This window comes from Choloepus didactylus, chromosome 19 (genome assembly GCF_015220235.1).
Source record: "Choloepus didactylus isolate mChoDid1 chromosome 19, mChoDid1.pri, whole genome shotgun sequence".
Lineage (NCBI taxonomy): Eukaryota > Metazoa > Chordata > Mammalia > Pilosa > Megalonychidae > Choloepus > Choloepus didactylus.
The window spans coordinates 31,378,650-31,491,963 of NC_051325.1; the positions used below are offsets into that span (position 1 = coordinate 31,378,650).

Consider the following 113,314-nt stretch of genomic DNA (forward strand, 5'->3'; position numbering starts at 1 on the left):
CAGACCTGCAGGCACACTGGGGGAGACAAGGAGAGGCAAGGCAGGCAGGGGGGACCAACGTCAGCCCTTCACAGTTCCTGCAGCCGGCTGCAGAGCTCCCGCCGGCTCCGCTCCCCGGCCCAGCTGCGCGTCTTGAGGCGGAAGGTCTTCAGCTCGTCTTTGAACGCCTCGTGGTTCATGGGCCGGTAGTCCTGGGGCTCACAGAAGGTCTAGGGAAAGACGGGAGGGGTCAGCCAACACACAGAGTGTGTGACCCTGGGGCACCCAGCCCTCCTTCCTCCTTGTTGGGGCTACAGCCTAGCTGAGCCCTTTCCCTGCAGTCACCCCCACCCTGGTACCGGGTGCTGTGGAAAGAACTCCTTGTAGCCGCCTTTGAGGATATACATCTCAGGGTAGTAGAGGCTGGGGTAGTCGTTAGCAGCACGATCTCGCTCCCTGATGAAGCGGCACCTGGGACCGGCACGTGGAGGGTCAGAGCTGGGCATGGACCTGTCCTTGTGCCCATGCCTTTGAGGGCCTTGGGGAGCCATGGAAGGCTTTTGAGCCCAGGAATGTCAGCCCAAAGAACGTTTTTAGAAGACCAGTCTGGCTGCTGGGTACAGAACAGGTTGGGGAGATGATATGAAAAGTATATCAAGAGGGCTCCCTGTTCCCAGGGAGCAGTTCCCCAGTCTTGGTTAGAGATATCCATGGCCTGCACTGGGGGGCAGAGAGGTCTGGACAAGACATAGTGATGACCAGATGTGGGTGGGGGGAGGAAAAGGAAGAGGAGGAAGGATCCAGGGCAGAAGCCCTGTAACTGGTCCCAGCGTCTGCATGGAGGTGGGTGCCACCAGAAGAGGTTGGGGATCCGGGAGGGCGGGGGCCAGGGGGCAGCAGGGACGAGGTCTCTGGGCCTCAGCCTGTGTGAGGAGCATCTGGGTGCAATTTCCCAGCACACGTGTGAGACCCGAACCTGAGAGCCCCAGCAATCGGGGGACCAGGTGGGACCTGGGAGAGGAGGAGGGGTGAGGAAGGCCCAGGCCAGGGACAAGACAGGGGAGAAGGAGCTCAGCTGAGGCCCAAGGGGCTGTGGACACCAGAGGAGCAGTGTTGCAGCAGAGCCCTGACCACTGGGCAGGGTCCACGACACCGAGGCCTGGGAAATGGTCTTGGATTTTGAAAGACACTGCTGGAAACTTTGGAACCAGATTTTATGGGGGTGATGGCAGTGGACAGAGGGTGGACAGAGGGTGGACAGGGTTGGACCGAGGGTGGACTGACGGTGGGAAGGACGGTGACAGAAGACAAGAGAGGAGGGTGCCATGCACAGGAAGGAGGTGAGACCATTTCCAGGCCTACGCGTGAAGCAAGAGGCCCAGGCTGATTTGGGGCTGGGCTCTGGCCTGTTGGCCTTCCCGACAGCTCCAGCAGGCAGACGCTAGCCTTCTGGGTGGAACTGAGACTCACATGCGGGGGCCACGTTCAGATGAGAATTCACAGTGGAAAATGAGGATGATTCTCTTGTCTAGGCCACAAGGGGTAATGGGACTCTGCAGCAGAAAGGTCTCAGCATCCCGCTCCAGGGGCAGGTTCACGGCAGTCTGTGAGAGGAGCCAGTGGTCAGGCCCTGGCCCTGGAGCTTGGGGGGACAGTGCAGTCTCCCTCTCCTCCGCCTACCCAGTCTGTCGGCCAGGTGAGATCATCTTTTGCTGGGCAGGACCCTTGCCCATGAAAAGGTGCATGCTCCTCCACCTGTTGCCTCCCCCTCATTAGAGGAAGGACTTGAACATGGTGGATGTTCAGGGCCCCCCGACACCACCCTGCCTCACCTTGATGTGCCCGCCTTCATACTCATAAGGGTATCTGCAGTCCACGATCACAAACTTCTCCACGATGTTGCTGAACTTGCCCATCAGCAGGGCCACCACCTGTGAGAGGCCATGGGGGTTGGTCCCCCCAGGTCAGGCTGGCAGCCGGGGATGGTCCCTACTCCTCCCACTGACCGAGGACGCAGCCAGTCCTCAGGGAAAGGCCACGGCCCCACAGCTGCAGACCAGGAAACCAGCTCATCTCTGCTTACCGTTTCTGGTGAAATGTACTTGAGGTCTTGGTGTTTTCCATCCACAGTCTGCAGGAGGAAGGCCTGAAGGGTTAGGATGAGGGAGAGAAAAGAAAGTGAAATTGGTAAGACTAGTGGCCGAGAGAGGCCGAGAGAGGATGCAGCACCAGTCCAAGCCCAGAGGCCATGCCAGCCTTGGCCTTCAAATTCAGCTCTGGTTCCTATAGCAATGTAGAGGTGCCTCTGGGTCCAGCACCCAGGAAACAAGCTTCCAACGAGAAATGAAGAGGGGGAATAGAAGAGATGAGCTTCCTGCTTCCTGCCCCCCACGCTCTGCCATGCCGACGGATGGACAGTTTGGAAATGTTTTTCAAGATTGAGGCTTAACTGAGGCCCTGGACAGATTCAAGGTAGAGTCGGGAGACAGGGAGGGTCAGAGGGAGGAGGATTTGGATGGAGAACAAAGGATGAAAAGATGCAAAGGACAAAGAAACAGGGCCCTCTGGGGAGAGAGGGGGGAGCCCAAAGTGGCTCCTGGGCACAGGGTCCACGGTCAGTCAGGCATCCAACCTCCAGGTGGGGGGGGTTCCGTGGCTGGTACCTTGGAGTAATCCCCGATCAGCTCGCGGTGGTCACTGTCCAGGATGCTCTCGATCTCGTCGTGACACAAGGACTTGGAGCGGAGGACGCGGGCTTTCTGCAAGGCCAGGCAGAAGGGGCCAGTCAGGAGGGACAAGGTTGGCCCTCAGTGCCCTTGCTGGCTGGTGCCCCCTTTCCTGAACACCCAGGCCGCCACCAGCTCCCTCCTGTCTGCTGCAAACCTGGCCGACGAGGGCCGGGCAGCTGGATTTGGAGGGGAGCAGCCCAGGTGCATCCTGGAAGCGGGCGACAACCACCCCTGCCCCAGCACAGGGCCAGCCTTCAGGGGCCACAAGGAGGCACTCACAGGCTCCTGGGGCTCCCGGTGCTCCTTGGGAGGGGTCCCGCTCCTCCTCCGCTTGTTCTGCACGGGCATATCCCTGTCCTGGGGCCGCTCCAGCCTCTTGAGGATGGGCCGGATCACACTGCAGGGCATGGACGGGGAGCGGAAGAGCCGCTGGCACTTGCTGAGCATGATGAGGTCCTGGGGTGCAGGGGGCAGCAGGGTGGGGGTCAGAGTGCCCTGTCCCCATACCCTCATCTCAATCCCACTCCTCCAAATTCTGAGGGGGGCACCCCAGAGGCCCACCTGTTCCTCGTCCTTTTCCGAGGTCTTGACCAGTGGGGCACTAATAAGACTCTCCATGCCTGGGGGGACCTCATCGTCGTCCTGGGGCCGGATCAGCAAAGATGTGGTCAGATCCACAGGCTCAGGGCAAACCCCTCTGGCCCCCAAATGCTCCGGTGCAGCCATCCCTGTTCCCCCAACGAACCCCAGGTCTGGCAGGTCACCCTGCCCCTGGTAGCACCTACACACAGGCAGCCCCCCCTGAATCACCAGTTACCTGCTCTCCTCTGATTGGCCAGAGCTCAGGCTGTGACTCAGTTACCTCAAATTCTTCTTCTGACATTGGAATGAGGTCATAGTCTTGCTAGGGAGCTCAGAGCTCTCCTCTTTGGGGAGCTCCTAGGGAAGGGTGAAGGGGAGAAGGGGACCTGGTGGGGTAAGGCTGTTTACCTTCAAGTCACTCTCTAGGATGTCCACAAATCCATCATCTTCCTCAGCTGCCCCCTCGGGGGGGATCAGGGAGGAGTGGCGTTGGGGCAGGGGGCTCAGCTCCTCCACTTCCACCTTCCGCTCGGGGGTAAAACACTGTTCCGGTGACGAAACAGAAACAGCCTGCTCAGGGGTGAGGACCAGAGGCAGCCCCCAACCCCATCCTTTGGAGAAAAGGTTCCCAACTGCCCAGACGGCAGCCCCGGGGGCTCAGCTCTCCCAGGCGGCTTCCCAAGGGTGCCCGTCCTGGGTGCAGGCCCCACGCAGGGGTCAGTCCTCCTGCTGTACCATCAGGTTGGGGGCTGAGTTTGGCCTCTGGGCAAAGGCTTCCCTGCGGCTGGTCCACTCTGCCATAGCGTGGGCGTGGCTGGGATGGGTGGGTCTCCACGGCATCTTGAAGACAGATCCATCCTGCGGGCAAGATGAGGGAGGTGGTCATCAAAGGCCAGGGAGCCACCAGCAAGCTCCCCCCGCCCTCCTGGGCAGTCTTGCACGCACATTCTCTTTGTCTTCCCCAGAGCTACTAGCAGCAACCGCCTCGCTCTTCCTCCAGCCGCCCAGTGCTGGGGAGTTCTGGGAGTTGGTGATGTTTCGTAGCACAGGGCTGTGGTCCAGAAGCCTCAACTAGAGAGCCGGGTAGGGAGGGCAGGGACTGAGGCCCCACCTCCTCCTGCCCCTCCTCAGCTTGCCCATCTGCCTCCTGGAGCCCCATCTCCCACCACCAGGCCAGGGGCACCAGCTGCTTTAGATCTGTCAGAGGGGAGGTGATCCCGGGCCCTCCTACCCCTCCCCACGCTGGCCAGTGGGTCTGGGCAGACCTCGGGGCGCACTCACCGGCATGGACTGGATGCGTCTGATGGCAAACTGTTCACTGCAGGAGGAAACAGGACCAGGTCAGGGCAGGGATGGGTGGGGACTGAGAGCATCCAGGATGCCCCTCCTCCACTGAGCACTGGGAGGGCCTGGTAGGGGGCCCACAGGGCTCCCCATTCCTATTCCATCCAGCCCTGGGGGAAGGCTGGGGGGGGCACCCTGCGTGGGAAGGCGCCTAGGAGCACTCACTTTCGAATGATGCGGCTGGCTGCATGGATGGCCTGTTCAAACCTAGGAGAGAAGGGTCCCATGCAGCCCATCTTCCCCCAACCCCAGCATCAGGTCCGTAGCCCAGAAAGCCTGGGACAGGGCCAGGGCTCAGGCCAGTGGAAATGGGAGGTGGGGGTGAGGGAATGATGGGTAGGGAAAAGGCACAGTGCCAGAGGAGCCCAGGTATCAGGGAGGGGGGAAGGTGAGTGGCAGCCAGGGATTTTAAAGGCCACCCTAAATGGAAGAGGACACAGAGAATGGTGGTGATGGAGACAGCTGGGGCAGGTCACAGGGTCACTGAGGCGTCACCAAAGCAACAGTCTCACCAGCCTGCCAGCAGGCCTTCCACCTGTATGCAAATCACCTCCATGGGGCCATGTGGCTGCCAGGAAAAGCACCCATCCATTCCGTGGATGACAGGCCATGGGTACCAACACTGTGTGTCCCAGGGCCTGGACTGCCAGCAAGGCCGGGCTTCCACCTCTTTGTGTGGAGCTGGCCTGGCTTCCCCAGGACACGGCCTGGATCAGCTCCAGTCTGCCATGCAGACCCCCAGTGGCAAATGCGCAGGGTCACATTCTTTCCTCCCTCCTATGGAATTTTCCAGGATCTAGCCTCAGTCCCACCCCTTCCTCCTGCCTTAGAAGAGGCCAGCAGGCGAGGAATTCCAACAGATGTTCCTTTTGAGGACAGCACTGGCTTTCTGTACATAGGCCCCGCCCCCCAGCTCTGTTACCGGAGACCACCTGCCACTCAGGGCTTTTGTGCGTCTATACACACACACACACACACACACACACACACACACACACACACCCAACAGCCTCTGTCTGGGAAACTGTGTAACCGTCAAAGCAGGTGCAGAGGTGGAGGGAGGGCTAAATGGGGGAGGGGGTCGGCTGTACCCAGCAGCCCTGGCATCAAAGACATCCAATATCATTTGCTTGGTTTCCAATCTGCACCTGGGTCCTGGGGGTAAAGCAGGTCCAGTTTTGATAGTGTTGCCTCCTAAAATCAACCTGCAGTCTCTCCCCCACCCTGCCCAATTCTCTGTTTCCTGTTTGTGAACAAACCATGTGCCCAGCCCAGTCTGATCAAAGGCAATGGGCAGATTGACAGCCACTGCCCTTAACCCAAAGCCACAGTTGCCAGCCCAGGCTGGGGTTGCCCAGTTGTCCCCACTGATGGCTGGCAGCTGCTACCCCTTGCTTGGGCCCTAACAGCTGGATGGGAACAGCTGTGCTCTAGAAGGCAGAACTCCTGCCCCACAGCCACGGGGAGGGGTCTGTCCAGAGCAGAGCCCCAGAAACTCTCTCCACTCCCCCTCACTAAGGGCCTGGTTCAAGGGTCAGCCAGAGGGCTAAGTGTCCCTAAAGCCAGAGGGGGCTGATGGCCAGCCTGCAGGCAACTCTGTTTTGTTTGGCCTAGAGTGCATTAAAAACATGGAATTAGTTGGTCCATGTTTTAAAATTGTGATATTTCACAGAAAAAAATGCTAGGTAAGCAAAAACAAAGAAGGGCCATGCGTTGGCCTGTATTCCCACATGATGAGGGCTGGCTGAAGTTGCATATCCTCTGCTCCCAGCAGCCACTGTCCCCTACCACTGCTGACTGAGCCCACTCCCCACAGGCCCCCATGACAGCAGACCCTTCTCTGAAACAGGGACCAGAATCCCCAGGCCTGGGAAGGTGAATTAGTTCCTCCGACCCCACGTGGGTTTTGAGGGGTCTGTCCACTTTCACAGGCTTCCTTGGGGAGGGTGAGTTTATGTTAGAACGGGGATGCCCAAAGGTAGCTGGCGACTGGGTGGTGATGGGGAGCCCCATTCTCTACTCACGTCTGCTCTGCCATCTGGGGGTCCATGGGGCTGGGGGAATCCATGCAGAGACCTGGGGGGAACAGAGCACCTTGGTTTGAAACTAGTGGCATTTTCTGCCTACTTTCCCTACCAGTTCCCAACCCTATTCAGAAGGACAAAACAAAACAAAAACTGTTCCTATTTTAGATCTTGACACATTAAAAAATGAAACAAAAACCCGCCCACAACCCCAAAGGCTAACATATTGTCCCACAAATTGCACAGGGCTCCACTACCTGTTTACCATGGAAACTCCTCTATACGTGGTTTTAAACCACAGCCCTGGGTAAGCATAATTCTTGAACTAGCTTAAAGTAATTTGCTCTAGAGGAGACAACAGCCTTTTAAGGAAAAAGCGATAGCTTCAGGTAAGAGAATGTTCTACAAAGATGACGTCCAGGCCTAAATGCCACCCAGGTGTGGCTGTGGTTCAGAGCTCTTGGGGCCTTGTTTTAAAGAGCTCTCATCTCCCACAGAGGGCCCCACGCTCCCGCTTAGCCAGTCTGGGCTGGATGTGGTGAGGTGTGTCTTCCTTCCAGCCAAGTGGGCAGGAGCGGAGGCTCCCTGGCTCACCAGTTGCAGGAAAGTTGTTAATCTGATGCACAGGGAAGTCAGGAGGCTCAGATAGCCCTCCAAACTCTCCAGGCTCTGACGGACCTCCCCAGGCATCCTGGGGGCCTCACCTGCGTCAGAAGATTCAGAGGACTCGGATGACAGGGAGGACACAGATGCCCGCCGGATCGAGGACAGGCATGTCAGCTGGCTGCAGAAAAGCAGACTTCCTACTCGACCCTTTGGGGTCTCACTGAGAAGGTAGCAGGGACCCAGGGAAGTAGAGAGAGAAATGTGGGGCTCAGGGGCTGGCTCTCCCGTGTTCCCATCTGCCACCCACCACTGAAGGGCCCATCAGCCTCTGCAACTGCCCCAGGGAGGTGGTGGCACTGAGGGCCAAGACAGGCTCATTCTGCAGTGGCCCTAAGTGGTTTTGTGTGGTTGGTTTAGGAAGGGTCCTCCTGGGTGCACTGGGAAGGCACACCCAGGACAAGAGCAAGAGGGCTGGGCTGGGGCAGCACAGGAACGGGGCCCAGGAGGGTCTCCTCCCTAAACTCTCCAGGCTGCCATCCATCAAAAGGAAAGGCTGAGACTTGGATCTCTACTGCTGCTCAGATAATCCAGTCTGGTAATCCAGGTTTGCTTCTGGAGCAGGATCAGCCTTTAATCCCTTTATCCTGGACCCCCCCCCCCCCCCCCGGCAGAAATGGAGGGAGGGAGAGGGAGAAGGGCAAGGCCAGGAATATGGGAGGACCCGACTGCTCTGCCACCCCCAAGTTCCCCTTCAGGCGCAGGATCGCCTGCCTGGGGCAAGATGGTGGAGATCTGGGCAGATGTTAGGGAAACAGCGTGGTGGGGGAACGAAAGAAGGAGAGGAAGGAGGAAAGAAGGAGAGGAAGGAGTAAGGAAGGGCCCCCGACGCTTTTGCAGGCCCAGAGCAGGTGACCTCAACCCCCCCACACACACACTTTTCCCAGGCCCCTGGAGCAGGGAGAAGGATGTCCCTAGGCTCTGCCGGGGACGTCTCCCCACCCCATCTCTTGGACCCGGCTCCCACTCCTGGTTCCCCAGGAGGCCCACAACCTAGAATGGGTCTCTCATCCCACCCCCGGTCCTCTCGGGGCGCCCTACCTGCCGAGCCCGGCGAGGTCATGCATGGTTTTGGTGAGGGTGGTGACCGGCGAGGAAGCGGCCGCGCGCTCCGGGGACCCCAGGAGGCTGCGAGATGCCCGCCGGAGGCCCGGGAGGTGGCTAGGGCGCTCGGCGGCCACGCGCACGCCGGCCGGACTGAGACCCAGGCCCGGCGCTGGCTCCGGCTGCGGCTGCTCCATCGCGGCGGGAGGCAAAGGGCCGGCTGGAGGGCCGGGCTCAGGGGAGGCCAAAAGACGCCGGGCACAGCTGGCTGGGACCAGGGAGGGCGCAGGCCCAGGGTAAGGGGGAGGGAGGGAGGAAGAGCAACGGGCCGGGAGAGAGGGAAGTGAGGAAGGAGAGGGAGGTGGGGAGGGTGGGGGTGTGGAGGGACGCAAGGACCTGGCTGCAGTCCGGGAAGCCTCTGGTCGCAGCTGCCACCTCCACCTCCTTATATATTCGAAAAATAACAGCGGCCGCGCCGCCGGACGCCACCAATGGGGGCGCGGGTTAGAGGAGGGCGGGATCGGGGGCGGAGACCTCAGGGGTGACAGGCGTACAGGCTGGACCGGCCCCGCCCCGCCCAAGTCTCCCGGCTTTGGATGGGGCCGAGGGAATTGGGATTTATGCCACTTACTTCCCCTCGCATTTCCCCTCCGCGACTGGTCTTGCAAATTCCGCCTCTCCCGGGAGTGCCCCGCAGCTGCACATTCCCAGCGGAAAAGTCCGCAGAGAAAGCAGGAACCCCCGTAGCGTAGTCTCGGAAGGACCCTCCGCGGTTTAACATCAATTACAATCACCAGTAACCAAAGTGAAGGGCTCCACCTGGCTCGAGGAGTATGCGAAATGCAGCTGCGCCGCGCAGTCTCTGTTCGCCATCCCATTTTACAGACCGGGAGGTTGAGGCGTGAAAAGGATAATTAGCTCGTTAAAGGTCACGAGGTTGGCAAATGGGGGAGACAGAATTGGCACCCCGGCCCCTCTGACCCCCAGCCTTCTTGCCCCGGCGACTGGCAGCGCCGAGCTGCCAGCGTAACTCGCGTGCTGAGCCCCCAGCGCACGGTGCGGGGCGGCGCGGGGGCACTCAGAGGAACTGACTGGTGTTTCCGGGTCCCCCAAGTTAGGTGTGACCCCCAAAGAGCCCAATTTTCTCAGGCAGCCCCAGAGAAAGCTCTCTTGGTTAAACTGGCCACGGGTTTCGGCGGTGGGGGTGGGGTGGAGTGGGGTGTCAGGAACCAGGGGAACCCAGGTACATAAGTATCTCAGGCACATTGTTTCATTAGAGTTTCTTTGACGACAAGGGAGTTCTCTTAAACTGAGCATTTTTTAATGACTAATCACCCTCCAGCCCAGTCTGCTTTCCTGGCACGAGGCCGGAAGGCTGCATTCAAAAGCGAGTGGGCAGGGAGCAGCTTTCGCATCCCGTCACCCCTGGGAAGAGGTGGGCTCTGGCTGGGCGAGGGGCGCAGCTCAGGAAGGCAGGAGCTGCAGGCTTGCGCCCCTTCCTGTGCAGTCTCTGTCATCCGGGGCTGAGGAGCAGTGGGCACAGCGGGCGCAGTGTGCGGCGGTGGGGTGGGGTGGGAGAGGAGGGTCTGACGGTGGGAGTGGGTGGGCCGGCGAAGGGGGGGCGGGAGAAGAGGGAAGGCCAGGGTGGGAGTAGTGACGTTTTCTTCTCTCAACATTTTGCCCAGCTCCTGCTCGGTGCCAGGCACCGTGCTGCGCGCTGGGCAGGGACGAAGTTTCCAGTCCATCCCCTGGGTCAGGGTCCACGCCCAGACTTCCAGCCACTACCCACAGCTGAGGCTGTAAATGCCGTCAGTGCTTGGGGACCGCTGTGAGGCTTCCCACCCTAAAGATCAGAAATAAAATTGCCCCGAGGGTTACAGTCCCAAAAGCAACACAACTGGTGCTACCACCCCTGCCCACCCCACCCCCCACACTTCTACAGTGTGTTGGGGGGTGGGGGTGCTCCCCCCGCTCCCGCAAAGGAGTTATACTCTTGAATCCCTTGAAATTCCAGAGTCAAGGTCACACAGGTTCAGGACCACAGAGGGGTCATCCCAGAGCATCCCATACACCAACTCTCTGTGTGTCTTCCTGCATCACCTTTTGCTAATTAGACCATAGATTATGTGCTCAATTAAAACAAACAAACAAAAAAAACTAGTCAATAAAAATAAGTTAACCTAATATGAACTATGGACTATGGTTTACAGTACAATTATAATATTCTCTCACCAATTGTAACAAAGGTACCACGTTAACACAAAATATTAACAATGGGGGTGAGTATATGGAAACTGTATTTTCTGCATGATCTTTCTACAACTTCTCTAATTAAAACAAAAAACAAACAACAAAAAGTGAAATATTTGCAGCCATCATAATAAGACAACCACACCTCCCATCCAGCCCGGGCACTGGTTATCACACTGACACTTCTGGTCCTCAGAAGGTTCCATCTCCCCATGGAAATGAATACCCTGGCACAGGGACTGCACACCTCAAGCTCTAGGCTCTTTTAAAGGGGTCTGATGTCACCCTGGGGGCCTTGGCAGAAGAGGAGGAAAATTTTCCACGTGTTTCTAAAAATCCTTAATGCTTCCCCAAGCTGGTTCACACACAGTTAACTCCTTTGTGGGACTGATTTTTCTGGTGCCTTTCTGTCATGGCTTATTACATGCTAATTTTTAAAAATATTGGTACTAGTACAAAAAATTCAGACAAAGGAAATTCAGGAACCCCTCCCTAGAGGCGGCTGCTGTTAAAAATTTGTTGCATATTCTTCTGGAGAAGGTCTATACCAGCTGTACGCAATGGAAGTAAGACAGGAGCTATATATGTAATTTAAAATTTTCTAGTAACCACATTTAAAAAAGTAAAAAACAGGTAAAATTACTTTTAATATTTTATTTAACCTAATTAAGCAAAATATCATTCCAACATGTTATCAAAAAACAAATTATTTATGAGATATTTTACACTTTGTTTTGTACCAAGTCTTCAAAAGCCAATGGACATGTTACACTTACAGTCCATTTCAATGCTCAATAGCCACATGAGGCTAATGGCTACTGTACAGGACAATGCAGGTCTATACATTTACAAGCACATGTATGCCTCTGGAGGCTTGGAGCTATGCACCCCAGGAAAACAAGTTCTTAATCTCAATCCATTCCTGTGGGTTGGCTCTCATTACAGCATACTTGTAAACAGGACATTTTAATGAGATTACTTCTGTTTGCGTGTGGCCCAACTCCATCAGGATGGATCTTAATCCTATTACTGGAGTCCTTTATAAGCAGAATGAAATTCAGACACAAGGAGAAAGCCATGTGAAGAAGCTAGAAGCCAAGAGAAACCAGGAGACATTGCCATGTGCATTGCCATGTGACCAAACAGCCAAGAACCAAGGATAGCTGGCAACCGGCCCCAGAATGCAACAGTCTCCTGGGAGAAAGCATTGCCTCTATTTCAGACTTCCAGCCTCAAAACCATAAGTCATTAAATTCCCGTTGTTGACACTAACCCATTCCATGGTATTTGTTTTAGCGGCCAGGAAACTAAAACAATGCCCATATTTTTTAAAGTATACAAATGATACATTAAACGTTGTTCTACACATTGCTTTCTTCATTTAACTTGGAATTGGATCCATATTAGTACCCAGAGAGCTGGCATAAGTTATGGATATACCATAATAGAATACACTTACTCAATCCCCTAGTGCTGGCCATTTAGGTTATTAGTTTTTGTTTTGTTTTTAATAAAAATCATATTTTTTATTGTAGACTATATACACAGAAGTGATAACTTTCCAAGTGCCATTTAGCAAGTAGTTAAAGAGTATAAACAATGATGCAGCATGTATGCCCTTTGTGTCTGTGTGTACATGGACCAGTCTATCTCTAGAATGAATTCTAAAGAGAAACTGCTATTGAAATCTCCTTTTCCCTTTCCTGAATCTCATCTCCTCAAGCTGACTGAGCTATCGAAGAACAGGGACCAAGTCTTTTACTTTCTCCACCCTCCCCCAACACCTTGCATAGGCCCTAGGCCAAGGTTGGCTTCTGACCACATCATCCCACATCTAGGGATTTCTCTTAGGGAGATGACAACAGTGCAGGGAGGTGTATGTTCGTTGAATCCTTGTTAGTAACAATGAAACACAGGGACCAAATGAGAGGTAAGGCCTCTATACTCTGCTATACATGCAGCCTTTAAAGAGAGTGGGCAGTGGGGGTGGCAATGTCTGGCCAAAGAATTGTTGATCGTTGAATAATTCACATATTGAGCTCCAGGAAAATGGTCTTTTGAAGAAAGGATTGCTAAAGTAAAAGAAGTCTGAAACCCACTGATGTTCACAATATGGACTACAAAATAGTATGCTGAGAGTGATCCCATTAAAAACAATATGCACAGAAAAATATTCTGTAAGGATATACTCTGCATGGCAGAATTAAAGGTGATTAAATGTTTTTATCCTCAGAAATGTCTGTATTTTAAAATACTTTTGAAGGACAAGCATTATTTCAGATTAATTAATAGAGCATGTTCTATGGAGGGGCATGTTTGGCAGGGGGGGGGGGAGGTGTTTCTCTTGGGATTCTTGGCTCTAGGATGCTCTGGGATACTCTAGGGATGTCCCTAAATATCTGGACACCCTTCTTCATGCTGACAGCATCTGTCCCCATCAGCACATCTACATACAGTGCCTTCTACCTCTGAGCCTATCCTTGGTGCTAAATAGAGGGCACTGGTACAGCCATTTCCAAGACAGAAAATAAGCCACTCACATATGCTGCTGGCATAGCCATTTCCAGACTTCTGGTCTACCTGCTGCCTACTGGCATGCTCAGGGCAACTCTTACGCCTTCTCAAATGACCATTTACCCCACTAAGCCATCTAGGATCCTAGGATCCCCTGCTACCCTCTATGAGCCTCATTTTTCCAATTCTCGACCCTAGGGAAGCCCACAGTCCACCCTCCCATCTCTTGGCCCAGGCTGTCGAAAGCTGCCCACGAGGCCTAGTACTCCTTCCATTTACTTAATCACTATCTCTCAAGCCCTTCAGCAAGCTGTCCATTTTTTTCTTTTCATTTCATTTCCTGTAGTACCTGTATATTAAAGAAAACTTGGAAAATTCAGCAAAGAAAGAAAAAAAAAGCCCATCCAAATACCCACTGACTATCAGCCTGGATGGGAGAGGAGGCAGGAGGGACATGTATGCACAAGGATAAAACCTCTGAAACATGGACACAGTTTCCTGAAGCTGAGAAGGAGGCCTCAGCCAGGTGGACCTTGCACAGTGACCATATACCCACCATGGGCCAAGCACTGACTTTGCCCATGGAGGGCAAAGTTTTCTTTTGGATCTTGTGATTAGAAGAATATTTTCTATATCTCAGGGATGGGAAAGCACCAAACCCAGAAGCCTTGCTGAAGACCAAAAACTTCTCATATCCAGAAGATTCCCTAACAAGTTAAAGGACAAGTGGCAGACTGAGAGAAAACATTTGCAATACTTAACAAAGACTTGATACACAGAGCCTTTGACGGGCTTCTAAAAGTCAAGCAAAAGGCAAACACAAGAGAAATACAGGCAAAGGACAGGACTAGAAAATTCACAGGATCCAAATGGCCAATAAACATATAAAAGATGCTTCCCTTCAGGGAAATGCACACTTTCCTGGGCCTTCAACACCCCCAAAAACTGACCTGGTTTTTCCTCTTACTGTACTGGCTGTTCCTCCTGAGTTTCTAGCTGGTCCTTTCTTGAGCCCATGACCTTGGAGCACCCAGGGCTCCATCCTTGGTCCTTTTTTCTTCTTTGTCCACATCGACTTGCTTGAAGGCTCATCCAGCTCTAGCTCCTCTGCCTGTCCCCTGGTCACAGCCCTCCCCACTGCCTACTGCTTGTGTTCCTCTTCATGCTACCCTATTTTTTTAAACGCTGCAATGCATTCATTGTTTTGTTTTGTTTTTTAATTGTGGTAACATTTATATAACATAACATTTCCCATTTTAACCACTTTCAAGCATACAATTCAGTGATGTTAATTACATTTTCAATGTTGTGTTACCATCACTGCCACCCATTACCCAAATTTTTCCATCACCCCAATCAGAAACCCTGTACCCATTAAACATTAATTCTCCATTCCCACTCCCACCCCCACCTCTGGTACCCTGTAATCTACTTTCTGTTTCTGTAGAGTTGCACATTCTAGTTATTTTATATAAGTGAAATCATACAATATTTGTCCTTTTATGTCTGGCTTATTTCACCCAACATGGTATCTTCAAGGTTCGTTCACGTTGTCACATGCATCAGAACTTCATTACATTTTTGTTTTTTTTTTTATGTTCCAATCTTTACAGCATTTATTTCTTTTCATTTCTTTATTGGCTAGGACCTCCAGTGCAATGCTGAAAAGAAGCAATGAATGCAGACATCCTTGTATTGTTTCCAGTGTTAAGGAAAATCCATTCCATCTTTCACCATGACATATTATACCAGCTTTTGGTTTTTCATAAATGTCCTATTATGTTCAGGAAGTTCCCTTTTGTTTGTATTTTTTTTAAAAGAACTTTATTACTTTTTATGATTGAATAATATTCCATTGTATGTATATACCACATTTTGTTTATCCATTCATCTGTTGATGGACACTTGGGTTGCTTCCATCTTTTGGCAACTGTGAACAAAGCTGCTATGTACAGTGGCCAACCGATTTACTGATATAAGAACTTACCATTTTTATGTGTTTGGTGCAGGAGAAAGGGGTTTCAAGAATTTGTGTATATATGCTTATGTATATACATGACGTTATTTCTGAACGTGAAAACACATACATTTACTCATGGAAATCCAGAAAGTGACACAGCAAAATGTTATCAGTATTTATCTCCAGATTGTGGGATTACCAGAAATTTTTAAACGTCATTGAAAAGATCACAAATAAATTTAAAAGCGTGGTGTTGCCTACAAAAATAGCCTAAATGTCTAACAATACGGGTTACGTAGATTACTATTCCTCTATTAACTGAAACGTTATACAACCATTAAAAATCATGTTGGCAAAATTTTTTACCGATATGGCAAAAATCTCACCGCCCGATGCCCGGTAAAACAGTGGGACTTGCCAGATAGTGTATACAGCCTGATGCCAGTTATATACAACAAATTAAAAAAGAAAACTCTGCAAGCGCCTAGAGAAAAGACTGGGAGGAAATGTATCAAAATGTTACCTGCGTTTCTCCCTAGTGTTGGGGTGAAAGGTGATTTTTAGCTTCCTGCATTTTTCAGTTTCCTCAATAAACGTGAGTTATTTGTACCCTAATAAAAAAACACATTGTTAATATTTTTGAACTACAAATCGCTGCCCACCCGATGCAAGCCTGGGCCCCGCATCCCTGTCCGCGCTTCCGCCCAGGGGTCCCCGGGCGCCCGAGTCTCGGCGGCTCCCGCAGCGCCCCATCGCGGCCGGTCCGGGGCGGCTGAGGGCGGGGGGTGCGCGGAGGGCCGGGAGGCGGCGCCGGGCGTCCCCGCGCTTCCCGCGAGATCGCGCTCCGCCCGCTCCGCCCCGCTCGCCGCGCTGTCTGCGCCCTGTGCCGCGGCACTTCCTGCCTTCCGCGCCCGCGCCGCCCACCGTCGCCGCGCCCCGCTGCCCCCCGCCCGCCGCCCACCGCCGCGCCCGCCGGCGCCTCAGAGGTGCCCCCGGCCCGGCCGGGTCACCGCCCCGCCCGCCGCCCCTCGAGCCGCTTTGTCTCGGGCGGGGCGCGCGGGAGCGGGCCGCCAGGTGCCCCCGCCGTGGGCCCGGGCCCCCCGCCCCGGGGCGGCGGCGGCGGCGGCGCCGGGCCCCGGGGCGGGGGGCGCGCCGGGATGGGCCCCAAGCGGCGGCAGCTGACGTTTCGGGAGAAGTCGCGGATCATCCAGGAGGTGGAGGAAAACCCGGACCTGCGCAAGGGCGAGATCGCGCGGCGCTTCAACATCCCGCCGTCCACGCTCAGCACCATCCTCAAGAACAAGCGCGCCATCCTGGCGTCGGAGCGCAAGTACGGTGTGGCCTCCACCTGCCGCAAGACCAACAAGCTGTCGCCCTACGACAAGCTCGAAGGGCTGCTCATGGCCTGGTTCCAGCAGATCCGCGCCGCCGGCCTGCCCGTCAAGGGCATCATCCTCAAGGAGAAGGCGCTGCGTATAGCCGAGGAGCTGGGCATGGACGACTTCACCGCCTCCAACGGCTGGCTGGACCGCTTCCGCCGGCGCCACGGCGTGGTGTCCTGCAGCGGCGTGGCCCGCGCTCGGGCGCGCAACGCTGCCTCCTCCCGACCCCCGGCGGCGCCCGCCAGCCCTGCCTCGGTGCCCTCGGAGGGGAGCGGCGGCAGCGCGGGCCGGCGTGCTCGAGACGAGCAGCCTCCGTCGGTGGCCGAGGGCTACGCCTCACAGGACGTGTTCAGCGCCACCGAGACCAGTCTGTGGTACGACTTCCTGCCCGATCAGGCCGCGGGGCTGTGTAGCGGTGACGGGCGGGCACGCAGGGGCACCCAGCGCCTGAGCGTCCTGCTGTGCGCGAACGCCGATGGCAGCGAGAAGCTGCCCCCGCTTGTGGCGGGCAAGTCAGCCAAGCCCCGTGCAGGCCAGGGCGGCCTGCCCTGCGACTACACTGCCAACTCTAAGGGAGGTGTCACCACCCAGGCACTGGCCAAGTACCTGAAGGCGCTGGACTCCCGCATGGCTTCCGAGTCTCGCCGTGTCCTGCTGCTGGCCGGCCACCTGGCTGCCCAGTCTCTGGACACCTCAGGCCTGCGGCATGTGCAGCTGGCCTTCTTCCCGTCGGGCACCGTGCAGCCGCTGGAGCGGGGAGTGGTCCAGCAGGTGAAGGGCCACTACCGCCAGGCTATGCTGCTCAAGGCCATGGCCGCACTGGAGGGCCAGGATCGCTCACGCCTGCAGCTGGGCCTCATGGAGGCCCTCCACTTTGTGGCTGCTGCCTGGCAGGCAGTGGAGGCTTCGGACATAGCTGCCTGCTTTCGGGAGGCTGGCTTCGGGGGTGGCCCTAATGCCACCATCACCACAGCCCTCAAGAGCGAGGGGGAGGAAGAGGAGGAGGAAGAGGAGGAAGAAGAGGAGGAGGAAGAGGAAGAGGAGGGGGATGCAGAGGAGGAGGAGGAGGAAGAAGGGGAGGAGGGGGAGGAAGAAGGGGGTGAGGGGGAGGAGTTGGGAGAGGAGGAGGAGGGGGAGGAGGAGGGCGATGTTGATGACAGTGATGATGATGAGGAGGAGGAGGAGAGCTCCTCTGAGGGCTTGGAAGCCGAGGACTGGGCCCAGGGAGTCGTGGAGGCTGGCGGCAGCTTTGGAGGCTACGGTGCCCAGGAGGAGGCCCAGTGCCCTACCCTCCATTTCCTTGAAGGTGGGGAGGATTCTGAGTCGGACAGTGAGGAAGAGGAAGAAGATGAGGATGATGATGATGATGAGGAAGATGAGGACGATGATGATGAGGATGGTGATGAGGTGCCCGTTCCCAGCTTCGGGGAGGCCATGGCTTACTTTGCCATGGTCAAGAGGTACCTGACCTCTTTCCCCATTGATGACCGTGTGCAGAGCCACATCCTCCACTTGGAACATGATCTGGTCCACGTGACCAGGAAGAACCATGCCAGGCAGGCGGGAGGACGGGGTCTGGGACATCAGAGCTGAGCCACTGGGCCTAGCCATGCCCTGATCCAAACGTGGCAGCACCAGCCCAGAGGGCAAAGGACTCTCTGGGTGGCCGCTGTGGTGGAGCCAGAGTGGGGAGCCCCAGATCCTTTAGGAAAGCTTCCCCTGGCCCTGTGACTAATCCAGTCACCTTAAGAGGGCCCGGGGTTGGGGCTGGGGTCAACCTCACTGCCTGCTTATTGCCTCTTTCTCAGAATCCTCTTCCTTCCCCACTTGCCCCTGGGCCTGGGGGACCAGGTGGGGTGGGTGGGGAGCTGTCTGGTGCTACCACACCATGCCATCAGCGGACTAGATCACAACTGCAGCCAGGGATGGGCCCTGGACGCTCCCAGCCCGAGAGTGCCTGTCCCCTCTGCTGACCACACCAGGTCCTTGGTGGAGGGGTACCCCAAAGCCATTGTGGGAAGGGCTCCTGGAGGAAGGCCAGGCCTAGGCTTCCCCAAGCCTGGCTGCCCCCATTCCCCACCCCCGGGCTGCCTTGAGAAGCACAGTTGTAACTCACTGCAGGCTCCTGAGCCTGCCTCTGCCTGCTTTCCCACCTCCCCAATCCCTTTCTCTGGCCCAGTCCATGTCACTTTGGCGCTTGGTTTTCTTTCCAGACTGGAGATTTCCCAAGAGGCCCTCTAGGGGAGTGATGATGGGTGCTTCCTGCATGGGCAGCTGCAGGTCCCAGGCCTTGTCCCTCTCTGGTAGGACCCCATCCTGGGCAGAGGGGACCTGCAGCTGGTCGAGTCTAGCCTTCCAGCTGCTCCTTTCCCAGTTTGAATTCAATAAATCCGTCTATCCCCCTTTTGTGGGGGTGAACGTTTTAACAGCCAAGGGTGCATCCTTCATGGTCTGGGCTTGCGTCCGTCTTGGGAACACATCCTTTCCCAGTTCCCTTTGCCCACTGAGCTGGTGGGACATGAAAGCAAGTGTTGAGATGGTGGCCACAGGCTAGGCCCTGACTGGGGTGAGAGGTCAACCTCAGTGTCTAAATGTTATGGGGCTTAGAGAGGAAGGGGTCTTCAGAGTAACTGCCTGGAGGTGGGTTTGAGGAAGCTGGGCCTTGTTTGGGGTCATTTGGCTGGGATGGGAAGGAGGGAGCCAGCAGTCCCTGCTGGGCCAAATCAAACATGCATCTGGGTACCAGACCCCACAAAGTTAGCTAAAGAGGCTCTTGGAGGAATGAGCTAGAAGGACAGAAAGAAGACGGTATTGGGGCAGCTCCTGTGTTCCAAGTTGGAGTTTGGAAGGGCACATGTGTTATCATTTGGTTTACCTTCATGCCTTAAGAGGGGGCATTTTAGACCCCAGAGATTGGCATCTCCAAGCCTGGTGGCCACCTTGGAGGCAGTAACAGGAGGACAGTGAAGTGGCTGACCCATTAAAATCCTGAGGGCCAAGTGCACCCCCAAGAGGCTGAAGATGAGTTGGTAATTCCCTGTGTGGTACCCTCTGGGGAGGGGGTGCGGGAGGGGGGATGACAGTTCAAAGGTGATGACAGGCTCCTCTGCTGATCCCAGCCCTTCTCCTTTACCCTCCCTCAGTGAGGCCCTGGAGCCCCAGGGGTTCCAGCCAGGGGAGGACCTGAGATTGAGCAAGGCCCCAAACCGGTTTTCCCACCTGGCCTGGGGCTGGCATGGTACTCCTGCATTCCCTCCTCTACCTCCTCATCTCCCTGCAGTTCCTCCTCTCCCCACCCTGGAATGTTAAGGGGGAGGGGGGGTCCCCTCTAAAAGGTAAGGTCACCATGCATGGCTTTGAAACAGGAAGTGGCCTCAAAGTGGCTTCAAAACTAAATGACTGCAAAGAGTAATTGTGATTCCCTTACCATCACACACACACCCAATCTGAGCCCTGGGGAAGCAGACCAGAAAGCCCAGCCTACCCCCAGCCTTCTCTGGTGGTCCCAGACCCCCTGTCCAACCTAGGGCCCTCACCTCATATACCAACAAAGCAAATTGCCTCTATTTGTCTCCTGCCAACAAGAGCACCCCTTGTGCTAGCGCTGAGATAACCTCCCCAATGGAAACACCAGCTGGTGTTACTAGGGACCTTGCTGTGTGCCAGGTGCTGTTTTAAGTGCTTTAGATGGATTTGCTCACAGAGATCCTGTAAGGTAAGTAAAATGATGTGAAAACAGTCACAGAGAGGTCTGGTAATGTGCCCGAAGCCACATAGCTAATCTGTTCTGAAAGCAAGCTTCCCCTGCAGACTGACCCTAGAAGTGCCCCCATACTACTAGTCTGCACCTCTTCTTCACCAAGGAGAGTCACATATTTCCAACCTTCGTATAAGAATAGTGCTGTTTGGAAATGAACTAGTTCTTGAAATCAATTTCTAATCCATGGAAGGATACCCCTTTGGAGGGAGATGAACAGTATGGAAGCATCTACAGGAGCTCTAGCTCATATATTTGTAACCAACTTCCATTCCCACAGACCCCAGACAAATACGGGGCTTCTGTAAATACTAACACGTCCCCAGTTTGTAAAGCTCTTTCCCATTACCCATTGGGACAAATAGGTGAGAACCATCCCCATTTCACAAAGGAAGAAACAGTGTTAGGGAGTTAAGTGGCCTGCTGCTGCTGCAAGGGGGGGTGGGGGTGGGGTGGCAATGCCTGTGAGCCCAGAGCTTTGGTAAGGGACCCAGTTAGGAGGCATTATCATTCAGCCTGTCACATAATCCAGATGGATAGCAGTTTATTAACAGTGGTCCTCTAGATAAAGCCGAATGAATGTTAGGATGTGAGGTTGCCTACTCTTGGGACTGATGGCTGAAGGGCCCAGAAGGAGAATTGCAGCTCTGGGAGTGCTGTTACAGATGTTCTGGGGGCATGGTAGCCTTTGCAGTTTGCACAGCTGGCCAGTAGCCAGTCAGAAGGTAGCGTGGGTACAGAGCTGAGTCCTTGGGGAGGAGGGGAAAATAAGGAACCTCTAACCAGCTTTTCAAAACGGCTTTGGGAGGAAGTGGTGGGAAAGACTGCAATTCCCAGAAGCCTCTGCTCCCTGGCAAGTCAGGAGGTTGCCATGGTTTCAAAAAAACAATATGGCTGCTCCCTGCTGGGACTTGAGTCTCCGGATTAGGGAGACAGAGGTGGGTCTGGGGGCTGGCAGTGACTGAGTAGGAGGCATTTGAGAGGTTGCGAGGTGGAGGCTAGCTGCTGCACGACCGGAGCGGCCTGGCCTTGCCAGGGTGCCAATGGAGAGCAGCGTGGATGAGGAGGCGCTGCACCAGCTGTACCTGTGGGTAGACAACATCCCTCTCTCCCGGCCCAAGCGAAACCTGTCCCGGGACTTCAGTGATGGAGGTGTGCACCCCTGTGTCTGTGTACGTTCGCCTGTGTGAGTGGGTGTGTCTCTGTGTGTCCGTGTTTGTTTACATGCTCTGTTCTGTACGTACCAATATAAGGGTGTTTTCTGCATATGTATTTTTGTGCTTGAGCAAGGAGCAGGGAAATCTGACTGTCCCCTGGGACTTCAATTGTAGAGGTGTGTGCTTTGTGTGTGTGTTTTCTATGTGCATCTGTGGGAATTTGGGCATGTGTGTATCTGTGTGTATGTCTGCATGGTCTAGGCATGTATATGGTGTGTGGCATGTGTGTCTCTGAGTATATGAGTCTATGACTCCTTCCTGGGACTTTAAGATAAATGCCTGTGTATGTATTTATGCATCTCCGTGTATGTGCGTGTGCATACTGTGTGTGTTCTAGTTCCTGCCTTATGGGTGTCTGAGCATTGTGTGTCCATTTGTGGGTAGACATGTTGTATCCTGTATGTATGGGGGGGGGGTCTGTGTACATATGTGTTTCTTCGTGATTTTGTGATTGTGGGGATGTCTGTGTGTCTGAGATTGTTTCCTGGTATTTTGATGACAAAGTGTGCATCTGTGTGTGTGTTTATATTGGGGGGGGTAGCTCTAAGTGCTTAAATGACTCTGTGTTTGTGTATGAGTTGGTGACTGTCTCCTGAGACTCCAGGGATAGAGGTGTATGACTGTGCTTCTCTGCGTGTTTTGTGTGTGTGTGTGTGTGTGTGTGCATGTTCTATATGTGCACCTGTGTGTGTCTGGGCATATGTGTGTCCTGTGTGTCAACACATTCAGTACTATGTGTATATCTGTAGGGGTGGAGTCTCTCTGTGAATCTTTTGACTGTCTCCTGAGGACTTTGGTGTTGGAGTGTGTGTGTGTGTGCATCTGTGTGAATGCCTAGGGTGGAGCCCAAGGTTCCTGAAGGACTCTCTTGGAGACTCATTCTCTGCCAAAGGACCAGAGGCCTCAGTTTCCCCATGCCCTGAGTTAATGGGAAAGGGATGCAGCTCCTTTGGGATATGCTGGCAACAGTCTCCTCAGATCGTGGATCACTGATCTCTCTTTCCTATTCCCTTTCCCCTCTCCTCTGATGCCCCCTCCTCTGTATCATCCTTCCGCTTTCCACCTTTCCACCTTTCCACTTGGTCTCACTGTTCCACAACCTCCAATTCTCCCACTCCACCCCTTCCTTCTCCCTCTCCTTCTCTCTTATCCATCCCTCTACCTTCCATGTCTGCTCCCACTCCTATCCCTTCAGTCCTGGTTGCAGAAGTCATCAAGTTTTACTTCCCCAAGATGGTGGAGATGCACAATTATGTTCCAGCCAACTCTCTCCAGCAGAAGCTCAGCAACTGGGGTCACCTGAATAGGTAGCAGAACACCTGGGAGCCAGGGCGGACTCTCCAGCCCTTCCAGTGGTTTCCCAGGGAAGGCGCACCCCTCCCCAGGAAGGGTTACCCTCAGCTTCTTTGCCTCCAGTGGCCTTGGCCGACCGAGGTGGAGGTGTGTTGGTGGCAGGGTGGGAAGGGGCAACGCAGACAGAATCGTCTGGTAACGAAATCAAGGGACGCTTCCATTGGGGAGGCCACAAGGAGCCTCGGGACACCCAAGCAGGGGCGGCTCAGATGCGGTTTTCTTGGGCTCTCCCAGGCTGCGCGCTCAGACTGCGACCGCCGCGTCCCCTCTCCTCTTCGCCCCACCCCTACCCCCTCCTCCAGCTTCATTCCCCCAGTACCCAGTCAACCACACCCCGTGTCTGCCCCGCAGGAAAGTGCTGAACAAGCTGAACTTCTCGGTACCTGAGGATGTGATGCGCAAGATCGCGCAATGCGTCCCTGGCGTGGTGGAGCTGGTGCTCATCCCGCTGCGGCAGCGCCTGGAGGACCGGCAGAGGCGCCGGAAGCAGGGAGGGGGCTCCTTACAGGTACCCCCCACCACACTCCACCCCCGCGCTTCTCCTAACGTCCCGTCTTGGCGATAGGTGGGGAGAAGGGGTGCCTGGCCAAAGAGAGCCTGCCCTGGGGAGCCCGGGGAAGGGGCATGGGGGTCCCTGGGGATGGCCCGGGCCGAGCTCACAGCGGACCCGGGGGTTCTTTTAGGAGCTGGCTCCCCAGGATGGCAGCGGCTACATGGATGTGGGTAAGGCAGCCTCCCTTTCCTCCTGTCCTTTGTTCCTGTCGCTCCTTGCTGTGAGTGAGGGAGACAAGAGAATGGGACTCCAATACGATCACTCTTCCACTTGCTTTGCCTCAGGTTTGTCCCAGAAGGCCCGAGGGGAAGGTGCCCCAGACTCGCAAATCGGGGAGCAGCTCAGGTAAGGGCCGCTGTGGCTGGGGGTTTCTGACCTCACCAGCCCTGGTGATGTGCCTCCAACAGGGCTGGGAGGCGAGGGTCAGCTGCGCCTGAGAAGGTGGGGAAGGCAAGAAAGAGGGAAGAGGTGGAGGGACTGCGGCCGACGGTCCTGGAAGTCTGGGGATGGAGCCTGAGGTCCAGGCCTCTGCTAAGCTGCTTCCCACCTGACCCCACCCCAGGGGTGGTCGGCAGCCCGCGCCCCGGGCTCCAGGGTATAGCCAGGCCCTGCAGGGCGACCCAAGCTTCGTCCTCCAGATTGCTGAAAAGGAGCAGGAGCTGTTGGCCTCGCAGGAGACAGTACAGGTGAGGGGACACTGGAAAGACGCGGGGTGGGTGTTGGGGCCCGGCAGGGGTCAGGGGGCCGCGGAGCTTGACCTCTGCGGGGCGCCGCCCAGGTTCTGCAGATGAAGGTGAGGCGCCTGGAGCATCTACTCCAGCTCAAGAACGTGCGCATCGACGACCTCTCCCGGCGTCTCCAGCAGGCAGAGCGTAAGCAGCGGTGAGCTGCGGCCTGGGCCGCCGCGAGGGGTCGCCGGGGTACCCGCTGGAGCCCGGACGTCGCGACCCGCCGACCCACCGACAGACGGACGAAGGGGCGGGCGGAGCCAGCCACTCGCTCGAGTCTCCTGGGGCGCCAGCGTCCCCTCCCTTGGGATGGGGGTGAAGGTGGGGGGCAGCGGGAAGGATACCTCAGAATAGCGACCGGGGACTGAGCCGCCTCCTCCCACTCCATCCGGGTCAGGCGAATGGACCGCTCACCAGAATCTAGACGCCGCCTCGTGCAGAAACCCCGCAAGCACCCTAAAGCAGTGTCTGACACCGGGGGCCCGGCCTTGGTGCTCCCCGCGCTGGGCCCCGGGGGGCGGCCCCCAGGCTCTCTCCACACCTCTAGAACCCGGTCTCTGCCCAGCTCTGAGGACAGCAGCGTCTCCATCCAGCCTGGTTCTCAGCGCCCTCGGCCAGGAGGGAAGCTGCTCCCAGCAGCCCAGGGTTTCCCTTGCCGCTCCTGGGCAGTGAACCGGTATGCAACAAGGGGCCGGAGACCACAGAAGCTGGAGAGGAAGGGGTGAGGAGTGGGCTCAACCAGGAGTGGGGAAAACATCTGCTCTGCCTATGCCAATCATCCTCCCAGAGCAGCAGGGAAGGCTTAGGAATGTCTGGGGCATGTGGGGCAGTGCTATCCCCATTAAAGGTTACAGTGCCCTTCTTCCCTGTGCCTGCCTATCTGTGCCGCCACTGCTTGGGAGGTTCCAAGTTCTATGGACTGAGGCCAGCTTCACTTTCAGGCCTGACAAAGACAGTGTGGTCATGGTGTGGCCCTTACTCTGGCTGTTTGCTAACTGTCAGGAGCATGAACATTTGTAAATCCTGAGACTCAGTAATTCCCCTCCTGGGCATATACCCAGGGGAAAATTAAGCTTTGTGTTCTGGAAACCAGGTATGCAATGTTCATAGCAACGCTGTAATAGCAAAAGAAAGGGAAGGACCTGATTTAGTTATCTGTTACTGTGTAACAGATTACCACAAAGTGGTTTACAGCAACACATATTTATGATCGCTCGTTTTCTGGGTCAAGAGTCTGGGCCTGGCCTAACTGGGGCCTCTGCTTCAGGGTCTCTCAAGGCTGCAGTCAAGATGTCATCCAGGGCTGGGGTCTCAACTGAAGGGTGGGCTGGGGAAGGATCCACTGTCCAGCTCGCTACCTTGTTGGTAGGCTTTAGTTCCTTGTGGGCTGCTGGACTGAGGGCCTCAGTTTCTTGCTGATGTTTGGCTGTGACTGGCCTCAATTCCTTGCCAGGTGGCCTTCTCCAACATGGCAGCTTACTTCATCAAAGCCAGCAAGGGAGAGCATTAATGGAGAGTCTGCTAATGAGATGGAAGTTACAGTCTTGTGTAATGCAATCATGGAAATGATATCCCATCACCTTTGCCCTATTCTACTTGTTAGAAGCAAGCCATTGGGTCCAGCCCACACTCAGGGGCAGAGATTACTACTCAAAGGGTGTGAATGTCAGGAGGTGGGGATCACTGGGCACCATTTTAGAAGCTACCACCAGGGGAAAAAGTCATGAAAAGATAAAATCTAGGGTTGTGGTTACCCCTGGGGAGATGCATGGGCAGAGATGGAAGGAGCACAAGTTGATGTGTTGTTTGTGATTTTCTGGTTCTGGGGGCAGGTTCACAGGTGCTCATAAGTGAACCATTTGTGGACAAATGGGGAGAGAATGTCACTGCCCAATGATTATGTTTAGTCCAATTCTCTGTATCCAAGTTCCTAAAATAATAAATAAAAAAAAACCTGGTGACTAATCCTCAGCCTGGTCTTAGGTAACAGATGAGGCTGATCGTCCACCCGCCCTATACTAGCTGTAAGCTCTTCACACACATTGACCCCAGCACTGGCACCATTATCTCTCCATAGTCTGCAATGGATCTCTAGAGTTCTGTTTTCTGAACATTTTGTCCAAGCTCCGAATGTTTTGTCTATGCATTCATACCTGTGGGCACCTGTGTGTGGAGCTCATAGGAATGACTTATAGAGGTGCCTGGGGACCAAGAAATGGGGCAGGGTGTAGTGTAGTTCTGCCTGGCAGGAGCACCATGGACCCAGAATGCAAGTTTGGTGTCTGGGATCACCCCTTTCAGAGACTGGTGGCCTCCTCCGGGGCGATGGCTGGGCCAGATCCTAGAGATTCCTCTTCCTTGAACATTTGCTTTCACTCTTTTGTTATTAATGACAATGATACAACAATGAATAACCTCACACATTTATAATTTATTATTGTGCACAAGTATATCTGTACGATAAATTCCAGAACTGGGTTTGCTAGATCAAAGGATAGAGGTATTTATAATTTTGATACTGTGAAATTGCCCTCCACAAGGGCATGGCTCAAAGCAGAGGTTGAAAACTGGTGGCCTGTTTCCCTGCTTAGTAATTGCTACCTTTTATGTTGGCAAGGATGTGAAGCTACTAGAATTCTCATACTCTGCTGATGGGATGTAAACTAGTACAACCGCTTCGCTTCAGAAACTTTGGCTGTTTCTTATAAAGTTAAAACACATGCCTACACTATTGTATCAGTCAGGGTCCAATCAGAAAAAGCAGAAGAGATTTGTTGCAGGGGTTTGTCTTCACATAATTGTGGGAACTGGTTAAATAGTCTGTAAGGCTGTTGCTTTTTGCATCAGATCCTGGAGCTTTAAGTCCACAGGAAGGGAAGAAAGACATAAAATAGGGGAGAGAAAGGACAAGCTGGAACCCACGAGTATAACCTGGAACCTTTGAGGACAAATTGGAACTCATGTCACTTCTCACTACCTCCAACCTTGATGATGTGGGTGTCCTGCAAAAGAAGCTGGCACCCTTTGTCATGAAGCTAAACACACACCTGGCCCAGGAGTCAGAGAAGCTGAAGGAGGGTCCAGGGAAAAGGTGGAGCAGTTGCAGACCTGGCTGCTACCCCACATCAGTGAGGTGAGCCAGCAGATCAGCAGCAATGTGTATGGCCTTCAAAGCTCCTGCCCGGATCTTCCAAGGGTAAAAAAAAAGCAGTATGTCCACTGCTTTTCTTCGACCCTCCAAATCTCATGCAAAAAGATCTGTAATTGGAAAATGACAGGGAATTTTGGGAAATGTAGCTCACCCCAGCTAGTTGACACATGGCCAGGCCTCCAAACCTATGTCCCAGCAATTCTGTTCCTGGATGTATACTCAAGAGAAGTGCATACACATGTTCACCAAAACACATATACTAGAACGGAGAATACAGTATATATAATTTTTGTGTCAGACTTCTTTTTGCTCAATATTGTCTGGAACAGCCATCCATGGACACATGTGTTCAGCAGATTGTTCTTTGTCATTGCTATATAATCTACTGTTGCATGAATGTAGCACAATTTATTCATTCTTTCTATTGTTGATGGACATTTGGGTTACTTCCAGTTTGGGGCCATTAGAAGTAATGCTGCCATGAATATTTGTATACAGGGCTCTTGATGTATACTTAAGAGTGGGTTTGCTGTTATCATACAGTCAGCATTTATCAGCTTTATTAGATATTGCCAGGTTCCCAATGTGGTTTTATTTATTTTTATTGCTAATAATAGTGTCCAGAAGGCCATGTGTTTGGAGCTGGAGTGGCTGTTTTAGATGTGCCTAATTTGCTCTCCTAACCTGGCGTTGCTCCTAATTCCTTCCCATACTGTCCTCAACCCCAAGTAGGGGCCTGTCACTTCCTTCAGTCATCTGGCTTCAGTAAGTCCCCTCACACAGGAAGCCCGGAGCTTGGGAAACACTTTGTTGTCAGCACACCTTCTTCTGGATACACAGGCCCACTGGGCAGCAATGGGGCAGCCATATGCCTTCTACCTGACTTCCCCCCTGCAAGAAGAGTTCAAGAATCATTTCTTCCTGGAAATGTACCCATTGTGGCTCCAGAACCATCTGCACCCATGGTGGCTCTGGGGCCTTCCCTGGAAGTCTGTGGTATCCCCAGGCACGGGCAGCTCTGTATTGCAGGTTCCCCCAGTTGGCCAGTCAGCCAGACTGCCCAGTGCCAAGGAGGGTGAGGAGGGCTTGGCAGGGGTTGGAGACCACAGCTCTTTCTGTGTGGTGTACCTCCCATGCTAAACTGTGAGTGCTTTCAACTTCACAATAATTCGCTCATCATCTACACTCAGTAAATATTTGTTGAAAGTTAATAGTTAGGCAATAGCCCAGGCAGTGGACAATCAGCTGGTAGTCTGTGTATTTGCAATAGCACACATCAGAGATGGTTGTGAAGAGAAGGTGACTAGGAAGACTTTATTTAAAAGGTAGGCCTTAACATGGGCTTGAAAGGAGGATGAGTTTTGGCTATGAGACTGGGAAGAACATTCCAGATGGAAGGGAAGTAAAAAGAGGGAAAGGGGAACATAAAATTAAATGTCTGCACAGATCTGGAAGGTAAATGTGAGAGAATAGGGATTGTTGGGGATTATGGTAAATTGGAGTGCCCTTACAGGGGCAGCTACCACTTAGTGACATTCAGCCTTTGGTGCCAGGATCATCTAATATTTCAAAAGAAGGCTGGAAATCCAGATTCCTTTGTGAATTAAAAATATACAGAGTAAAATAAAAGCTCGTGTGAGATAAATAAAATACATCTGGCAGGCTACTTTGGGCCCACAGTCTGCCAACTTTAGAGCTTGAACAATAGACATGGGAATGCAATGAGGGGGGCATTGTGGGTTGCATGGCCTGGTGGCGGGGGGTGGGGGTGGGGTGAAAAAGCTTCTGGCAGGAGTGAGTGGGTTGGGATCAGAATGTGGCAACCTCCCAGTGTCAGCGCTGGAGGCTGCCATGTCAAACGCCAGTGCTCACAGATCACCCAAGATGCTGCTAACAAGTTTGCGTAGCTCTTAGGAGCAGGGAGGGACGCGATGGAAACAATAACTCAGGAAGATTAATTTGCTAATGGTATGCAATCCAGTGACCAGGAGATAGGTTAGGAGGCCACAGAGATTCAGAGGAGGGTGGGGTCTTGGGTGTTCCAAAGGCGATGACCCGGTGCCTTCCGGAGAGAAGCTGGCTCTCAGCCGTCCACGCAGTCTCTCCCCTAGTCACGTTGGAAGGAGGGCGCCTTGTGCTCCGGGCGGCTCTCCACCGGCACTTTAGAGAATCTGCTTCCGGCAGGCGGAATAGGAGAGGACACAAGGATAAACAGATGCAGCCGCTGCTGCGACCCCTAAAGACCCGAAGGCCACGACTCTTGCTCCTTCGCCGGGTGGAGGAGCCCTTCCCACCCAGCGGCACCGAGCAAGGCGCATCCCGCTGCCATGGCGACCGCCTCCATGGAGACAGGGAGCAGAGGCTGAGGTCCCCGGGGGCGCCCGCACAGGCTCTTCCAACCCCACACCGAGTGCCTTCTTTGTTCTGAGGCATCTTGGGGGCCAGGCCGGGATCCAAGGAAGCGTCTCATGTCTGCCTTCGAGGCAGAGAGATAGAGGGCTCCTCAGCGCCTAGACAGGATCTAGTAATGCCCGTATCGAGAGCGATAGGGGCGTGGGGACCTAGTGAGAGAGAAGACCTTCAGGTGCCCCCCATATCCCTGAGCTCCGCCTCACAGTTGCTCGGGAGGACTCTGGCCCCAGGGGGGACCCCTTCCACACAGGGGCCAAGGAGCGAGGCGCGCACCCCAGCGGTAGGTGGGGCAGGGGCGGGGCCTACCCGAGGCGCTCCTCCTTCCCTCTCTCCCCTCTGCCCCAAGCCGGCCTCTAACCGGACAGCTTGGTTCCTTCATCGCGAGAACTCTCCAAGCCCAGGGTGGGCGCGGACTCGCATAGCGCAGCTGCGGCGCCCCCTACACGTGACCCAGGTGTCGCAACGCCGGTTGGCGGTTCTCTAGCGCCCATTCATTGGTCGGAAGCAGCCCTCGCCCCACCCCTTCGGCCGGCCAATGGGCGGAGGCGGGGGCGTGCCCGTGAGATCGGTGGCCGCGGCGCGGGGCTACCTCCTCGTGCTCGGCGTTGAGTGCCTGCCACCGCCGCCGCTGCTGCCGCTGTTGTCCCTGCCCAGCCCGGTTCCGGGGCGCACGCCGTACGGTGAGCCTTCTCCTCTCGCCGCTTCCCGGTTCCGCTTCGCTTGCTGAGACTTCTTTTGGTCCGGTCCCGGTCCTAGGCAGTCAGTCCTGGGACTCCACCGGCCGTGGCTGGAGGGCTGGGACCGGGAGGCTCCGCTGGCGGGGCCGGGCCCGAGAGAGCTCCCCGGCACCCGAGTCCCGGGGACGTGGGTGACCGTTAGCTGGTGGGGCAGGGTTGTTCTTCTAGGGGCGCTGTCGGGAAGCACGTGTAAAAACAATGAGGACAGGGGCGTAATGGGGTCACCGCCGCTTTCCCCTGGTTGTTGGCCACCGCTTCGCTGTGTGACCTTGGACGAGTAGCCTCTCTGAAACTCCCGAGCCTCGGCACCCCCGGGGAGGGGAGCGATGTTGAGGGGGAGTGCGGGCTCCCGAGACACCTGCGTCAGCCGAGGTGCTAGTGGGGAGGCAACCGAGTTCTCTCTAAGGGACAGAGCCGCCGCCTCTCAGGCGGGGAGGGGTCTGATGGGTGGGAGGTCCAGCCGTGTGCGTCCCCCGAGAAGACGATAATGGGGCAGGGATGGCAGCAGGAGAGGATACAAGGTCCTAGGCCTGCGGCCTTGTTGCTTCTGGGGGCTTGGCAGGCACACCCCGGTGTCATGCAGCAGGAGAGATTGATTTAGATTCTGGACCAGTGTTCCTATTAGTGGGCAGGGGCTCTGCTGGACTGAAAAGGGAGGCCTCGGATTGACATTGGGAGGTGGGGAGAGGGCATTTCTCTGCCCCAGGGGACTGAGGAAGGTCAGGGGCAGCTGTCACCCTCTGGACCCAGCTTGGCTTATGCTTCTTGGGGTCTTTGGATCACAAGGTAGGGCCTGGGTGGGGGAGACAATCAGGCTAGTCTAAGCACCCTCTAGCTGGGGATATCAGGGATGGTAGTGGAGGAGGGCAGTGCTACTGGATACAGGAGGGTGTGGGATGGTGGAGTGCATCCCTGCACTTCATGGTTTGTGAGAGAGCGCGTACCCATACCTATTCTTGCATTCTTGGCCAGACTGGTGGGAAGGGGAAACAGAGTCACATCAAGACTGAGTTATTGTGAAGCTGCCACAGCCACACCAGATCTCCAGCCTTGCTTTTCCAGGTGTCAGCTGTTGCCCAGTCCTATGTCAGGTTCTGGGAGCCAGCGGGTCAGGGTGGCTCCATCTCAAGGCCTCAGTGGGTGTCCTTTTCATAGGCTTGAACTTTAGTGGGAGGTTGGACAGTGCTTCTGCTGGACTAAGTGATTGAGCAGGGACTGAGCCTGAGACAGAGGGTGGGGTAGGGAGAAGGTAGGGAGAAGGTGGGGAGAAGGGGAAAGTAGGGAGAAAATGGAAGGGTGTGGAGTCCTGGCTCAGAGAACGTGCTTAGAACAGGTTAAGAAGAGTGGGGATTGAAGAATGAATCAGAAATGAGGCCCTGAGAGGTTGGGGGTGTGCCCTTAGCCCCACAGCAGTGAGCACTGCTGGTGCTGGCCCTGTGATGCCTTGGGGTTTGGAGTCTGCCTCAGGGGCTGAGAGGTGTTGTGGGGAGCGCAGCTGCAGGGCAGGGTGGGGTGTGGGGAGATTCGTTCTGGAGCCCAGCATTGCCATGGACAAACTGTCTTTGACCCTCCCTCCAGTCTGGAGCCTTGGACCCTGGCGTGGGACAGTCTGGAGTAGCAGCTAGTGCCCTGTGGAGCAGGATTCTAGGGTGCTGAAAACTCTGGGTTCCTGTCTGCCCACTTGCTATGCCCCTGGGCCTTCTCATTAGGCCAGAGGCTCCCCTGGGTCTGGTTGAGCCCTGCTCTGGGTGGGATAGCCTTGAAGCAGCCGTTCTTCCTAAAGTCAAGAGGAACCCAAGCTGGTAGCTTTCTTTCTCTCGAGGGAAGCTTCCCCCATTTTTTCTGAGAGCAACTGAGAGCCAAAGAAATCCCCAAGGCCCTTGTTCCAGCTTTCTAGCCTTCTCTGTCTTGTGACTGTCCAGGGTCCCACCCTTGATCCGTTAATAGCCCATTGAAGGGAGGGTGTCATGTTTTGTTGTTGTTGTTTTTGGGGGGGGGGGGGGCGGGCACGACCAATTTCCTCCCTGGTAGCATTTCCCAGGATGCACATTCTCCATTTGGGGGGGCCTCTGTCTAGATGACGACCGGAAGTCCTATGGTTGGTGGGAACAGAAGGTTCCCAGCAGTCTGTTCTGGTTGGCCTGGGAGTGGGGGAGGGAAGAGAAGAGGGAAGGAGGCCCCCTCAATACTCAGGCTGTTTTCTGAGAAGGCTGAAGTCCCTGCAGTCCTCCCACGGGCCACTCCTGGAATGGCCTGAAGTGGCTTTCTGCCTGTGCTACCCTGAAATTGCTGTTGCTTCAGAACTGGACTTTGAGGGGTTGCTTTTGCAGGGAGTAGAGGAACTTAGGGGTGGGGCAGCTCACAGAGCTTCAGGCACCAGTTGCTGCATCTTGTGGGTTAATATTCATGAAACTCTGTGAGGAAGGATACAGGTGAGGAAACTGAGGCACAGAGAAATGAAGTTACTCGCCCAAGGTCATGCAGCCAGCAAGGGGGCTGTGTGGCTTGGGCCGAACGGAAGACTTGTCTGGCACAGGAGGAGTCGGGAGGCAGAGCCATGCCTGGGGTTGCATGGGGGCCTAGTGGTTCTCTGTGGACATGGTGCAGTAGGGGGAGGCCCAGAGGCCTGCTTTTCCTGCTTCTGATGAGGAACTGTGTTGAACAAGAATCTACTTGTGAAGAACAAGCCCTCTACTGTGAAGGGAGGTTTCCTCTTTCTAGCTTCCTTTGGGCCCCCAAAGTCAGTTGCCTTCCTGCTTTGTCTTCTCACTGCCTGGAAGGTTTTGGGCAGTTCCTAAGTGCTCACTCTGTCCTGAGCCCTGGGCATTCTGCAGGCAATGCAGGTCCTGCCCTCAGTGGGCTTTCTGTCTTGGGGGGCAAGGGTGGGGAGCCCAATGACTGTTGCAAAGCCCCCTCTCAGATGGGGGCAGGGGAGTGCAGTTCTGAGTGCCCTCCAGGGCACGGGTGGGCTGAGAGTGGGGTGGGGGCCTTGACCAGGTCACAACTGCCTGGAAGGCCCAGCTGAGCAGATACATGGGCTCCCCTTAGTTTGGTCATTCATTCTTTCATCGTTTTACTGAATACAGCTGCACCCTGCCAGACTCTCTGCTGGGTGCTGGCTGGGGACACAGGGTTTGGCAAAAAACACAGTCACTGCTCTTTTAAGGTGAGGAAGCCAGCTATCAAGTGATCCCAGAAGTGAGAAAGGGGAGCCTTTAAAGAAGTTTAGGACCTTCCTGGAATGGGGGCCTTCCCTGCTGAAGGGACAGTGGGCTGAGGCCTGGGCTACCATGTGGGTGGAGGCCAGGGGCGTGTTGGGAGAGGCAGGCAGGGACCAGGCAGGGTTTGAATTGTGTTTTCTAAGAGCAGTGGCCTTGTGAGGAAGAAGACTGGGAGGGGCACATGGGCAGGGTCAGAGTGTTTTGTGAAAAGAGCCCCCAGGACCCTTGGGTCACCAGTCTCTGGTTAAGTTTCCCCTGGGCTTGTAGGAAGTGTCCTGGGCAGTGGGGGACTGTGTACACATTGGGCTGTCCCCCAGGGCTGATGAGATGTGGCTGGAGCAGCCCTTGTGCACGGTAGAAGGGGGCCTGGCAGCCCCATGCCAGGCCACTGGCCACGTGGCTCTAGGTCCACAGCTTCAGGGGGTGGATGGAGAAGGTGGGGTGGGGGGCTGGCAGACTGCTTTCCAAGGGCCAGCTTCTGGGGACAAGCTGAGCATTCCAGTGCTGAGGGGCTGCCCTCTGTGACAGACCCCAGAGCAGCACTGTCCAGAGCCTGTCCCCCCGGGTTCCTAGGGGAAGACGTGGGCCTGGGGCTGTCCCTGCTCTGGCTGCACGTGCATTCCTGGGCCCAAGCCTCGTTCGTTCTTGTGCCTCCCTAGGCCTCGTTCTACCAGGGGGCTCCTGGCACCTAAGGCCTTTGCCCCGCCCACGAGGCAGGGTTTGGACCTGGGTGGGCTTCTCTGGCACTGGGGAGTGGGAAGAGAGGTTAGGCCGTGCCTGCTTCTTGGGCGGCTTGGCACCCAAGGGACCTCGAGGTTATGTGGCCTGACCCCCAGACCATGAGGTCAGCTGGGGGTGCTCTCCATTCTCTCGACCGGCTGAGGTCACCTGTGGGTCACTCATCTCTAAATACTTCAGTACGTGTTTCTGAAAAATAAGGACATCTCTATGTAGTACAGTTCTGCTATTTCACCTAACAAAATCCATTCTTGTTTCTTAATATTAATATCATCTAATATCCAGCCCCATTCACATTTCCCAATTATCTCCCAAGTGTCTTTTTTTATAGGTAGTTTGTTCAGAACCCCTCTCCCCCATTTATTTTTCTTTTTGCAGTTGAGGTGGTGAAACCACAGCTTAGTTGTCCTGTAGAATATCCTGCCTTTTTGGTCTCTTAAGTGTGTGCTAATCTAGAACAGGGATTGGCAAACTTTTTCTGTAAAGGGCCAAATAGTAAATATTTGGGGCTCTGCGGCCATCTGGTCTCTGTCACAGCTATTCATGGTAGTTTAGCTTTAGCACAAAAGCAGCCATAGACAATATGTAAAAAAAGAAGTGTAGCTGTGTTCCAGTAAAACTTTATGTACAAAAAACAGACATCAGGACCGCAGGTTGTGGTTTGCCGATCTCCTATCTAGGACAACTCCCCACTTCCCTTTTATTCTTCTTGCAATGTGAAAACAAAAACAAAAAACAGATCCGTTATCTGTAGAATATCCTGCCTTCTTGGTTTGTCTTGTTCCTTTCTCATGGAGTCATTTAATTTGTTCCACTATCCTCTGTATTCCCAGCAAACAGGAAGTTGGAGCAAGAGGCTTGATTAGATTCAGGGTGAACATTTTTGGCACAGATCCTTTGTCAGTGAGGCTGTGACTCTGCTGCATCATATCAGCAGGCATCAGTCTGTTAGGCTGTCCCGCTGGGAATGAGGCTCAGATTGATCAGTGCGTTACTGGGTGACGTCACGTCCCTCTCTGTCAACTGGTGTTATTTCCCTGAAGAACACCAGGTCATCTGCGGGGGGCACTGGGCAACGGTGAGAGCCACTTACCCATCAGTCTTTCACCTCCTGGTTTAGTAGCCACTGATTCTTGCTGCCTCCAGCATTTGTTTCTTTGGGGGTTACAGAATGACTTTGCATTTGGTATCCCTTTGTTATTTATTAGTGAGAATTCTGTAAAGAAGAGCTTTCCCTCAACCACCAGGGCAATTTGGTTACAGGAAAGGCCAAGACAGGCCAAATGACTTCTCTTTAATTGCCCATTTTCACAGTAAATAGTTGGGGCATAGTTACTATACATGGTGGCAAATGAGGGTTTGGGCTTGCTTGTTTGTTTTGCTTTTTCTCTTCTTTTTTTCAATAATCACTGTGAATGCTCTGATGTTATGTGGTCCATCTCATTACTCTTTTTGATGCTCAGATGGTCCCAGCTCAGCCTGTCAGAGCCCAGGCTGCTTACCCAGGCCTCCTGGTGGCATGTCTCACTGTCCCTACCCTGAGGCTGGCCCCACCGGGTGGCTGTGCACCACCCTCTCGGAGGGCGTCTGCTCTGTGTCGCCGACTACGTGCCAGGAGGGAACACTCCAAGAACAAGGCTCCTCTCACATGTTCCCCCAGTCTCACCTCTTCCACCAAGCATATTGTTGACTTTGACCTGAACCCAGCTGTACTGGGTATGTCACCTGACCAACACAGCCTGGCTGCAGGAGGTACAGTCTGGGTCTGGGCTGGGCCAGCCTTCAAGTTCCCAGTACCAGAACTGGCCCCTGGAAGGTGCCAGTAAGGCCCCGCTGCTTTCCAGGCTGGTGGAAAGGGTCGTGTGCTGTCACTTTGGCACCTAGAGACTGCAGCAGCACATGTTAGCATGGCCCTGGGTCAAGTAGGTGTCAGGCAGGGATAGGGCTCTTGGAATGGGTAGACGAGTGGGGGGGCAGAAGGTCCCTGGAATGCAGGGTACAGTACCATTTGGGCTGCTGAGAGCAGCAAGGGCTTGGGTCCTTCCTAAAGGAGATCCTCTACTCTCCCCCCATCATGGACCCATGGGTGGCTCTGACCCCTCCCCACCCCCATCCCTCAATCCCTCAGGCTCCTGCTGGTGTCCCTGGAGCATGGGAGGCTGCTGAGCTTGACCGGCGGTGCCCAGCAGGAGCTGCTTCTCTCGCCTGGTGGCAGGGTGGGTGTCCATGGCTGCAGCCAACAAGGGTGAGTGTCTTCCTGGCTTTGGGGGCTTGCACGAGGTCTTCCAGTGGGCCCTCATGGGAGGGGGCATTGCTGCATGTGGGTCCTGCATCGGCTGTGTGTGTGTGTGTGTGTGTGTGTGTGTGAGTGTGTGTGTCATTGGGAGTGTGCATGTTCCAGTGTTTGTGCCACGTCCCAGGGCTGACCCCAGCCCTAGCAGGAAACCCTGGGGACCCCAGTTGGCTCCTTTTTGTTTCTGTCTATGGAGGGGTGTGCCTTGAGAGCCTGGGTTCCAGCCTCCCTATTCCACTGTGGGAGGGCGTCATGAGGGGCCTGTGTGTGCACTGAGCAGGTGAGGTGGGCAGGGCACAGCAGGCTGGGGAAAGGAGTTTGGATTTCATTCTGAGTCCGGAAGGGCTAATGGAGAGCTTTAGGCAAAGGAGACCTGGTAAGATTTGAGGGTCAGGTCTGTGGGGCCCAGCAGAGATTGGGGAAGTGCCAGGCTGGCCCCCTGGGCCTCACTGGGTGTCCAAGAATCCAGACCAAAGCTGACCCAAGCCCTCCTACCAAACAAATTCTGGGTTGGACTTTTGGGAAGCTTAGGTGCTGAGGGGCTCAGAGAGAACTGGGGTTCGTGTTCTTGGCAAGATGGGCCTTCCCCAGCTCAAGCCTCCATCTGGCCCAGGCCCTCAACCTGGCTCCCCACCATTCTGCCTGCCCCCTCCCCCCCCATTCTTGGCCTTGGAGAATCCCGTCTCAGCTCAGGGACAGCTGGGGGCTTGTTGAGGATTAGGCAGAGAAAAAAGGGTGTGTCAAGGAGGGGTCTTCCCTGGGAGAGGAGTCTGGGGCTTCTCTAGCTTCTCCTTTCTTACCTGCTACTCTCAGCAATGACGTTTAGAGGCTCCTGCAGCCTCTTCCAGGTGGGATGAGTGTGTTCTTTGTCCCCCGCCCCCAACTTTATTTCTCCCCTGTGCATGCAGATCCCATAGATCCCACTCCTGCCCCTGCCTCCTGAGGTTGAGACAGGCAGGCACCCCATGCACTGAGACCTGGGAGAGCTGGTCCCAGAGTTGGGGAGCTGGGCACCATGGCAGAGAGCTCTGGGCTGGGTCCCCATTCTGCCTGATGCTCAGTAGGTCTTGAGGTCTGTCCCTCCCTGTCTCCGGCTTCGGCTTTATCACCTCTGAGTGAGGGGTCACGTTGGCCAATCCCTGGAGCCCTGCCTCATGCCCACTCTCAGCGTGGGACTTTTTTTATGGGGGCCCAAGGCAGGTGGGGATGTAGGTCCAAGAGGGACGTGGCCTAGCCCCAGGAGGAGCACAGCCAGTGGGTGCTGGGTGCTGTCAAGGGCAGTCTAGGGGTGGGGGGCACAAAGTGAAGTAGTTTCCTGGTGGTAGGTGGGAGCAGTAGCCTGGAGCCCTCGCCCACTCTCTTCCTAGGCAACAAGCCCAGAGTCCGGAGTATCCGCTTTGCGGCAGGCCATGATGCAGAAGGCTCCCAGAGCCACGTCCACTTTGACGAGAAGCTGCACGACTCAGTGGTCATGGTCACCCAGGAGAGTGACAGCAGCTTTCTTGTCAAGGTATGTGCTCACCTCCCCTTCCTAAGCCTTGCTCCCTCCCTGGTCCTGCTGGGCTTCCCTGGGCCTGTCTCTCCCCTAAGTTGGATTCACAGGCACATGTTTGTCTCACCCTGTGCCTTAGTTTCCCCATGTGTAAAATGGATGATTGTGAGGTTTTAGGGAGATGACAACCTAATCAAGGTGAGCAGAATTATTGTTTTTGTCAGCATCATCCAGACAACAGCAGTGGAGGGTGGGTGTCTGGCTGTGGGGCTGCAGGCCCGGACCTCTGGCTGGTTTGGGCTGTTGGTAGCAGTTTTTCACTCCCTAGTCTTCTGCTTGGTGGAGCACCCGCCTCTCCTAGGGGCCACATCTCACACACCCTTCACTATGGCCCCTCTGACTGCTGGGATGCTGTGGACCCTACAGGGGGTCCTGGAGGGGGCAGGAGGGTGTCTTTGGAGCAGATGAATTGAGGAGAAAAGGAAGGTGAGGCCCTCAGGTTGGTCAGTAAACCCCAGGCCCAGAGTTGAGCAGGGAGTGCCCCCGTGGAGGTGGAGGGTGGATCTGGCCTATCGAGGCCACCCTGTGGAGGGGTTTGCTGCCTGCTTGGAAAGGAGCCCGGGTCTGTACTCATTTGTGTCCAATGCAAATCCTTACTTTTTCTCCTACAGCTGACAACTCCCCTAAGGGAAAAAACGGAATGAACCAAAACTTTTAAAAATAGCTTTTTCCCCACTGATTGCAAAATCTGTTCCTGTGTATTAGAGAATATTTGGAAGATAGAGAAAATATAAAGAAATTTGAAAGTACCCATAATCACACTATCCATAAATAACCATGGTTAATATTTTGATGTGTGTCATTCCAGTTTTTAAAAATGCATATACAACATTGTATGTGCTCAGAAAAAACAAACTTGTATCACAGTGTACATGCTGGTTTTTGGCTTGCTTCTGTTGTGAACCATCTCCTGTCTGTGTCAGTAAATACTTTTTCACGACACTTTACAACTGCCTGGTAGTCCATTATGTGTGTCATTGATTTAGCCCTATTCCTGGGTGTTAATGATTGTTTCTGTTTCTCACCATTATAAGTAAGCAGTGATGAATAGTTTTTGCACATCTCTAGAGTGTCTCCCCCGGGAAAATTCTGCAAGTGGGGTAGCTGGCTCACAGGGTAGACACAGTTGGCAGGTGCAGCCAAGAAGCCCTCTAGAGAGGTGTGTCCTCCCCCGGCAGAGTGTGAGGGGGGCCACGTGAACTGAGATTTACCACGCAGTGATGTCAGCCTGGTCCCTTGGAAGGCTAAGTGCTCCACGCAGCCAGCTCCACCTGGCTTCCTGGGTCAGGGCCATCCAGCCCTGTGAGCAGGAGTGAGGGTGACCCTTTGCCTCATGGACTGGCCCTCGGGTCAGCCTCCCCACTCAGCAGCTCTCCACCCCCTGCCTTGTGACCCTTCACACAACTGGGAGTTCCAAGGATGCCATCTGTCCCAGAGGTTGCCAAGCACTGTGTATAAACAACAGAAATTGTTTGGGCTGTGAGTAGGGGCTGTTGGACGCATTATGCCTTTGAGTGGGTGGGCAGGCCTCCATGTCCAGGTGCCAGCAGGGCAGGTAGGAGCCTGGGTTCGATGACTGGCACTCCGGACAAATACAGCTGGTCAAGTGTCCCATTTCTTATTCCATCCTGTCCCTCACCCCAGGCCGTCTCCGTTGCCCTTTGTTTCCACGTGAATGACTGTAGGATTGGTGGTGGTGGTGGGCCAGGTGGATGGCCTGTGTCATGGGACTTTGGGTCTCCCCACCTGGGCAGTGGCCTGTGCCTTGCTGTGTGCCGTGCATGGCAGCTATGCCAAGAGGTCCAGGGAGGATTCTACCCTGGCCACACTGTGGCCTCCAGTCAGTCGTTTCCAGGAGTCCATTTTCTGGTCTATAAAATGAGCCACTGATTTGCTGTGCCACAGAGAAGTGCTGCCCAAGTCGTGGGGATGAGGTCCCCAGGGGAAGGGGTTCTGTCAAAGAGCCCGAAGCCATCAGGCTGGCTGGGGGGACCAGCTGGAGTGATGGAGGGAGGGGGCTCCCATGGGCTCTCCAGGAAGCAGGTGCTGGGGCCCACAAGGATGAGAGGTGGCACCACCTGGGCGGGCCCTGGGGAGGCAGCGAGTGAAGGTGCCTCCCCCTCCCCCTTCCTGCTGCAGGTTGGCTTCCTGAAGATCCTGCACAGGTATGAGATTACCTTCACCCTGCCCCCCGTGCGCAGGCTGAGCAAGGACGTCCGGGAGGCACCTGTTCCCAGCCTGCACCTCAAGCTCCTCAGCGTCATGCCCATCCCGGAAGGTGCGTCCCCTACCTGGGGTGCTAGGGGACTGCCCTTCTCCAGCAGGGTCTGGGTGGGAGTGGGAGTGAGAATGTGGGGCACTCTACCCATTCACCCTAGTGTGGACGGGCAACTCAGCAAGTCGGTGGACGCAGGGCCTCTTTGTGGGCTTACAGTGTGGCAACTTGGCAGGTTCCCTGTCCCAGGCCTCACTCCTTTGACAGAAGTCCATGGGCTCACCTGAAAGCCTGCATCTGTCCTTCATGGTGATATTTACCTCAGTGGGACATTGAGAGCCACTTGAAACTGGCATCCGGCCACCTGCCCCTGCAGAAAAATCTGTGGAGCCTCGGGAACCTGGGGCAGCTAACTCCTAGCACCAGCCAGCCTTGGACTTCTTCCCCAAGGCCTAGGGCTCTACTTCCCTCTCTCCTCCCCTGCAGCCTGGCATGGGCTAGGGTGTCGGTTTGGCAGCATGGGGCCCACATCCTCTCACCCACTCGTGACCTTGCCTTTATCCTCTGGTGGACTGAGCAAGACTCCACAGGTCTTTGCTTCTTGCCCCCTGGTCAGCTCAAGGCCTGCCGAGGGCCCCGTTCTTCCTATCCTCCTCTCATTGTCTTCCTTTTGGGGGAAGCAGTGGGTCCTCTAGAAACCAAAGTTTGGCCCTGCTTCACCTTTGGAGCCACACAGGGTGTCCCTTAGGCTGGAGGCAGCTCGACCCCTATTGAAGAATGGGAAGTTTCTGAGGCCCGTGCACTCCGCCCCGGGTGAGTGGGGGAGTGTCTCTAGGCTCCCCAGGAACCATCCTTAGCCCTTTAGAGGTCGGTCCTGGTGGGTGGGGGCCCAGTGAATGCTTGGGCGGAGCCTGGAGTTTACTGATAGCCCACTCCGCCCCCGGTAGGTTATAGCGTCAAGTGCGAATACTCGGCGCACAAGGAGGGCGTCCTCAAAGAGGAGATGCTGTTAGCCTGCGAAGGCGGCGCTGGCGCCTGCGTGCGCGTGACTGTGCAGGCGCGCGTCATGGGTGAGACTGGGCGCCAGTCGGACGTGGGGGACTCGGGTCTGGCTGGAGAAGGGAGGCGCAAGGTGGGGTAAGGGGTTTCTGCCTTTTTGCCGGGGAGCCTGGCCCTTAAAAGGGATCTTTGCCCCTCCTTGGTGGGTGGGTCAGGGACCCAGCCCGGCGCGGTGACACACTCCGTTACCGTTGTAGACCGGCACCACGGCACGCCCATGCTGCTGGACGGTGTCAAGTGCGTGGGCGCCGAGCTGGAATACGACTCGGAACACAGCGACTGGCACGGCTTCGACTGAGGCCCGCGCCCCCGCCCGCCTCGGGGTCCCTCAGCCTTAAATCCCACCTTGTCTCCCCATGTGCTGCGTAATGGTGTGGCTTCCTCGCCCCTCCCCGGGGTGCGCAGGGGGCTGGGGTGTCCTGGGGCCTCCAAGGTGGAGTCTCGCCCACGCCTCTCACCTCTGCCTTCATTCCTAACACCACCCTTCCTCTCCCGCGTCCACTTGCTCCCACTTCCTCCTCTCCGTGTGCCTCAGTCTCCTGCCGGAAGAAATGGGTTGAGCCCCCAAGGAGGCTATCTGAGGAGGGGAGAGGAGGGGCAGGGCCTGGGGTGGGTTCTACCCACGCCCACCCCAAGCCATAGGGCTCCAGCCAGGGCCAGGGAGAGGAGGGGGATGGCTCTGTTACGGCCGTTTCCCCCGTTACTGCTGCTGCTGTCTCGCTTTTGCCACCTCTCCCATCTCCTACCTCTTCCCCACTGCTGTCCAGGGTGAGTAGGAGGCAGGTGCAGTCCCCAGTCCGTACTCCCTGGTCTGTGTTACTTGGTTTTTAAACGACTCGTTGGGATAAATCCCTAGAAAAATAAAACTTTCAGTGGACACCAGAGGCCAGCAGGGTTTTTGTTCTCCAGGGCCCTGCAAATGTCCAGCCCTTCACAGATGGGTCAAAGAACATTCTTTCAAGAGGCAAGGGCACCGAAGGAGGTATGCACTTGGTGGTGGCATTTTAGCCTTGGCAATGGTTGCCAGCATGATTACACTGTTTGGCTGGAGAGGAGCCTTCTGCCCCAGGTCAGAGAGCTAACTTAGGGAGTGGGGGAATTGTTTGGGGTGCCTGGGGGGAAACAGCAGCACCCCTTCTGATCAGTTCTCAGCCTTGTGCACAGCTCTGTTACTGTGGTCCCCAGTCATGCAGTGCCAATGGGCTCTGGCTTCACCTTGACCCTGAATGCTTTATTGTCACCTGGGGGTTTTCAGGCAGATGAGGTTGCCTGTCATAGCTGAAAGGAGTTGCTTGACATTTCACACTTGGGGAAACTGAGGCCTGTGAATGAGCAGGGAATGTCCTAATGGCACACTGAGTCAATGACAGAGCTGGGACCAGCCCCCAGTTCTCCCTATGTCCTCCCTACCCCCACCTGAGCTTCCCTTCAGTGGGATGCAAATGGGTCACTCAGAGGCTGGCCCTTGGGGCCTTTTCCAAATGGGTCATTTTTCCCAAAGGGCCCCCTGCAAGCCCCCCCCCCAATATACCCCCTTCTCCATTAATCAGTTACTGCCTATTAACAGTGGTACTTGGGTCAATACCATACCCAGGAAGGCCCTACTACCCCTGTCCCTTTAGTGTCTGCTTTCATCACTTGCGCAGGGCACAGGGCTGCTCTGCCTGCTCCCTCATGAGTTGACCCCATCAGGGTCGTATCTTGCTGCTCCCCTTGTAGCCTACCTTAACCCCTCCCCAACCCATCCTTCACCCCCCCGGTTTAGGCCAGGACTCATTCTGGTTCATTATGCCTTTGGGGTCACATGCCCTCTGCCAGTCTGGGTGTGCTGCCCTGCAAACGTCTGCCAAGTCTCCCTTGCCTTCACAGACCTTGGCAGCACCCTTAAGCCATCCAGCCTTCCAGCCAGTCTCTCTGGATGTGTCCCTACCACCCTCCTGTGACCTGATCTGCCCGAGGAGGAGGGCGGGAAAAAGGGACGTTGGCATCAGAACAGCAGGACCGACTGTCCGCTCCCCAATCCCTGGGACCGTAGGAGGGCATGGGGCGGGGAACGGGAGGAGGTGGGCGGCGCCGCGCCCCGCGTGCCCTCAGTTGTTAAGAAAGTCGATGGCGGCGCGCACGGAGCGATTGGTGCTGACGTCGACAGCGGTGACCTTAATCTCGGTATCACCAAACTGCATGGCGGCGCGGATCTCGCGGCGGCCAGGGGACGCTCCCGCAGTGTCAGGGCCGCTGTCGGCGGGCTCCGGCTCGAGCTCAAGGCTGAGCGCTCCGCACTTGCGCACGCCTGGGTCGGTGATGAAGCGCGCGTCTTCGGCGGCGCAGCAGTACAGATTGATGAGCACGCGCCGCTGACCCGGGCGCGCCGGGCAATAGCTGCGCCGCACCTCCTCCCCCAGCGCCACCGACTGCTCGGCGGCCACAAAGCGCTCGAAGACGTCGGTGCACCAGCGGCGGCCGTCGCGAACCAGCAGCTTGTCCGGCGGGTGGCGCCCGGGCACGAAGCGGTTGAGCACGCCCACGCCGTAGGTGAGCGGCGAGCGGCGCACCCGCACCACGCCCGGCGCCTGCCCGAAGAGCACGGCGCCTTTGAGGATGGTGAGGCCCACGTCGTGCGGCACCACAACGCGCAGGCCGCGAGCGCCCAGCGCCGTCTGCACCGCGTGCTGCAGCACTGCTGACTCTGCGAAGCCGCCCACCAGGAACAGGAGCTTCACGCCCTGCACCTCCGGCCGCGCCAGCAGCTCCTCTGTGGGAGGGGACGGGAGAGGGAGGTGAGAGGGAGGTAGGGAGTAGGGGGGTGAGAGGCGGGGTTGAGGGGGAGAGCCGCTGAAACCGCCCCTGCGCTGCAGTGGCATGCCCTATTCCCCCAGTTCTTGCTATGTACAGGTTCCAAGGGAGAAGGTACCCTCTTGGCACCTAGAAACTAGATGTTTCCACTATAAAATAGCACGGTCTTTTGGAAGAAACAAAGAAAAACAATGAGCCCTTTCATCCGGCGCTCCTGGCAATCCTTACAGTCTCAACACACTCCCCTTTCTCTCTTACCACACGTGGAGAATAAGGATATAAATTTCCAGGTACTAAAAGGCCTACTGCGTGTAAGATACTGTGCTCATTCTCTTCTGCTCAATTAATCCTTGTGATAACACTTGGGGGAACCCAATATTGTCACCCCATTTTACAGATGGACACTAGAGGTTTTTTAACTTTGGAAGACCACACATCATTCCTCTAGTTCTTAAGCACCACAGGCGCTGTGTCCTCCAGGTGTTCCAGATGATGCTGGGTCTCATCCCAGTGGGTGAGTGAGGCTTCCAGGCACTGATGGGGGGATTTATTCCCACATCTGGTTGTGTGGGGTGGGGTGGAGGGGGACCTGAACTCAAGCACTCACCGATGTGCTGGATGATCCCACTGACCGTGGGTTGGAAGAGCTCGTTCATGGCCTGGGAGGACATCTGGAGCATCCCCTGTGAGGACCACTTCACGAAGTTCACACTAGGGGTGGCAAAGGGGGCACAGGTCCATGGGTCAGAGCCCAGTTGTCTGCTCCACCCTGGGACCCAGGATCCTTACTCCCTACTCCTCCCTCCTGGGAGATGCTCCTGGGCACTGACAACGGCTGTGTGTGAGGAGTGGACCAGTTGGATCCTACCCTTGTCCCCACCCCACTCTCCCATGGGCTTCTGCCCTAACCAGTTCCAGCCCTAAGGTCCAGAAGAGCCTCCCTGTTCCTCTATGCAGAGGAGGAAAGGTTGGCACAGGGGAAGGGGAGGGTTGGGGAGCAGATAGAGGCCCTGCCTTTCCCGAGAGCCTATGATTCCCCACTTCTGCCCTAGTCGGAGCTGCAGAATCCTGGGGTGGAGCCTGCCCCCCTGGATGTACAGCCCCTGCTTTGGTCTGGCATGATGTGTGCACGTGTGGTGGATCAGGCAGACCCCTGCAGCTCCCCGGGGCCCACGACTCTGACTCCCAGGGGCATTTTCCATCAGCAGACCCTGCCTAAGACTGCGGTCCCCGGGCCCACCTGCTCCTGCGCAGGGCTGTCTCCACGTTGTGGCCTCGCTGCTTGCGGTAGAAGTCAATGAAGGAGAAGGGCAGCGAGATGTTGAGGGCCCCAGCACGGTGCGGCGCCGCCGTGCGCTTGCGGGCCTCAAAGGCGATGGTGAGATCTACCCACGCTGCTGGCCTTTGCCTTTTGAAGGTGGTGATGAAGTCCTCGCCGAAGATGCGGCCCAGCAGCTGCTCGAAGGCCAGGTCCACACCCACTGCGCCATATGGGCCACCTGGGTGGGGCAGAGGGCGGAGGGAGCGTTGACCGAGCCGGGGCGGGGGCATGCTGGGTACCAAGGGTGCTGCCTGGCTACTAACCTGACGCCTTGTAGAGCTCTTTGAGGGTGCCATGGGGTTGCTCCAGCTGGTGCACGGTCAGGTCCACCGTGCCTCCCCCACAGTCTGCCACCATGTAGCGGTCTCCTGCACAGCAGCGAATGTGGGCACACATTCGTGGATACTTGCCACCCAGGGCCCGCCTCGCACCCACAGCTCTGTGCCCCCTCCAGCCTCGCCCAGCCTCCATCCCTGCCTCAGGCCCCCAGCCCTGCCTGCGGGGGACCTGAGGGGCTTCAGGTGCTTGAACCTCAAGCTACTGGGAAAGGGGTGCAGGGGATGGGGGAAAGGCTCCAGGGGTTTTGCAGCTCCATCTGAGCTCGGGGGGAAAATCTCCAGGAGGGTGGAGAATCCCCAGGAGGAGTGGGAGTTAGGGATGTGCCGGTGAATAATGGTATAAGAGTGCAGGTGGCTGTGAGGGGGCTGCCAGGCTAGTACAGGGGAGGGAGGCAGATGGGGTGCGGCTGCTAGGAGCTGGGCCTGGCTTCATGAAGGTGCCCTTCCCCTCATCAGTGTACATTGCCCCCCAGGAGCCAAGATCTATCCCATCTTCCCGGTTCCCCCACCTGCTTGCATCTCTGCCCATAGCTCTCCGACGCCCGACTCCACCAGGAAGGTGCGGCTGTGGCGAGACCTGCGCAGCTGCTCGCGGGCTGGGGGTTGGGGGACCGCAGGTGCGAGAGGTGAGAAGGAGCCCCCCGGCCACTGTGCTCAACCCCCATCCTCCCATCAAGGCCTTCCATGAGCACCTGGAGCAGCCAGGGTTCCTGAGACCTCTGCCCCCCTCCTGACTAGGAAAGGGCAATGCTGAACCCAAAAGGGTACAGCGACACCCAACAGGGAAATCTCAGACACTGCACCCAAGAGCTGGGGAGGTGTTTCTGGACACGGCCTTCCTGTAACCTGTGAGGGCCCAGGCCTGGGCAAAACCAGGGTTAGGAAGGTTTCTGGAGGAGCCTGGGGAGTGGAGTGGGGGGGGTGGGGGAGGTTGTTCAGGCCCTGAAGGAATTAAAATGGGACTCCTTTAGTTCAGAGTGGGGGCTGACATCAACCTTTGTCCATATCAGAGTGCTGCCCCTTCCAATCCCGCCCCCTGCAGGCTGTGTCTCCCCCACCCCACCCCCAAGAATGAAATTTCTCAGGGCTGGGCTGAGTCCTGCCCCCTCAGTCTGTGCTCCCCTGGAGCAAGGTGAAGTCACTGCCCTCAGATTGGACTTCCCCAGGTCAAGGCTGTCCCCCCTCCCACCAAGACTGTGCTTCTCCAGGGCTGTGTCTCCCCCATCAGACTGGGTTTCCCCCGGGCAGGCTGCTTCTCCCAATGCCAGACTGGACTTCATCAGACATGGTTCTACTCCACAGATGGAGGACACCCTGGGATGGGGGGGGGCAGGAGGGGGGCTCCTTCTTCATCCTGGACATGGCTGTGCCTCCAGCCTCGGTGACCTTCTGACTCTCCAAGCCCAGCTCTGGATGGTGCCCCCCCGGGGGCGGCTCACCCTGCCGGAAGCTGGAGTCAATGGAGCGGCGCTCACCCAGGTGCCTGCCGCCCAGGGCCCGGACGCTCAGGTCCACAAGCTGGTGCAGACGCAGCTTGCGGCAGTAGACAGAGGCAGCCTCAGGCTCCAAAGCGATGAGTAGCTGCTCTGCATCCTCTCGTGACACCAGGCCAGCCTGGGAATGGGTGGTGGGCTGTCACCCCTGCAATGGCACCCTGGGGCAAAAAACCAGGGTCTCTGGGGCTCCCACACCCCCTTCCCATTCCACCCCACCCATGTGAGACCTCCAGGCCCCTCCACGGTGCGTAAATTAGCTGCTGCTGCATACTGCCCTGTGGACCAGTGGGGGGGCAGGGCATGGCCGCGGGTTTGCCTGCACGGAAATCCTGGCCAGAGTGCAGATCTAGAGCACCCGGTGGCTGGCCACCTGATCACTGGCTGGGGTGTTAGCGGAGACTCTCATCAGTGTGAGGGTGTAATGGCCAGACCATCCATCAGAAGAGATGGTGGGGACCCCCTTTGGCTCACAGAACCTTCTTCCACTAGGCTGGTGTTGGACAGTGGCCACAGGCCTCCCTACTCCCAGAAGAACTTGGTAGGGAATCCGGTATAGAAGGAAGGCCATTCTAATGGTGGAATTCTAGGCACCCAGACAGGCCAGCTGGAGGGAGAAAAACACTTGGGATCTGTTATTTCCTGCACAGGGCAGGGGTTCCCCGCAGGAAGTACTTTATGGTTTTGTGGGATTCCCCGATTCTGACCAGGAGGGTGGGTATGGGTGGGTATTGAGGCTTCCTGTCCAGAGCCAGCCCTTCCTGAGCTGGCAGACAGGGAACATGTGGGAGGAAGCAGGGAGGGTGGATGGCATGAGGCCTGTGGGGGGGGGGGGGATGTTTGTTATGGTTGGGGACAGCCCTGCTTTCATCCTTGTCCCTCCAGGGAGGTGCCCATGGGTTTAGGGTTAGCTCCTGTGTGTGTGAAGGGGGGGAGGGTGCAAGAGTCCTGATATCCACTAGGGGGATCCACAGCAGGCCTGAGCTCCCTTTTGGAGGTCCTAGGGTCTGTCCCACAAGGCCAGCAGGGGCAGGACTAAGCAATGAATCTTTTTCTGGGAGACCCTGTCCCCTCTCTGTCCCCATTGAGGGAAGGACAGTCTGAGTCCTCCACCCCCTTTTTTTCCAGACCTTTGGGTATCTTTTGTGGTAGGAAGACCACAAATATTGGCCATTCTCCTTTCGTAGGTTCATGATCCTATTTCCCCTGCTCAGGAACCTATGGTGGTTGTGCGGGAATTCCCCCAAAACACTGACGCTGGCTCAAGTGGATGTTCCTGGTGCCCTGCCCAGAGCATTGGCTGCTACTGACTCACAGCTGCCCCCTTCCTTGAAGAACTGCCATCCCGCAGAATTGTCAGTTCCCTCCACTCCCCCAGCAAACAAAGACAGACTGAAATGGACGTAGAAAAAGCCAGCCCCCTTGCCTCACCATGGTGAACTCTGTGAGGCAATTCTCCCTCCAGAGCTCCCCACAGGATCAGGCTAAAGCTAGACCCCAGCTGAGCCCACATCCTTGCTTAGCTCTTTCTCTTGCCCAGTCCTTTCTCCTTCAGTCTCCATCACGGGCTCTGCTTCTAAGATGCGGGCTAAGCTGGCCTGTGCATTGCCCTCGCCCATGTGCCCTCTGTTCCTGCACGCCTGCCCCTCGCCTGGTGGCAACACCCTCCAAAATTCCCAGCAGAGAAGGCTGGGGTCCTTTACACTATGACTCTGTGGTCCCAAAGGTGGTGGAGTGAAGGGGTTATGGGGCCATGCCTGGGCCCTCCTGGGCAACATTCTCCGTCTGCCTGCATGTCCTCACCAGGTAGGCAGCCTCCCGCATGAACTGCTTGGCTGGCTGTTTCCAGATGGCAGGCACCGTCAACACCCAGCGCACGGTGTCCTCCTCGGGCAGCAATGGGCTCTGCTCCCTCAGCTCCTGGAGGGGGGAGTGAGGGGGACAGCTGGCTGAAGGGGGGTGGCTTCAGCCCTCTGCGGGAGTTGGAGGAACTAATCAGTTCCCAGGAGGGGCTTTCCAGATGAGTTGGAAGAATCACTAGAACGGCCCCCCCCCCCCCACGCCCCTCACACCTGTATGGCCAGGTGCCGGCTCTACCAGACAGGACGGCAGGGGACTGGAGATGCCCTCCGGCAGTGGTTACTCCTCAGAGGGATGGGGGTGGGATGAGCACATCAGGGCATGGGCCGAAGGGAAAGGAAGGGAGTAGAAGGGCCTGGGGGACCCTCACCCAGGGCCGGCAGGGATAGGGCACAGCACACCTGAAGGGCATGCTCCTTGAAGAAGCGCAGGGCGTGGGCGAACACCTCCAGGGCTGGCATTTTCTTTCCATTTACTGCCTCTAGCTGGGTCTTCAGGGTGAGATCCTGGCAGGGACATGGATAGGGCTGCTCTGCGGGGGGGCCTTAGCTCTGCCCCCATTTCCAGACTAACCCCCTCCTAATTTCACCCCATTTCTTAGTGCTTCCCCTCCTCTTTAGCCTCACCCCCACTCTGACCCCAATCTCACCCTCCCCTTAGCCCCGCCCCTCCTCTAACCCGCTCTCACCCCTTAGCTCCGCCCCATTAGCGCCGCCTCTGCTCACCCCACCTCACTTCTGAGCCCCGCCCCCCCTTAGCCACACACACCCCCTCAGGCCCCTTATCCCCCTTTAGCTCTGCCCACCCCCCACCACCACGTCCTTTCTCCTCCTGGTCCCAGCCAGAACGTGACCCACAGTGGTGCTGTGGATCTTCATCTTGAACTTCTCGAAGTAGAGCCAGTCTCGTGCCTCCTCGGGGTCCAGGTCATGGTAGTAGTCACGGGCAGTGTAACCAAAACTGTGAAAGGCGCCTTCCGGGGTCAGCAGCAGGCAGGTCGGGGTCTTCTGATGGGCCACGCCCGGGTCCCCGCCCTCCCATTTCCTGTGGAGATACCGGGCGGTCAGCTCTTGGGCAAGTTGTGTGACGCTGGGCAAGTCATTTAGCCTAAGTCTTCCCATCTGTAAAATGGGAATAATAATAGTACCTACCTCCTAGCGTTCTGTGGGGAGTAAATGAGGGAACATGGTTCCTGGTACCCAGTTATATCTCTATAGATGCTGGATGGGGCCCTCCCCACCCATGGGGCCACGGGTCCCAACCGATATCCTCATCCCCTGCTCCCCGCCGTGAGGTAACCATCTGACCCTGGCTCACTGCGCCCTGAGCAGCAGGCCGTGGCAGCAGGAAGCCATCGTCCATCTGCCCTGGTCTGGTCCTGTGAGGTGTCTCTCCGGGGACCCTATCAGGGGCCTTTTCCTGGCCAGCAGGTTTGCCCTCCTCCAGGCCATTTTCCACAGCCTTCAGGGAAGGCCAAGCTCCTTCAAGACTTTTGATCACCATTCCCACCTGACCCGCCTCACCACCCAGGAGACCACACCTCCACAGTCCCAAAAAACCTGAACGAGATCCTAAACCTCCTTGTCTGCAGGTGCCGTCTGGACCTCCACCCAGAGCTCCCTGCCCAGTTTATTGTCTTGGCAAATCCTTCCTTTCCTACATGGCCCGACCTTTTCAGGCCAAGCTTGTGGTAGCAGCCTTTTGGTGAGGGAATGGGGAATCCAGGCAGATGGAACAGCATGGGCAAAAGCTTAGAGGTGTGAAGGAGCTGGAGGAGATGGTTGTGCATCAGCTCAGTATGCAGCAGGAGAAAATACAGGGATGCTAAAATCAGATAGTGAAGAGCATCAAATGCCAAATTAGAATTCTATCTTGGTGTATTGTAATTAGGGGAGTGAAGAGGTGTAATCAGATTTGCCTTTAGAAAGGTCCCCAGTTATAAGAGATTGGAGGGGAAGGAGGATACTGTAGCTATCCAGGAGAGGGAGGGTGGGACTAAATCAAGGCAGGAGTGGTGGCCATGGAGAGAAGTGGATGGGTCTTCCAGAGACATTAGGGAGGCACAGAAGTGATGGGGCTAGGAGGCTGGTAGGAGGGAAGGACTTGGGAGGTGGCCAGGGCATCCCCTAGTTACTCCTGTGACTGTCACATCCCCAGGTCAGGGACAGGGTCCCTTCAGGTGTCCTCAGCCCTGGCAAAGGGCCAAGTGGATAGTGGTGCTGAGCCTTGTGTGCTGAGGAGTGTGCTAGCTGGAAGGCCCCGCAGTTCCTAGAGGGCTGTAAGTGCCCAGAGCCATTGTGGCCTTCTGTGGATGTGGAGGGAGCAAAAAAAGGGAGAAGGGCAGACCAGGCTCTCCCAGCTCAAGTCAACCTTGTATCTTTGGGGCAGCGACCCCTCTGTCCATCTCTCCATCCACCCTTCCATCTGGCCTCCCAATCTGGGTTGGAAACTTTGGGGTCTTCTGCTGTAGCTCCACCCACCAGCTGCAGCCTCACCTAAGGTACATTAAAGGATCAGGGCCTCAAGGTTGGTAGGAGAGTTTCAAACAAACGTTTTGTTCAAACAAAGCCTGGGAACATCAGCACGGATTTTTAAAATTTCTCTCATAAAAACTGCATGTTCAAAAAAACTTACCAACTCAGTTAACCCTCCAAACCTCTGTTTCCTTGTTTTTCATTTGAGATGTTGACTCAGGAATCCACCTCTAAGAATCTATCCTATAGAAATCCTGGCACAGATTATCAGAGGATATTCACTGCAGCATTTTTGTAATAGTGAAAAATTAGAGGGGAAAAAAAACCCCTAAAATTATCAATAGGGGAATGGGTAAATTAAGACACATCTGTACTATAGAATATCACAAACTGTTAGAAAAAAAGAGTAGCTTGGTATGTATTGACAGGAAATGTCTACAAAATGGTGCTGAAAGTTTAATATAAAGTTGTTTGATATCCCATCTTTATAAAACAAAAACACATAAAAAGTATATATATATATTTATATGTGTTCGTGTTTATACAAGTCCAGAAAAAGATTTGTGTATTTTAAATATTTGTTTACATCTCAAGTAAAATAAATATATGTCTTAAAACAATTAAAAACAAAGCCCAATATTTGCTGAAGAGGGCAAGGAGCTGCTCCAGCTGAGACTGGGGGTCGAGGCCCGGGGCCCATCCTCCAACTCTTCACCCCAGCAGGAAGCCTGGATTCAGGTCTTTGGGGGCCAGGGCCCACCCCTGGATGAAAGACCCCTCCCCCCCAATTTCCCAGCCCAGTGGCGTTCACCTCATCATGTGGATGGCCTCGGGGTCACTGGCAAAGCTGAAGGCATAGCCGCTGGATGTGGTGCCAAAGTCAATGGCCACCACCACGGAGAAGGGTGCCTGCTGGGGGGCTCGGGCCTCAGGCTTCTGCAAGCACAGGACTAAGAGTCAGCGAGCAGCCAGCAGGACTTGGGAGTTGCTCCCCTCAGTTGGCTGTGGCCCCCACTCACCCCCCTGTCCCTTGCCTGGCCTCCCAGCCCCTCCCAGCTCCAGGCTGAGCCCTGGAGATGCCAACTGCTCAGAAAGCCCCAAGGCCCCTCAGGAAGCTGTCTGCAGTTTTTCGTTCAAGCTCCTGCTCTCCTGCCCTGGTTCTCTGCTCATGCTGTACTTCTGCCTTTCCCCCACCCCCATCGCAGCCGCCATCACGGCCTGTCTCCAGCCTGGGTGCAGCTGGGAGCAATTTTGCTCCTCTGGGCAGCTTTATAGCACATGGACGTGTGTATGTGTTACCCCCTTGGTCCTTGCAGCCACAGGCTCTTCTGATTTTGTGGCAGAAAGGAGCAGCCCCTGCACATGCCCCAAGTGGCCCCTGCCTTCTCTTGGGCCAGGTCTGCGCTGTCTGAGAACACGGGGTTCCCCAAGCTGGCCCACCAGGGCAATGCTGTCTGAGGTGGGGTGACCTGGGAGGTTGGAGGGGTTTTATGATCTGGATACTTAACAGCTAGTGATTTCCACACTATTATTTAGCAATGTGGCTCCTCTCCCTCAGAGAGAACTTGGGTGATGGTGGGCTGTGATTGATGGGAGGGGCAGCATCACACTCTGGGAGGCCCAGAAAACCCACATGCCCCCAGCTGGCATCCTGGGGCATTTGGGAGCCTGACTTCTCAATAGAATTGTTACCCCTGCAGTCTGTTATCCCAGGCCAACCCTTCTGGGGCAAGGTGGCGGGACATGACTGCAGTCTCAGGGGCAGGAGCCACAGTGAGCTCCCTACCCCACTGCCCCACTCTCCTCCTTCCCTGCCCAGGCCCCAGGGACAGCTCTCTGGAAATACAACCCCCTCTGCACCACCCAGATCGCCGAGCTGGGCTTACTGGGGACTGCGAGGGCGTGAGTGGGGCAATGCTGCAGCTTTCCTGAGTCCTTGGGGAGCCGGGCGGGCTGGGCACTGGGGACCGCTCAGGGCTGGAGCCTGCAGAGAAGAGAAGGTGGGTTACCGCAGCACAATCAGGGCAGGGGGCTGGCGGCCCCACCCCAGGGCTGGCACTGGGAGGGTCTCCATCCTTCTCTGCTGGGCCCAGGCAAGGGACCCCCTGCAAAAGAAGGGGGACAAAAGGGGAGGGTAGAAAGGACACGACTGAGAGGGGGCAGGGGCCCTCCACCCACAGGGGGCCTGTGTGATTTCAGGGACTCTAGAACTGGACTCCAATCCTGGTTTCCTGCCTCACGAAGGCACCGACAACCCCTCCTGGCAAAGTTTCTAGGGGAATTAGAGGACTTTATCAGGAAGCGCCCAGCCTGCACTTGGGTTAGTGCCTGCTGTCAGCAGCTCATCCCTGGAGAGGGACCCATGCTTCACCTGGGGGCTCAGACACACAGTGGGGGAGGGAAGAAGAGAAACACAGTGGTGGGGAGAGACTGAATCCAGAGACTCAAGGGCAGGAGACACAGGAGAGGTAAGCACCTGGGATGGGGATGGAGGGTGGAGAAGTCAGAAAAGGTGGGGAAACTACAGACCAAATGGGGTGGGAGGTGGGGCTGTTCCCCTCCCCCCTAAAGTCTTGACCTCATGGTTCTAATCAGGAACCATGGGCCATAGAAAGGCCCTGCTGGCTGCCTGGGGAGGGCAACAGCTTCCCCAAGCCCAGCCCTAAGATGGGGGACGTCCACGAGGCTAGGCAGACTGATGGCCCCCGCTCCATATCCACACCTCTAGTCGGCATTTGTGGATAGGAGGCCCCACGACACCCTCTTGCAGGCCCAGGACTGGCCTAGCCCTTTGGTGGGAGGGAAGTAGGGCAGACCCAGGAGGCAGCCCAAGGCCTGGCTTGGAGAATTAAGCAGGTCAAAGGGCAGCAGGGTCTGGCTGCCTGGACAGCCCCCACATGGGGGCTGGGGACTGGTCAGCACCACACTGGGCTTTGCTAAGGCCCATGCCAGGGGTGTTGAGGCAGCCCTGAGATGCATGGATGGGGACTGGGAGGCTGGCATAAGGATGGCATGAAAATCAAGCAGGTCTGTCTGGCCTCAGGCTAAGCTGGGCCAAGACCTGTGCTCCTTGCAGTGCGGCCCTAGACAGCTCCCAGCCACTCCCTGGTAGGGGTGGGTGGGGGTGGGGGCTCTGGGAAGTGCCTGGACAGGGCTGGAGTCTGTCTTGAGATGCCAGAGGGACAGGGAAATGTGGTGACAATCTGAGGGCTCCCTTTCTGCAGGCAACCTTCGCAGACTTGAGCTCTGCACCAGCTCCAGCTCAAGAAGCCAAGTTGCTGTGGCTTGAGCCTGGGAAGGGAGGCAGGAAGGAAGGGCCCAGCCCACCAGGTCTTTGTGAGTGGACTTCCTGAGGAGTGTCCCTCCTGCCTCCTGGCCTCCTGCCCCAGCAGAGACACAGAGCCTGCTCCCAGACGGGGCATAGGCAGATGTGCCTGCACACACACCAAATTCTGTCCATGCAGACCTGCCTGCAGACACACACTCAACAAGGTTCTGGGCACATACCCGCAAACAGACAGATACAAACACACAACCACACAGGGTCCTGTGCACACAAAACACATGCATACACATGCACAGTCCCATGCACATGGACTGTAGACACACACACACACTCATACACACACACAGGAGATCCTGTGGACACAGACCCACCCTGTGCACATATATATGCAGCCTTATAAATAGACATGCCCTGTGTACATGCACAGGCACATGAACAAAAACCCACCCTTTGCATTCATGCACACATATATACAGTCTCATGTACACAAACTGTAGGCACACACACAAATGCATAGACACACACTCACACACACACACTGGGGACCCTGTGCACACAGACCCTCCCTGCACACAGACACTCACATACACAGTCCTGCACACAGATCTGCCCTGTGCACACACACACACTCACAGGTGGATCTTAGGAACCTCTGCTAGGAGAGGCCCATGTAGACAGCCTGGGGGTGGGTATCTGAGCTGGGGTGAGGGAGCACGGTGGTGGGTCAGGGCAGGGCAGAAGGGGCATCTTACCAATGTACAGTCCCTGCAGGCCCATCTCCGGGACAGCCAGCATCTTGCAAGCCCCGTGGCTGTAGACAGGAATGGACAGCAGAATGGTATTTATTTGTTCTTTCATTTCCTCTCTGAATGCTTATTTTATTTATTTAGTTTGGGCTGGAGTCCTTTGAAACAAATCCCAGGCATATTGTTCCACCTATAAATTCTTCAATACGTATCTCCAACAGCAAGCACTTTTTAAAAAACATCACACTACCATGTCTAATCACATTAACAGTAATTCCTTAATATAATTTTATACTCAGTCCCACAGTCCCAGCTTGCCTCAAAAAAAATTTTTTTTTAAACTGTTGTTTTATTGGAATCAGGATCCTCCTAAATGTTTTCAAATAACCACTCTGTGGAGGAGCTGGGGGACAGCAGTGACGGGGAGAGACACTGACCCTGCCTAGGAGCTCACGGCCTAGTGGGAAGACAGATCACAGATATTGCAGTGAGTTTCAGATCGGGAAGGATGCTGAGGGCAGTGGAGGGCATAGGCCAGGCCCCAGGCCGGGGGCGGGATGGGCACAGGGCAGGAGTGGGGCGCGAGGTAAGGCTCCACCCTGCAGGCAGGCCCTCGTGGGCCCTCTTCTAGATTCACGAAAGATTTTACATGCAGAGTGGGAGTGGGGACATGGCTAAACTGGCATTTTGAGAAGCCCCTCTGGCCGCACGTGGAGCACAGAGGGGCAGTATGGGGGCTGGGAGCCCTGTAAGGCCACTGCAGTCATCCGGGAGACAGACGTGATGGTGGCTATGTGCCTTGAGACAGAAGTGGAGACATTTCTGAGAAAAACAACAGGGCTGAGGGAAGACAGCTGAACCAGATAAGAGGGTGAGGAAGAAGATGGTGGCAAGGAGGGCACTGTTTGGCTCAAGCTACCAGATGGATGGTGAGATGTAGAATCCTGGAGAGGGGGAAGATTGGCAGAGGACAGGGGGCAGAGTTTTAGGTGAGGTTTTGATACTGATAAGAGAACATACCAAGTAGCCAAATGATACGTGATCTGAAGGTTGGTGAGAAATTTGAGTTAGAGATGAGCACTAGGGAGTAACTATCATGGGAAGGGTGGGGAGGTCAAGTTAGATGAGACTGGAGACACCCATTGTTTTAATGGCCCAAAGCCAGTATTTTGATGGGATGGTGGAGTTGGGGTGGGAGTCCAGTAAGCATAGGGGAGGAGTGAGCAGATGAGACCAGAGGTAGCACTTCCGAGAAGCTTGGCTGAGAGAAGAGGTAGAGGGAGCACAAGCTTGAGGGAGAGGAAGAAAGCTTTTTATTTTATTTTCTAAGACGGGAGCAACTTAAGCTCGTGTCTGTGAAGTTCTGGCGTCCGGGCTATAGACGGTATCCCCTAAGCCATCAAAAGCCTGTTACTCAAAATACGGTCCCAGGACCAGAAGCATGGGCGTCACCCAGGAGCTTGTTCAGACCTGCTGAATCAGAACTTGTCTTTTAACAAGACCCCCAGGTGATTCGCGTACACGTGAAAGTTTGAGAAGGGCTGCCCAACAGCATCACTTGGCCAATTTTCAGATCACTGATACTATTGCCCCCAGCTGTGGGCCTGGCTGCCCCCTGAGCAGAGGTGGGGGCTGCCCAGAGCCCACACCCTCTCTGGAGCCAGTGGGGGGAGTTTTGCAAACAGAACGTAAACAGACACAGAGCAGGGCACCGGCACACCCATACACACATATACACACACCCTTGCACTCACACAGTTCACACACACCCAGACCCATCATGAACAGACACCGAGACTCCCACACACTTTTGTATGTAAGGGATTCTCCTGCAAGACCAGACACAATCTCCTGCATGGAGATTTCCAGACACATCCAGTCCTGTTGTCATCAGAGGCACATAATGGGATGTCCAAGAATCAGAAGCGGGAGAAAGATGGGGGCTGGCTGTGGGCACTCATATAGCTGCTGGGTGGTGCTGAGAAAAGGAAAAGCAAATGAAGGGGGTGGGTACGGCCTTCAGGAGCCAGGGAAGTGACAGAGCAGTGTGCAGGAGCTGGCTGCCACCTGCCTTTGAGAGCTGATTCTGTGCTTTTCTTCCCAGCCCTGCATTCAGTGACATCACATCGGTAGCTTGAGATTGGCCAAGGTGGGGAATATTTACACCACAGAAACTGACACACACTACAAATCAGCTTTTTTTTCCCCATCCAGAGAGGGGATTGTAAAACATTTACCAGTACATTACTGGATCCATGCCACCAGGGAGGAGCTGGCCACCTTCCTGGTATATTGCTTCAATTGTTTCATTTTTGTATGTGTGTCAGGCTCTGTGCTAAGTGCTGGGAAAACACTTCATTAAATGAATGAATGGATTTTCTGGACCAAGGCTATGGTACCTGGGGAGATAATCCAGAACCTCGAGGAAAGAAGGACTTTGGTGTCATCACTCTAAGTTGGCTTCCAGATTCAAACCATGTGCCAATAATCTCCCCAGCTATCTGAGCTTGTCCGGTGACCTCCCATCTCTGAGGTGTGATACACGGGTACCCCTACACTGGGGTCTCAAGGTTGGCTAGGGCCTAGCATGGCACCTGCTGGAGTGCCTCATGTCATCTTGCTGCGCCTCAGCGCATATTCCTGTAAAATGGGCCACATGGGCCTTGTGAGGACCGACCAGTCCAGGTTTGGAAGGTGGCTGATGAAGGCGGGGAGTTGAAGAGATATGAGCAGTGCTCTTTCCCTTCATGATGTGGACTTTGAATTGTCTCGTTAGAAATTTTTGGTCCTATTGAGACTTTTTATTCTAGTCACCCCAAGTTCTTTAGGGAAGGAGGTAGGTCCTGAATCAACTTGTGTTAAAGGACGATACTGTGGATTCCTTGAGAGGTAGAGGTAGAAGTGGTGGCAGTCACACAAGCATGTCCTTGGGCCACCGCCCAGCATGCACACACACCCACACACCCAGAAACACTCAAGGAGAATGCTGCCCAGGGGGCTCAGGACAATGTCGGCTCTCCAGAGCTAGGTCTGGGCAGAGTCCACAGTTGGAAATGGGGGAGGCAGACCTCTGTCCCAGGGGCCCACTTAATTCAGGCCTGGTGATGCTCATGGGTTGGAGAATAATTGGGTGGGGCCGTTTGATTTACACGGAAAGTATCTCAATTTCCTAGCTACAAGCACATACCAAACCCTGGCCTCCACCTGACCCCCACCCTGCCCACAGACTGACGCCACCCTGCCCATGTTGACCTCTACCCTGCCGATGGACACTCCTAACCCTGCCCATCAACTGACCCCCACCTGATCTCCTGACACTTACCATGCTCATGGACTGACGACTCCTAACATAACCATGCCTATGGAGTGACCCTTAACCCTTGGCCTCATGTTGACCTCTAATCTTCAGCTTCACCCTACCCTTGGCCCTGACTTCCATCCATTAGGCAAGTTCTATCAGTCAACCAGATGCTCATGAGGACAGAGAGCCCACCCAAATCTTTGCAAGCACCCCCCACCCCCAGGCTTCCTTTCACATGGGACCCTGCCTCCCCCATCCACTGCTCTCCTCTCAGCATCCTGCCAGGCCTCAGTGAAGCGGGACAAAGTGAGGCCACAGGCATTTTTCCCCAAGCCACACATTGGGCCAACTAGGGCCCAAGGAGCAGATCAGAAGCGGCACCCAAAGCACTGCTCCACCCTGTTTCTGGAGAGAGCCCTCAAGGAGAGGGGACCAACAGGCAGGAGGCTGCCAAGTGGAGAGGCTGCCCTTCCCGTGCTGGGGCAGGGGGTGACAGAAATGGCCTCCCAGGGCCCCTCCCTGTTCTCAATTTTTCTTTCCATACATCCTGCCCCACCCCCTTGGGTCCTCATCACTGGCAATGGCCAGTTAACAAACAACCTCTGTCCCACCCAGTCCAGGCCCTGAAGCCCCTCCCTTCCTCTGCCCACCAGTCCCCCCATTACCTCCCTTACTTTTTGTGGCTCTGGCCTGGGTTCCTCTCACAGGGAGTCCGTATTTTAGAACTCTCGCCCTCCCAGTCTCTCTCTCAAACAGACAAGCTTGGTTACACAGATGGCTCTGGCCCTCACAGGGAGAGAGACCCCACCCCACCCAGACCCCCAAGCTGGCCTCACAGAGAGAAACCAGAGATCCTTGGCTAGGAGGCCAGCCCACAGTCTCCAGACACAGGCACCCCAGCCACTCACTCTCTGGCACTTTCCCTACTACAGGTCCGGGGGACCCCTGAGCCCCATTCTCCCTCCACACTCAACCCCCAAGTCTCCACCTCAGGCCTAGGCACCAAGCCCTCCACAAACTGGCCCCCTGGAGCAGCCCGCAGCCCCAACCCAGCTTCCCCTCCGGCTTCCGACCCTTCGCGGAGAGCGTGTGGGGTCCCAAAGCCCGGATGGGAGCCCACGATCACCGCCCCTCCCTGCCTTCCCGAATCCATCCCCTCGCTGGGGAGAGGGGCTTGCAGATCTTGCTTCCCACCCGCCCCCAGACTCAGGAAGGGGTCGGTGGAGTCTCAGCCGACAGCCCGGGACGGCAAACCTGGGAGCCTTGCTCCAGTCGGAGAGCCGGGCAGGGCCGAACCCCCCACCCCCGAGAGCTCACCTCTGCCCTCTCGACAGCTCGACCTCTGTCCAGCCGCCGGGGTCGCGGGCCTGCAGCCCGGCCGTGCCTTACGCGGCGCCTCACTCCTCGACGTGCGCCCAGCCGCGCGGCCTCCGGGCTCGGGCCCCCGCCCGCCCCTCCCTCGGGCCGGATGGCCGCGCCAGCTGCGCAGGCGGGTCGGGCCGCGCTCGCAGCCCCAGATGTGCGAGGCCGGGGCGGGGCCTGACTGCGCGGGGCTCCGCCAAGGGGCCCAAGCCGGCCCCGCTTCCCGGGCCCCTCCCTGCGCCCCTCCTGAGCCTCCCCCGCTCCGCCGGCGGCCCAGGGATGGGGGTGGGGGGGTGAAGGGGGGGAGTGGAGGGAGGGGAAGAGGAATTCCAGACCCGTCGTCTGCCTCCTGCGGCCCAGCTGCGGGGGGCTCCCCCCCCCCCGCCCCAACAGGCCCACCTTGAGGCTCAGCCTAGGCTAGCCCATCTGCGAGGGCCCGGCTTCTGGGAGGAGGCCCCGCTGCCCAGACCCCTCAGCGTCCCCTGACATAGTCCCTGCACTGCTTCTTGGCCCAGAACCCCTCTCTCTTCAGTGCCCTGCCCCAGCTCTTTCCCTGGTCTGGTCAAACAGAAGAGACAGAGTTGGGGATGAGGGCAGGCCCATGGGCCCCAGGCTGGAGGCTAGCTCTGTCTTTGCAGGGAAGGGTTCTCACAGGCTGTGGCCTCACGCCTCACAAGGGGATCACTGAGAACTCATCCTGCTTCTGTGGCAAGGAGCAGCCAGCCCCTTTCCTATGGGGACACAGTTTCCTTCCTGTCCTGGAGTGCCCGAGGTGGCCTCCAACACAGGAGGTCACAGGCTTGAGGATGAGGGCCCACTGCCTTGCCCTTTCCCCTAGGCCCCTCCTGGGGCTTCCTAGAGCAGCTGACCTACCTTTCCCCACCTCCTGGTTCAGGTAGGGCCTACCCCCTCCTGCCCTCACATCAGAACTGCAGGCCCTCCCTCTGCCAGGTATGCCCCACAGAGGCACAGGGGAGGAGGGGCAAGGTCTGCTTCTCTCTCTGAGTCTCTTTGTTTAGGGAGGACAACCTCCTGTCTGCTTTCCCATCAGACAAGGCCCCCACAGTTCCTTGAGCACCGTATTTGCCCTCCCACCCCAAACCTTTACAAGAGCCATTTTCACTCCCCACTCCTCTCTGCCCATCTGAAATGTTCCCCAACTAAAGTGTCACCTCCCCTGTGTTTGCAGATGTTCACTTGCAATGAACTTGGGAATAGAGGGATGGGTGTGTGGCATTAGACAATTCTCGATGTTAATATCTGGCCAGGAAGCCAGCCAGGTATCCAATCAGCAGTCTCCACTGGACAGGCTCCAAGTATGTGTCTGTGTGAGTGTGATTCTCTGTGTGTGCCTGTGTGTATGAGTGTGCTTGTGTGTGTCTATGACTATGTATGCTGTATGTCTGTGTGTGCCCGTGTGTGTGTTGTATGTGTCTATCTGTGCATTATGTGTGGTGTTTCTGTTTCTTGTATCTTTGCGTGTCTGTGATTGCCTGTTTGTGTGTGAGTATGTTTGTCTGTATTTATCTCTGTGAGTGTGGACAGCAGTTCTTGGACAGGGACCAGCAGGCCTCAGTCTCATTCCAGAGGCTGAAGAAAGCCCAGGCGGATTCAAGGGTGATGGTACATGAGTGTATGGGGAGGGGGCCAGATGTTTTGGCCCCTCGAACACACACCTAACTGCCTCTTGTTTTTCTCTTTCCCTTCCAGCCCCGGTTTACCTCCATTCCCATCCCCAGTTCTGCAGGTTGGCTCCTCTCTGAGGGCCGCAGCAGTGAGTTCTGAGCAGGAGTGAAGACTCATGGGAGGAATCCCCAGCCCTCAGTGCCCTGCTGCTTGATACCTTCCTCCTCCCCCCATTTCAAGCCCTTTCAGCTTCATGGGGGGCGGGGGGTGTCACAGGCCCCACCCTTGGGCAGGCTTCCAGTCTGCCACAAGGGAAGGGCAGCAAATAGTCCCAGGCAATCCTAGGTCTGTGTTTGAGGAAGTTTGACTCAGTTGCCGTCAGAAGGCTTGGGCCCAGGTGGACCTGGACAAGTGTCCTTCTGAGCCCCTGCCTGTTACTGTCCTTTCTGTGCCCTTACATGTCTTTCCTGTTACTCTCCCAGGCCATTGCGGACCCACCCACTGACCTCACCAGTTTCTTGCTTCCCCCCAGGAGGGGGAAGCACAAAGAAGGGCTGGCCTCTGAGAGTGTTCTCCGCAGGAGCAGCCTCTCCTTGGTCCAGCCTTTCCTTCTCTGGGCCTTTGCTCAAACTCTCCCCACCCATGGGATGCTCTCACTCCCAGCCCTGCCTCTCTTATCCAGCTCCAACGTGCAACTGGAGGAGGCTTTCCAAAGTGCAAATCTCGCCCTGTTGTTTCACCCTTCCTACACTCACCACAGGAGAAGATCCAAGAGATCCGAGGCCTGGGCTGCCGCCTTGGCTGACCTCTCAGTCTCCCTTCCCAGCCCCAACCGCCAATGCCACCTCCTACCCATTGAGCACCCCCTCCATCCTGTGCTTCCAAACCTCTGTTTCACGGGGGCCAGGCCCCAGCCCCTGACCTGCTCAATGCTGTCCCTCCCTCAGGCCCTCTGCGAGAAACTGGCCCCCTGGCCTCTGTTGTGGGGGTCAAGCCTGCATGGAGAACCCCCAGCCCTGATTCCCACCAGCTGGTCTTTCAGGAAGACTCTGTGTTCGGAAGGTAGGGGTAGGGCTCCCCTTTCCCAGCGCCTGCTGCCCTGCCCACTGTAGCCAACCAACAGGCAGCTTTAGGGAAGAGTGGGGCATTTGTCCTAAGGATGGGGCATCCCCCCACCTAGGCCTGGGTATGCTGAGGGAATGTGGAAAGAACCTCTGAGCTCTCTCCCTTCCTGCTTGCTGGAGCTGGGCTGCTTTCTCTGCCCCAGACGTTGGGGAGGGACAGGAGCCCTGTGGCCTGCCTCAGGAGGGGAGGGAGGGCAGGGCAGAGACTTTCCTCACCACTGGACCCATTGACTGAACCTGCTGCTGTGCACTGGTACCTAGCTGTGGCCATGACCCTGCCACTTCAGGAATTCTCTCTGTACCCTCGAGGGTCAGGACTCCTCCTCTGCATCTTACAGATGAGAAAGCTGTGGCTTAGAAGGGGGGCAGCAATGCCTGAGTGGGCTGCCTCCTGGGCCTGGGCTTGTGCCAGTGCCACATGGTACAGGAGGCTGGTGATGGGGAGGGTGGTCCCTGAGCACCCAGTGGCAGCCCCTGCCCCCCCAAGGTTGCTGAGAACCCCCTGCCCCTTCCTGGGTGGCTCTGGGACACAGGCCTCCAGGATCTGAAGGATTCATGTTCTGTTATCAGATTCCTGAAGTGTGAGCTTCCTTTCAGAAATTACTCTGCCTGCCCCCGCCCAGTTGAATTTCCTCTCTGTGGCCACATCCTCAGGCTGCATCATTTTCCTCCTGGAAATGGGAGTGCAAGGCCCAGCCCCTCCTGGCGCGGCCCAGCCTTGGCAGTTCCCTGCCGCCACTGGTGCGTGGGCTCTGGTGCCTCCTTGTCCTGCTGAGGCTCCCCCAAGACCCCACCTTAAATGACGTCCAAGGCACCAGGATCCTAGAGCTCTGCTCTCATACCTCCCTCCCCGATTTGCAGCCCCTTCTCCCGATGTGATGCTATTAGGGGTTCCCAGCCAGGGCATCCAGTAGCCTTCTTGGGGAGTTACCCCTGCTCTGAGCCCTGAAGGATGTCTGTGTGAGTAAGCAATGTGGGGACATGGGGAAGGGCTTTCCAGGAAGAGGAACAGAGCAGACAAAAGCACAGAGGGTGCAGTGAGCAGGAGGCGAAGTGGAATCACAGTGCTTGCAGCCAGCTGGATGAGGGGACAGGCGTCTTTTTCCCTGGGGCTTCTGAGTACAGACTCACCCTGCATCCTATCCCAGCAGGCATTCTGCTCTTTGCTCAGGAACCCCAGCCCCATTTGCTCCACTTGCTTGCCCTTGGCTTGGTCTTCCAGTATCTTGGGCACCTTCTGTTTGAGGTCTTGGGTCTCTATTCCAGACCTCTTGGAGTTCAGCCTCATTGCACAATTCTAGCCCAGCTCACCTCCTCACTTAGCTTGGGCAAGACCTCCCCTTACCAGCCCCTTGCTAGGCTGTGTGGGGTGCAGAGAAGAATCAGGACTAGGTGGGAAAAGTGAATGTTGGAGGAAGATGATATTTCCAGTTCAGCCCTATTGGATTTGAGGAAATTCTGGGGTTGCTGTGTAGACAGTGCTGGTGCTCCTTGCCCCTCCCCCTGACCACAAGATTGCTCTTCTTTTCTTTTGCAGTAATAGAACCTTCTCTTTTTATCCAGGTGCATGACCACCCAGAATTGAGTATATTTCCAAGCCTTCCTTGATGCTTTGATTGGCCATGTGGCTAAGTTCTGGCCAATGAGATCTAAGCAAAAGGGTCGTGTGGCATCTTCCAAGAACATTCCTGAAATACTGCTGGTGGGGGCTGGTGCCCCCTGTTGTCTGTTTCTCATCTTCCCTCTATCCTGCTGCCTGGAATGTTGATGGGATGTCTGGAGTTCTAACCACTATCTGGGCCATAAAGTCAAGGATCGCATCCCAGTGATGGCAGAACAGTGACCTTTAAAGGAAGCTCATCTCTTGAATAAGTGTTCTGGTTCCAGCCTGGGGCTGCAGGCTTCCAGGCTTTTAAGTACCAGAGAAGTAAAGTATTTTGTTTAGGTTGCTGGTCTTTTCAGTCTCTGTCACTCACGGCAGAATGTAACCGTATCTGATCTAGCCCCATGGGGAAGTGTCGACTAGGCAGTATCTGGAACTGGAGCTCCAAGGAGTTTTAGGTTGCGGGTAGCAATCTGGCAGTCATCCTCCTGAGATGGTAATTGAAGCCCTGGGGATGAGTGAGATCATCCAGGCGGAGCATGGGGTGTGAAAAGAGAAGAGAAGAGGGCAGCCCCGGAGGTCAGCCCTCCCCCTTCTGCCCACCCCATCCCCTTTGCCCACTAAAGAGGCTTGTGGCTTTGCCCACTGGTTCCACCACCCCTTTCCGACACATGCACATCTTTGAGGAGGCTCTGCCTCACCAGATGTAGAGTTAGGATGGAGAGGGGTGGGGGGAGGACAAGAGATGTGTGGACTAGGGGTAGGGGACATCTGTTTGAGAGAGAGTTGTAAGAGCAGCTTTAGTGTGTGGCAAAATGGATCAGATCAGAGAAGGAAAGAAGGGGGTTTTAAAAAGTGTGACTATTATCAGTATCCCTTTCATGGTGTTCAAGTAAACACACACGAAGAGCTTGAAATGTGTTGAAATTGCCTTTTGATTGCTAGCCTGGTCCTCTTTTGTCTTAACAACACTCCAGAGACTGGTCCTCTTGGATGAGGGCTTCATAAGTGTTGCACAATAACAAAACCCATTTGAGCAGCTTAAGTACTGAGAAGTTACTGTCAAGGACACAGGGTTTTGTATGTAACAGATCTGGGGGGTTGGGGGTGGGGCGGAGCATCTGGGCTTCTTGAGAGCTTGGAACAAGGAACTGAAAATATACTGGGAACCAGGGAGCTGTTTCCCTGGCCACATTCTTTCCCCTGGAGCTGCCCGGACTCAGCTCCATGGCTCTTTGTGTATCTGCTAAATTGCTCTTTTCTTGCTGCAGGTTGTCCTTAAAAAAAAAAAAATTATTTTTTTTTAAAACAGTTTTAGATTTACAGAGAAATTGAGCAGCTAGTACAGAAAATCTCCAAATTGCCACCCCCTCCCATGCAGTTTCCTCTATTATTAACATCTTGCATCAGTGCAGTATATTTGTTACAATTATTGAATCAATATTGATACATTAACTGAAGTCTGGTTTATGTTAAGCTTCACTCTTTGTGTTGTTCGTTCTATGAGTTTTGACAAATGCGTAATATCACGTATCCACCATTATAATATCATACAGAATAGTTTCCCCACTCCAAAATTCCCCTGTGCTTCACCTATTAATCTCTTACTCCCTCCCTGAAACCCCTGGCAATCAGTGATCTTTTTACTGTCTCTATAGTTTTGCCTTTTACCGAATGACATATAGTTGGATTCATATAGCAGGTAGCCTTTTCAGACTGGCTTTTTTCACTTAGCAAGATGGATTTGTTTCTTCCATGACTTTTGTAGTTTGATAGTGCATTCATTTTTTACTACTGAACAATATTCCACTGTATGTACCACAGTTAGTTTATCCATTCACTTGTTGAGGAGCATCTTAGTTCCTTCCAGTTTTGGGCAATGATGAATAAAGCTGCTATAAAATATCCACATGCAGGTTTTTGTGTGGTTGTGTTTTCAGCTCAATTGAGTTGAGTGTGATTGCTGGATCATAGGCAAGACCACGTTTAGCTCTGTAAGAAACTGCTGAATTATCTTCCAAAGTGGCTGTACCATTTTGCATTCCCACCGGCAAGGAATGAGTGTTCCTGTGGCTCCACATCCTCACTGGCACTTGGTGTTGCCAGGTTTTTGGATTTTAGCCGTTCTAATAGGAGTAATCGTGGTATTTCATTATTTTACTTTGCATTTTCCTAGGATGTTGAGCATTTTTTCATGTGCTTATTTGTCATCTGTGTATCTTCTTTGGTGAGGTATTTGTTCAGATCATTTGCCCTTTTTTTTTTTTGAAAACAATAAAACACACTCCATTTATTTTAAATAACTTCCATTAAACTGACAATCAGACATATGATCATAAGATTTTTACAGAGAAATGTAAATGATTATAATAAAACAAAGGCCAAACATTTTCTCTCTCAAGCTCTCTTTCATATTCATATATGTATATAATTATAACCCAGAGATATCATATAATAAATGAATACACACACTCCAAGGTAGATGCACAAAGACGAAAAAATTTTGAAATCAGAGTATAGAGGGGCTCTGCTCTTTCAAAACAGTGCAGCACTGAAAGCCAGCTCAGCATCCTTGATTTGCCCATTTTTAAAAAAAAATCATTTTTATTGAGATATATTCACATACCATGCAGTCATACAAAGCGTACATTCAGTTGTTCACAGTACCATTATGTAGTTGTGCGTTCATCACCAAGATTAATTTTTGAACATTTTCATTACCACACACACATGAATAATAAGAATAAAAATTAAAGTGAAAGAGAACAATTAAAGTAAAAAAGAACACTGGGTGCTTTTTTTTTCCCTCCATTTTTCTACTCATCCATCCATACACTGGACAAAGGGGAGTGTGGTCCATATGGCTTTCCCAATCACATTGTCACCCCTCATAAACTACATTTTTATACAATTGTCTTCAAGATTCATGGGTCCTGGGTTGTAGTTTGATAGTTTCAGGCATTTACTGCTAGCTACTCCAATTCATTAGAACCTAAAAAGCATTGTCTATATTGTGTGTAAGAGTGCCTACCAGAGTGACTTCTCGGCTCCTTTTGGAATCTCTCTGCCACTGAAGCTTATTTCATTTCCTTTCACATCCCCCTTTTGGTCAAGAAGGTGTTCTCCATCCCACGATGCCGGGTCTAGATTCCTCTTTGTGAGTCATATTCCACGTTGCCAGGGAGATTCACTCCCCTGGGTGTCAGATCCCATGTAGGGAGGAGGGATTTGCCCTTTTTTTAATGGGGTCGTTTGATTTCTTGCCATTGGGTTTTAAGAGTTCTTTATATATATTTGGATACAAGTCCTTTATCAGATGTGTTTTGCAAATGTTTTCTTCCAGTGTGTGGCTTTTCTTTTTCATTCTCTCAAGAGATTGCCTTTTTATTTATTTTTCTTCTCCATGCACATGATTATTCCACATCTCCTGAACTTACTTGCCCTTCATTCCAACTACCAGAAGGTACTAAAGTTTCTCTTAGTCCCAGTTCCAAATTTTTGGAAGAGAGTATTATTTGCCCGGTTTGGTGAAGTGGGCAACTCATTGTAGCTGGTTGGGGGAATGGCACTTGGAATTATAAATTTAGTTTTCCAGACTCTGCGGTACAGGAAGACAAACTGGAAGGAGGTGGGAATGAAGGCCAAGCCTCACCCTCCACATAAACACATGGGGTAGAACCCCAGGTGGTAGGCGGGAGGGTTGCTGATGTGGTATAATATATGTAGGTGAAAAACATTTAACCAGTACGGAATGGGATTAAACAAAAAGCAAAATTTCCTATCCTCAGTTCCACTGTTCAGAACTTTTTCCATTTTTAGATATTCTGGAATTTTAACACCATAGTTCTAAATAATATACTTAACTCAAGAAAGCATCTACTAACACCTCATCATCAAAGCAAGGAATTTAAATCACACTGCCCACCCCAAGCATACTTTCTTAGTTTTGTTTGTTATTACTGCAGTCTCATATTGGTGCTATTTATAGTTCTAAACAATAGACTAATGTTTAGTTCTTCTTCTGTCAACTTCAGACAGAATTTCTTGTTTCCCCACTATTACATAAGAAAAATAAATTCGCTCCCCCTCCCCGCACCACCTGAAACTTTCCTTCCCCACTTCCTTCTCATTTATGTTGGTTTTTTCATTACATTTCCACTGTCAAAGTTTATAACATTTATATTCTGTTCTATAATTATAATTAAATCATCCATGCTTTATCTCTAGGATGATTCCGAAAACTATCTCAACCAATTTTATGATTATGTAAACATTATTTACTGCAGAACCAAGTAAGGAGACAGCTCCGTTCAGAAGGCAACTTAATGCCGTTTCCAGACCCTGTGCTGCTCCAAAGAGAATATTTGCTGTTTTAAATGTCAAGGTCAAATGGATTCTCTTTTCTTGCACTCCACTAATTGCTCAAAATCATGCCTCACGTGTGTTTACTTTACATTTGGTCCCTGGAATAGATTTTGTTTCCTTTGGTTTTCTAATTGCCTTTCTTTCTTTTTTTTTTTTCCTGAAAAAAGAAACAGATGTCGTCTCCATTATGTCACCGGAAAGTTTACTTGCTGCACACAGTTCCTCTTGCCTGGTCCTTTGTAGGTGTAATGGGATGTGGTAGCTGTGGTTGTTTATCTAGCACTCCTTTTCCCTCCCCTTTCTTTTGGCTAACAGCTGCTACCTCAGTCCAGTCATGTGATTTGGAGTTTTGTGAATTGCAGTGTCCTCAGGGGTAGGCTTGTTCTTGAGGTCTGGCAGTTTATACTACCCTATTCACCTTGATGTGACTCAGCTAAGGGATGGACACATGACCCAAGCAGGATAATTGGAGTCATTTATGGGTTTTGGTGAGTGAATGTTGAGAGAAGCACTTACCCCTTTAGCTTCAGGTAAGGCTTGATCCAGGGGCTCCAAAGGTGTCACCAAGGACTCAGGGTCACTATATTTCTCTCCTCTCCTGATTCTTCATAGTGGATTGCCAGCAGCAACATGTACTTCTCCGGTGCAGTAAATGGGAGAGGGAGTCAATCCTACCCATTCCCCATGCTCTAGAATACAGGAGGGAAATCAGAGCACTCTTTTACCAAAAGAAGGATGAATGAATTTTAAGCCACCGATGTTCACACTCCTCTCTATTAAATTTCTTTTTATTCCAGCAATCCTATTTTAAATTTTCTAAGAATGATTTCTTATTTATCTTCATAGCTGCCTCTTTGTGTTTTATGAATGGAGTAGCATTAGAATATTTTTTTTTATAAGTTCCCTTCTGTTTCTTGAATTATCTCTGTTTCTTCTGGGATTAGTTTATTCACCTTTTGTTTGGTTTATTAAAGAGGAAGTAAGCTGAGTAGTTCAGAGTACAACTCAGGAAAGAGGCTGCCTGGGTTCAAATCTCTGCCCCTTACTAGCTGTGTAAGCCTCAGCAAGTTACTTTACCTTTCTGTGACTCAGTTTCCTGTAAAGTGGAGATAACAGTAGCCCCTAGCTCATAGGGTTGTTAAATGAATGTTAATACGCATAAAATTCTTAGAAATAGTACCACACTCATAAGCTGTTTTTCCTTAACCCTTCTCCTTTTATTGGTTTTCTTTAACTGTCTGGTGATACCTAGTGATCAATTTATCTTTACGAACAAAGGGCAGGGTTGATCGATACTGGCAGTCATGTAAAGTGTTTCTCTGCCCTGGAGTGGGAGATGTGGGGAGTGGAGGGGTACATTTGCTAGCAGCCATCCTTTTGGGGTGTGTTGTCTCTCCATAGAGCATCTACTCTTGCTTTCCATACCTGCTCCAGTCCCTGGGCTGGCTTTCTCTCAGGCATGCTCTAAGTTATGTTTCTCCTGCCCCTATTGGTTCCTCATTGCAATCCACCCTCTTTCTGTCTTCTAGAAGTAAGTCAAAATCCCTGGGCGGTTGATGCCCCCCGTTCCCCTAACCATTTTGTTCTCAGCCCTTATATGAGTTTATTTCCCTTTTCCTTTTCTTACTGTGCTTTCGGTGGAATTTAGGGGCTAGGGATGAGCATATGTTCTGAGTCCACATCTTGAATTGGAAGTTGGTGAAATGGTTTAAATGTTTCTAACTCCATCTAACTCTGCACAGATGGTGCCTGTTGGGGCCTGCAGGTCCCCACGTTGTGTACCCAGACCTTGCACAAGAAGGAGACAAGGGAGGACCTATAACTTGGGCATATAAAATTTCTCATGAGCATCTCCACTCTCAAAGCCAGTTCCTCGGTGGGTCATCCATCTAGACCTTGTGGCTTCCTGCAAACCCCAGGCCCTCACTCAACGAACAGAAGGCGGCAAGCGCAAGGTGCATGAACGGCGGAGGCAGGCGGGTGGCCAGAGGGACAGACTTTGGTCTGTCTGAGGTGACTGTATCCGTGAAGCTCTAGGGTGTGGCTATGGGATTGGAGGTCACCTTGGGTGAGGGGCTGCCTCCAGCCACTCTCACCAACAGAAGCAACAAAGCCAACACTCCCAGGGCTCTTCCAGCCTGCCAGGTCCTGAGGGCAGCTCTGCACACAGCTGCCCGCCAGAGTCCAGGTCCAGAGTGGGCGAGTGACTGATGCCTCCGTGGTCACACAGCTGGTGAAGATACACCTGGATCTGAATCCAGCTCCATGCAGGGCCCGGGCTCTTAAACACTCAGCCTCACCACCCTGTCCATCCCCAAGCTGGAATCTGGACTCTGGTGGGTAGAGCAAGGTCCTGAAGGTCTCCTTGGGCCACAAAGGACCCAAGTGTCCACACCTCTGAGGCAGCAACTGGGACTGAAACGGCAAAGGCCGAGAAGCAGAGAGCTCTGGCTCCCTCTGGGGGTGATGGGAGGGTCTGCAGAGAGGCTGGCCAGGAGGTGGGCAGGGGCTGGGGCTGGAGCTGTGACCAGGTAAGTCCAAGGAATGAATGACTGAATTAGGGCCCTGCTCACTCCATATGAGGACAGAGCTTCATCTCCCCTCATTCCTGAGTAATGATCCCTCAGTATATACCTAATATATACCTCGGCACATCATTTATTAGAATAAAGACATAAAGCCATGTGATTACCTCCTGGCTCGTGGCAGATAAGGAGAAGTGAAGTACACGCAATTTAAAGAACTATTCTTAAAGAAGGATGGGGCCCAAGATTTATGGCCAACTGATTATTGGCAAAGGAGCCAAGTCCATTCAATGGGGGAAAGAATAGTCTTCAACACACGGTGCTGGGAAAACCGGATAGCCACCTCCCAGAGAATGCACTTGCATCCCTACCTCACATCATATATAAACATTAACTCAAAATGGATCAATGACTAGATATAAAAGCTAAAACCATAAAGCTCTTAGAAGAAAACATAGGGGGGAATCTTCATGCCCTGGGATTTGGCAGTGGATTCAGATTCTACACCAAAAGCATGAGTAAAAATAGAAAAAAAATAAATAAATTGGACTTGATCAAAATTTAAAACTTTTGTGCCTCAAAGGATGCTATAAAGAGAGTGAAAAGACAACCCATAGAATGGGAGAAAATATTTGAGAACCATATGTCTGATAAGGGTATAATAAACAGAATATATCAAGAATTATTACTTTTGAACAACAACAAAAAGAAAACCCACAACATCCTATTTAAAAAATAGGCAAAGGTCTTGATTAGATATTTCTCCAAAGAAGATATACAAATGGCCAATAAATACATGAAAAGATGCTAAACATCATGAGTCACTATGGAAATGCAAATGAAAACCGCAATGAGATACCACTTCTCATCCAACAGGATGGCTATTATTAAAAAAAAACAGAAGATAACAAGTGTGACAAGGATGTGGAGAAATTGGAATCCTCAGGCATTGCTGGTGGGAGTGTAAAGTGGTGCGGCAGCTGTAGAAAACAGTTTGGAGGTTCCTCAAAAAGTTGAACATAGGACATTACCCCACAATTCCACTCCTATATATATATATCCAAAAGAAGTGGAAGCAAGGACTGGAATAGATACTTGTACACCAATGTTCACAGCAGTGTTATTTACACTGGCCAAAAAGTGGAGACAGCACAAGTGTCCATCAACAGATGAATGGATAAACAAAATGTGGTATATCCATACATATCATTCAGCTGTAAAAAGAACGATACCTGCTACAATATGCATGAAACTTGAAAATGTTATACTGAGTGAAATAAGCTAGACACAAAGGACAAATATTATAGGATTCCACTTACATGAAATATCTAGAACAGGCTGAGTCGCAGAGACAGGAAGTGGATTAGAGGTTGCCAGGGGCTGAGGTGAGGGGAGAATAGGGATTCACTGCTTAGTGGGTACAGACTTTGTTTGGGGTAATGGAAAAGTTTTGTCAATGGATGGTGGTAATGATAGAATATTGTAAAAGTAATAAATGCCACTGACAACACTTAAAAATGGTAAAAATGACAAATTTCATGTTATATATAGATGTTATCATAATAACATTTTTTTTTTTAAAGGAGGAGGGGTGACCTGCTTTGTTCCTCTCTCCGTCCTACCTTCTGGAATGCAGATATAATGGCTCAAGTGTCCCACTGAGAATGGTAGCATGAAAAGACAAGCCGAGTTCTAGTCTGTGATGATTGTACATTTGCCAGCCCAGGATGCCGACAGTTGCTTTAGGGAGAAGGAGATACATTTCGGTTTTGCTTAAATGACTGTTATTCTAGTTTTTTGTTGTTGCTTATAGTCAAACTTATTTTGATTTAGTTTATTGCAGTTACAAAACTTTCCCTGGAGCAAATTTCCTAACCTCCCCACGTTTTAGTTCTCTTATCTGAACAATGACAACGCAAGTGGCTGTATCAGTGTGACCTATCGAGAAATTATCTAGTAGGTGGTGCGGAATTAACCTTACCCCAAAAGAGGCCTGGTCTTTGCCCTCGGATACTGGGAGGTAGGAGGTGATCTCTGTATTCCTGGAACGTCCTGCCGGTAAGCCCAGTGGGAGCCCAGATGCCACCTCTGCTTTTTCAAGTACCCGAGTCCGGGGCCTGCCGAGGGGCTTCACCCTGCCTAGGGTTCTCCTCTGTCTTGGCATTGGGCGAGGCGTGCAGCTGGCTCCCTGACGGCCTTCGGGCTGAGTGGGGGAGCTCAGAAAAGAGGAAGTAGCCTCCGAGGGGTGGCAGGGGGGAGCTCGGGCCTTCCTTCCAGTTTTCTTCTTGGACCAGCTCACCAGCCCTACAGCAGGTAGCCCCCAACCCCTGGGCCTGGAGGGAGGGTGGAGGGTCTGGAGCAGGGCTGGGTTGCATCTTGCTGGGGGTGGGGTGTCTGGGTGTGAGGGCTGGTCCCCCAACCAACCTAAGCCCAAGACACTAATCAAAACTGTGCTTGTAACCCAAACCCCTCCACAAACCCCAGTTCTCCCCAATCCATGTCCCATCATCCTAATCCCTACCCCAGCCCCAGTCCCAATCCCAACCTTAACCTTCACCTCACTTGCATAACAACTCCATCCATTTGCTAATCACCATCTTCATCTAATCTCAACAGAACCATCATCCTAACCCCAGTCTTAACCCCAGACCCAACTATCACTTTCATCCCAATCCCCAGCCCCTAATCATCACTGGCATCCAACTCCATCTTTCACCCTCACCCCAGCCTCATCACTCTTGCCTCAATTTCAATTTCATTACCAATCCCAAGCCTAATCCCATTCCAAATCCCAACCTAACCATCATCATCCTCACCCCACTCCAACCCCAGCCCGACTCTAATCTTCCCCTCACTCGAATCCCAGCCGCACTGCACTTCATTCATCTGAGTGCAGGGTCCTCAGCCCGGCCCAGCCTGGCCTGGGGGATGGTCATTCAGCTAATGGTATTGAAGACACATTAATTTCCCAGCCCCTAGATGTGACTGGATTCTGTGACTTACAGGGTTAAATGCTTGGCCTGTGTTTGGGGCTTTCCATTATTCTGAAACTCATCTACTCCTAGAATTGCCCATCTGCACCTCCGAATTTCCCTGATTTCCCATCCATAGGGCAGAGCACTCCAGCTGTCTGTGTTACCCCATTTCCCTCCTTCCCCAGCCTGAAAGGGAAGTTGGAGAGGAGTCCTGGTGTCAGGAAACAGAAACTGAACCCTGAGCCCAGAGGTAGCCATCCACAGTGAAACGACCTCTGCCCTTTCTTCCCCAGACAGGACCTTGGCCTCTGGGATCAGGGTTCGGGGGCCTGGGCTCCACCCCGCTCTCCCCAGATGTCCTGGGGCACTTGGTGTCTCTTAGTCTTTACCCGCTCACTTGCTTTCACACAGTCAGCAAACATGGAGTGCCCACTGTGTACCAGGCCACCCCAACCCCACCCTGTCACAGCTCATACCAGTTCCAGGAGTGGGGATTTAAAAACCCTGGCTTCAGAGGGTGCAAGCCTGGAGACACAAGGATGACCCTCAGAACTTCAAGTCTGGGGGACCATGCTGTCCAAAATGGTCATTGCCCAAGGGAGGGGCTGTTTCAGGGCTGCAGTTCTCCCAGCCCCCTAACATGCCCACTCCTTCCCATGACCTCCAATCATACCTCTACCACCAGGGGATGCTGATGCTTACCAGGCCCCCCAGCTCAAACCCAAGCCCAGGGGGCATCGGCCCCTCAACAACAGGCTTTCAAATGGGGATCAGGGTCTCCCTTTCTGGGGCTGCCCTGCCCTTCCTTTTTCTGGGACTGTTCTCTGGGCCACAGCTGGTCTTTCGGGTGGGGAAGGCTGGGCCAATAAGTGGGACTCTGGGGGGCCTGACCCCTTTGGTGGTAGGACTCGGCTAAGCAAAGTGACATCTCCATGATGTGATTTTGGGTGGTTCTAGAAAGAGTCCTCACATTCCAAAAATCCCTGCTTGCAGTCCAGTTTCACATCTAAAATCTCACCCCTGGATCTTTAGATTCTGGGGCCCCAGATGGGAGCAGCAGGGGAGCTGGGGACAGCATGGACATAGCTTGTTGATGTCTCCAGTTGCAGAGGAGCCTCCCTGTCACCCTGCGTGGCTCTGGGGCCCCAGGTGATTAAAAGCACAGCATCTAGATCACTGGCCCACCCTGGGCAAGCATGAGCCTCTTGGGCGGCCAGGACCTCTCCTGGGGGAGAAGTGGGCGTGGGGCTGTCCAGAGAACTGGGGTGATCCACTGGGTCTCAGCAAATGACCACACCTATCTGCTGGAGCCACCCAGCAAGAGGGCTGGGGGCCCTGAGGAATGGTGCCCCCCACCCCTGCCCTCCTATTCTCACCATGCATTTCCTTCACTGTGCCCCTTGCTAGGACATCCCTCCCCCTTCTGCACCGGGCCCATTCGCCAACCTGACAGGCAATTCAGGTGCAACCCAGGCCCCGGTCTCTGCTCAGCTCTCCCCTGGTGTGCCCCCCGGGTAGCTATGGGTGTCAGCCAGACCCAACCCATGAGGTTCATGTGCTGGCGGCTGGGAAGAGCAGATGTCATGAGTTTCCTGTCCCCACTTCCATCCTCCCCAGACCTTCCCTTCACCCTGCTGAGTCAGCATTTAGGACCAGGGAGGATTGCTGAGTTGGCAAAATGTGTTTTTGGCATCCTTGCCCATCTGTCTCATAACTGTGGCACCCCTAAAGCCCCAGCCCTGCCCCCACCCAGGGTTGCTCCATGGCTTAGGGCATTTGACTCATGTTTGTGGGATACATGTTGTGCAGGGCCCTCGTGCTGCCTGTTACACCTAGACCTGGCCCTGCCACCTCTGCCTGTTACACCTAGACCTGGCCCTGCCACCTCCCCACCCCAGCTCTGAACCCCCAAGGGCTGCATCCCTGTCTTGCCCATAGAGGGGACCACTGAGGACCTATGGGGTGCTGCGTCGCTGAGGGGCACGTGTCCTAAGTCCCAGGCCCTGAGAAATGGGTGCTCACCAGCTGCCAAGGACAAGGCAAGCAGAGAGATTGTTTTGGGAACTCCAAGATGTTTCAGCTGGCAGCCACTGTCAAGCCACGTCTTAACAGCTGAATAAGGTTTCAGCAGGCAAAGATCATTTGTGGTAGGGATAGAGCTGGACAACTGGAGAGCCCACTGATAGATAGGTCCCAGGGTGGGTCTATGGGGACCAGAGAATGGGGGCATAGCTGGGGGCAGGTAGTGAGAGTCCCCTGTATTGGAACTCACATCTCACTGGCAATAGGGAGCCACAGAAGGTTTTTGAGCAGTGGAATGAGTCTTAAAGGCAGCACTTTAGTAAGTGCAGTCGAGCCCCATTATGGCCTGCAGCTGGGAAAGCTGGTGGAAGGGAGGCAAGTCTCAAGTAAGAGACCATCAATCTCACTGGGTGCCTTGGAGTAAGTCACTTTGCGTCTCTGGGCTCTAGTTCCTGTTGGAGTGGGGTGGGGGTGGAGGGGGGGCAGAAGCAGCTGTTCATCCGCCGTAGAGCAGTTTCCCTGAGGGGCTGGGGAAGCAGAACTTGACTCATCAACTCTGGGGGTGGGATTGAGAGACTCATAGCAGGCTTTCTGGGGCAAAGCACTGAGGGAAGGCATTCCTGGGCCAAGCCTGAGCTGGGAACGCGGGCTCCTGGCTCCCAGCTGGCTGGCACCCTGAGGTCCTCAGGAGCCCTGCCCTGCTGCTGGATTGGCTGGCACAGCGTGTGGGAACACAGGGCTGGACCCTCAGCAGGCTCTGGGGCTGAAGTCCCCGGAGGTGTCCCTAGGAGGCCCCTGTGTGCTCAGCCAATTGCACTACCCTCTTAGGTGCCAGAACCAGCGCAAGAACTTGCTATGGGCCTCCTGCTCCAGCTTCTCCTCCTGGCCTCATTCTTCCCACCAGGTGAGCTTTGCCGGCCTGGTGCCCATCTCACAGGGCCCAGCCTCGGAGTATCCAGCCCTTGACCCTGCTGGGCAGACTGGACTCTGCCTGGGCTGCAGGTTTGGCTGCAGAGGATGAGGGAGGGCACAGGCAGACAGCGGCAGGGAGCTGGGCTGGGGCTCCAGGGCAGAGTTTCTGGGCCCATCTGGGTCACTCTTCTCTGAAGCAGCTCAGAGGCTCTGTGGTGATCCCACACCTGCATTGCCCTCCCATCTGCCCCCCCTCCCCATTTCCACCCCAGGCCAGACCTCGTGGGGTGTCTCCACTCCCCAGAACGTGCAAGGCGTGAAGGGGTCCTGTCTGTCCATCCCCTGCGTCTTCAGCTTCCCTGCTGACGTGGAGGTGCCTAACGGCATCACAGCCATCTGGTACTACGACCACTCGGGCAACCGGAAGATGGTGATCCACTCGAGAGACCCCACGCTGGTGGAGGCCCGCTTCCATGGCCGTGCCCAGCTGGTGGGGGACCCCGAGCACAAAGTGTGTAGCCTGATGCTGGAGGACCTGCAGCCCGAGGACTCGGGCCCCTACAACTTCCGCTTCGAGATCAATGAGGTCAACCGTTGGACAGGTGTTAAAGGCACCACGGTCACTGTGACAGGTGAGGGACAGGGAAGGGCTCCACCTGCTCACAGCCCCAATCCTTGTTCTAAACCTAACCCATTCCAATCCCAGCCTCCGTCTTAGCTGCCATCCCTACCCTGGCCCCAGCCCTGCTTCAACCCCAGCCCCACATCCTGTCCCTGCTATCGCCCCAGCCCTGGGCCCCCTTTGCCTTCACCTGGGGGGCACCCTTCAAGCCCCCTGCCCAGGGCATGCCCCTCAGCTGGGGTGCCCGGGTAGGGGGTCTGAATCCTGAGGGCCCCTGTCTTTGTCCTCAGAGAAGCCCACCACGCCCACCATTGCCTCCCCGGCGTTGCTGCTGGAGGGCACGCAGGTGGATTTCAACTGCTCCACACCCTACGCCTGCCTAAAGGATCCCATCACCCTGCGGTGGCACGGCCAGGACCCCACCCGCTCCATCACCTCCACCCTCCAGAAGCTCGAGCCCACCGGCATCACCCACCTAGTGACCCTCCACACGACCCTGTCCTGGCAGGACCACGGCCAGACCCTGCGCTGCCAGCTCTCGGTGGCCGGCCGCACCATCCAGAGCGAGATTCGCCTCGAAGTGCAGCGTGAGTGAGCCGGGCCACCCCCTCGCTACTGAGCGCAGCCCCTGCGGCTCCCCAGCGGGAACTGTGCCCTGAGGGCTCCCAGGGAAGGGCAGGTGGACGGACACTGAGAAGGGACCGAGGGCCCCGTCTAACGCCCGCTGGCTGCAAGGGCACAAGGCCGGCCGGAGGAGCCGCAGCACAGGGGCCCGGCGGGTAGGACCTCCCAGGACATCTTTGGGGAGTCGGGCAGTGAGGGCGCTGGGGGATGCTGGAGAGGTGGGGTTTGCCCCAGTCCTGCCTTTGGCTACTCACACTTGGGGTATCACCCGGTGAGGCAAAGAGTCAGTGGGAGAAAAGCCTGTTTCCTCTCGGTTATGCGTCTTCCCACCACAGTAAAACACAGCAGCCCGTTCTGGAAAGACCACTGTTCACAGGTTCTGGCATCAGACTGCCTGGCTCCACCTCTCATTAGCTGAGCAAACCGTGGGCTCTCAGGGCCTCCGTTTTCCCATCTGTATAGTGGAGGTAACAATGAGTAGTCCCTGACTCACAGGGTGGTTATGAAAGTTAAATGAGAGGATGCAGATAGAGTAGACAGAGACGTGCTTGGCACGTACTAAGCCCTTGAGAATCTTAGCTTTTCTTATCATATTTACATAGATTCAGCCTTGAACGTATTAGCTTTTATCGCATTTACATCGAGAAAGGATTCGGAGTAAGATGTAAAGAAGTGCGGTTTCTTCGGATTGCTGGCAGCTTCTTTACAGACTGGTTAACTGTTCTCAGAGCTGATTCGCCGCAGCCCTTGGCCCACTCCCCTTAGGGGGGTCCCTTACCGACAGCAACCACGGGCCACTGAAGCAAGCAGTGTGGCGCCCACGACCCTGTCCATGACCTCCTCCCGCCCAAGGCGTCACGAAGCAGAAAGTCACAGGAGGCAGTGGGGGCTGGCTGCGGGGGCAGACGTCGCGTGATCTAGGCTCTCAGTGGAGAGGGGAGGACTCAGGCGTGTGTCACTAGGGTGGGGGGTCAAAGGCCCTGGCTAGGGGAACCAAGGGGACCGATGTTTCACCTGGTGGACTTTTGAAAGGGAGGAAGAGAATGTGCCAACCCTCCCCTCCCCAGGCCCCTTACGGCACCCCCGTCCCTGTCGTGCCTTGCAGATGCCCCTCGGGGCGTGGAGGTCCTCCTCAGTCCCTCGGGGCGGAACATCCTCCCTGGCGATCCGGTCACACTCACCTGCCGGGTGAACAGCAGCCACCCCACAGTCAGTTCTGTGCAGTGGGTCAAGGATGGGACCCCCCTCAAAGCCAACAGTCAGATGCTGCAGTTGGCCCAGACAGCCTGGGGTGATGCCGGCGTCTACACCTGCCAAGCCAAGAATGCTGTGGGTTCTATGACCTCGCCGCCCCTCAGCCTCCACATCTTCAGTGAGTCCTGGGCGAGGCCGAGTCCTGCTTGGCAAGAGGACAAGGAGGGGTCCAGGCTGCTGGGGCTGAGGGCAGAGCTTGGTGCCTCCCGGGTGTGGGGGAGGAGAGGGAGCACGGCCCCACTGATCCCCGGCATGCGGAGGGCCAATGGGAGAACAAAGAGGCCCATGGGCTCTGGAGTGGCTCCCGGGAAGGGTGGGGTATTGGGTGGATCCTGGCAAGCGGGACAGAGAGAAGCAGGGAAAATCCAGGGAGGCTTCTCTGCGGAGGCATGTGGTGCAGAATGTGCAGCAATTTCAGCAGATGGGCTCTGAAGAGTTGGGGCTGGAAGTTGGCCCGGAACCCACCCCACTCCATCCCCACCCCAAGAGGTTCCTGTGCTGTCCCCACGCCATCCCTGCAGTGGCTGAGGTCCAGGTGAGCCCAGCTGGCCCCTTCCTGGAGAACCAGACGGTGACGCTGACCTGCAACACGCCCATCGAGGCCCCCAGCGACATCCGCTACAGCTGGTACAGGAACCATGGCCTGCTGGAAGCCGCCCGCTCCCACACGCTCCTGCTGCGCCCGGCCACCAGGGCGGACACCGGCTTCTACTCCTGCGAGGTGCAGAACGCCCAGGGCCACACACGCTCCAGCCCGGTCAGCGTGGTGGTCAGCTGTAAGTGGCGGGGTGGGGTGGGGCGGTGTGGGGTGGAGCTGGGGGGAAGGCAGAGGCCGGGCCAAAGCAGGGACCCCCACAGGCGTTGGGGCTCTGGAGCTGTGGGGCTACTTTGGCTGGACGCTGCTCTGCAGCCAGGTGACCCCCTGGCTCCGCATACCTGCACAAGGCTTTGAGCTCCCTGGGCCTCAGCTCCTGCCTATACCAAAAAGCTTTAAAACTTCCAAAAATTTTTGATTTTGAAATAATTTCAAATTTATGAAGAATTTCAAGAAAAGTATAGAGAATTACCATATACCTGTCACCCAGATACCCCATTTGTTAACATTTTGGCACATTTGCTTTATCCTTGTCTCTCTCTCTCTCTCCTGGTAGATACATGTCTACACCCACAAACATACACACATATACATATGTATACATGCATATGGATATATATGCATACGTGCATGTGTGAACACACATATTTACTCTTTTTGTAAACACACACATATACATATATCATTCATATATATTATCTATTTATTTTCCAGAAACATTTGAAAAGAAGTTGCACAAATGATGCCCCTTTACCCTTGAATTCCTCAGCTTATATTTCCTAAAGTCATTCTCTTACATAACCACAGTACAATGATGACGATCAGGAAATTTAACGTTGATTCAACACTATTATGTAATCTACAGTCTACATTCAAATTTTACCAGTTGTCCCAAAATTGTCCTTTATAACAATTATTTTCTTCTGGTCCAGGAATCCACACCTTATTCAGTCGTCATGTCTCTTTACTCTCTTTCAATCTGGAACAGTGCTTGCGCTTCCTTTGTCTTGTTTTTTCAAATGCAATTTTATTGCGATATATTCACATACCACACACTCATCCACAGTGTACAATCAGTTGTTCACAATACCATCACAGAGTTGTGCATTCATCACTACAATTTTTTCATACATCTTCATGACTCCAAAAACTATGAATAAGAATAAAAATAAAAATAAAAGTAAAAAAGAACATTCCTTGTCTTTCTTGACATTGAAATTTGAAGAATGCAGGCCAGTTGTGTGTGTAATGTCCCTCGATCTGGGTTTGTCTGACCAGAACACACCGGGGCTGTGTGGGAGGAATATGGCAGGCGTGATATTGTGTGTCTTGTGCTTCAGGTCAGGAGGCGTGCAATGTCCCTCTGTCCCGCTGTGGAAAATGCTCCCTTTGGTGGCTTGGTTAAAGTGCTGACAGCCGGGTCTCTCTGACAGTCTTCCCATGTTTCAAGTGGCCCTGATACCTGCTTGCAGGGTTGCCACGGGATGGACTGGGATGTCACAGTGACTTGCCCAGCTCAGTGGCTGGTATTCAGCAGGCGCTCAGGAGCTGCTGGGGTCACCCCTTTCTCCCGGGGCATTGTGGGGTAAAGGAGGTGCAGGGGTCACAGGCTTTAAAGGGAGATCCAGGGAGTGTCCCATCGGAGGGTGACAGGCCACCCCTCATCTCTACCCAGACCCGCCCCAGGCCCCGTACCTGACCGCCTTCCTTGAGACGCAGGCGGGTCTGGTGGGCATCCTCCACTGCTCCGTGGTCAGCGAGCCCGTGGCCACTCTGGTGCTGTCACATGGGGACCTCATCCTGGCTTCCACCTCCGGAGAGGGTGACCACAGCCCACGCTTCAGCATCTCGTCTGCTCCCAACTCCCTGCGCCTGGAGATTCGAGACCTGGAGGCAGCGGACAGTGGGGAATACACGTGCTTGGCTTCCAACTCCCTCGGAAACGCGTCCTCCACCCTGGACTTCCATGCCAGCGGTAAGACGGGCACAGGGGGCTGGGGGAAGGGGGGTGGGGGCGGGGGCTGCTCTGCTCTGGCTGCTACCTTCTAAGGTTGCAGGGGCTGAACTGACTGGCTCATAAAAACCACATCAAAGACATGGGCTATACAGTCATCCCAACCTCAGAAGTTCCTGGAGGTCAAGACAAGAAGGAGAACACGGCAGATGGCCTTATTCCTTGGCACAGACTCTGACTGTACTTGGAGTCCTTCATATGCAATTATTAACTTTTTAATTATCAAATGCTTGGGGCAGGCTCTGTACTAGGAGTCAGGGGTGGGAGGCAAAAACAGAGTATGGTCTTCCAACTCTTGGCATGTGTGCTGCCCATGCCTCCTTCCGAGGCCACCATAGACAGAGCTAACCGATCCACTCAGGGTTTTGACATAAGACTGGGATCTGGGCTCAGAATCCTTCCCCACCAATAGATCTGAATTGGCATTGAAGGCCAAGCCCTCTTGATCAACTAGAGAGAGACAGAGCTGATGCCATAAAGCCCAAGAGGACATACAGTTGTGTTGGGAGAGGAGAATCCAGGAGGGCTTCCTGCAGGAGGAGGCATGCAGTCGCAGAGGTGCAGGGGCTCTGAGCCCAGGGTTGGGGCGCTTAGTCTCCCCTCCCTCCCTGCCTCCTTCTCCCCCCAGCCGCCCGCCTCCTCATCAGCCCAGCCGCAGAGGTGGCAGAAGGGCAGGCTGTGACACTGAGCTGCAGGAGCCTCCTGAGTCCGACGCCTGCCATGCGCTTCTCCTGGTACCGGAATGGAGCCCTGCTTCTTGAGGGGCCCAGCAGCAGCCTCGTTCTCCCGGCAGCCTCCAGCACCGACGCCGGCTCATATCACTGTCGGGCCCAGGATGACCAAGGCGCCAGTGGCCCCTCCTCGCCAGCCGTCCTCACTGTGCTCTGTGAGCAAACCACCCCGTGGGACCCATCAGCCACCTCTGCTTCCTCCAGGGACCCATGACCCTGTCCTGCCCTGGGGTCTAGATCAAGGGCAGCTACAGGCCCTGTGCACCTTGGACCTTGCTACTTAGGGCTGTAACTTAGGGAACAAGCCACGGGCTTTCTCTGCCTCCCTGTTTCCCAGCCTCCAATCCCAGGCTCTTTTGGGCATCCTGCCTCTGGCCTCAAACCCACCAAATCCAAGCTTGGCCCCCTGGGACACCATATTCCTATTTATGTGCATATACCCCAGAGGTTATGCTCCCACAGATTCCCACAGACACCAAGGCAAGCTCTCTCAGGCCAGGGACACACCAACCCCTCAAGTGTCCATCAAAGGTGGATGCCCCATATTAGTCCAAAGGGTTGGCTAATGTTCAGGGTGCACTAAAACCCCAGAAATCCTCCCCTGCTGTGTGCAGGAGCAACATCCTATGGCTGTCAAGGAAGTGCAGCCCCATTCCAGGAGTTTTCAGGTGTCTGAGTGAGGTCTCGTGGGGGCCTTAGCTAAGGGCTCTCTTTTGCCCACCCATGTCTGGAAACCTCTAGGAAGAGGGCATTTCAGCCCTGTTATCTGAGCATGACGGAAGCTGGCTTGAGGATCATAGACAAGTGGGGGGCAGGGAGGATCTTGGAGGAAGGCATGATGGTAAGGTGTGGGGTGCAGGGTCAGAGCAGAGAGCAAGACTCCTGGGGGTTGCAGTGCAGGCGCCTGGTTCAGGAGCAGATGGGACTCACACAAGGTGGCTGCTAGCCCGTATGACACCTTTGTCCAAGTCAGAAAACAGGCTCCTTCCTCTGGGAAGACTCAGTCCTGTACCAGGGCAGAGTTTAGCACGAGGAGCTGGGGTTGAATCCCACTCACCCTTGTCTGGTTGCCTTTGTGCAGTGTGCAGCCTGCACAGCTGTTTGCATCAGCTCTGGGTGCACGGCTTTCTTTGTCCAGTGGGTTCTGGGAGTCTAGCCAGCCTGTGGGGCTGGGCCCCTGGCAGAAGCAGCAGGATGAGTGCCCACACTCTCCCTGCCTACAGATGCCCCCCGCCAGCCCACGTTCACTGCCCGGCTGGACCCTGATGCTGCCCAAGCCGGGGCTGGACGGCGAGGCCTCCTCCTGTGCCGTGTGGACAGTGACCCTCCGGCCCAGCTGCGGCTGCTCCACGGGGGCCGCGTTGTGGCCTCTTCCCTCCCCTCGGGGAGTGGCTGCTGCACCTGTGGGGGCTGTTCCCAGCGCACGAAGGTCACCAAAGCCCCCAACTTGCTGCGCGTGGAGATTCATGACCCGAAGCTTGAAGACGAGGGCGAGTATCTGTGTGAGGCCAGCAACACCCTGGGCAGCGCCTCGGTCTCCACCAACTTCGATGCCCAGGGTGAGGTGGGGCAGGGAATGGGCGTCTTGGGGCCAACGGTCCAAGCCCAGGGGCTGGTGCTGCAGAGCCTCCTCCTCCGCTGCCCCCACTCTGAGGGGATCTGATCAGCCTAGCCCCCTCTCTTCAGCAGCAGGAGGAGCAGAGCTGCCCCCAGTGACAGGAGTGGGAGCCCCCGGGAGCCTCGCTGCCTCCCTCCACACCAAGGAAGGCCAGAGCCACTCTGTCCCCTGCTCGCCCTTCAGGCAGGGCAGCAGGCCTGGGGCTCTGAGGCTGAGGGCTGGGGAAGGGTCCCCAGGCGCAACAGATGGGTCTCTTCTGTTCCTTCCCCTTTATGGGCCCCTTCCCTGCCCAGTGCCCCCCAGGCTTCCCGGGCCTGCTTCTCGCATTGGCTCCCCGCCCAGGCTCACATGGTGGTCCGCCCGCCCCCCTGGGGGCCGCGCTGCAGATGGGGAAAGCCACTCGGCATCCCTGTGAGCTCATTTACTTTCCTCCCTTGCCCTGCGTGTGCCCCCTGAGGGTCTCCTTCTGGCCCCCTCCACCCAGGGGTTCTCTCCAGGATGGGAGGCTGGGCCACTGCACCCAGGGTGGGGGGCGTGCAGCCGAGCTGAGGCCCTGCCTGCTCTCTAGCCACTGTCCTGGTCATCGCGCCGTCCAACACGCTGCGGGAGGGCGCGGAAGCCAACCTGACGTGCAACGTGAGCCGGGAAGCCAGCGGCCCTGCCAACTTCTCCTGGTTCCGGGACGGGACGCTGTGGGCCCAGGGCCCTCTGGAGACTGTGACCCTGCTGCCCGTGGCCAGAACCGATGCTGCCCTCCATGCCTGCCGCATCCTCACTGAGGCTGGTGCCCAGCTCTCCACCCCCGTGCTGCTGAGTGTGCTCTGTGGGTGACGGGCAAGGGCAGAGCTGGGGGCTGGGAGGTCTGAGGGGGTGGTCTCAGGGGGAAACAGGAGATGGGATTTGGAGAGGCAAGAGCATGGCTTGGGCAAGGTGGGCCTGGCCTGTGTGTGTGTGTGGAGGGGGAGTGGGGACATTGTATGGCAGCTGGAATGTGGTGCACTGGTGGTGGCCTGAGCTCACCCGTGTCCCTGCAGATCCGCCGGAATCTCCAAAGCTGTCAGCCCTCCTGGACGTGGACCAGGGCCACATGGCCTTGTTTGTCTGCTCTGTGGATAGTCGCCCCCCGGCTCAGCTGGCACTGTTCCACGGGGCGCGCCTTCTGGCCACCAGCCCAGGACCCCAGCTCCCGTCTCGTGGTCGGCTCCGGGCCAAGGCATCCGCCAACTCCCTGCAGCTGGAGGTCCGAGAGCTGGGCCTTGGGGACTCCGGCAGCTACCGCTGTGAGGCCACCAACATTCTTGGATCAGCCAACACCTCGCTGTTCTTTCAGGTCCGAGGTGAGTATCCGTCCTCTGGAGATGTGGCAGACCCCGATGTCCTGAAGGCTACTCTGGCAGACTTTGGCCTGGGTGGTGTGGATTTTGTGCAGAAGTATGAGTCCTTTTCAGCCCTGTTAGGGGACAGATTCCAGCCAGTCAGCAAGGGACCCTCCTTGTCCAGGTAGATATTTTTCCCTGTAATGACAATTGCACGAGGTAGCCTGCTTGGTTGGAGCACTCTTTGATAGATAACTTCTTCTGCAATAATATAATTTTGTTACCTTATAAAAATTATCATACAAAACCTAATATGTATGTGTGTATATATACATATATATACATTTACGTGTACACATACACACACATATATAAAAATTTTTCTGTAAAAATCCTCCCTAAGCAAATCAGCCAGGAAAAATGAAAGCACCTATAATACAAAGGCCAAAGACAAACACACACTTTCTTTCCCACCATGACAAATGACAACAATTTTTGGACATTTACTTTGGGGCTTTGCTTTGTCCTTGGTTCTGTGTATTTTTTCTTATTTATCATACCCATTTCATGGGCAGAGAAAACAAGGGTCAGAGAGCCTTAGGAGCTTGCTCTCTGTCTCATGATTAGCAGGGACTCCTGCTAGCTGTGGAGGAAATTGGTCTGGCCCCAGGCACAGCCTGTGCCTCCACCTCTCCCCTGCTCCCGGCCTCCTGTCTGCCTGGGACCCAAGGGGCTCCGGGGAGCTGCCCTTTGCCCGGTCACTGCTCCCTGGTCTGCCGTGACCTGGAGAACCCAAGACCACAAGGTTGCAAACCTCCCCTTGGCAGCCCTTGGCCACTCACGTGGAGTCCGTCTCATGATTGGACAATGGCCCTTGGGACGGCCTAAATCCCTCTCGTTTCAGCACTTTGTGGGTAGAACCAACCTTTGTTGAGAGTCAGCCACGTGCGGGCACGGGGTTGCAGGTTACACAAGCCTGGCCCTCTCGAGGCTTATCCGCGGGTAGGTGAGATACGATTGGCAAAGCAAAACCGTGACTCCAGGTGGCAGGAGGTGAGTTCCAGGGCAGAGCCCAGTGCCACGGAGCTGGTGGAAGCTTGGGGCTGAGGCAGGCCTCGGAGGTGGTCCTCTGGGAGCTGTGGCTCCAGGCTGACCCTCCAGGCCCAGGTGGGGACATGCAGTCCCCATGTGGACACACACAGCCCCAGACTGCGGGAGGTTAGGGCAAGAGCCCACACCTGCTCTCGGTTTCTCCCTGCAGGAGCTTGGGTCCAGGTGTCTCCATCACCCGAGCTTCAGGAGGGCCAGGCCGTGGTTCTGAGCTGCCAGGTACCCGCAGGAATCCCTGAGGGGACCTCATACCGCTGGTACCGGGATGGCCAGCCCCTCCAGGAGTCGACCTCGGCCATGCTCCATTTTGCAGCCATTGCTTCGAGCCAAGCTGGAGCTTACCATTGTCAGGCCCAGGCCCCAGGCTCGGCCACCACGGGCCTGGCTGCCCCCATCAGCCTCCACGTGTCCTGTAAGCGTTTTATCCCGTCCACCTGGCGGGGTGGGAGGGAAGGGCACAGCTGGAGTTGGGGGGATGCCGGGTCCCTGGTCCTGGGCTCTGCCTCCATGAGACAGCCTTGGATGGGGGGGGGGGGCAGCTGGCCAGGCCCTGACCACTCCCCACCCGTAGATGCCCCTCGCCAGGCCACACTCACCACCCTGATGGACACAGGCCCCGGGCGACTGGGCCTCCTCCTGTGCCACGTGGACAGCGACCCTCCGGCCCAGCTGCAGCTGCTCCACGGGGATCGCCTTGTGGCCACCACCGCACAGGGCCGGGGGAAAGCTGCTGGCAGCTCTCTCCGGCTGCGGGTGGCTGTGGCCCCCAACACGCTGCGCCTGGAGATCCACAACGCCGTGCTGGAGGATGAGGGCGTCTACACCTGCGAGGCCACAAACGCCCTGGGCCGGGCCTCGGCCTCGGCCACCTTTGACGCTCAGGGTCAGTGTGGGGGTGACAGTGTGTGCGCGGGGCATCCTGTGAGAGAGGGTTCCGGGGCCGGGGGTGCAGGCGGGAGGGTGGGACCTGGGGATAGCCCCCTCTCCCCGTCGTTCTTCAGGACAGCAGTTTTCAGACTTGTATCTCACGAAAGAGCCTTCTTTTTTTAAAATTGTGGCAACATATATATAACATAAAAACTGCCATTTCAATAATTTTTAAGCGTGCAATTCAGTAGCATTAATTGCCTTTGCAATGTTGTGCTACCATCACTACCATCTGTTACTAGAACTTTCCATCACTCCTAACAGAAACTCTTTACCTTTGAGGCAGTCACTCCCCAGTGCCCCACTCCCTGGTACCTGGTAACCCCTCATCTACGTTCTGCCTCTATGAATTTGCTTATTCGAGTTGTTTTATATAAGTGGAATCGGACGATTCTGGCTTATTTCACTTAAGTCTTCAAGTTTCATCCGTGTTGTAGCATACCTCGGAACTTCATTCCTTTTGACAGCTGAATAATATTGGAAGAGCTATTTTTAAAAACTGGATTTTACACAATGCCCCGTGGATAAAACCAGTTGGAAGGGGGAGCCCCAGGGGGAGCTGTGCAGGGCAGGGGAGGCCAGTATCTCCCCCCGGGCCCTCCTCCAGGTGGGCTCTGCAGAGCTCCGCGGGGGGCCTCCCAAGAAAGGCTGAGCAGCTCCCCACATCTGCTCTCTGAACCCCTCTTACAGGGCTCACACAGGCAAGGGGCTCAGCTAGTGGTTGGGGAGACTCAGGCCCATGGAGACGGGTGGCTTGCCCGTGTCCTTGTGCCATGTCCCCGTGCCTGCCCTGTCTCCCCAGCCATCAGCGTGCAGGTGTGGCCCCAGGCTGCCGTGCAGGAGGGGCAGCCGGTGAACCTGACCTGTGTCGTATGGAGCAACCGCCTGGCCCAGCTCACCTACACGTGGTACCAGGATGGGCAGCAGCGCCTGGGTGCCCGCTCCATCCCCCTGGCCAACATTGCAGTCACGGATGCTGCCTCCTACCGCTGTGGCGTGGGGACCCCCGGCCAAGCAGCCCACCTCTCCAGACCTGTCACCCTGGATGTCCACCGTGAGTCTGATTAAAGGCAGGCTGGGGCTGGAAGGAGGGATGGGCACTCGGCCGGGTGGCTGCCCACAGGCTCCAGCGTGGCTGGAGCCCCCTGGGTGTCCGGCCCTGGACCTTGGTGCCCAGCCCGGCCAAGGGAGGCCTGGACAATGAGTGTTAGATTTGGGGGGCAGTGGGGATAGATCCTTTCTGCTCAGAGGAGCAGTGCCCTGGGTCAGGTATCTGGGGTCCCCTGGAGGTGGGGAGCCAGGGCCTTCCTGGGCATGAATGCCACCTGCACACTGGCTTCCCCTGCTGTTCCTGAGCCCCTGTGCTTTCTGTGCCCCTGCAGATGCACCCCGCAACCTGCGCCTGACCTACCTCCTGGAGAGCCGTGGTGGGCGGCTGGCCCTGGTGCTGTGCACTGTGGACAGCCGCCCACCTGCCCAGCTGGTCCTCAGCCGTGCCAGCCGCCTCCTGGCCTCCTCGACCACCACCTCCGTCCCCAATACCCTGCGCCTGGAGCTGTGGGAGCCGCAGCCCAGCGACGAGGGTCTCTACAGCTGCTCTGCCCACAGCCCCCTGGGCCAGGCCAACACATCCCTGGAGCTGCGGCTGGAGGGTGAGGCAGCACCCAGGCCGAGCATGTTGGGGTTGGGGGACCAGCGCTGGGGCCTGGCTGGGCCCAGCTGACTCTGGCCTCCTTGGTGCAGGGGTGCGGGTGACCCTGGCTCCATCGGCTGCCGTGCCCGAGGGGGCCCCCTTCACGGTGACCTGCGAGGACCCCACTGCCCGCCCACCCACCCTCTTTGCCTGGTACCACAATGGCCATTGGCTGCAGGAGGGACCAGCCACCTCCCTCTCATTCCTGGGGGCCGCGCGGGCTCACGCGGGCGCCTACTCCTGCCAAGTCCAGGATGCCCAAGGCACACGCAGCTCCCGGCCTGCCGCCCTGCAAGTCCTCTGTGAGTAGGGACCCTTGGCCGGACTGTCCAATAGTGGAGCAGGGTGGAGGGGCTTCTGGGCCCTGGCAGGGGTGGGCACAAGACTGCCATGGACCTAGGGGTTGCAGGTGAAGAAGGAGACCCTAGGGCAGCTAATGTGATGGGGACGGTGTGCCCCGCATGCAGTATCTGCCCATGGGATCCCAAGTAGGGGTCACCTCTGGGAGGGGCCACTTGCCAGAGGCTCAGGCCCCCGACTGTGTCTGCCCAACCCCCAGATGCCCCCCGCAACGTGGCACTGTCCTCCTTTCGGGACTCACGGGCCAGCTCTGTGACCATCCTGCAGTGCACCGTGGACAGCGAGCCGCCAGCCGAGCTGGCCCTGTCCTGTGACGGCAAGCTGCTGGCCACCAGCCATGGCATACACGGCTCGGCATCAGGGCCAGGCCACGTCCACGTGGCCCGCAACACCCTGCAGCTACAGGTGCAAGACGTGCCCACAGGTGACCAGGACACCTACACCTGCACGGCCCACAACTCACTGGGCTCCGTCAGCACCACGGGGCGGCTGCAGATAGAAGGTGAGTGGAGCGGTGTGCGGGGCTCAGGCTTAGGGCTTGGGTGCTATGAGAGGGGCTAAGGGTCCCACCAGAGGAGGCTGCCTGGCCTGAGGGGGTAAATATGGCCTTTCTTCGAGAAAACTAATCTACAGTGGGAGGCACAGCTCCCACTGGAGGGGGCTGCCCAGTCTGAGCAGGAAGATACAGCCTTGTTCTTGGAGGTCTCCTCCACCGCAGGGGTTGGTGTAGCGGAGCCCAAGTGGTGCTGGGTGGAGGGGAGACCTAACCCTGTCCTCACAGAGCCCAGTCTGGGAGTGGGGGGCACAGCCTTGTCCTGGGGAAGCCTGGGGTGAGGAGAGAGACGAGCCTTATTCCGAGGGAGCCCAGTCTGATGGAGGAAGTCCAAGCCCCCTCTTGGTGAGTCCCCTCTGAGGGCAAGAAGCCTGCCCAGATAAGGGAGGGACAGCCCTCTCCAGGGGTGCCCAGTCCAAGGCTGAGAGAGAGAGCCCTTTTCTCAGGAATCTGTCTGGTGGGGGAGTCTGAGGTTTCCGCTTGGAGGGCCCAGATCCCAGGTTGGACTCAGACCTCCCCCTGATGCACAGCGGCCGGGGCTTCTGCAGGCCACAGACCCCCACCCACCCCCTGGTCCTCGGCCTGCAGGCATGCGCGTGGCGGCTGAGCCGGGTCTGGACGTGCCCGAGGGCGCAGCCCTGAACCTGAGCTGCCTCCTCCCTGGAGGCCACGGGCCCAGGGGCAACACCACCTTCTCCTGGTTCTGGAATGGCCGTCACCTCCACAGGCAGCCCGTGCCCACACTCACCTTCGCCCACGTGGCCCGTGCCCAGGCTGGGTTGTACCACTGCCGTGCCGAGCTCCCTGCCGGGGCCGCCGTCTCCGTTCCGGTCGTGCTCCGCGTGCTCTGTGAGTGCGAGCCGCCCCCCGCGGTCTCCCCACCCTCCCCTGCCCTGCTCAGATCTTCCTTCTCTTCTGTCTGCAAAGAGCAAGGACTTCAGAGATAGGGAGTTCCTGGCTCTGCTGCCGACTGGTCGTGGCATATGGTGCCTCGGTTTCCTCCTCTGTAAAGTGGGAACACATCAGTCCCCTCATCTTGCGAGGAGCGCAGGGGATAAAGTGCCCAGAGTGCCTGGCACACAACAGGCCCTCACCAGCCTCGGCCCCCTGCTCTGTTCCTCACCAGGCCCCCCACTCTATCGGTCAGCTGTGGCCGTGCAAGAAACCAGCCCCAAACGTAACTGTTTCATTGTTGTTAAATGTAGTCAAAACAATATTTTATTCGCTTTACAATTCTGTGGATCAGAAATTTGGCCTGAGCAGTTCTGCTGGTCCCACCTGGTGTGGCTGAGGTGGCTTACCTGAGGCCAGGTGGGCTGAGGTGACCTCACCCTCGTGGCTGGCTCCTGGGTGGGCCTGGGCCTCCCACCTGGGTGTGTTCCACGGCCTCTTGAGGTCCAGCTCCAAAGACACGTGTCACTTCCACCTTCCATTGGTCAGAGCGAGTCACAGATTCATCAGTGGGTGGGTGAGGTAGGCAATGGGCTCCACATCTTGAAAGGAGGCGAAGTCACCTCGCACGCGGCCTGGACACAGGGAGGAATGTGTCTTGTTATGTCGCCATCACACTCTCCTGCCTCCCACAGATCCCCCGAAGACGCCCACCATGACGGTCTTCGTGGAGCCCGAGCGCGGCCTGCAGGGCATCCTGGACTGCCAGGTGGACAGTGAGCCGCATGCCAGCCTGACCCTCCACCTCGGCACTCGACTGGTGGCCTCCAGCCAGCCCCGGGACACCCCGGCCGAGCCACACATCCACGTCTGGGCCTCCCCGAATGTCCTGCGGGTGGACATAGAGAAGCTGGAGCCCAGTGACGAGGGGGACTACGTGTGCGCAGCCTCTAACACTCTGGGCTCTGCCTCTGCGTCCACCTACATTGGGACCAGAGGTGAGGGGCCACTCCATCTCCCGGACCCCTCTGCGGGTTCAAAGCCTTCCTTCTGCCATCTTCCCTGAATCCCTTTCACTGCAATGCAGCTTGTCTAGACTGGTTATTGAAGCTCCCTTGCATGGGGAGGAAAGCTTTAGAGAGAAAGTGAAGAATAGGTTTCATATTTGGGGTGGGGGCCTGGGAGGGAGCTCTGGAGGCCTGGAGCAACCGCTGCCCCCTCAGCCCTTCTCCTGTGTTCCAGTCCTGTCCAGCCTGCGTCTGTCCCAGCAGCTCCTCTGGGTCCTGGGGCTGCTGGAGGTCCTCCTGCTGCTGCTGCTGGGCCTGGGGGCCTGCTACGCCTGGAGGTGGGTCCCGAGCCTGGGGTGGGGGTGGGTGGGGCTACTGCAGCCTTCCCCCATTTCCCCCAATGTGTCCCCCACATCCATGGGGAGAACCTAACAAATTCACAGTCTCCATACCTCCCTAGACTGCCCCCCTCCAAATTTGGGAATCCTTTCTAGAATCATCCCTAAATCCAGCTTGCTGTAGTTTTCTTGTTGCCTTCTCTCTACCCAGTTTGTACTGAAGAAAGGGCTGGGGAGGAGAAAAGATGAGGTACCCCCCTCTGTGCATGGCTCCCCACTGCTTGGTATAGTGAACAGCCTGGGGCTAAGCATGTGGAGAGGGCAGGGGAGTGGCCGGCGGGGATGGACAGAGGCTGCAGAAGTCCACTCTTGCCCTCTGCAGAAGGAAGCTTTCTTGTATACCAAGAGTGGGCAAGAGTTCAGTGGAGATGGCTTTGCAGAAGGAAACCACACAGGTACCCACTCAACACGCGTGTGCACCTTGATGTGGTGCTGGGCTGGCATCTAGAGGCTGCCCTCATTTATGGGGTGGTGCCAGGGGTTAGGGGGAGGCTGAGGAGAGAGGATAGGGAGCCAGGGCCGCCTAAGGGTGGGGGCAACCATGTTCTGATGGAGGCAGAGAGCCATCACGGGTTTGCCAAGTGGCTGATGGACTTTCTGGACTTAACAGCATCACCTCCACTTTCAAGACACATTAGCTGATTCTTCCCCCTCTTTTTGAGGTCTCTCTTCCTCTTGCCTGTGCCTGCCCATCACATGGAGAAAGTCTTTCTTCCTCCTCCCCTGTGATGTGCCCCGTTTTGCAAATAGTCCATTTGGCGGGCCAGGGCTCCAAGGGCCAGTTCCTGCCATCCATGTGCTCATCAATACCCTTGGGACCCCAAGGTTGGTGGGGCTGGGGGCTGCTCTTGACTAGAGTTTTCTCTGTGGGAAGCTCATTGATCCGGATGCAGCCGTACTTGGACCTTGTACTGTGTCCTGCACTGAGCTGACCTGTGGCACTGCCTGCCCTCAGGAGGACGCCAGGATCTGTGAAGACTTGGGCCCTGAGAACGAGGCAACGTTGGGTCCTGGCCTTATGTATGAAAACAGCTCTGTGACATCTGACTCCCTATGACCTGGTTCCAAGCCCCTCGCCACCAAGAGAAATGGGCAGTGAGAGGTGGGTGTGAACCCCAATCTACTGGGAGAGTGTTGGCTCTGGGGGACTCTGCAAAGAAACAAGTTCATCGTCTTGTGCACTTCTCCTCGTTCTTCCCCTTGGCTCCGGATATCACCGCCTCCCTTATTCTCTCCTCTAGTGCCCTGTCCCTTCACATCCAACTTCTCAAAGCCCACCCTGGACTTTTCAGATGGATTTGAAGTGCTTCCTATATCCTTAGCAGCTGGTAATGGACTGTATTAGAATACAAATTAGGCAGCTCTAACAACAGATTGAAAATGGTGACTTCAACATGATAGAATTTTATTTTTCTCTCCCATACTAGCCTGGGTTTGTGATGCTGGTTCACGGTGCTGGGGCTCTGGATCCTTCTGTCTTATTTTCCTTCATCCCTAATGTGCTGCCTTTGATTGTGAGGTTCATGATGGCCCCATTGTGTCCACATTCCCATCAGGGAATCCTGAATTTTATGCATGAGTTTTCTGTAAACCCACAACTTCTCTAATTAAAAAAACACACAAAAACCTAGGTTGATCTCAGTTATAAGTGCAGGTGTAAAAATCCCAAATAAAATTATTAAGGGAAAAGGATCTAGCGGTGTTTTAATAGATAACATTTTATGATCATATAATTAACCTAGGGATGCAAGGATTGTATGATTTTTTTTAATATTAATAAATTTACATTAACAGATTAAAGGAGAAAATCATATACTCATTTCAGTGAATGTTGTAAAAGCATGCAATAAATTACCATACAGATTAATGACAAAATTTTTTATCATTCTGTTTTGGAATAAAAGTTTTCTTAATCCAAAAAGAAAAAAAAAAAAAAAGTGGGCATAGAAGGCACACCCTTTGGGGCACAACCCAGAAGTTGTACATGTCATTTCCACTCACATCCCATTGACAAGCATTTAGTGATGTGGCCATTCCAAGGTGCAAAGGAATCTGGGAAATGTAGTCTTTATTCTGATCCCACAGTATATTTGGAATTCTATTTCCAAAGGAAGCCCAACTATAGTCTCACCCCTGGGACTTCTGACTTTGAGGGAATGCTACCAGTAGGCCGTGTTCTGGCTCAGTGCTCCCCTGCTGACCCCTGGCCAGTATGGTCATGGGCTTCCTCTCTCACACAATAAGGCTGAAGATATTCAGGTTTGGTGGTCCCCAGGGAGAGGGCGGTGGGGTTGCCTGAGCAGGCCTCCTTATGCCAGATCTAGTCCTTGGAAGAAGGACATTTCCACCCCCACCCCCAGGGGGTAGGCCCTGCCTTACTGGCTCTCTCAAGTCCGGGGAGCAGATCTATGCCAACAGCGTCCTAGTTTCTGCTCCGGGAGCATCGCTCTCCATGGTCGAGTGAGCGCCTGTCCTTTTCCTGAAGGCTGCTGTGCCAGGGGCTGTTAAAGGGAGTGAGGATTAGCGAGAAGGAATAAAGTACTCCCAGGAAATGAGGGACAGCAGGGAGCCAGTTCTCAGGTGGGCTAGAACCTGCTGTGATTGTCTGGTGGGAAATGGTGGGTGGAGCACCCAGCCGGCCACTCCGGGATATGGATTGAGAAATATGGGGAGAAGTAGGGATTTGGTGTTGGAGCAAACAGGGTGGGAAGAAATTGGAGGCCAGGTGGGCATTGTGTAGCCAAGGCTGGGCTCTCCTTCGTTCCAGGCCCCGTTCCTTTCCAGGCCTGATGGCCGGACTCTTCCTGGGAGCCTGTCTGACATGTCCTTCCAGCAAACTTCCATCCTATGAAGGAATTGGAGCCAGTCTCTTTCTTGCTACTCAAGGTGCTAGACTAGAACACAGAGGATTCAAGTCTTAGTGGGGTTTGTTCTAGAAGACTGTCTGGAGGTAGCCAGGGGGAGAAAATTACATGAGACTCATCACAAATTCCCCCATGTGCCAGCAATTTGTGCCCCCCTCCCACACACACACCTCAAGGCTCTGTGAGCCACTCACTTCTGTGGCCCCAGACAGCGCGCAGTAGGTGAGCCCTTCGGAAGCACTTGTTTTTTCTACATTGTTGTTGACTGGAAGGGTGGAAAGTGTGAACTAAAGCATGAACTAAATTGTGGAACAGGGAGAGAGCAAGGCCCAAGCAGCCAGATGCATTGGGGCTGTATGGAAAAGAGAGGGGTGAGGGGACAGGTGGCTGCAGAAGGGCTGGCTACTGGGGGGTCTGGGAACGTTTGACCTGGGAGTCTCCATTGCTTCCATGTACCTCCAAGGGGACATATGGCCTCCTTGGATTGGAGGTTTCTCAGAGGGGTTAGCTGTATCCACACCCAGGGACCTGGGGCCCTCCAAGATTTTTTAAAAATAAACTTTCCACTCAAGGGTAACATAAAGAAAAGTGCATACATTATAAGCATACAGCTCAGTGACTTTTCAAAAAGTGAACACGCCCATGTAATCAGCACCCAGGTCAGGATACAGCCCATTGCCAGCTCCCCAGAGCCTTCCTTGTCATCCTACCCAGTCGCAGCACCCCACCTCAACTTCTAGCACCATGGATTTGATTTGTCTATTTTTGAACTTTATAGTATGTACTTCATACTATTTAGTATAGTATGAACTTCATATAGTATATACAACAATTTTGGAAAACTGGTTGGCAATATGAGGGCCCCACTGTGTCCACCTTCCCACCAGTGAGAAGGTGGAAGAGTGGAAGTGGAAGGCGCAGGTATTCCCTTTGTGGACACAACCCACATTTTAGTACATGACCTAAAATACTCCTGCCCTATGACCCTGACCTTCCACCCCTGGGTATTTACCCAAGAGGAATGAAGGCTTATGGATTAGAATGTTCACAGCGATGCTATTCGTGATAGCGAAAAACTGAAAACAACAAATGCACATCAACAATAGAATGGTAAATAAACAGCATTGTGTTTGTGTAATGGAATATTATACAGCAAGGAGAATGAGCTACAACTACACCCAACAACATGGGTGATGCTCCCAAACATAATGTTGAGTCAAAGAAGCCAGACACTAAAGAGCACAGATGAGCCCATTTTTATGAAGTTCAAGAACAGGCAAAGCTAATCAATCACTGGTGACAGAGGTCAGAATAGTGGTCAGCTATGGGAAAAGGTGTGTGTGTAGGGAGGGGTGGTTTCTGGGGAATGGGAATGTGCTGTGTCTTGGTTTGGGTGCAGGTTGCATGGACATGTTCACATTGTGAAAATTCATTGAGCCAGGCACTTATGACGTACGCATTTCTGGATACATATAATGCTTCAATAAGAAAGTTCTGAAAAATCCCCCATCTTTTGTTCAAACACCACAATTACATGGAACTTTGAATAGGAAGTGAGATACGGTAGGTTAGTATAGGTTAGAGTGACATAGTGACACATTCCAAAGTAATTTGGGCAGAGAATAAAAAATATATTTACAGCCCCACCTTGAGGAGCTGGGTGAAGGTGCAGAAGTGTTGGACTTCCTCACCTGGACTGGTGTTGATGTTGTCACAAACATTGGGACTGGCGGTTTGATGTGCTGAGCCCTTGATCATGGGACTTGCCCTTATGAAGCTCGTTACTGCAAAGGAGAGGCTAAACTTGCATATAATTGTGCCTAAGAGTCTCCCCCTGAGTACCTCTTTGTTGCTCAGATGTGGCCCTCTCTCTCTCTAACTGAGCCACCTCGGCAGGTGAACTTGCTGCCCTCCCCACTATGTGGGACCCGACTCCCAGGGGTGTAAATCTCCCTGGCAACGCAGGATATGATTCCCAGGGACGAATCTGGACCCGGCATCATGGGATTGAGAACATCTTCTTGACCAAAAGGGGGTACAAAATGAGACGAAATACTTTCAGTGGCTGAGAGATTTCAAATGGAGTCGAGAGGTCACTCTGGTGGACATTCTTATGAACTACATAGATAACACCTCTTAGGTTTTAATGTATTGGAATAGCTAGAAATAAATACCTGAAACTACCAAACTCCAACCCAGTAGTCTGGACCCCTGAAGACGATTGTATAATAATGCAGATTACAAGGGGTGACAGTGTGATTGTGAAAACTTGTGGAGCACACTCCCTTTATCTAGTGTATAGATGGATAAGTAGAAAAATAGGGACAAAAACTAAATGAAAAATAGGGTGGGATGGGGGGGGGATGGTTTGGGTGTTCTTTTTTTACTTTCATTTTTTATTCTTATTCTGATTCTTTCTGATGTAAGGAAAATGTTCAGAAATAGACTGCGGTGAAGAATGCATAACTATATGATTGTACTGTGAACAGTTGATTGTATACCATAGATGACTGACTGCATGGTATGTGAATATATTTCAATAAAACTGAATTTAAAAGAAACAAAAAATCCCCCACTCTTCATTTTGGGTACCCAGGACAGTCTACCCAAATTCAAGCTGATGATTCAATTTGTAAACATTCCTTTCACCTTGCTAAGGGACATCCCATTCCCCTTTAAATAAATGTCAGGGAAGGAGCCTTGGTAGTGCCATTGGGTTCCCCATTCTTGCACATAGGCTAGGATCTCCAGGTGCTGCTCTGGCCATCTCCGTGGGCTGGAGTTGGCAGTGCCTCCCTTGAACACTCTGTTTTGGGTCATTCTTCATGTTTACAGATGGTGGGTGTCACCCAGTATGTGAGGGGTTCCAGGGTTTAACTCTCACGGGTTTGCACTTCCTGATGGCCCTTTGGGAGTGATACCAACCAACCAACCATTTGATAAATCGTCTTTCCCACAGTGTTCTCAGGGATGAAGATGGAGCTGACCAGCCACACTTTTAGGCTCCACCTACCTTCCGTCAAAGGCCCCATCTCTTCCTCTGCAATCTCAAAATGTAAACAAACAGTTGCTCTAAGATTTTGGCAGAAAATTCCTCTGACACGCTGGGACAAAGTTCATCTGGGTTTGGGAGGCATCCACTTTGCAGGGATGACTCAGATCCCCACTTCGCTCTTAGGCTACATATGTCCCTTGTTTTATTAGTGTTGAATGGGTACCAAGACACACACTGCCCACCCTGACCTCAAGGAGTTACGAAGCCAGTGGGACAGTGAAAAGCATGGAGATGCCAACCTGGCTTTGGGTCCAGGAGGCCCCTTGAATGGGGAGACATCAAAGCTGTGGCCTGTGGTGTAAGTAGGAGCTCATCAGTTTGTTGCACTCTTGCCAGAGACGCTCCTCAGGGGGCCCTGCCTTCATCTCTCCCCTGATGTCCACACTGAAGCTGTCCATCCTCCAAGTCTTCCTTTGGGTATCATGTAGAGGCCTCATTAAGAGTCTGCTCTGGGGGTCTACTCTGCTTTCCTGATCCCCAGCTTGTTCTGGCTTGAGCCACCCCAAAAGTCACCATCCAAGCCCTATCACTCTGTACATTTGTCACAGCCTGTGATCTCTGGGGCTTTCTTAGCTCTCTCTCTCTTCCTCCTCTTCACGATTGTTTCCATTACCCTGGCTAGGGCTTGTGTTTTCATAATTTCCCATTTCTGAGGACCTACATTCTCTTTTGGAATCTCCACTTGCGCTTCGGGTACAAGACAGAACCCTGGGTCTCTCTGTCCACCCCTATTCTTCCTCAAGTCCTTCCAGAATGAGAGAAGAGACATCAGAATGGACCCTGGGCGTGACACAATGCCTTGCTAACTGCTCCCTGGCTCACCCATCAGGAGGATCAGGGAATTCAGCCCTGGAGGGGTGAACTCTGCTGCTGTCAGCACCAGAGGTGACCCCACTTAGTCATCCACAGGGCGATGGGTCGAGGCTGCTCCAGTCTGAATACATTGGAGCCCACATATGCCCAGAGCCATCTTTGTTTATAGCAGGTCTGGTTCCCTGAGACGAGAAATCATGGATGAGTGACTTATTAACAATGTGCTCCCAGGAGAGACCTGTTAGGGAGCAGAAGAGGACAGGCAAGGAGAGGCAGCCAAGGGCTCATGTATATGAATGTCCATAGCAGCATTTCTTGGTAACATCCCAAAGCTAGAAACCATCAAATGTATTATTATAGTCATACAATTGAATACTACCCAGCGATGAATATGATTGAACTAAAGCCACACACAACAAGCTGGAAGATTTTCATGCACTGGTAAAAACAGTTGCAACTCATACTCCAGACAAAGGGTTCATCTACTTTATATATAAAGAGTTCTCTCAAAATTTTAAGAAAAAGACCAACAACTCAGTGGAAAAATGGGCTGCATATATGACACACAATTCAGGGAAAAGGAAATACAAACAGCTCTTAAAAGTTTGAATATTAAATCTCACTCATAAGGGAAATGCACATTAAAATCGCACTTTCACCTTTCAGATTAGCAAATTTCACAAAATTTAATAACACACTGTGTTAAGGCTGTGGGCACTCTCATATACTGCTAGTGCAACTGTAAATTGGTACAAATTGAAGGGCAATTTGTATCTACACAAATCACAGATGCACATATCCTTTCACCCAGTAATCCTGCATCTAGGAATTTATCCCACAGACTTACCTGCATGTAAGATTATCTATTTAAGCACTGTTTGTAAAAGATTGGAAACCATTTATATACCCCAAAGGGGACTATATGAATAAATTACAGCATTCAGCCATAAAAAATAATGAGGATGCTACACACCCACTAGAATGGCTAAAATTAAAATGACTGACAACATTAAATGTTGGCAAGGATGTGGAACTAATGGAATTCTCATACATTACAGGTGAGAAATGTAAAATGGTACAGTCACTTTGGAAAACGTTTGAGAGTTTCTTTAAAAATTAAATACGACCATATGACCTTGCAATTCCACTTCTAGGTGTTTACAGATGAGAAATGAAAACAAATGTCTACACAAAGACTTGTACAGTAATGCTGCAGCAGCTGTATTGTAAGAGCCCCAAACTGGAGCTAAATGGAGCTAAATGGAGCTAAATGGAGCTAAATGGAGATTAGGAAAACCGTGGTTCATTTGCATCATGGAACACCGCTCAGCAACGCAGAGGAACAAACTACTGGGACATGAGGCAAAATAAATGAGCTTCAAAAACACCAGAAAGAGGGAAGGAAGCCAGGCACAGAGGAGCACATGCTGTATGCTCCCATTTAGGAAGTTCTAGAATAGGCAAAACTTAAGTATAGACAGAAAGCAGATCAGTGCTTGCTTGGGGTTGGGAGTGGAAGATACTAACTGGGAAGTGGCACAAGGGAGCTTGTTGGGAGTGATGGCAATGTTGTATCTTGATTATGGTGGTGGTCACACAGGTGCTTTGTCAAAATTCATCTAACTCTACACTTAAAATGGGAGCATTTTATTGTATGTAAATGATATCTTAATAATGCTGATTTTAACCAAACCAAAGTAATAATTATAGCAATAGTCTTAAGAACAACAATAATGAGACACTAAATGCACTGATCTGAAGGACCTCCAAGGTGGTTTAAGTACAAAATAAACCAAGGTTCAGAAAAATATGAATCAGAGAAAAATATTTCCATATGGTCTTGTATATGCATAAAAATAATTGAAAAGCCTATATAAGAAGCTAATAATGGTGGCTTCCTGTTGAGGGCTGAGCTGAGGAGGGTAGACTTTTCCCTAAACATCTTACCCTTTCTGATGCTTGTATCACATGAACAGGGGAAGTTTCCATCCCTGCTGAAACTCTTGCTAATTCCAACTCTGCAGAAACGTAAGATTTGCTTAAAACAGCCTTCATGTTTGAGTAATCATTACTGGCTAAACAAATTTATTATCTGTTACATAAACAAACCTTTGAAACAAGAAGCAGATGTTACTGCGGCTGGCTGGTTGCTCCGCGTCCGGGACTCTACGGCTTGTATCCGCGCCTGTGCCGCCGGGTCCCTATGCCCAGCGCGAGAGCTCCCAGGACCGCGGTCTCCATTTGCTCCCCCGGCCACCCGCGCGGGCCTCGGGGTGTGGGGGCTGCGGCCACTGCAGCACAGAGTCGAGCTCCGGGCCGCGGCCTCCCTTCCCCTAGGGGATCTCGCCGGCGCGCCTGTGGGCAGAAGCGGTGGCGAGGCGGGGACAGGGGTCGGCTCAGGAGACCGCGGAGCGGAGCGCTCCTGGGCAGACCCGAGCAGCCACCGGGGACCCCCCTTCCGCGGCCTCTGTCCTCCCGCGATGGTCCTCAAAGGTCCTTCCCCGCGGTTGCCGCCCCATCCCCGCCCTCGACCCCGACCTGTAGGGGTCCTTCTGAGACTTACTGGGCGGGATGTCACCGACCTGTCCGTCTAGGGGGCCGCAGGGATTCCCATCACCTCCCCGCCTGGCCCAGCTCTTCCCGCGTCAGAGACGCTCGGGTCCAGGAGGGTCGTGCAGGTTCTCCGAGGGCGCCCCAAGACGAGTCCGCCCCTGCAGGGTCTGGACCCGACGGGCTGTGGCCACGGCGTGGGCGGGGCGGGGCTCCACCCGCCAAGAGTTGGGGAGCCCAGAGAGGGGCGCGGGAAGGTCCGGAGGCGGCGGGCCGGGCTGCACTGGGCGTGGGGCGGCGGCGATCCAGCCGGGGCGGAGCCGGGAGTCCAGAGCTGCGTCTCAGAGGCTGAAGCGCTCACAGTCATGGGCCGGGGGTCCCGGGAAACTCGGGGGTCGCGGGCGTTGCTGCTGCTAGTGCTGCTACTTCCGTGGCCGACGCGAGGGGCCGGGGCGCTTGCAGGTGAGGACAAGGGCGCGGATGCGTCGGGTGGGCAGGCGAGGTGATTGATGCTGGGGCGGGGTTGGGGTTTTCTCCCAGAGCCTAGCGAGTGTCAGGGGATGCCGTGCTTGGTGGCCTCCCTGCAAGGCTGCCCGCACTCAGCCTCGCGGCCACTCCCCTGCCCCTCCCCTCACAGCTGCTGCCTGGATCCTCTGCTCTCAGCCCCTACTGTGAACAGATCTCCTTCCTCCGGGAAGCCCCCATCCCAATTGGCCTCCAGAGTCTGTGTTCTGCCCTCAGGCTCCAGGACTAGCTGTGGCCTCCACCCCAGGCTTACTCCCTCACTCCGCCTTGGGGCAGTGTTTATTCTGTTGCCTTGTTTGGTTAGATAGAGGACTTCCTACAGAGGGTGCCTGCTTAGCAGGGCCGTGGGGCTGGAGGCTGCAGCTCTGTCCCTTCCCAGTTTAACTTCTCCAAGCCATCTGTGAAATGGGGCTGTTGACCACAACCTCTCCAAGCGGATGGGAGGATTAGCCAAGTCTTGCACATCCAGTGCCTGGTGGAGGGTAGGAGGGGGCAGGGAAGGCCACCAGGGAGGAGGCCTGGCCTGAGCACCGCTGGGCTGGGCAGGTTGGTGTGTACTTCGGGGACCCAAGAGAGGGCAACTGCTGCCCTCTGGGGTGCTGACCCCTTCATGTTCCTGGGCCCAGAGTGGGAGGCTGGAAGGTTCGGAGCCCTCCTGCCTTTAGGCGTTCAGCTGCTCCCTCCCATTGGAGGCCTAGCCAGCGCCCAGGGGAGGTTTCTGGGAGCTCAGGGGGCTCCCCAACACCAGCCTGGCTCCCTTGGTCTCCACTTCCATTCTCCTAGTCACCACGGCTCCATCTCTGCCTCCCTTTCCCTGGCACACAAGGTGCCTGTGTGTGTGGGTATGTGCATGTGTGTGCACACAGGGCTGTCTGGGGAACACCCACACCCACACATGTACACAGGCACACCCTTCCCACTCAACCCTTGGAGGTCTGGGACCAACAAGACTGGGTCTGCATACTCAGTTAATTCCTCTCTGAGCTGAGAGACCTCCCCCTCTCCCCTAGACCCACTCAGACCCCTGCCCACACTGGCCCCCTCAGCCTGGGTCCCAAGGCTGAGAGCTCCCCCACCTCTCCCCCACTGGCTAGTCTGCCAGATGGCAACTCACTCATCCAATCAGGGAGGGCTTCTTGGGGGAAGGGAACTCCTGGAGCTGCTTCTATTCCAGGTCTTTGATGCCCAGGGTCTGGCAGAGAAGGTGGAGGAGGAAAAGGAGTTGGGGGTGGCTAGCAGGAGCTGAGCCACCTCCTCAGCCAGCCCCCTCAGTTGGAGCCGGATTGGAGCAATGAACTGGATCAGAGCCAGGGCTCAGAGGGGGTGGGGGTGCCGTTCTGGGAGCTGGACCTGCCCCAGGGAAGAGAGCAGAGGCTGCAGGCTCCTGGCCTGGTAAGGGTTGCTGGGGCCCAGGGGTGGGGCCAGGAGCATTCCCGGGGAGCATTCCAGGCATCTTCTCATGACTAACGTTAACTCTTGGCTCTGGGATTCCTCCTGGAGCCCCCTTAGGCCCACCCACCCACCCTAGGAGAACTCAGGCTCTGCCCCCCAGGCCCCCACACCCTGAAGACAACAGGAAGGGGCTCCTTGGGCCAGGATCTCTGGGCCAAGGGAAGCTTTGGGAAAGATGGGCCTCCTAAGACAGCAGCTAGTTGTTTTTCTCGGATGGCAGGGACTGGAGAGGCACAGGCTTCCTCTCTGCACAGATCTCTCACCCTAAAGGCATCTGCTGCCCAGACTAAAATTATCAGAGGCTGCCTCCCAACTTCTTTTCCCCTCTGCTTGGGAGGGCTTGGCCTCTTCCTGGTGACCTCTGACCCCCAAGCCCTCCCCTCCCCCAGAGGTCAGCTGGGCTCCTGCATCCCCAACTAAGCATTCCCTTCCCGGGCTCCCCCATCCCCCCTCTGCCACCTCCCTGGTGGTCCTCAGTCCCAGGGGTGCCCCAACGGTGCCTGCACTTCTCCAGGCAAAACACATGCGCATTGAGGATGGAGTCCGTCCCCCAGGGCCTCGGACGTCCTCAAACCCATCCGTCTGCTGCCCCCCACCCCTGTGTCCCTCTGGTCCTCCTCACCCTGTGCTCTGTCCTCACCCCAGGAGACATTCCCGGAGAGCCAGTCACCCCCCGCTGGGTCCTGGATGGACGTCCCTGGCGTGAGGTCACCCTGGAGGAGCCGGTCAGTGTCACATCGTCCTTTTGTCAGCAGGGGCCCAGGGTCTTCCAGCCCCTTTGCCCCTTCCCAAATCCCAGTGTGACAGTTTGGCTGGGTCCCCAGAGCCACTATTCTTTTAGGCTGCTCCTGGCAGGGTTGGCAGGTGGGGGTGGGGAGAATCTCCATGGCGTCAGCCTGCACACATGGAAGTCATTTTCAAGCTTCCTCCACCCCACCTCCCCCTCTCCCTCCCTTCCCAGAATTAGCTGGGCCGTCCCCATCCCATCCAGGCAGAGGTGGGGCCAGGCTTTGTGGGGCCCGAAGCTTTATAGGGTCTCTTTAAGAAAATACCAAAATAGCTGCACTTTGCAAAGTTTACCAGAACATGCAACCCCACCGGACACACTGTTGTCCTCCCCTGCCCAGCCCTGCCAGTGAGGGGCCTGGAACCACTGCCTCACGTGCTCAGGCAGAATTCCCTTCTGGCTGGGGGTCAATCCCTTGGGGCCACCCAGATGCAAGCTCACTCTCCTGGATGCTCTGCCCCAGCCTTCTCCCACCACCTGCCCATCACACAATTCCAGAATAACCGCACCCCATCTGTAGGTGCCGCAGCCCAGCTGCTGGGGCACAAACCAGGAGACGGGCATGCCTCGTACGCTGCTGCACGGAAGGGGCAAACTGAGGCCCAGAGAGGGTGGGGAAATTGCCCTGGGTCACACAGCTCTTCAGCCTGGAAGTCTGAGACCTGTTGATATCTGAAAGACTTCAAACCATTGACCATCGCCCAAGCCCAGGGAGATGAATTTCCAGGAGAGAGGTCAGCCCACTGTCCAAGTCCAATGAGGAGGAAAGCAGGAGAGCTGCCATGGAGATTGGGACCCCCAACCTGAGTCCCTCAACCCCCAATCTGAGTCCCTCAGTGGGGTTCCTCAGTTCCTTGGGCGGTTCAAGTGGTCACGGAAGGCCTTGGGCTGAGCTTTGAAATCGTTCTCCTGGACATCACTGGGGGAGGGGGAGGCTGGGTGCACACTGGGGTCACCTGACTGTGAGCTTCCCTCCCTGCCTCAGCCTGAACTGTGACCAGGAGGGGAATCCCAGAGGGGCTCTGCTGTCCCCACTTACCAGCCCCTGCCTCCAGGAAGCCTGCCAAGAAAAGGAAAGCAGACAGAGATGAGGCAGAGAAGTCCCCTTCAAGAGGCAGAAAACACTCACATTTCCAGATGGGGATAGGGTACCTAGAGAGTGGCAGGGTTACCAGGAGGGCAAGAAGTGAAGAGAGCAGGGGCCGCAAAGGGACAGAGAGAGGGGAACAGGGGGTGGGGGTCCAGGAGGAGGCTCAGAGGCCTCAAGTGTGGCCTGCCATCTGGGCCCCCGCCTCTCCCCCAATGCAAATCATTCCCCTATGAAGCGAGTTGCATTCCAGCCACATGAGCTCATGCTTGAGCCTTGTGGGGCCCATGTCTGGGGAGGCGAGGGCCATTTGCTCCCCACCTGCAGAGGGTGGACACTCCCCCTCCCCCCAATACTCTGAGCTCCTTGGCTGGGGTTCCAGTGCAGTGCATTTTGGGATAAAAGGGGGAGGGCCAGCAAGGGTAGGGGCAAACATTCCAAAGAGACAGCAGCCCCCTGCTGGAGACTCCTGGGCCAGCTCCATCTCTGGGCCCCCAGCCAGTCTGAGTAGTTGGGGAAGAGGGTCAGATGGGGTATCCCCACAGGGTAGAAAAGGCAAAGAGGCGGGGATGGAGGGGCTGGCTGACCCAGGCCCACTCCCCTGTCATCTAGCGCAGGAAGCCAGTGTTTTCCTCTTGGCCTGGAATGGAGGTGCTTGTTTATTTTATGAGCTCAGTAAAGCAAGTGTGGAGTGGGCTTGCCAGAAGCCAGAGACAACTTCCAGACATGTGTGTGTAGGGGTAGCTTCTAGAATCGGAGGTGGAGGAGAAAAGTCTGAATTCTGCAGTGAGGGGCAGCAAGATATAGGAACAAGCCCCCAGACACCACATAGACTGTGAGGAGGCCTGAGCCACACTCACCCAATGTCCCCTCCTCAAGGTCCTTAGGACCCCACTGTCCTTCCTGCTTGGAAAAAGCCCTGCCAGCATGAAAGAGGCGAAGGGCTAGAGGACAGGCCCAGGAAACTTGGGGCAGGGTGGACCCCTCACTGGGTCTCTGCCCTTTCTAGGGAGGACGTGGTGTGCATTGGGCAGGCTGTGCTCCCACAGTTGTCAAGTAACTTTTGTCAGGACAGCACACATCCTGAGTTTGGGAACATCTTTGTCTGCATGACCTCACCCCCACACCTACCTGTGTCCATCCATGCCCATCATGACACATGGGGTACCTGCTGCCCCCCACCCAGTGTTCTCCCCAGGAACTCCCTCCCCAGCCAGCTCCACATCCCGCTTCCCCCCAACAGGCAGGAGGCCTGGATACCCACTGTCTCAGCCCTGCACTTCTTCTCGTCCAGGTCTCAGAGCTAGATGTGGGTCTGGTGGCCTTGGAGGCTGAAGGCCAGGAGCTCCTGCTTGAGCTGGAGAAGAATCAGTGAGTACCAGCCTGAGGTGGGGACTGGGAGCCAAGGACAGACCCTTTCTCTGGAGGGTATCAGCACTGGGGGGAGGGAACTTGGCATGCATCCATGAGGGTGGCTGGTTGGGGAGGGGACCCTGGAGACGGTGCAGGTGACAGGGGCAGGCTCATGACTGGCTTCTTGAGGCTGAAGTGCACTGCTGAGGCTGGGCCAGCCCCTCTGTGGGCACCTCCCTCACCCCACCCCCAGGAGCGTCTGCAGCATCAGGTTCTCAGCCACAGCTGAGTGAGTACAGCCCGGCTGGAGCCCACAGGGTACACCCAGTCGGAAGAGAATCCAGGAAGGGAGTCAAAAGATACAGTGAACAGGGAGGGCACTCCAGGGATGGCAGGGACAAAGAAGCAGTGGCTACAAAGTTCAAGGCGTATTCAGGGAGCAGCAGCTTGTCTGCTTACCTGGAACATCTCCAGCTGCAGGGGAGGGAGCATGGGGAAATGAATTTGGGGAGTCCCACAAGGCCCTGCTCACAGAAGGCCATGAATGCCATTTTAGTCCCGAGTGTCCTGGATAGGGTGGAGTCTGAGCTGGTGAGCAGGCAGAGCCCACCCTGGGCTGCCCACCCTGAGCTGGGCAGAGTGGGTGTATAAGATGGAACCTGTGAGGGGCAGAGGGGTCTTTAAACCATCCAGAGTACATTATCAGTACTGATCTTTACCAAGGGCTAGTGGCATTGCCAGCCCTGCTCTGCACACTCCACATGTATTTCATTCTCCCCATGGAGTCAGATAGATCTGGGGCACACCCTAGTTTCACTACATCTAACTTCAGCTTCTCTGGGGTTCAAATTCCCCACTCATTAAATGGGGTGATCACATTACCTACCTCCTAGGGTAGCCAGGCTGGAGAAGGTGGAGAAAGCAGGCATCATACCTCTTTGGAGAAGTCTCGGGGTGATGGGGTCCAGGTGCTTTTCTTGAAAGAAGAGAGATTCACTTATGGTTAATCCATCCTGGTGGGAAGGATTCTTGTGAGATGGGGCCCGAAGATGGAATCATTCCTGCAGTGGGGTCTGGAGAAGGTGGGGATGAGGATCCCTGCTCAAGCAGGCAGGGCAGGAGCAGGTGTGAGCAGGTGGGGAGGTAACCCCCTGGGGTTCTGTTTTCTCTGGAAGAAGGAGATGACATCACTGAAGGGCAGATGGGGAGGAACATGGAATCTGGAGGCCTCAGGAGCAGATTTGAAGGATCCATGGTGGGGGGGGGGGGGGGGAGTAGGGGAAGAGGGTTGACCAGATGCCCAAGAAGGGTAGGCAGTAGGCAAGGCTGCCTGGAGGCTTCATCTCACTTCCTTGGCTCCAATTCCCATCTGCTCAATGGTGTCATCTGAATCCTCACCTTCCTCCCAACCTCTCTCTAATTCTTCTGACCTGTGGACCCAGCCACTGCTGAGTGCCTACAGGGACCACACACTCTTCTCTTCTGTTCCTCCCTGGCTTTTCCTGTATTACCCATCTCCCATGACCCACACCCAGACCCTCACCAAGTCTTCCTCCTGCCCTCCACCTTTCTCCTAAGATCCAAGGTCTTACTAAGCTGAGCAATGCGGTCACTCCTGTCCCTTTTCTAAGGGCTGCTTCTTAAGTGCCAGCCTCATGCCTCACTCATAGAGCTGCTCAGTTAGCATTCAGGGAGGAAGGCTGGAGGGCATCCTGGAGGAGGCAGGGCTGAATGAGATGATGCTTACAACACCCCTTCCAGCAGGCTGCTGGCCCCGGGATACACAGAAACCCACTACAGCCCTGATGGGCAGCCAGTGGTGCTGGCCCCCAACAACACGGTGAGACCTCCTTGAGCTCTGAGGACAGAATGGGGTGCTTGGGGGCTGCACCCCTGGGAGAGTCCCCTCCCCCCAACCCCTGGTCCTTCCTGTCCCATTCTCCTCCTCCTGTTCCTAAGGAGAGGTTGGAGTCAGACCCCAGCAGGCCCTCCCACTCCCGCCTTGGCTGAGATTTGGGACTGGCCCCTTCTCTGCAGGACCACTGCCACTACCACGGGCACGTGAGGGGTTTCCCTGGCTCCTGGGCTGTCCTCAGCACCTGCTCTGGGCTGAGGTGAGGAGCTCTGGGGGAGGGGGGAGTGGGCTAGGGAAAAAGCTCACTCACCACCTTCTGCACCGCTCTGCACCCCAGCGGCCTGATCGTGCTCAGCAGCAATGCCAGCTATTATCTCCAGCCCCGGCCACCTGGGGCCTCCAAGGACCCCTGGACCCACAAGATCTTCCGGACAGAGCAGCTGCTCAGATGGAAGGGGACCTGTGGCCACAGGGACCCCAGGGGAATAAGGGGCATGGCTGGCCTTCCTCATGTCCCCCGGAGCAGGGTGAGGGAAACAGCAGTGGGTGTGGGAATGCCCCAGGCCGTGCATCCTGCCCCAATACTGTTATTCGGAGGCTGAAGAAACAGGTTCAAGCAAATTCTTAAAGTTAACTTTGTGGGGGGCAGTGGTCAGGGCTCAAGGCCAGCCGCCTGCCCCTCAGGGTCATCACTGCCCTCCCCAGGAGAGGCGAGAGGTTCGCAGGAGCTGGAGGTACCTGGAGCTGTACATAGTGGCTGACCACACCCTGGTGAGGGGAGAACCCAGGGCTGGGAGAGGTGTGGGGGGAGGGGCGCCAGGACTGGGGCCAGGGCCAGGAAGGGGCCACCTCAACTCCTTACATCACCATGTTGGTCCCCCCCAGCTTGCTCTCCTTGCCCTCTTTGCTTTCCTTGGTCTCCTTCCTCTTTTCCCTCCCTGCCTCCCTCCTTCCTACTCCCTCTCTTGCTCAATAAAATTTATTGTGGTAACATATATATAACATGAAATCTCCCATTTTAACCACTTACAAGCACACAATTAAGCGATATTAATCACCTTCACCAAGTGCTCTCACGCCCTCCCAGTTCTTGAGCCAGCACCGGAACTTCAACCAAACCAAACAGCGTCTCCTGGAAGTCGCCAACTACGTGGACCAGGTTGGGGGTGGCAGGGAGAGAGCAGTTATGGGGGTGACCGCAGCAGGGGCGGGGGCGGCGGGGCGTGGGAAGAGGAGAGCGGGAGAGAATGGAGGGAAGCAGAGGGGAAGAGCACAGGACTCGGTGGGGCGCTCGGTCCCTGGCTTCAGCCCTGTCCCGCCCTCAGTTCCTCAGGACTCTGGACATTCAGGTGGCACTGACCGGCCTGGAAGTGTGGACGGAGCAGGACCGGAGCCGCGTCACGCCAGACGCGAACACCACGCTCTGGGCCTTCCTGCAGTGGCGCCGGGGGCTGTGGGCGCAGCGGCCACACGACTCCACGCAGCTGCTCACGTGGGTGCCCCGGTTCCCCACGAGGGTCGTGGGCCCGCTGGGCGGCCCCGCTCCCGGCCCCGCCCGGTCACGCCGCGCTCTGTCCTTAGGGGCCGCGCCTTCCAGGGCGCCACCGTGGGCCTGGCGCCCGTCGAGGGCATGTGCCGTGCAGAGAGCTCGGGAGGCGTGAGCTCGGTGAGGCCCGGCGCGGGGAGGGAAGTGCGGGGAGCCAGGAAGAAGGCCTGGTGGGGGGCCGGAGCTTGCGTGACCTCTCCTTACACCTTCCAGGACCATTCGGCGCTCCCCATTGGCGCAGCAGCCACCATGGCCCATGAGATAGGTCACAGCCTCGGCCTCAGCCACGATCCGGATGGCTGCTGCTTGGAGGCCACGGCGGAGCAGGGCGGCTGCGTCATGGCAGCGGCAACGGGGTGCGAGTGCAGGGGACGGGTAGAGCTGCGGGGAAGGGTCCGTTCCTTGGTTGCGTTTCTTTGGGCGAAGTGGTTATCCCTCAGTTTTCTCTTCTGTAAAATGGGGATGATAATAGTACCCGCCTTTAGGGTTGTTTATGAGGTTTAAATGGAGGAAACGTAAGCATAGGGGACACTCAAAGTCAATACTTTCCGAGTAACCTAGCGATGTTATTCCAACCCCGGGAGCAGCAGCACCGGGTCGGAATTCGACCTTGAGGCGGGTTCGCATCACACTCTACCACCTCGGGCTCGCTGTGTGTCTTTGGGCCGGTCACTTCCGCCCTCTGGGCTCTGCCTGTGCTCAGGCGGTGACGGCGCTTCAAGCGCCTGGGTGGCCAGGCCCGGGGTGTGGGGTGGGAGAGGCCGGGACGAGCGGGTGGTGGTGGTTCCCGCACCCCCGACGCCCCCGCGCGGCCTGTAGGCACCCGTTCCCGCGCGTGTTCAGCGCCTGCAGCCGTCGCCAGCTGCGCGCCTTCTTCCGCAAGGGGGGCGGCGCGTGCCTCTCCAACGTCCCCGACCCCGGGCTCTTGGTGCCGCGGACGCGCTGCGGGAACGGCTTCGTGGAGGCGGGAGAGGAGTGCGACTGCGGCGCCGGCCAGGTCAGAACTCCCGGCCCCGCTCCGGGAGCCCAAGGCCGACCCCCGCCCGGTCCCGGTCCTCGAGGTCTGGGACTCCGTGCCCTGACCTGGTTCCTCCTCACCTTGTTGGCCCCAGGAGTGCTTGGACCCCTGCTGCCTCGCCCACAACTGCTCGCTGCGCGCCGGGGCCCAATGCGCACACGGGGAGTGCTGCGCGCGCTGCCTGGTGAGGGCATGGAAAGCAGGGGGTGCGGGCTGGGGGTGCGGTGGGGTGACCGAGATGCTGCTGTCTTTATCTTCGGCGCTTGGGAGCCTCCTGCTGGTTTTCGCTTACTCGCGCTCTCGGGTGTCCCCTGCGGGTTGCTGGCTCTGTTCCGTGCGTGGGTCTGCCGTCTCTCCGGCAGCAACTGGGTCTGTGGCTTCTCCGCCCAGTATCTCCTTCTCTCCACCCTCACCTCCGCCTCTGAGCCGCGCTGTGGGCGCGGATCTCTCACTTTCCTCTGGTCTCTGTGCCTCGACCTCCCTCTCGCTGCCTTCCCCAACCCCGGGTCACCTGCGCAGCTGAAGCCGGCGGGCGCACTGTGCCGCCGAGCCGCGGGCGACTGTGACCTCCCTGAGTTCTGCACGGGCGCGTCCCCCTTCTGTCCCCCCGACGTTTACATACTGGACGGCTCGCCCTGCGCCAGGGGCCGTGGCTACTGCAGGGATGGCGCGTGTCCCACGCTCGAACAGCAGTGCCAGCAGCTCTGGGGGCCTGGTGAGATGGCGCGTGCGCTCTTGCAGCCCTTTTCCCCTTCCCTTCTTTTCGGGCCTGGGGGAACTGAGGCCCGCCAAGAGTGGTCCCTGCCTGGGCTGACCGCAGCCCTGCCCGCGCTTCCCCAGGCTCTCGCCCAGCTCCGGAGGCCTGTTTCCGGGTCGTGAACTCCGCGGGAGACGCCCATGAGAACTGTGGCCAGGACAGCGAGGGCCGTTTCATGCCTTGCTTACAGAGGTAAGGAATGGAGTGGAGGGGGCAGAAGCGGGGTACGGGGTTGGGGGAAGGGAAAGACTACATACTCTTTGACTTCCCTCCACTCCGTCCCCAGAGATGCGCAATGTGGGCAGCTACAGTGCCAGGACGGGGAGCGGAGCCCGCGCGCACCACACGCAGTGCGG

The 113,314-nt window shown here is 55.2% G+C and overlaps 7 protein-coding genes and 2 long non-coding RNA genes across 36 annotated transcripts in view; 6 read left to right on the plus strand and 3 right to left on the minus strand.

The window, feature by feature from the left end:
* Nucleotides 1–9,245, minus strand: part of CDC25B (cell division cycle 25B) — a 10,267-nt gene extending 1,022 nt beyond the window's left edge. The window contains exons 1-17 of one of the 3 annotated variants that reach the window (XM_037812102.1): nt 8,997–9,244; nt 8,363–8,633; nt 7,363–7,484; nt 6,659–6,710; nt 4,800–4,841; nt 4,572–4,608; nt 4,236–4,361; nt 4,026–4,148; nt 3,699–3,833; nt 3,270–3,350; nt 2,988–3,164; nt 2,643–2,738; nt 2,063–2,125; nt 1,812–1,910; nt 1,450–1,583; nt 339–450; nt 1–209 (exon numbers count right to left, since the gene is read on the minus strand). The exon at nt 1–209 is cut by the window's left edge and continues 1,022 nt beyond it. In XM_037812102.1, coding sequence (XP_037668030.1) covers nt 69–209; nt 339–450; nt 1,450–1,583; nt 1,812–1,910; nt 2,063–2,125; nt 2,643–2,738; nt 2,988–3,164; nt 3,270–3,350; nt 3,699–3,833; nt 4,026–4,148; nt 4,236–4,361; nt 4,572–4,608; nt 4,800–4,841; nt 6,659–6,710; nt 7,363–7,484; nt 8,363–8,633; nt 8,997–9,243 — 2,058 coding nt within the window. In that variant the 5' untranslated portion in view covers nt 9,244 and the 3' untranslated portion in view covers nt 1–68. Of the gene's footprint in view, nt 210–338; nt 451–1,449; nt 1,584–1,811; nt 1,911–2,062; nt 2,126–2,642; nt 2,739–2,987; nt 3,165–3,269; nt 3,351–3,698; nt 3,834–4,025; nt 4,149–4,235; nt 4,362–4,571; nt 4,609–4,799; nt 4,842–5,725; nt 6,597–6,658; nt 6,711–7,362; nt 7,485–8,362; nt 8,634–8,996 lie in introns of those variants that run through there. The other 2 variants (XM_037812104.1, XM_037812105.1) reach the window with 2 other exon arrangements.
* Nucleotides 9,246–15,983: 6,738 nt separating this feature from the next.
* On the plus strand, nt 15,984–18,805 carry CENPB (centromere protein B). Its single transcript, XM_037811455.1, has one exon. It carries the CDS (start codon nt 16,247–16,249, stop codon nt 18,062–18,064), a length of 1,818 nt encoding a protein of 605 aa, XP_037667383.1. The 5' UTR covers nt 15,984–16,246; the 3' UTR covers nt 18,065–18,805.
* Nucleotides 18,806–20,721: 1,916 nt separating this feature from the next.
* SPEF1 (sperm flagellar 1) lies at nt 20,722–26,024 on the plus strand. Of its 6 annotated transcripts, none has more exons than XM_037811557.1 (8): nt 20,723–21,380; nt 22,653–22,752; nt 23,150–23,306; nt 23,482–23,521; nt 23,636–23,696; nt 23,914–24,037; nt 24,130–24,233; nt 24,477–26,024. In XM_037811557.1, exons 1-8 carry the CDS (start codon nt 21,272–21,274, stop codon nt 24,802–24,804), a joined length of 1,023 nt encoding a protein of 340 aa, XP_037667485.1. In that variant the 5' UTR covers nt 20,723–21,271; the 3' UTR covers nt 24,805–26,024. The 6 variants fall into 6 exon arrangements, 5 of the variants coding, with proteins under 5 accessions (XP_037667485.1, XP_037667487.1, XP_037667484.1 ...); XM_037811556.1 differs by having other exon boundaries at nt 20,724–21,380; nt 22,641–22,752; nt 24,477–26,023; XR_005213074.1 differs by lacking the exon at nt 23,482–23,521 and having other exon boundaries at nt 20,722–21,380; nt 22,641–22,752; nt 24,477–24,612.
* Nucleotides 26,025–30,167: 4,143 nt separating this feature from the next.
* Nucleotides 30,168–42,339, plus strand: C19H20orf27 (chromosome 19 C20orf27 homolog). Its single transcript, XM_037811379.1, has 6 exons — nt 30,168–30,322; nt 36,467–36,583; nt 37,999–38,141; nt 40,323–40,461; nt 41,346–41,468; nt 41,655–42,339. The coding sequence occupies exons 2-6, from the start codon at nt 36,565–36,567 to the stop codon at nt 41,753–41,755; spliced, it is 525 nt and encodes a 174-aa protein (XP_037667307.1). The 5' UTR covers nt 30,168–30,322; nt 36,467–36,564; the 3' UTR covers nt 41,756–42,339.
* A 654-nt stretch (nt 42,340–42,993) lies between these two features.
* Nucleotides 42,994–60,523, minus strand: HSPA12B (heat shock protein family A (Hsp70) member 12B). Of its 2 annotated transcripts, none has more exons than XM_037811378.1 (13): nt 60,387–60,523; nt 55,775–55,833; nt 53,623–53,720; nt 52,548–52,672; nt 50,120–50,306; nt 49,664–49,768; nt 49,206–49,322; nt 47,385–47,523; nt 46,419–46,505; nt 45,835–45,939; nt 45,491–45,749; nt 44,858–44,961; nt 42,994–44,209 (listed from the first exon to the last, which is right to left on the minus strand). In XM_037811378.1, the coding sequence occupies exons 2-13, from the start codon at nt 55,815–55,817 to the stop codon at nt 43,548–43,550; spliced, it is 2,031 nt and encodes a 676-aa protein (XP_037667306.1). In that variant the 5' UTR covers nt 55,818–55,833; nt 60,387–60,523; the 3' UTR covers nt 42,994–43,547. The 2 variants fall into 2 exon arrangements, with proteins under 2 accessions (XP_037667306.1, XP_037667305.1); XM_037811377.1 differs by having other exon boundaries at nt 47,349–47,523.
* On the plus strand, nt 44,284–51,246 carry LOC119515429. 4 transcript variants are annotated; one of them, XR_005213039.1, is made up of 4 exons: nt 44,284–44,540; nt 44,648–44,764; nt 45,456–47,388; nt 48,590–51,246. It is a non-coding gene; the product is annotated as an uncharacterized LOC119515429 (long non-coding RNA). The 4 variants fall into 4 exon arrangements; XR_005213038.1 differs by lacking the exon at nt 48,590–51,246 and having other exon boundaries at nt 45,456–46,092; nt 46,383–48,103; XR_005213036.1 differs by lacking the exon at nt 48,590–51,246 and having other exon boundaries at nt 45,456–48,103.
* Nucleotides 60,524–77,508: 16,985 nt separating the features above from the next.
* SIGLEC1 (sialic acid binding Ig like lectin 1) lies at nt 77,509–95,096 on the plus strand. 8 transcript variants are annotated; one of them, XM_037811484.1, is made up of 22 exons: nt 77,517–77,575; nt 77,856–78,215; nt 78,496–78,792; nt 79,935–80,201; nt 80,605–80,859; nt 82,354–82,653; nt 83,321–83,578; nt 84,647–84,982; nt 85,610–85,864; nt 86,076–86,378; nt 87,619–87,879; nt 88,039–88,350; nt 89,197–89,448; nt 89,777–90,046; nt 90,138–90,389; nt 90,647–90,949; nt 91,589–91,849; nt 92,587–92,889; nt 93,134–93,236; nt 93,619–93,691; nt 94,171–94,398; nt 94,538–95,096. In XM_037811484.1, exons 1-21 carry the CDS (start codon nt 77,527–77,529, stop codon nt 94,351–94,353), a joined length of 5,253 nt encoding a protein of 1,750 aa, XP_037667412.1. In that variant the 5' UTR covers nt 77,517–77,526; the 3' UTR covers nt 94,354–94,398; nt 94,538–95,096. The 8 variants fall into 8 exon arrangements, 7 of the variants coding, with proteins under 7 accessions (XP_037667416.1, XP_037667412.1, XP_037667411.1 ...); XM_037811488.1 differs by having other exon boundaries at nt 77,509–77,575; nt 77,938–78,215; nt 94,171–95,096; XR_005213058.1 differs by lacking the exon at nt 93,619–93,691 and having other exon boundaries at nt 94,252–94,398.
* Nucleotides 81,386–87,871, minus strand: LOC119515491. The gene is made up of 4 exons (XR_005213061.1): nt 87,283–87,871; nt 86,062–86,491; nt 85,666–85,862; nt 81,386–82,565 (listed from the first exon to the last, which is right to left on the minus strand). It is a non-coding gene; the product is annotated as an uncharacterized LOC119515491 (long non-coding RNA).
* Nucleotides 95,097–102,804: 7,708 nt separating the features above from the next.
* ADAM33 (ADAM metallopeptidase domain 33) overlaps nt 102,805–113,314 on the plus strand; it is a 13,928-nt gene continuing 3,418 nt past the window's right edge. For 7 of the 10 annotated variants that reach the window (XR_005213060.1, XM_037811490.1, XM_037811491.1 and 4 more), the window contains exons 1-16: nt 102,805–103,040; nt 105,201–105,280; nt 107,724–107,800; nt 109,544–109,622; nt 109,820–109,896; nt 109,975–110,164; nt 110,343–110,408; nt 110,725–110,796; nt 110,963–111,129; nt 111,219–111,303; nt 111,397–111,539; nt 112,003–112,180; nt 112,296–112,385; nt 112,721–112,916; nt 113,042–113,150; nt 113,245–113,314. The exon at nt 113,245–113,314 is cut by the window's right edge and continues 129 nt beyond it. Coding sequence is in view for 9 of the 10 variants with exons in the window: in XM_037811490.1 (XP_037667418.1) it covers nt 102,944–103,040; nt 105,201–105,280; nt 107,724–107,800; nt 109,544–109,622; nt 109,820–109,896; nt 109,975–110,164; nt 110,343–110,408; nt 110,725–110,796; nt 110,963–111,129; nt 111,219–111,303; nt 111,397–111,539; nt 112,003–112,180; nt 112,296–112,385; nt 112,721–112,916; nt 113,042–113,150; nt 113,245–113,314 (1,776 nt within the window). In the remaining variant the exon portion in view is untranslated. Of the gene's footprint in view, nt 103,041–105,200; nt 105,281–107,723; nt 107,801–109,543; nt 109,623–109,819; nt 109,897–109,974; nt 110,248–110,321; nt 110,409–110,724; nt 110,797–110,962; nt 111,130–111,218; nt 111,304–111,396; nt 111,540–112,002; nt 112,181–112,295; nt 112,386–112,720; nt 112,917–113,041; nt 113,151–113,244 lie in introns of those variants that run through there. The other 3 variants (XM_037811495.1, XM_037811492.1, XM_037811498.1) reach the window with 3 other exon arrangements.

Coding starts and splice junctions, on each gene's coding strand:
- HSPA12B (XM_037811377.1), bottom strand. CDS start 55,817: ATGCTGGCTGTCCCGGAGATGGGCCTGCAGGGACTGTACATTG. Junction 50,307..52,547: donor GAGGCCATCCACATGATGAG/GTGAACGCCACT, acceptor GTATCTCCACAG/GAAATGGGAGGGCGGGGACC. Junction 44,962..45,490: donor ACAGCCCTGCGCAGGAGCAG/GTGGGCCCGGGG, acceptor TGCCACCCCTAG/TGTGAACTTCGTGAAGTGGT.
- CENPB (XM_037811455.1), top strand. CDS start 16,247: ATGGGCCCCAAGCGGCGGCAGCTGACGTTTCGGGAGAAGTCGCGGATC.
- SPEF1 (XM_037811556.1), top strand. CDS start 21,272: ATGGAGAGCAGCGTGGATGAGGAGGCGCTGCACCAGCTGTACCTGTGG. Junction 23,522..23,635: donor CAGCGGCTACATGGATGTGG/GTAAGGCAGCCT, acceptor GCTTTGCCTCAG/GTTTGTCCCAGAAGGCCCGA. Junction 23,697..23,913: donor CAAATCGGGGAGCAGCTCAG/GTAAGGGCCGCT, acceptor ACCCCACCCCAG/GGGTGGTCGGCAGCCCGCGC.
- C19H20orf27 (XM_037811379.1), top strand. Junction 38,142..40,322: donor ACAGCAGCTTTCTTGTCAAG/GTATGTGCTCAC, acceptor TTCCTGCTGCAG/GTTGGCTTCCTGAAGATCCT. Junction 40,462..41,345: donor CGTCATGCCCATCCCGGAAG/GTGCGTCCCCTA, acceptor CGCCCCCGGTAG/GTTATAGCGTCAAGTGCGAA.
- SIGLEC1 (XM_037811483.1), top strand. CDS start 77,527: ATGGGCCTCCTGCTCCAGCTTCTCCTCCTGGCCTCATTCTTCCCACCA. Junction 77,576..77,855: donor GGCCTCATTCTTCCCACCAG/GTGAGCTTTGCC, acceptor TTTCCACCCCAG/GCCAGACCTCGTGGGGTGTC. Junction 90,390..90,646: donor TGCCGCCCTGCAAGTCCTCT/GTGAGTAGGGAC, acceptor CCCAACCCCCAG/ATGCCCCCCGCAACGTGGCA.